At 40.5% G+C, this 144,179-nt stretch overlaps 4 protein-coding genes across 4 annotated transcripts in view; 1 reads left to right on the top strand and 3 right to left on the bottom strand.

The window, feature by feature from the left end:
- Nucleotides 1-1,281, bottom strand: part of lin7c (lin-7 homolog C (C. elegans)) — a 7,178-nt gene extending 5,897 nt beyond the window's left edge. The window contains exon 1 of the mRNA XM_079283153.1: nt 1,137-1,281. Within this exon, the coding sequence (XP_079139279.1) occupies nt 1,137-1,173 (37 nt within the window). The 5' untranslated portion in view covers nt 1,174-1,281. The remainder of the gene's footprint in view (nt 1-1,136) is intronic.
- A 3,216-nt stretch (nt 1,282-4,497) lies between these two features.
- Nucleotides 4,498-14,462, bottom strand: bdnf (brain-derived neurotrophic factor; the record flags this gene model as incomplete). The annotated part of the gene is given in 3 exon segments (XM_079283141.1): nt 4,498-5,554; nt 14,254-14,298; nt 14,301-14,462. Coding segments are annotated over 3 exon segments (1,041 nt in total). The 3' UTR covers nt 4,498-4,720.
- A 19,981-nt stretch (nt 14,463-34,443) lies between these two features.
- kif18a (kinesin family member 18A) lies at nt 34,444-59,332 on the bottom strand. The gene is made up of 18 exons (XM_079283130.1): nt 59,214-59,332; nt 57,534-57,882; nt 55,120-55,277; nt 54,312-54,416; nt 53,912-54,022; nt 53,563-53,760; nt 50,623-50,799; nt 50,423-50,497; nt 50,210-50,301; nt 47,188-47,350; nt 46,447-46,611; nt 45,351-45,472; nt 44,996-45,252; nt 43,169-43,225; nt 38,706-39,087; nt 35,644-35,736; nt 35,310-35,407; nt 34,444-35,093 (listed from the first exon to the last, which is right to left on the bottom strand). Exons 2-18 carry the CDS (start codon nt 57,850-57,852, stop codon nt 34,984-34,986), a joined length of 2,682 nt encoding a protein of 893 aa, XP_079139256.1. The 5' UTR covers nt 57,853-57,882; nt 59,214-59,332; the 3' UTR covers nt 34,444-34,983.
- Nucleotides 59,333-61,201: 1,869 nt separating this feature from the next.
- mettl15 (methyltransferase 15, mitochondrial 12S rRNA N4-cytidine) lies at nt 61,202-101,354 on the top strand. Its single transcript, XM_079294217.1, has 5 exons — nt 61,202-61,267; nt 83,124-83,260; nt 93,721-93,912; nt 94,446-94,624; nt 100,406-101,354. The coding sequence occupies exons 2-5, from the start codon at nt 83,136-83,138 to the stop codon at nt 100,834-100,836; spliced, it is 927 nt and encodes a 308-aa protein (XP_079150343.1). The 5' UTR covers nt 61,202-61,267; nt 83,124-83,135; the 3' UTR covers nt 100,837-101,354.
- The last annotated feature ends 42,825 nt before the right edge of the window (nt 101,355-144,179 follow it).

Here is a 144,179-nt window from a genome sequence, read left to right as displayed (position 1 = left end):
GCAAATGCTTGTTGTTACCACTGAACCTGATCACTTCTGTCAGTTAACATGACTTTAGTTAGTCTGAGATTGAATTTACCTCAACTTGCACTACAATTGTTCTGATGATAAATACTGTGTCCCTGTGAGGAAGCTTGTCTTACATCACTGTTAATATACCATATATAAAAATATATTAAGAATACTAATAAACTATTAAGAAACTACACGTCAATAGAGCAACTTCCAAGATAGAACACTCCAAAGCAAGATATAAAATAAGTTAATCCCTTATGAGACCCACAGCGAGGACATTAGCTAAATGATATACTGTATTAGTACATTTCAAAGCCAACATATCATTAACTTCATGTTTCACAGATGAGTAATTGCCTCTACCACCACAGGGAGATGGGGCAAACATCAGCTGCTCTGTCGAAATAAATATGAAATTACAATACGGACAAAAACAAGTGTGAGCCTTTTTCCTCCTGTTTATATTTGTGCATTATTTTTATTATTCTGTTAATCTGTGCTAACTGCTACTGTAACGTAGGCTGATTACATCATTAGCTACAACTTTATTCAACATTTCAGTTTCACGAACAAGCAAAGAGATTGTTTCACATATTTTGACTTTTCTTATCTTCTTCCTAGGTTAACATTAACGTACATGTGTTGAGGCTAGTTTAAATAAAAACACTGTATTAGCAGACACAGCATGAACTAATGTCAGCGTGTTATTAAAAGAAAGACTGAGTCTGCTTTGTAACGTTAAATATGTCCTGCTCATTCTTGTTGCTCATGATCAAGCTTGTGCCAAAGAGTTCATGAAACCTCAATTATCATACGTTGACGCCGTTAACGAACCAGCTGGGTTAACTGATTACTGTATGTTGTCACTGGTATTAGCGAGTTAGCTAGTGTGCTAAGTAAAACCATGTAGCTGTAAAAGCTGGCGTTACACTCGCTCGGTGACTGGAACATATAGTCACAGTCAGAACCACTGCCTATCAGTGGGACATTGGCCCACTAACGAAACACAAGAAAGTGCCGATAATCACCAGCTCTGTGTGGCTAACGCTAAACTAGCTTAATGTCGCTATGGATCACAACAAATACTTCTAAGCTAACACTAGCTAGCCAATTAACTTTACCTCTTTCCAACCGCACGGGCTCCCCAAGCGATGCCATTCTTGAAACTAGTGGTGGCTATTTAATTTCAGGTAGTTTTTGCGTTAAACACTGGATATGGAAAACGAAATATGGTAATCCCTTGTGGGCTAACGTTACGTGCGCTTAACCGAGACGATCAATCAGATTAGCCAAGTTAGCCGGCTAGGCTAGTTGCCAGTGTCATGATGCGTTCAGGTAATACTCGTAAAGTCTAGAACTCATTACCCACCAAAGTCATGTTGTTTTCCTCATGTAGTTATGGATGCTCCGAGGCACCACTGAAGGCATCTTTCTAAACTAATGTGAATAGGTCAATATTTTATTTTCAAACAACCCAGACGTAGTATTGTATTTATGTAATACCGTAAATACATCACAATAAGGGCGCATGGCTTAATGTAGTGGATAATGGAAGTTATTTATATCCTTGAGGACCCGTCCTTCTTAATGCTCGAGTGCCTTGGTGCATATTTTATTTCTGGAGTTGATTCCCACTCTCAATGTTGGATCACGGTGACTCTGGTTTAACTTGAAGTATAGGTATTGGGTTGTGTACGTTTTCTGTAATGCGCACATGGAATATGGACCTTTTGTGTTGTGTTCACACTGTAGTTCTCCTCGCAGCATTCAGGAAAAAGGTGAGGAAAGGTGCCCACTATGATCCCAGACCCATTTCACAATCACACAATCAACAGTAATCTGTGTGTTAGTGCATCATCCCTTTAACGGCTGTGCTGCACCTATATATATGGATGATCATAGCTCAAGGGATTAATACATAATATGTCAAGTGCCAAGGGAACAACCAGAATGTTCTTTGGCTATTTCCAGATACCTAGGAATATTCTCTCTGCTGCTCTCTACTGGTTGCAGCACATATTGAGACTCCAGTACATAAATCTGCAGAAAACTGCTGCTGCACTGCTCCATGTGGGCGGAAACTTTCAAGCTTGACTCACTTCTGACCACACCCCAGTGATGACTCACAAAGTGTCTGCCTTTGACGTCTGATGAAATACACCTGCTGTGACATCACTGATTGGGGTGCGGCCAGAAGCACAACCCACTTGAATGTAGTGGAGCAGCAGTATTTATTGTCTTTCTTTTTTTATACAAAAGGCTCATTGTTTTTGTCTCTAAGCGTCAGCCACATCTCTGGGTTAAACAAATGCTAAATCAACATGTGTGATTTATGATCACAAAAGACGATATGGGCTTCATTCGGACTGAAAGGCAACTGGCCTTTTCAGAGTCACTTTGATTAGAGGATGGCAGTTTTCTATTGCTGATGCTTTGTTAAACAAAAACAGCTAGAGGCTCCTACTCATGATATATGGAGCAGCTCAGAATACCGTGTCTATTATACATGGCAAAAGGTTTGATTCACTGTCCTGTATGCTGAAAATGTGTTGGTGCTCAGACATGTTGTTTGAATTGTATTAAATCATTCAAATTCTAGGGTGGACTTTCTGTGAAAAGCAAGGCAGAACAGCTGCTTGTCTTCCTGTAGGATAACTAAATACTTTTTAAATTCTTACTTGGTGAGACCTTTTACTCTGTGATTCATGACAATAGATCATTTGAGAGGCGCTACTGCATGCTTGTCATCGCCTCAGAGGTGGCATAGAGACTTTCTATTTCTTCTAAGCTTCTGTATAAAAAAAAAGTAACTCACAGCATCTTCATCAGCCTCCTCTGGAGAATCCGAGACAAATAGAGAAGAAAGTGGAACATCTTTTCCTTGCTTCCTGAAAAAAGTTTTCTCTTCGCAGCAATTTGTTTTCCAAATCTCAAAATGCCAGATCCGGTTCTCTTCAGAGGTCACACTTACCTTCAGGTTGATGACGAAGAAGGAAAATGAGGTGGCTGGGATCACATGTAACACAAATATAAGACATAATTGAAGCCTTCAATGAAGCTTTGTATCTGCCTTTTTATATGTGAGTCTTCTCTTTCTGAAGTATGTCATATTATGGGACGTGGTTGATGATGTTAAGATACAAAGTGAACATGTTTAATTGTTATCCTGCTGTGACCTTAAACTATGGGATCCGGACTTGGAAAGCAAGGGGTTCTCACTACGTAATGCTCACCGCGAGTTATAATCTGCTGGAGATACAAAGTTGCAGTAGTCTTTAACCCAGATACCAAACCAGGCTTTTTCCTTTCGATCACAGTAAATGTACTGCTGCATCAAATCTGGGTGTTTGTTCTTTTGTAGAAGATACAAAGATGGGATTACCATGTCATATCAGGTGTATCTTTTGAATGTACACAAATGTATGTGTCCCTGTCGAAACTCAGTCTACTTGTACTGTAGTCTAAGTTCTTGTAATTGTAAATTACATGTGCAACAAGTAAATCATTGACAAAGTGTATGAACACCAAAGTATCAAAGGACATTCGATACATTTGTGTAAGTAATGTGCTGGTGGGGAGTATTTTAAAACTTTTTCCCTCCTCATTATAATACTGAATAACATGAAGAGCTGCAAAATATACATTCTTTCCACCCATAGCATTATTCAGTCATTATTGCTTTTAGTAATATAACTGAATGCATTGACTCCTCTGCTGCTGAAAATATTATATTTTCTTGCAGCCTTTAAATTTATTGAGCATCCTGGTCATGCATGATTTTAATTTGGTCATTTTGGTTGGCAGCAAATTCTTTGCACGTGCATGAGTGTGTATGTGTGCCATGCCTTCTTCCCCGCCTTCCTGTCTGTATAATAAAGTTTATCCTGCTCGGAAATGCACTGTTGAAACTTTATCGACATTGATTTTGTTTTTCAGTTGCCTATATTTTTATTTCTTCAAATATTTCAGTTTAATATTGCAAACAACTTCACAACATACAAAATTAATAATATTAACCCAGAAACATGTCAATGAATATATTTTATATATATATATATATATATATATATATATATATATATATATGTATATATATATAAATTCTTTTTTTATATATATATCTTGTCCTCTGGTGGGGATAAAAAAATAAACAGCAAAGCTTTGACAACAGCACCTTGACATAGTATGTAAGTCCAACATTACCTTGAGAAGTTTAGAACAGTAAACAGATAAATTACTTGAGAGGAAAATAGTTTTCTGCTGAATATGTAAACGGAATGTTTTTTGGTCAGCGTCGTATCCTTTTTTGTAAGTGGAGAATTTCTCAATTCACAATTGAAGCAGCATGCAAGCTTTTTGAAGATGGAACTGTCCCCTCTCATTCCTTGCCTTTTTTCCCTCCCCTTCATTTTCAAATTCTTGGCAACGTAAACAAATCACAATGTCTTGAGAGATGTGATATAGTAATTTAAACTGGGCGCAAATGACTGATCAGATTTTTTTTAATCGTTTACAAGGTCATGAATATGTTCAATAAATAGACTGTAGTATCACTTTTACTGTATAAACTTCATCTTTTTTTACATGCAGTCCATAAAATTTTCATTTGACGGAATAATTTACCCTGTTATGTATATATACAAATAGATATTTTCTCTTTATTCTCTTTTTTAAACTCTTCAATAAAATCTATACATTTTATACACTATCTCCCTCTTTTAATGGTCAATGTGCATACACATGAAGTGTCTATCCTTATAAACCGCCAGCCAATCTTCTTTTTGCTATCCATGGTAAGCGCTCGCACGTAGGACTGGGTTGTCCTGCATTGGGAATTATAATGCCGCTTGTCTATTCCTCTGCAGCCCTCCTTTGTGTACCCCATGGGGTTGCATCTGGTCTCATAAAAGTATTGCTTCAGCTGGCCATTGGGGACAGGGACTTTTTCCATGACGGTAACTGTCTGCCCAGACATGTCTATTGCCGTCTTTTTATCCACAGCTGTCACCCACTGGCTAATACTGTCACACACACTGAGCTCTCCGCGCCGCGAGGGATCGGAGTGTCGCCGCACCCTCATGGACATGTTAGCGCCATCCAGATAGTTTTTGTATTCCTCCAGAAGAAAGAGCAACGGCGGCTCCAAAGGCACTTGGTTGCTGATCATCACCCGCGAGTCGTACAGGTCGACATCCTTGGTCTCTGTGGTGACCAAAGAAGATGGGCCCCCACCTCCCTGGCTCTTATCGGCACCCTGTCCCAGCTGTGCCGCCTCTCCCTCCACCTCCAGCAGCTCCTCTATCACCTGCTCAAAGGTGTCTGTGAGTGAGGGCAGTTCCCCGTGCTGGCCTGGCCCACCACCACCACTCTGTGGAGTCCCGTGGCCTCGTGTGGCCGTCGCAGCGGCGCCCAAGTAGCCTTCCGTCCGATGGCCCCGCATGCCCGGGGCGTCTCTCAGGGGCGCAGCTCTCATGCAACTGAAGTATGAAATAACCATAGTAAGGAACAGGATGGTCATCACTCTTCTAACCTGGTGGAACTGGAGGGGGAGAAAAAGACAGAAAACAAAAGGGGAGGGGGAGAGAACAAAACTGTTAGTCAAAGAGCATTTTCAATGAAGTTAGCTTATTCTTGATCCATAATGCCCCATGTAAGCCTTACTTCTTATTTACACCATCTACCCTTTCTATGCAAGCCAAGAGGAGAGCCAGTTGCTTTGGAATACGGTCATCACAAAACGTTTTTTATTCAACTGAGTCGTCAGTGTTTTCAAAATGTTTGCAAACTGTAATCACTCTGTTCCTATGTGAGGTGTGGCTTAGGTTTTTATTTGTTGGCAGTCGTGCGCAAAAGCAGTGCTGAGCATCTAAAAGATTCCTATTACAAAAGATAAGATCACACACAAATAGATGTCCCTTCATCTGAACAGGCTTGTTATTATAGATATCCATATTGTTAAACGTTATGTTACTGAGCATATATGCATCCCTCACCTTTCAGAAGCTCTAAGCTTCACAGCAAATCAATGATATGGACATCCAACAGCCCGAGATATAAAAGCAACCATAATGAAAAGAAAATCTAGATCTTGCTTTCCACAGGGGCTCATTTAAAAATAGCCTGACCGAGGCTTTGACTGCACTCTGCATCTCCCAACTTCACACAGGAAAAAAAAAAAAACAGCACGCAAACACACTCTGCCTCCACTCAGGACGGACGTGAGGACCTTTACAGTAAGGGAGGAGTGAAAACCCCACCTTAAAAGCATTTGTTTCATTCTTAATTGGTATCAGGGGCTGTGGCTGCAATTAACCAACACCACAGTGACTGCCATAGAGATATCTCATCTATAAATAGATGTGCTGGCAGTCTCACAGTCTCTATTCAGAATATCACATCCTTCTTCTTAATGAGCCACGCATTCCCTGAGCTCAGTGACGTGCATCTCCAGAGTGTGTGAGTGTGTGTGTTAGGGGGAGGGCATGGGGAGGGGCTGGCTTGGGTATCTTTGCAAGGAGATGGGGGTATTTTTCCTCTCACCAATTAAAACAACAATGAGGACAAAGGAGCTAATTATCAAATTGTAATTTAATACTGTTCATAAAAGCTTATTTATCAAGCTGAGTAACCCCTTAATATTGCTACGGTTTCGGTTCTGATAACAGAGGCTTCCCAGCACAGAAAATCATGTAGGTTTACGGGATCGAGGCCAGTCACGAGCTTTATGTGTAGGATGCATTTAGGCTGATATTATTATCAGCATCACGCTCAAATGGCTCCACTTCCACATGACGGAAATGAAGGCAGAGGGCTGATTACTGTTAGGCGTCAAACTTCATGCTGGAAATGGTGCAGACGATGAGTGCTGCATCTTCCGTAACAGACCACAGGGGTAATATTGCAGTAGCAGGGGGTGGAGAGACTACCAGCGTCATTTCGCAGCATAACAACCACAGATGACGTCTCTTCCAGGTCTCCATAGGGCAGAGAATGGAGGGGAGGAGGTTGCTGGGGGTAATGCCACTCAACAGTGTGCAATTGCATGCTGCTCCCCTGGGAATCCTCACACCGGGAACAACAAATGATTTTATTTATATCTCTGTGATTTCCTGTTTCCATCAGGACAATCAATATGGCTTATGCTCTCAATCAACATCCTGTTAAAATGCGATAAAGCCAATGAATCATTTAATTGCTGTGGGACTGGCGGAGAATCTCTGGCTTATATCTACTGGAGGCTAAATGTGACAACTGATTGGTTCGCTCTTGTTTTATACATCCAGTGAAGGAACATTTTATGTGCACTGCTGGATTTCACAGTTAATGAAAAAGCGGCTTGCCAGTTAACACAATGAGCATGAATAATAGAGCGAGGGCAGAACAACATATGGAGGAATGTTTGGAATAAAATGTACTTTTTTGTAGCCTCTGGGCCAACTTTGTGACGAGTGGTTTGATGATAAAAAAAAAAAGATAACACAAGGAGCTGGCTGGGCACAGTGCCATTTCTTTTATCTTGTGTCTTTTGCCTTGTGAGTATTGTTGAAATCATATTGTTTGTAAATGAAATCCAGATAGATCCCAACAATCCAGCTGTGCCACATAATAAACTAAGTGTCAAGGTCCAAGTATGACAGTTCTTTTATCCATAAACGTAAATCACTTAATATGAGATAACAGGAAGATAAAAGCCTGCAATAACCGCTGCAAACACGCCTTTATTCCAGACAACATACCCAGAACAATAGGAGCAGGTGAGTGTGCGGACTCTGTCTACTGTTTGGCTTTGACGTCTCTGGATGACCACCTGTTCATCTGCTTTGAGAGCGTGGCTGTATGGTGGGGATATGTAACTTATCCTCGCATTTATTCTTTGTGCCAGGTGGGGATTAAAGTGATAAATGCCCCCTTTGACAGATGCTGAAAAGTTTCTCTAAAGCATGAAAGGACTGGTATTATTACACATTCAGTCATGTTCCCAAGCCTCCAAGCACATGTCAGCACACTTTATGGCTTCATCTTCATGAACAGCGTGGATACTATCGTAGGAACCGTTAGAAGGGAAAATAAACATCAAACAGAGGAGATGAAAGAGGGAAAATGTTGCCACTACATTTGAATAGAAATGTCCGACCTATGGCAACATTGGTTCCTCACTCTTGCTCCCTTGTGGGCATCCGTCTTTGTTCAATTCCTCAAGAAGCGTGTCGGGTTAGAGCAATTTACCTAGCAACATGTTTTGTCACGTTGCAAAGTGCACAGCACACAATACCAAATGTTCAAAAGAGAAACATGCAGCACATGATATCTAAATTTCTACCTGAGGACCCCTTGTGTGCCACAATGCAGCACTTAGAAAAAAGGCAATTAGAGTTTGTCTGCAGTAATGGCTGACACATGTGGAAGCTCGCCTCCTTGAGATCTGTTTTCAATCTGACACAGTTTCAGAGCACGTTTAGTAATAGATGAGCATCACTAAGGGATTATAGCTGGCCTCCTGGCCAACCCCGAGCCACTGCCACAGACAGCCCGGCATTCAAATAGCTGCTGAGTGATATGTGCTAACCAAATGAGTGCTGCTTCCCTCCCACACTGTGTGCAGCAGTGGACAATCGAGAGACTACAGCAGCAACACAGGGCAGTGTGGTCAAATCCTAATTGACCGCCTTAAACCTGCTGCTTCTGTGTTAATGTAGTACCACACGTCCTATTAAAGTAGAAAGAAAAAAATAGCGAAATTTAACCCACGAATCACCGACTCTGGAACCTGACTACTAACACAACCAACAGACCAACAGCTCCGAAGGAACGGTGCTGCAGTTCCACGCGTTGCACGCTAGATGGCGTGTGAGACCGTGAAATAATAAGAGACCTTCACCCTCCTTCCACCTCCCTCCCTTCTCTCTTTCCCTCCCTCCAGTGAAACACGATAGATAGATAGATAGACAGATAGATAGATAGATAGATAGATAGATAGATAGATAGATAGATAGATAGATAGATAGATAGATAGATAGATAGATAGATAGATAGATAGATAGATAGATAGATAGATAGATAGATAGATAGATAGATAGATAGATAGATAGATAGATAGATAGATAGATAGATAGATAGATAGATAGATAGATAGATAGATAGATAGATAGATAGATAGATAGATAGATAGATAGATAGATAGATAGATAGATAGATAGATAGATAGATAGATAGATAGATAGATAGATAGATAGATAGATAGATAGATAGATAGATAGATAGATAGATAGATAGATAGATAGATAGATAGATAGATAGATAGATAGATAGATAGATAATAAGAAAGTGTTGCCTAATTTCCGCTGCATTATACGCTGTAAAGTTCACTTATATGGCACTTAGTCACAACTCTGACAATAAATATGGCCCTAGTGTGCATTTTTTGGAAAGTACATCATTACTTCATCATTAAACCCTCTCATCTACGTGTGTGCTGCTATGATCCAGATATTTTCACACCGTGTTGTCAAAGCTCAGCCAGCTTTCCACCACTCTATAAATGGGACTTTATTTGAATCCTTCTGGCCAGTAATTTGAAGATTCAGTGCGAGCACACAACACCAAGAAGTAGATCCAAGCGTGTATGTTGGCCGACGTAGCTGGGCGTTTAGGTCTCGGGTTCCCTATAAAGTCTTAATGAGTTCATCAAAGCCCCCCCCCCCCCCCCCTTCCAAAACAACCATACAAACACTGTCTAGAGTTTTTGTTGCATTCACAAAGCAGGAGGGTCCGAGATTATAATATAGTACTGTACACTATGAAGACAAAAAGTTGATTGAGTTCTTTATGGGCAGAAAGTTGCCGTTAAATGTTCAAACGTGGCTGATTTCATACGGAGGCGCGCTGCTGGATTGTACCACTTTGTGATTTACAAGAAATAGTAATAATAAGCCACGTTTGCAAAGGCTGCTCCGATAATGAAGCAACAGCCCCCCCCCCCCCCCCCTCCCCTTGAGATTACATCTGCTGAGCTCGTGCTCTCCTCTGGAAACCCAATCAACATAATAACTCCGTTTTTTATTAATGAACGGGAGGATAAGGTTACACATATCCCCTCTCGGGCTGTCTGTTCGCAGGACAACCGGACTTGATCGAGCTACTTTAAGACCCCCCCCACCCCCCCCTCCTCCTCCCTCCCCCCAAAACACACACGCACCTCTATCTTTTTCTCAAGCAGTATCAAACAAAGCCAAAGTGCTTCAAACTATTTATCGAGAAACAAACAGACACATACCTTTTACTGCCCAGTCGTAAAACAGACCATTCAACAGGACAGCAGTGTCATCTGGGATGTTTCGGACAACTCCCTGAGTAATTTACTGAAGCGCTATTCTCCTCTCTGTACTCTCCCGACAAGCTTCAGGATATCTCTTCAGCTTTGAAGCAAATAGATTAAATTATTGATGGTGGAAATTGCATGGATGAGGTAATGCACTCCCATGGCTGCACGGCTCCTTTGGAGATCGTCTGAAACTGAAGTTGTCGCATGCTGAAACGCCGCAGCAGCAGCAGCACCACGGGATGAGAGACCTCTGGAGCTGAAATGAGCAGCCTCTTTGCAACTACAGTAACTTTACTACACAATGACGCTGCAACATGTGACCTGCCGCTGGCTGACTGGTCGCCGCCAAACTCCTGTTTAAACAGCCCCCAGGCGGAACTATTAATGCGCTGTCAGCGTGCATTATGTGCTTTTGTTTGTCCGCATACCGTGCAGCCTGCATCCAACCCCTAATGTCTGGCAAGATGTAAAGCCCGAGCGAAGACGCTCCTCTTCCGTATTTCGCTCACCGAGACCAAAGAGGTAGCATATTCTGTGAAGGTTTGTGCGCGTCTCCACAAGGTCGCGATACTTCCCGTGCCATTTAGAGTTGGCTTCTTTGTGTACAATTAGATATTCAGAGAATTAGAAATCAGCGTTGTGGGGAGGATATGCACTTTGTATCAAAATACGCGGTAGGAAAGAAGGTATTTGAGTGTAAAGTATATATTTGTGAAGGTTTGTCCCCACTATCTCCATTTTAGGCATCCTGATCAAACATCCTTGATATAGCCCAAGAAGATTCTCACACTCTTCTCAAATAATGTCCTCCACGTGTGATCCTGAGTCATTTCTACACTACATAAGGCCCTGAAAAACACAGAGAAATCTCATCATTTTAGTGCTGTATGGTGTTAAAACATTTGGATGGCAACAGGCGCTGGAGGCTAACAAAGATGTGAACTTACTGAAAACAATTCTGCTTCTTCTTGCTTTTAAAGTGAGCCATCTCCACAACAGATGGATGACTCCCCTGCAAGTGCTCTGCAGTGTATTAACCAGCTTTCACAGGTTATCACAACCAAATGTCAGCAAACACGTTTAAATGATATGGGCCTACACAGAGCTCACTCGGAAGATGAAACTGCTTTGCTTCTTGACGCTCTTGTTTCCCCTCGACAGGAACAAACTGGGAACAATTCACTCCCTTTATAATGCAGAATTCAAATAAAAATGTCAGTGGAGCCACAACCTTTCAATGGGTGATGAACGTTTGGAAACTCCACCTCTGATGAATACAAGAGTGAGCATAATGGGGAAATAGCAGCTCATTATCCCTGTGACTTGGCCCAGGTCCAGTGCAAAGATTTATTGTGATGTGTTTGCTATATTGCCATCATGATTCTTCCCTGCACGAGCTTATGAGCTGGAGAGCTCTTGTTTGGCATGTAGCAGTATGGGAGTGGATGCTCACACCTGCTTAATGAGTCACTCCCACCTCCAACACACCCGGGACATGCCAAGATAGATATAGCCCTCCCCGAAGGCTCACAGGAGGTGAGGGCAAACTCTGGATGACAAAGAGTTGCATCAGCAATCACTGAGCGACATGACTCCAAAGAGGATGAAAAAAAAGCACACTGCACAAGGGGGCTGTTCCAAACAAGTAATTCATAAATAAATCACTTGGCATCTCATTAGAAGAGCAAAAACAACAACATGTTCTCTCATTTCTGCTCATACAACACAACTGAAGGTGGCGTTTCAAGAGAAGTCTTTTGGCTTGCATGGGGGGACTGAATTTCTGAATGAAATCAATAATGTGTCTAAAAGCTGGAAGCAAAAATGAGTTGTGAGGAGTGTTTGGGATGTTTTTGACTCATTCGACTGAGGGTCAAACTAAAGTATGACAGCGGTGGCCTCTTATAAGGCAACCAGCGGACTTTCTGAAAACTGCTTAACCACTATTTCATCAGAACTGAGGCGTGAGATTTCTTTCGATTTAGGATTTCTCAATAGAGTGCCACGCACAATGATTCAAACCACATTATGTGGCTAATTTCTGCAGGTTTTAATTCACCATTCATGGCCAAATGCACGTGATTTGCAGGAACAGTTGGTTATGTCTCTCCTCACATCTTCCCCGCTCACAACTTTTCGCCTTTTTGTAGCAGAAAGAAAATACAACCACAGGAGCTGACAACACGACACACTTGTATAACCTTTCAAGGCTTCTCTTGCCAAATGCAGCACGATGCTGACAGGTCCGCACTGCCGAAAAGCTTCACTTAACAAGTAGAATTATGCCTCCTTGTGCCAGAAAGGAACCGTGTAACATGGACAAAATTACATTTTGTGAAATGTCATTTCTAATCACACGCTGGAGTGACGAGTTAATGTCGTCCCCCCTTTGATAACAATAACCTTTATTGTAATCATCAGGCAGAAACAGAGGACTAGTCTCCTAAGCTTCATATACTCCAACCTCAACATCCTGACGCACGCAGCTGATACATTATTTCTGTTGTGGCACAGACTGCAAATCTCTCCATCGCCTATTAAATCTCTGTCTGTCTCTGTCTGTCTGTCTCTTTTCTTGGCTTATGCCTTCCTCCTCCTCCTCCTCTCCCCCACCCTCAATCCAATATCACCACAGCATCAATAACCTTTGCATGGTTTACTGCTGAATGAAAACACACAAAATGACTTGGAAATGCTGAAATATTTGTTTTGAGAACTCGGAAAGCAGGCATTTTTCATTTGCTACTCGAATGAGGCTGAGGAAACTAAATGAATGGCTTTAATATGTCTCCTGCTTGGTTTAACGTGACATATCCTGCCACTGTATGCAAAATACACATCTTCTAACAAATAAGGGACAGAAATTTGATTGTTTTTCTTTTTTCTTTAAAAATGCATACATATATATAAATATATATATATACATATATATATATATATATATGTATATATATATTATACATGTGCTATATATATGTTTTGAATTATAATTGAAGTTGCTTGAATTCAGTGCTGCATGAGAGACACACTTGAATGGTTTGCCGGCATGATCGAACATTTACACGCACGCACGCGCGCACAGCATCATGAATCCTTGGAGTCCCGCAGTGGTCCGACGTATCAGATGTCTTTACAGTCAGAATAACTACATCCACCGTGTATTTATAACTTATCGTGGGCTACGTCGCTGTAAAATTACAATCACGCCACTGTGACGAATAACTGATAATTAAAGGTTCGGAATTAAAGGTTCAAGCCTCCGCCTCCTGCCATAACTTGCTTAAACAAGCCTGCTAATTGGACGAAGGTGTTGGTGATGAAGATGATGATGGTGGTGATGGTGACTAAAGCATGAGCAGCAGCGACGGCGGTGGCGGCGGCGGGCGATGGAGCCTACATTTCTATTGTGATTAAGATGATACATTTTATGCTCGAACAATATCGTGACGTAAAGCCGTGAGTCAAGATTTCCGCCATTATCGCCCGAAATAATCGATAGCCTACTTGCAATAACATCAGACACCAGCTTGGATAAATAGACAAGTTATTGCATTTCATGAATGAAAACGTTGTGGCAAAGTGTGGCAAGCACAATCCGAAATCGAGTTTTATTAAAGAGACACGCCTGTTATTAATATTAAAAGAAAACGGAACGTCCTTAATTGAAAAAACTGATTTCGCCAAATCCCTTTAGCTCCCAAAGTGCACGAATTGATCGCAACGGATAAAAAACAACACACAAAGGCCAACATTAAGGCTACATTATGAAAAAAAAGCAACAAACACAGTATGAAGCAATCTAGTACAATATTAGTGTTAATCATTATTTCTACATAATGCATTTATTGTTATTTCTTTCGTTAAATAAATTGGCCTACCGAAATAATTTCAACTGATTTTTTTGCAATGAAACCTACCATCAGGTTTGCTATTGACGCCCACCCCAACTCTGCAGAGCTGAGAGTGCAAAGAGAGAGAGAGAGAGAGAGGGAGAGAGGGAGAGGGGAGATTCTCGGTAAAGATAACACACGCGGAGACACACGCACACGGTGGCGAGCGCACGCAGGCGCACGCCCGCACACAAACACACGCAGCCCCATTTATGGAGTGATCCGCTGACGTACATTGCAGAAAAGTGCTATAAAAAAACCTTCATACATACAAAGTGTGTCGTGCCACCCCACAGACCCCTCCTAACCCGCCTCCGCTCATCCCTCCTCCTCCACCCAACACGCCCACGCCCACACCATAATCCCACGTCTCAGTAGAAAAAAAAGATGTAAAAAATACTGCTACATGGCCAGAAAATAGGTATTCTGCGAAACAAAGATCATATTTATAAATAAAAAGCACCCGAAAAAGATGCTGCAATAAAAATAATATAACTCCCTTGTGGCTTCTGTGAATAAAAGGCCAAATGTTTCTTTAAAGCATTACAATTGTTACTGATTTTATAAAGACTAAAACGCGTATCGTTTCGTTCGATAAATTATTCATTGATCATTATTTGTGTAAACGTGGCTATATAGTTGCGACGCAGCCTTTATTAAATGACCACTTTTATGAATGTCGGGCAGTATAATAAGTAATATGATCTATTTTGGTTTCACTGTCATATGAAATGAGGAGTAATAGGCTATAATATGCAGAGACCGATCTGCGCGCATTACATTTGTGGGTAAAAATGACCGAAAACGCCAGCGGATAGTCCATAAATTCAAACACAATTAGGAATATACTGGATACATTCGTTTTGAAGTATTTATTTGAAAATGCAGCCTGCAAAACAGGACTGCCAGTGGGCGTTGGGGATTTTCTCTTCTCTTGCAGTTGTTTTGCCGTCATGCAATTGCTTCGTCTTGGATCAGAACATCTTAAATCGTTGACCAGAGGAAAAAAAGAAGACGAGCGAGAGAAAGAGAGAGAGGGGGAGAGAAGGAGAGAGAGGAAATAGACAATATCCACCGTTTCTGCATCGGTGCGAGACGAATTTTGAGGCTACAAGTCCTTCAGGAGAGCAGAGAAATAAAATCCCAGAGCAGTTTTGTGTGATGATCATCTACATCTAACAGCCACGCGTGACAGATTGAACGCGTGTCTAAATTTGGAATCAAAAAGAAAGAGAAAGAAAAATCGATGCCTCCCGACAATTGCATATCAAGCCATCTTATCTCTCCACATCGCATTCAGCCATAACATCTGTCAGTGGATGCACTTTGACCACGCCCATCTTTATTGTAATTTCACAGAGGAAATAATAGAACAATTTGTATACTGTAAAGGAGACTCGCTCTGGCAAAACCGAATTACACGAGTCAAAGCGATTAAGAATTAATTCATTTTATTTTCCATTATTCATTCGTAGCCTGCGCTTGACAGGTCAACACAGAGCCGTGTATGGACAAAAGAGGGGGGTAGGGTAGCAGGTGAAGTGAAAAGCACCTTATGAATGAAACCGTGGAGCAGTCGTAGTAAAAACACAAGTGATTTGATGGCGATGACGGGAGGGGGGGCGATTGAGAGGGGGGGGGGGGGGGGGGGTAAAGAGTAGGGCTATTTTTGGTCGATAACAAAATCCAGAGGGTTTGACATCAAGACAAAACATGAATGCAGCAGACCAAACATGAAAAATAAGCACAGACAGACAGACAGACAGACAGATAGATAGATAGATAGAGAGATAGATAGATAGATAGATAGATAGATAGATAGATAGATAGATAGACAGACAGACAGACAGACAGACAGACAGACAGACAGACAGACAGACAGACAGACAGACAGACAGACAGACAGACAGACAGACAGACAGACAGACAGACAGACAGACAGACAGACAGATAGATAGATAGATAGATAGATAGATAGATAGATAGATAGATAGATAGATAGATAGATAGATAGATAGATAGATAGATAGATAGATAGATAGATAGATAGATAGATAGATAGATAGATAGATAGATAGACAGATAGACAGACAGACAGATAGAGCTTTTTCCTGACAATTGTATGATGTGCACCATGCATCAGTAACCTACTCCAGTTCGTGCCGGCTGGAAGGATCACTGCAGCGTCTTAAGTCCCATATTGGCAGCATGATTAGGCACAACGCAACGATTACGCAAATGATGTTGCAGCAGGCAGTGTTCGACAACTCCAACAACAAAAAAACGGCTTCAAAAAGCTCTGTTTCAAAAAATGTCAAGCACGAAAATGAGTCACAATTTAAACGCTTCACATGACTCAAAGCTCATATGAGAATGCGCACGCACAGATCTTCTATAAATATAGCCTAACTTCAATTTTAAAAAAGGAAGATGGTCTTCGAGATATTGGTCACCTGGATTGGATTTCATATCGGAGTTATTTCGGTCACTGATGCCCACAATAAAGACACTGCCAAGGCGAAGGCTGCATGCTGTAGTTTTAAAGCCGAAGTTCATTTAAGAAAAGCCAGAAGAAGCCCGCAAAGACGACAGCAACAAAAGAGTGACATGAAAACAATGGATTGTGCTCTTACCTTTACAAGGGCTGACAACCACTATGTGCGTGGTTAGATCTCCGCGACCAAGACTTGCATGTCCCAAAGTTTAACGCAGTGTGGGGGGGATTATAGGTACCGACAATGTGGTGTGCAAAAGACCAGACGACCTAACAGTTCAACTTTCACAATGCTCTACAAAAACACATCTTAAAGCACAAGCTCTTTGAATGGCAAGCGCTTTTTTCCCCCAGTAGTTTTTTTTTTTATTTTCTTTATTTTCTCGTCTCTTTAGAATCCCGTTTATTTTCCGTTTACAGACCACAGGCTCCCTCAGAATAAGCTTACCAAAAGTTGAAAAAACAATCCCAGGTTTGGCAAAGGGGGGCTGGGGAAAGAGAGAAAGAGAGTTGGCGTCCACTCGGCGGTTTAGTCCATGCACGACTCCGGTGCCTCTGTCCAACGTGCTGAAAGCATAACACAGCCAGGGTAACTATGAGGGGCCGACACAATATCTATATACTTTTGTTTGAGCTCCCACTTTAAACTGCTTTTTCTTTTTTTTACTCTGCTGCTTCCCCGCGTCTTGTCACGTGTATCCCCAACACCCCCACCCCACCCCACCCCCACCCCCCTTGCCAAACCAGTCCTGTTAATATTTGATCACATGTTGGTCGGACATTTCCTTCCAGATAACAGCACCTATATCACAAACGCCGGTTCAATTCAGTGTACAACCGCCTCAAAAAAAACAAAAAAAAAACGGCTCCACTCTCACGCCAAATGACAACAGCGCTTATACTGAGCCCTATTGTTCTTAATGTCATGCGTATGGCAAGTGTCAAGTGGCACATGTTGCTTTTTTTCCTTCATAAACACGAGCACCGCACAAAAAGAACATACATACATACATGCATGAAATATAAAGCCCTCACTGCCAACACACACACATACACACACACACACGCACAGCCCTCCAAGACTATCCAGCCTACATCACATCCACACATTGCGCGCAGACACAATGTCATATTGCCTTACCTCTCTCACTCTACCGGCATATCCTGAGCCAAAGAAATGCCACACAATCTGTCTTTCCACACAGGCTTTGTCAACATCAGCCTCAGCAGACATGGGTCTCGACACTGAGTTTCTCAAGTCCAAGCCCTTCCAGCAATGCGTTGCCAGACTAAATAGCAAGCACGACTATTTACTGGTAATCATCCTTTATATGCTGTGTGTTTCCATTGCTACTTACCATTTTCCCCTACGCTGTCCTGGAGATAGCAGTGTCTTAATATCCACTCACTCCAACAGATGCTGGTAGGTAATGTGTCTTGTTTGAAGTCATCATATGATAACTTCTGCTCTGCTCAGTAGATCGCCCACCACTTCGCTGACTTATGCATCTAAATACCCTTTGCAATGTCGGCGTGCTTAAGCTCTCTCAGGCAACACCTTGGTGGCTCTACGGCAAAGACAAATATCAACAAGCCTGGTTTGTCAGTAAAGCTTGTACAGACATGCGTAACACCCTCGCCCGGTCAACGCCATTAGGGGTCTTACGTGATTGAAATAAGCGACGGCAATCCAAGTTTATGGGGATGTCAGTTCCTGACTGATCGCTCGCTCACTGCCTCACATCTTTAAATCTGCATCGAGCAACAATGACAGACACACACAACTTCTGAGACATATCCATATTCACGTGTTTATGTTATAGACCGTTAACTCCCTCTTTGGCGAAGGGACCATAGGCCAATTGCGCATATACGCACAACTGGTCATTTCAAGATTTTTCTAACACGGACGATGCACACATCGCTTATGCAAAAACAAAAAGCACATTTATAGCGCCCCTGTGTCTGCCTGTCAAGTTCTTGAGGAACTTGTTGCTGCTCAAAAACAAAACGCCCCACCGCTTTTTTTTTTTTTTTTTTGCTGGACCAAACACTCTCATATAGGCTATACTTACATTGTCAAATTCTGTTAAAGTAGCCTACTGCGTTTTTCCCCGGACAGATATAACAGGAAAAAAAGTGAATCCACGTCCTCCAGAAGCGTGATTACTCTGAGAGAATATCCACCAGAGCGTTAAAAGCCAGGGCTGATACTTTTCGATGAGGGATATCTGGAAGTTCAAAGATGAAATCTGTTTTCAGTAAAATTCCATCAGTTGCACTACCAACACTCAGCCATCTGATTGTTATGCAGTGACGAAGCGCTGTGCTTGCAAGTGAAGCCCCAAATGTACTAAGTAACATGAGTAATGGGTGATATTTGCCTGACTCTTTGCCAGCATCACAAACTTTCTCTAGAGTGTTTGTAAGAGAAGTGTCATTTTTGTGGTATAAAATACTTCTTTTTTTTGGTCAGTTTATGGAAATCACGCCGCATGGGTGGCGCGTTATTGGAACATGTGGGCGTCTGCAAGGACTAACGCCAATCTGACACATCGTCGGACTTCTCTCACAAAACAAAAACAGCTGCTCATCAAAGTGTTCAAGGTAACTCCATGCGCAGTCACACCTGCTACCGTGGCACACAGTGAGTCTACACGCTTTTTCATCAGACAAAATGCACTGATTTGAATATTTAATTAATTGACAGCAACGTGACTTTAGAGGAGAGAAAAATCATGCAAGTTTCTGTGTTGTCAGTGTCACTTGTCAATATTGTACCACCAAACTTCTGACACATTCAAAAGTATTTTCTTGGCAAACAGTTGATTCTAATTTGGTCTGACTACGCATGTACTCTGTCATCTTGCTTGTAGAGGCAGTGGCCAAAAAAAAAAAGGGGAAAAAAATATAAACTTATTTTCGTAGCAATACATTTCTGTCTCAAAGACACAAGATGGCATTATCAGATAAAATTAGAAATGCGATTTTTATTTGCCAAGAAAAATATATACTTCTTCACCGCACCCTACAGGCAACAAGTGCCGGACTTGAGATTCACACAGCTTATTATCCTTGAACTCCCTCCTTTGTAAATGTAGGTTTTTCACACATGGCTACTCATTACTGGCTACTAATAAAAGGGAATGACGTAAAGAGAGAGGTAACACATATCAGCTCGGCGTGGACAGCATGCTGTGGATGAACAATCAGGATGCATGTGTCCCATCACCTCTCGGGCTCCTACCATCATCCTACTCCCAGTCCTTTCTGATTCCTGACGTGGTAACTTGACTCGCTCCTATACTTGTGATGTTGTTAACACTTCCTCTGCTCCCACAGCTTTTCACAGACTCTGTTACTGACTCATGCTTGTCCCTTTTCCACTATCCGTGCTCTCCCCCGCACTCTTCACCACAGTATCTTATGGCTGAGTCTGAGGTCACAGATCAATCACTTCATCCCCTGGGCTGCATATGACTGCATGGCATTTTGCTCTATGGCCTGCCAAGATACTTCACCTCTTTTGAGCTTCCTCTTGGAACTTTTAAGTGTTTGAGTGGAATATTTTTTGGCAGAGGGAGTGTTATTAAAATGTGTAGCCAACGGGCTGCACCGTGGGATAAATATGGAGATGAATGTGCACCATTACAGACCTCTGTGGTCTGTAAAGAAAGACTGAGTTTGGTATCGGTATTGGATTCATCCTTTGCAAACAGAGCAAAGAAGACGCATGATGTGAGAATAATAGCAGGAATGGTCACTCTTGACTGGCTGGCTCATTACCACTTGTTGTTATTACTTTGTGTTTTGTGAAACAGTCTTCACTTCCAAAGCAGCAGCCCGCCTGTGATTTAATCCAACAATCTGCCGATACAAGCCTGAAAATGAATCCCAGCTCCACCTTCTGAAATGACAGCTGTGCAAAATGAATCACCAGAAAGAAAAAAACTAAGTATTGTTAAAGCCATTTTAACACTGCAGTCATCATACTTCCCTGTTTATATCTGCTAATTACATTTGAGCCCTGCCCGGTCTCTAGAATCATTACTTAAATGTAAAGTGCCGGCCTAAAATTTTGAGTCTATGAGCACTTTCCTTCCCTGTCGCTGTAATGACAACTATTAGTCGAGGATGGATCCAGGCAGTGGCTATAATTACTCTGTCTTAATCTTTGTTCCATAAATATTGATAACAAGAGCCCCACGTCATGTGTTACTAGTACCTGCGGTTAAAAATAGAAGGCCCGCTGATGGCAGGTTATCTCTTACTGTCAGATCCCAGTCAATCCACCCCCCTCCCCCTTGCATCTACAGGAAGTTGTGTCAGGATCCAGGATCCCTGTCTGACCCGTTGTGTGTTTCCCCTGATCTCCTCTACTCAGGTGTCCTGTCATTCCCCTGTTTGTTATTGGGTGCCATGTGCTCTGTTTGTCCTCTGCCTCGAGACACCTCCCACGGCCACACCCGTGATTGTGCACAGCTGAGGACACTCCAGCCGATCGCCTCCTGCGGCCTGACACACCAGACTCAGGGCCCACTAATGATTCCCCTGTCTCTATATAAACTCTGGTCCTGCAGTCTGGGGTTGTCAGGTCGTACCGTCTTTCACCCGCTTCAACCCCGTGGCAGCCTCTGCCCTCCTTGTGTTACACGGACTACACACGCCGTCCAGCGGCCAGCCCTCCGGTGTCGAGCCACGGGCCTCACACCGTCGATCTGCCACTCTGGTGTCGGACCACGGGCTCCACACCTTCCTGTCTTCGTCAGGCTAAATAAAACCTGTTTCCATTAACTTCTGTCTCCTGTGGTCTTGCGTTTGGGTCCTACCTGTGAACTCCCGTGACAAGTTGAGCTGTGGGACAAACAAAGAGCGGAGAGAAAACAACAAATACTCTGATTACACAGCAGTAAATCAAACTACCCGACCTCAAGTCTCCTGTATTCAGCCCATAACAGTCAGACAAAGTATAGCTTGTAAAACATAAACTGACATGTATATAAAGTCTACATTCATTTCCATAAAAATGCAGTTTCTTCATAATGAACTTGTCAAAATAGCTGAATCCCGTCACCCTGTTGACAATGTGCTGTACATCTGTCATTCTGTCGTGCAGCTTCATAATATTTCTGTGGAGTGAGGAATTAATTATCAGGCCCGATCGGTGACTCAGAGCTCAGGTCTTCAGCCTGTAAATAATCGCCCAAATGCCACCATACTTCACACTGATGGCGAGCGCTGCGTTTGTGTTAATTTCTCCGTTCTATGTATAGTGTGATGGACCGTGTCAGGAAGAATGATATTTGGGTTGCCCCATTGGCAGGCTGAAATTGGACTGAATTGGTGTGATATTGAGGGTTTCTATCTGGCTTTGCTGTGCACAGTGTGATCCGTCTACTCCTGACCATCTTTTACCAGTTAAACATCAGGTGAGTATGCCAACTTTGTCTTCAGTGCAGGAGGGGAGACATCTGGAGCTCTGGGTGTGACAAACAAGTGCATTGATCTCCTAACTCTGACTAACCTCCGTCTGCCCGGATGGAGGATGCTGCCTGTCAGCCGTTAGCTTTATGACTGTCCTGGGTGAGACGGGTAGTCTGGGCCTGCCACTGGACTGAGAGGCTGCCAAACTACAGTAAGCAACAAGGAGGTTAAACACAAAATTAGGATTTAAACTACCTCGAATATCTTTGATAGGTTTATTTTGGACGACAAAAAAAGTGAACAAAAAAATGGATCTCAACTTTCTTTTCAGATCAAATATCGCCCCAGGACTGTGATTTACTCATGATCGAAATGAATGCAATGTGTTTTACTTCTGCAGCGCGGTGCACAGAGATGAGATTGTGTGCTTGTGTAAGCTAGGATGTGTATGGGGTAGTGCAGATTTGAATAGATGTATTTGCATCTTGTTGCTTAGCCAAAGGCATTATTGGTTCCCAGTGTTCGTGACCTGAAATTTTGCATGCACGGCAACTCTGCAAATGGTAGCCCCTTCATGATCAGCCAAATATTGCAAAGTAGAAGTAAGAGGCACTGACCTTTAACGCAGCACATATACGTAACACACGTCGACAGATGTTCACATTTCATGATTGTCTCTCCTTCCCAGTTGTTCTGCTGAACTCTACGAGGAACGGAGAAACAATAATATTTGAGTCTGTCTGCATTTGGAGTGCGACGGTTCAGATTTATATGGTGACTCTAGTTATTAACAGTCCTGTTTTCATGCCACAATACCTTCGAGAAGTCAGACACACTGTAAGGTAACAAAAGAATGACTAAAAAGACGACCACAAGAGTGTGGTGATTTTAACAGCTTGCAGATGTACAGAAGTCCTTCCAACGTAATGCTGCATGCGTATCGAGGGGTGTGTGCTGTAGATCGTGTGTTCAGATATTCGTTTTGTGTGACACAGTCCAGTGAGGTCGACTGAAGCAGTACACGGCTGGCGATCTTGTAATAGATATAGTATGTATATATGTATAAATGTAATCTTTATCTGCTTAAGCACTTGTGGGCGACCAGGAATGGACGGGTCAAGAGTTTGGGCTCTTCTACTGGTCTTCTGATGTAAAAGACAGTAGCAGCAGCGTGCAGAGGAGGTGGAGGCTCGTGACTTGGAGGCTGGCGGTTGAAATCACCGGACTGACTGAGGAAAGCTGCGTACGGAAGTAACACTGTGCTCTGCCTCAACAGCAAGTGTCAAAGTGCTGCAGCACAGAGTCACTGAAGTCCCAACTGTTCAGTAACAACAGTGTCAGACTGTGGCAGTATACTGGGCAGCTCCCAGGTGTGCGTGTGAACTTTCTCTTTCCTTGGTCCGGTTAAATTACTGGTTTTAATAAAGTGTTTGGTCCTGCACTCAAACAAACTGGAAAACTGTTGTGTAACACCTACTTAAACCGCAAATTTCATTCTCCACCATGGAAACAGCAGTCAAGGCAACAATCTCAACACAAAGTCCAATTCGGGAGCCTGTTCTCGAGCTTTCGGTCATATCACATGATCTTCATCGTCAGATAGAGTTCGAAAGCACCAGGACAGCTACTGAATGGACCTTTTGGTGAGATTGTTTTCTCAACTCCCAGTTATTTGGTATTTTGGTTTACATAATGTGATTTACTTTTGAAATACAGATGAACCTCACTTTATATTATTTTGGACAAATTAAAACATAATACCGGTAATCAAGATATAGCCCAATTTCTATTTCAAAAGAAGGAGACCGACGCTTTTGACTACAACACAACAAACATCGTTTGTACTTCAACGTTTTTTCTGAACTTGGAAAAAGTTCCTGAAACTATTTGAAAGATAAGAAATCCCCAGAAGTTCCTAATTCGAGCACCAGTTTTAAATAGAGGTAGACCGATATATTGGCTGCGATGATATAAGCATACTGTGTATAAGACAGCCAATGATGAACAAGAAATTGCAGTACAGAAACGCAGAAGATTTGTTTGAGGCAATTAGGAGGCGTCAGCGTTACTTTGTTTGTCCGCCACTGAGCCGTGACAAGTTTTTTTTGACTGTAAAATGTCTTGCTTGGTCATATTTCTTTAATTAAATGTTTGCTTTTGTTACGTATCTATGTTATGATATCGATAACAACCTCATCAATCTGGTAGTATGATACGACTCATGCCAGCCTAAAAAAATTAGTCTTCCACACATTAAGGGCGATTAGTGAAAATAATATCACAACACGCTGTCCGTGCAAAATACAAAGTGTAAAAACAACATGATGAGTCTCCACTGGTTGCCTGGCAATCTCACTGGGACTCCAGGAAATGACTGCGCCTGGCCAAGAAATAGTCTAGCACACAACAGGGTTACGTTTCATTACGTCGTTTGTTGCTCTGCTAAGCTAAGCTAAGCTAACTGGCTGCTAACTGGCTGCTAGCTGTAGCTTCATATTTACCACGGAGAGAAGAGAGTCAATCTTAGTCAAACTGTTCCTTTAAGTTGCTCAGCAAAATGGAAATCTAAACATCTACAATTCCATTTCAATTGTGAGCAAAGTCCAACAGCCGAAGAAGATTTTGTGATGTGCTTAAAAGCTCCAGATTTTGTTGACAACTGTTGATAACATATGTTTTCATATTTTTACACCTCTTTACCGTCTGTTGTGAACACCAAACCTTCTGGATGAACAATGTGACATGGTTGGTCAGGTGATGTTTTTTCATATCTGAACTGCATGCCCCCAACTTCCCTTCAACCTCCCCAACAAGATTCCCCATTACGGTTGACAGACAGACAGTAGGCACAAAGTTTAAAATACAGGTCTTAAAGGGAATAAAAGCTTTGCAGTGAATGATGAGGGAATTGTTAAGGATAATACAAAGGAGTGGGATTTCTCGTGCATTTGTCTGCGAGGGATATCCCAGCCAAAGTTTCTCTATACATCAAAGGGCCACGGCAAATAAAAGCACACTTGTCAGGGGCGAACAAACTGCCTCCTTTGTGCCTTCTACCAGCCAAATTCAGGCACACAAAGCCTTTGGATGTACAACACTGCAAAGAAGACATACTATTCAGATGACATGCTTTGCTCTCTCTCTGGTGGTTTGCTGTGTGCTTTTGTCTGCCCTGACCAGGACAGATATATAATATCACTGGATCAAAAACCTTTCAGTCCCTTTTACTCCCTGTTAAAGACTCCCGTTACACTCCCTCCCCCATACACTCCACTCTTCTTTCTTTTCTTAAACAAAGTAAACTTGATGCAGCCAGATAACACTTGCAGCCCTCAGGCCTAATGCCCAAAAATGAGTCTCAGGTTCATTCAGGTTTTTTAGGCAAAGAGTCTTTGGTCAGACAGACTGGACACGAATCACTGTTGCCGAAGGAAATCTTTGTCCGTTTTGGTTTAAACATCTGTTGCCTGCATCTATTTCATAATCAATTAATTTGCTGATTATTTTCTCATTACTGGCTTGTGAAATCTTCACATTTGAGACACTAGAAGCTGTTCATTTTGGTCTAATAATTAAAATATTTTGATGTATGCATTATTGCGCTTCTATCAATGTCTTGTTTGTTTGAGGGGTTTTGCTCTCAACAAGTTTACAATAGATAGATAGACTTCATTTCAGACTCAGGGTCCATAGAGACCAATACAGAAAAAGACAGACACAAACAATAAAAGTACGGAGGCCGAGCAAAGCATTACAAAGAGACAGCTGTGCCATAATCTATGCAATTGAGAAAAAAAAACATAATATGCAGTATCTACCAAAACCTGTTATGATATGACCTATGGCAGTGGACCCCTCTAAGGACTCACAAAACAAAATAGAAGAAAGAAGAAATTCAGTAGTGTTCACAATTCCACCTTTACTATAGATGCAATGAACAGCTCAGTGAATAAAATACAGCTCCCATTGTCAACATTATTGTTAAAATGGAGACTTTCAGTCACAATACAGAGCACATTTATTCTTCCTAGCATCTTGATTCTTTTCACTATAACGACACGTTAAACCAAGAAACTTATTTCCAAGGAATACCTAATTGTTGATTGGCTGTAAATGCTGTAGAAGGCCCAGTATGATCACAGCACAAAGGAGTCCTTTTTAATTATAAGGTATGTGTGGCTGTGAAATCATAGTATGATTCATAGAAATCATACTATGATTTCACAGGATTTTAATGACTTCATGAGCTATTTTTTCGGAACTTTTTTTCTTTTGTTGAGAAAAATGTCAAGGCACACCTGAGCTCACACTGAGGCACAATGACGAGAACCACTGCTTCACTCTGCCTTAAGAGATTTCAGGGTGTTGAATAAAGCAAGTCTCTGAGTGAATGCAATGACTCATCACCGGGGTCATTTGCCCTTCACTGCAAATGAGTGTGGGTGTCTGACTAACTTGCAGTTATAAGCTGGATATTGTTTTTTAATCATTGGAGAGAGAGAGAAAGGGTGAGAAAGAGAGACCTAGTTTTGGTGCTTGTGTGTACAGTAAGAAAGAGTGTGTGTGTGTGTGTGTGTGTGGTTTTGTGTGCGTGTGTGTGTGTGTGGCTGTGTACAGTATGTGTGTCAACGAGACAAAGACTGAGGGTCGCATTTTGAGTCTTTGAGACGCATTTTGCACCGGAGCCACGCATGTTATTTATCAAACAGCCGCCCGCTTTGGCCTGGAAGTGCAGCTACCTGTCATCTGACGGAGAAGCCCTCTGTGTGTCTGCCTCCCTCCCTCCCACATTCATTTGAGGGAGTAACGCACCAAAGGTGGGAGGAGATATGAAATGTGTGGTTGGATGCACATTATGCCTGACTTCTTGAAGTTCACACACTCCGAGAAGGCTGGTGGAACTTTTTTCATCTCTACAAAGCAGGGGCATTTTTTGCAGGTTTTAAAAATGAAAGGGGTAGGAGAAAATGTAATTAAGCTCTATCTAAAGAAATCCAGCCCACATAGCTACTATAATATCCATGGTAACACTTTATTTAAAAGAGTGTGCATTGCACTATTATGAAAGCTGCCAAGATCATGAATTCAGTTGTGTAATTTACTCAATAATGTCCCCCAAAAGTGTTGTCAATTGCTTTAAGCTCTCAGCAGTGTAATGCCACTTAATCATTTCTTTATGAAACCTATAAACTCCACCATCGTACAAGTAAATGCTCAACACAACTGACATGAGAGCACATAAAAGTGTGATGATACCTTTTAGTTCAATATATTTGTTGGTTTTAATTTTTTTCCACCATAAACAACAATACAAGAACAAAACAGATATATAGATACACCCACCGAGAAAGCACGAAAATGTAAAAGATAATACATGTAAATAAATAAATAATTTAATTAATTAATTAAATACAATATTTTATACATACCTTTTAATTCCTGGCATGTTTTTCACATGCTTAGCTAAGGCTAAGTTGTCATAACAGAGACATTAAAATAAATTTACGAACGCGGAAAAGAATTCCACAAAAATGTAAAAAACTAATGATTGAATGCTTCCACATCCCCACAAAACAATTTTGCACGGGAAAACATATTTGGATGGACCTCAATTCCAGTGGATTTCTGCCTACGGAACTCAATATTTGACCAATGAAATGTCACGCCTCCAGGTAGCTTGCTGCCAAAATACATCTTGTCAATTCAATTTCACAGCACCCAATGTTGTGCGAGAAAAACTGCAATAACTACCGCAACAGATGAAAAACAATAAATGACTTGATATCACCCATACCTTATATGTTGGTAACGGAACGGGGCTAGCCACAACAGCTAGCGCTAGCATCAAATTTGGGGTCCAATTAGTTTTTAGCGACAGCTTTTTGTCATGTGGATTGGACACGGGCTCTATTGGGGCTCTTTTATGAAACGTGCTTAAGTTTAAGTTTACGTTTAGGCCTGACATGGCAACACGGAAAATTCTCACGTGTGCATAGTTGTTATGCAGAAAATTTCCATGCCGAAATCCGCATTCCCGCGCCACATTTTTGCATCACAATGGAGAGAAACAGCTTAAATGCCAGACAGAAGCACAAACACATAGGGCCGTAGAAAAACATGTCAAAATGACATTCCTTTTGGTTGATTTGTGATTACTTGCAAGCAGGTTAGCTGGAGCCCCAGCTAAAAACAAAACAAAGTAAAGCCTTTTAAAAGAAGTATACTTGAGATTCAAGTCCCCTTACCTTGACGAAGCCTTTAAAGTTTGGTGGAGCTATCCAGGTAATAGAGTAGCTAAAAGTGAGGAGTTACTTTAGAACTTGAACAGTCCCGTAAGAGTAACAACAAGCAACTGCATTAAAAAAATAATGAAATAGTCAATGGTGGATCATTTTGTTCCCAATTGCAATGATGAAGTGTTTTGATTTTGCCAAAGATCTGATTTGTGTGTCTGTGACCTGCTTTTTCTCCACACACCAAAAGCTGAGGCTCACAGGTGTCGTAATATGTGGAGCCATCAGTCTTTGTGAACCGACAGAGAAAACAGGATTTCTCAGAAATGCAGATGACATAATAAAAACTGAAGGCGATAACATATGCGTTTGTGTAAAAGGAAATATTGAAATTTTCATTGGGGGACAATACTGATGTAACCTTATCTCATTACCTGAGGTGACCAAACTATTTGGACGTACCAATAGGAATAGCACCCTGACAGGTGCAACAAAACTAACATGAAAGTGATGCAGATGTGGATCAAGCACCGCCTGTTCGCAACCACACAGTCCTGAGAGGAGGTCTCATGAAAACACCTGTGTAACGTGGATGTGTAGTGGCTCTAACTTTATTTGAAACAGGACAGAATGTGTGAATACAAAGTTGTTGAATTGAAGAATAAAAAGGACGTTAAAGGCCTAAGGTGCTGTGTTGTGCTTACACTTCTCCGTGCAGGTGCACGTCCTACTGCCACACCCCAGCGCACACACAGGCAGTCGCCTACAACGCCTTGTGTGAGAGATTTACATATTTTACTTAGTGGCCAGCATAGTTACTTCGTGTTTAGCACTGTTGCCCCACAGAAAGTAGGTCCTCCGGCAAGACAAGCTGGCCCTTTCAAAAGGGCAAGATAAAACTGACATGATAGGAAAGCAGAAAAGAAACTTCTTTTTTCCACATTTGCTTTTTGAAGATTTTACCACTTGAAGCCTCTCTAAGTGTTGAAATGAATTAGTCTGACACATTTTATTTACTCTTTAGTTTCTACGGTTGTAAGCCGTAGACATATGCTGTCTGTGACTAAACCCTCTTCCACACCTTGCATTAAAATGCATATTTGGTGATCGGATTGTAATTGTGTCCCATTGCAATGTAGTCCACATAAAGATAAGGGTGTAAACGCGTTCAAGACGGATTATGATCCGAACAGCCAAACCACCTCCGGATATGGTCAGGGATGCATTGAACACAATGCAATGCTTTTTCAACCCACACGCAACAACTACATGGATGAAAACACGTAACGCGACGTCCGGTTGTCTGACCTGGACAGAGCACTCGGATCTCAATGTGGACACGGGAGAAGCATATTAATACCAGGTGTAAATGTAATCTGTTCATATCATATTAAGATACAATCTGGATATGAGACACATTTTAGTGGAAGGTGTAAAGGGGGTCAAAGGGTTGCATGTGGACCTCGCTTTGTTATGAGCCAAATGCCAAAAATGCTCTACTCATACTATTTGCCCCTAAAGACGTCCACGCTGAGTATCAGGGACAGCATTCCTACAGTTTGTTGGCCTGGCCTCAAAAACAGCGGTTGTCCCCACTGTGCCCGCAGCACAGGGATTATAGGGATTAATAAAGTCTAATTTAAATCAAATATATTCAGACATATCACTTCAGCTATGTCGTCATCGGGTGGATAACCCTAACCCCATTAGTGGTAAACTTTAGGCTATAAACAGCACAAGCAGAGACGACAGACGGACAGGATGCTACAAGCTGAATGAGGAACGAGGGGATCTTTCCGGGGCATTTGAAGGGAATTGGTGCGAAAGGCTGCTGGGAAACAAATGTAATTTAAATGTCTGCATATTCCCTAACCATCCTGAAGGGTGGAGTCACCCATCCACTCAGTGTGCAGTGTTTCCTGGAAGTTGCGGTAAAGGGTAATGAGCACACACTCATGCACTGTAAAATACCAGTAGGTTTGGGACTTAACCCTGTCTCCATGGCAATTGCTGCAATGATGACAAATTTGCTGTATCACGAAACAAAATGACTAAATATTCTGGAGCATTAACTGATGTGTCATTGCTGTGTGTTTTAGTGACATAGTCTTTACATGTGTAACTCAGAAGGGACACGTTTACACAGGGGGGATATTTTACACCGTGTTTCCTCACGGACAGAATACAACTGAATTGGTTTGTCAGAGTTTGTATTTGCAGTCTGTGGGTTCAAACTGTAAGTCAGCAAAGTACTTCAGTAGACTCTGCAAATCTTGAAATGTTTATTTGCAAGGGTACCTGCACCATACGGCTCATTCTCCTGAGGATGAGTCATCCACAGGCTACATACAGTACATTTGAGGTGGGCTTTGGATAAGCTCCTGGAGGAGAATGTAGAGGGGCAAAGGACACTGCTGAGCCATCACAGCTGTACTGATTTTCTGTCACATTGTTTCACAACAGGAGACATCACCTGGTAAAGGAAACTGTAAATCTCACCCATCCCCCCACTATAACCACCGCACAAGGTCCTGTCATCAGTCAGCCGTGTATTGATAAGGGGAGCCAGGTATTCGCTGCCACAACGTTTTCATCACAAAATTAGTTTGCCGAGTTAAATGTAGAACATGAATAATATTCCTGCAAAAACAAACAGCGAGGATGTCAAACACACACGTAACTAAATATACAGGTATTCAGATACAATTCTGTTCCTGCAAAATAATCCGTTTGGTAACATTTGACTGAGATTAATGAACACAGCGTGCCACCTGTTTTCTCTGATGTCTCCTCCTTTTTGTATACAGACAGTACATATAATGTCCTCTGAGGTAAGATGTTTGTTGTTGCCTCAGATAGACAGGGCTTCATTTTTTTTTCAAAGTCAACCAATCAACAACCAACTTCTTTGTAATATATATATAGTTTTAACAGACAAACATCGGCACTCATTCACTAAAAAAATGTAAATGAATCAGCTGATTCAATAATAGATTCCATGTTTAGTCCATGAAGTGTCATAGAATAGTATGAGACACCCATCGCAATCATCTTGGGCTCTCACAAAAAGCCCACAAAGATCAACGGAAAGTTGTTGCAGATGTTTTGATGACCGACTAATCAAGTTATTGTTTCTGCACTCGTTCACATTTCTGTAAAGGTGTAAGTTATCCAGGCTTACCGTATCCAGAATCACTTCCTTCTTCTTTCAAGTTGAAATATCTCCTCACAATGTGTGAGCCAATTTGATGGACAATACACTTAATTTTTTTATTTGTACCGTACTTATATGTCGATTCCTTTGCTTCCCACTGTCGGATGTACTGGACACAAAATGTACACGGTGTAAACAACAATCTTCTTGGCCCTGCTTTACATACCAAATCCAGGGTGCATACCAGGAATTTCCATAACCCACATTTGAATATTTGCATCAAGCATCACGGGACAGGACGATGAGCAAAAGCAACTCTTGGCTTGTGCTTCGCTTATGATGCTGTATTTTCGACTGAAAATTGAAATACATTGAATTTTCCATTTTTTTCCTTTGAATCTTCTTTTTTTGTCTTCTTTTCTTGTTTAATTGAATTATCCACAAATACATGTGTCCCCCAAAAAAGATGAGCAGAGGAGGATGACAAAAAATACCAAGGCTGCTCTTGACGAGTATTTTCAGCACTATTTGAAATATTAATCCTCATTTTTCAGCGTCTTCGCGTCAACATGAGACACGGTAAATTGACGACGTATAGGTGACACATCATTCTAGGCTAAGAGGTAAAACAAAAGCAGAGAAGAGACACTTTTAGTGGTGAGGGGACAGACAGTGTTGGCGTTCAGCTCTCCACGAGTTATTCCACTGCGACATGTTGATGCCAGGTCATCTAAGTCGACGAGGAACAAAAAGTTTGCAGCTGTGATGCGCTGCCTTGTGGGAGTCATTGTAAGGAGGGATCAAATGCTTATATTTGTGTGGTAATCTCTCCACGGCCATGCACAAACATAAAGGCTCTTTTCAAACACTGGATTTACCAAAACACTCGTTTCTTGAAAGAGAATTATATTACAGTCAAATTGGATTGCATCAGTGCTTTGTGTGATGGTATCTGCAGGTGTGGCAGGTTGAATATTGCTTCAAAAGCAAATACAGATGTTTCACTGCACTCATCTCTGACTCTGCATGGAATTCAATAAAGGTTATTATCTCTGTAATCAGAAGCAACAATACAATTAAACTTCAATTGTAAGTGACTCGGCGATGAAAATAGCTACATATAACAACATAATGAGAATGAATTAAAAGTGCTCAGACTTGAGGGTGAAATGCCGTGAAAGTCACGTGATCTTTGTTTAACAATACAAAAATAGAGTTAACAACTGTGTGACGCATTTGCACAGGGGTGTTTTTTTACGAACAAATCACAACACATAGCATGTAATGTCTCTCAGGGAGGCAAGATAAAACAATGGGTCTGACATGATCTGAGATTCTACCTGCAGTTGCTAAGCAACACCCACCTCCAACCTCTCAATCTGTCCCATTGGTCAGCAGGAAAAACGCACAAGGAGCCCCATTGGCTAAGAGAAAGTTAATAAACTTTAGCCAAGACCTGCCTCCTTGTGTGCGCACTCTCTCTCTCCATCTCTCTCTCACACACTCACACTCACACACACACACACACACACACACACACACACAATGAAGAGATTCTTGTGAATGAGAGGGTGTCAGTACTTGCGCAGTACAGTGCTGATATATGCATTGAGCTCCTGAGCTAAAAATAAAGATCACACTGAATGCTGTGCCACTGAAAGTTGCAAGACTGAATTGAAAGTGACAAGTCTAGTTCTCTTCAGGCAGAGCGATGAGGTCCCACCCTCATCATAGATCCGGCAGGCATTTTTTGACGTTCGTTTTTAGTACAGAATTCTAATAAAAGCTTGTTCCTGGCAATTCTTCACATGTGATCAGGCTAAAAATGTAACACAGGAAAGCCTAAATATATCTTTGAAATACAATTCAAAAGACGTATTTAGCAGTGGTTCCCAACCAGTTTTTTCCCAAAAGCCTTTTCAGATGAGCTCAAGTACCGGTAGCTACACTTATTTAAACAGGATGTTATTTAACACTGAATATTAGACTAAAAGTGGAAATACTAACATTGTTTCATTCTTACAACTGAATTGGCAGAAGCTGGACATTACAATAGGCTGTTTTCCTTCATTCATAGGCGCTTCAACTGTTTTACTGTTAGTTAGCTAACTCATTTCACTCCTTTTCAGCTACATATTCCAATCATTTATCTGTTAGTTTAAGCAAACGATCGTTATTCTTAGTTAACATTTTCAATCATTGATTCATTACTTTTAGCTGGTTTACCATCTATTATATTACATCCATGCATTACTATTTCTACCGTTTATCAAGTGCTGTTGAGTAATGTTATCAGTCAGTTAGGCAACTACTTCAAGGATTTATCAATTACTTTTAACTATTTCGACTTCTCTGCTAGCTTGCTAATTGGACTTTATTCTCTAGCGCACAACGTGGCTTTACGTGTTGTACTCGGCTCAAGTTTGTGAGAGGTGTTTGTAGACTACTGGCCTGTCGTAGTTGTAAATACTAAAGGGCAGCCAGCCTCACGCCAATTTGTAATCCTGTTTGTGAAGTACACTTTTCATTCAAATCTTTTTTTTTTTCAAATTAACTGAGCTACTTCACCATCTGACCATGTTGTTCCAGCGACTGTAGACTTTTGTTTTGTATGTTTCAAAATTGTGGATCTTAACTGAAGTTTTGGACACATCGGTGTTTGAGTCTGTTTAACGGTGAAGGACACTCTCCATCCTGTATTTTCCATCTTTTCTGAGCTGGACCTACGTCACGTATTTATCGTCGGAACATCTTGTAACTCAAACTTCATTGAAAACCCCAGTCAGGCTCAACATCAATAGCACAAAAAAAAGCAGATATTACATTTCGGAAAGGGATTTACTTATTGAAAAACAGCCACAGATTCTGTTACAAAGACTTTTATTATGAAATATCTATTACCCTATGTTACGAACTGTACAGGATTAAAAAAAGGGATACAAAATACACAAAATACAAACGGCTCAGTGTAGAGCAGTTTCAGTTTTTTGCAGCCATACGTCCATTTGAGGTAATGTATAACCCATCACTTTTTAAAGAATAGTGGAAAATACATAACGTGTGTAAACCACAAAACAGCCACAGTACATGTTTTTATTCTTGATGTCAGTGTGAACACGAGTGTTTCAACATGTTCAAATCTAAAAGAAGGTTTAGAAATGATTAGAAAATGGATCCTTCAACTGTAATCTATACAGATGTCCTAAACAATGTTTATGAACAAGTCAAGTAAAGTTTCACTGCAGTGCGAGGCTAGATCGAAGACAAAAACTAAATAGTGCAACTTATATTACATTTCGTCTCGTTACATTTTCATTTCGGTTGGAGAAACCTACACAATGGAAACACTTTGTTTTAGGTTTTGAGAAAATGTTTTGAAAAGATGAACGCGGTTGGAGAAGGGTGTTCATAAACGCAAACCGGTGCGATTCAAACACCATGTTGCTTTACATTTATTTGGCCGCTCGTTTTAACTGTTGGGACGATTTATAAAAAAGGGACTTTGATTTCTGAGGGTCAAGAAGATCCCTCACAACTCTCCGAGGCTTGTTCTCCTCTGAACCTGGGCACAGACACCAAAGTAAACCAGCATTAGTAGCAAGAATGAACACATCTACATAAAGAGGCTAAATAGTTCTGGTTACAACTCACCACAGTGAAAAAACAAAACAAATCACATTCGGGTTTGTTCGAATGAAAATTTCATCGGACAATCATCTTATATTGCTAAATATCCGGTCGGTTTCTTTTAGCTGCGTTTGTCTGTGTTGTCACTTACCAGCAAAACGACACACTCTGAGCGGCCTGGGGGCCACCGAGGGGTCCTTCTTCATGCGCTTTGGTGCAGAGACACCCTGTGTTAACTCTTCTTGGATGCTGGTACAGTGAATGCAATAGAGTAATCAATCACAACATTAATAACTGGATTCCTTCACAATAATCATAATAATACTCAGAACTGGCTATGAATTGTTATTTTGGTGACCGTTTTGACCAGCTTCAGTCCAGCTGCAAGCAATTATACATTTGTTGAAGCAGAGTGTTTCATCCGCTGCTGGTATGAATAAGCTGATTTACATGAACATAAGAGGAAAAAGGCAGAGGCACATTACCAGGTAACTTTACGCTTCCCTTGCGCAGCAGACGTCATGGCCATGTAGGTCCGGTGGGCTTGTCTCAAGTCTTGTAAAGACGAGATCGGTTGTCTACAGAGCAGAAGTTCACGTTACCATCACGTCGCCACAGTTTGGACTTCACATAAGGAACATTTCCCTTTATATTCAAAATCATAACAGCTTATAACTTATCATTTTGCTTGTGTTGTATTGCAAAAGCGATGTGTATACAAATCTCAACTCTTGATATTTGATGCTTTGTTGCAATGCACTTCAGGGGTTCAGGGGTGGGGGGATATGCAAATGTTGTGGTCTGTCAAATTAATTTGTGGCATTTTATTTCCTCATGGCACCTGCAGTTACAAAATGTGTAGATGAATGTTGGGTGTTCCTGTTTTAGAAGATATATTTGACATATTTTAACCCCATGTAATCTCACAATCCCCTAGCAGGTCCATACATGCTGATGTAAGGTTTAAAGGTACGATGTTCAATACCGGGCCACACGCCGCCAAAAATAACAGAAGAAGAAGAAGAAAAGAAAGAAAGAAGAAAGAAAGAAGAAACCATTTTTATTGTCATATATATTTTTACACATACACGAAATGTATCTCTGCATTTGACCCATCCCTGTATATAGGGAGCAGTGGGCTGCCAGTGATCAGCGCCCGGGGAGCCGGGGGTTCAGTGTATTGCTCAGGTACACTTCGACACGTGACACGTCCCAGTCGGGGATCGAACCGTTGACCTTCCGGTTCCCAGACGACCCTCTTAACCCAGTGAGCCACGGTCGCCCCAGAAGGCGGCATTTCACCTCTACTACTGGGTCCATACAATGTCAATTTACAGCCATCAATCATTGGGGGGGGGGGGGCTGCCACACGCTCTACTCCCTGCGAAGTAGCATCACAGAGGCGGGGAGGACGAGGTGTTTTTCCGTTTCTGCCATTTTGGATGTCAAACTTTAAATGCCGTAACCGCACACGAACCATGGATGTACAGAGAGTTGCAGGAATGAGTGCTAAAGCCCGGAAATGAGTTTGCACTTCCGGTTCCCCCGTCTAAAATAGAATGTTTTTTTTTGGCTAAACACCTGAAAGGAGGTCTGTGGTTAACATAAGGTTAAGAGATTTAAACATTTTTTTCTACAACATAAAATACATCAAGAATCAGATTTAGAGAATAAATGTAAAACTTTTTCTCCCTCGTGTCCCTGTCCACTAAACCTCACATGAACCCAGCCCAGAGAACTGCCACTAACCCACCTCGTAGTTGCAGAAACCCCTTATGTACCGCTGCCAGAGTAGAACTAATGCACAAAGTTAGCTAAATTTGCCTTCATCGTTCACGCAGTTAGCACTGTACCGACAAATATTTACAAAAAGTTAAAGCTTTTTCTTGCTAACCAAATAGAATAGTTGTCCTTTGAGATTTGACCCGTCTGTTGCAGGACAACTTAGTAGCCAAGTGCTAAGTGCTCTCATGAAGTCTGGATCAGCCCCCGATCTTTAGCACGAGTGGAAGAACAACTCCACAAATGTTGCCAAGCAACTGCCATTTCCTTGATTGAGGTGATGCGTTTTGATTTTTAGGCTTGTTAGTAACATAAACTAATACACGGTCAATGTGTTAATGTGGGGGCTCATCTGCTTGGAGCATTATTCACTGACACAAACCCTGTCTGATGCTGTGGCTTCAAAATGTTTCCTCTTCTGTTTGCCCCTTCTTAGCTGACTTAAGCCTCTGGGCCCAATGTTCCAGTCTGGAAACTTGCTGCTGGTGAGAATTCGTATACTGTTTGCCCTCCAGTCTTTGTCTTGTTTTGAATAAGGTTTGGGGGATTTATCACTTCTGAATGGTTTCGTTGCCATCCGCACCGAGCGTCTTTTACACAGAATCCTTCAGTTGCTATGAAACGTTCAGTGGGCAGCTAGGGGGACATGTTTCAGATTGGTTTTAAACATTTTATGGAACTGTTTATTCCCTCTGAACCCATTTTTAAGAATGTTTTTATGAAGATTTTGTTCTTAATGCGATTTTCTGTTTATTGCAACTAGGCTTGCTTACAAATTTGATAATTTATGCTTTCGGGGAATAATGGTTAATTCATAATGTGTGGTACAAGAACTGTCCGGGTTTAAAAAGGCTTGAACACTCAACAGTTTTTTAAGTTAAGACATTTTAACAAGATAAGCATGGGTGACATATGGAGTGTTTTTTTCATCCGTACCAATTTCTTTAGAAACACCAAGAAAAAGAAGAGGGGATGAGTTTTAAACTCAACAACAGAGCGTTCATGACATTCATCATTTGTGTTTGATATTCTTGTTAAAACATTTAAAGACGCAATCTGGAGGATTTTCAAATAAATAAATGCCTGTTTAGTCACCATCTATCCCCAAACAATGGTAATTGAGCCTATAGCCAACTGATGAAAGTATTGGGATACTTGCAGTATTACAAACTGGGTGCCTGTAGTGACATACCCGGAAACAATATTGTGTAATAGTTTTTTTGCCATTACATAGACATAAAAAATGGAACTATGCACACGATTCTTGATAAAAGCATGTTCAGATAAATTGTTTGGTGAACAGGAGGCAAGAAAATGTGACAAATTGTTTTGATACATCATGGCAGCTGCTGCATATTTCCTTCTGAACTTGACTGATAAAAATAAATGTCAACAATTTGATTGAGATGTTCTGTTTTGGTCTTCCAAATGTTCCTGTTTAGAGAAGTGAGCACTATTGTAGCAGAACATTTTAGAGGGACCACAGGAGTGCAGTAGGCGGTGTGTGGGTGTATTGATGCATTCGTTTACGACTACTTTAATGTGTTAATCACCATATGGACTGCCAACAGAACCAACATACTGCATGTTTAGAGTCAAGAGGACTCTCGTCCACATTACAAGCCAGCCTGAAAATTGATTTGTTATCTAATTGACTTTCAGAAGGCAGAAAATATCTTCTGAAATCATGTGAAGTGTGTCTAAATGACCATATACACTGTTAAACATCCTCAAGTCAAAAGAAAAGTTTTGGATATTTTCTCACTTTTTAGTAGGAATCAGGTTTCCGTCATCGGCCTCGGGAGGATGGAGCAGTTGGCTGGGACCAGAGAAGTCTGTTGACGTTGATGCTGGACAGCGGCTACCACTGCTAATTGTAATCGTGGCATTACTTGCAGTTTGTTCATCATTGTCCAGAACTTCAAATGTCATGTTGGGATCCATGGCGCTGGAGGAGCTCTGTGGCATGGCCCAAACAGTCTTTAGTGAAGGCTCTGGTGTGCACTGGAGTGGGAATATGCCCTCCTCAAACACTTGGGCCGCGGCAACGGTCCGGGGGCTTTGCTGTGGCAGTGACGCAGACAAATTTCTCCGAATTGGCATTCTGGGACGTGGTTCCAGTTTCATATCAGTCTGTTTTCCTTCACCTATACACAAAACAAAAAATAATTTGCAGTTCATAGGAATTAAACAACGCAGCAATAACATTTATTCAACCTAACTGACAACGCACCTAAATCCATGCAACCCGATGAACAACCTATGAAAGATGAACATAGTCATAAAGGGAGTATAAAGAAAGCTGCTCAGCACTGTGACAGGGTAAAGGCCCTGAAAACAACGTCCTACTATTAGTGATGTGGTCCAACAGAACCACAACTTCTTCTGCCAAAGCCAGAACAGTTTTGGATATTCTACATTAGAGACTTCTGTATTTATGTTTCTTTCTGTACTCTTCCCGCTGGTTTAGAGCAGAAGGGGTCATGTCACATACGTTCATGCACCAATCAGGGCTCAGCAAGATTTGAATCAAAACCCGATGGAAGTTGTGGGTTCTTTGCATAAGTCCGGCACTTCAATCAAACCTGATCAAAACTTTAACTCTGCTAGTCAAGAATGTTTAATACTTAGGATGTGAGAATACACGGGCTTTAACAAGGAACTGTTTCGGCACAGCTAGTTTCATAACAGAATTACGAGGATCCTTATCAAAAAGCAAATAACTGAACATTACAGACGAGAATCAAATGGGACGGAGAACTCTACAGTAGATTGAAAGGGGAACGTCCCAGTAATCTGCTTTCTGTATCCCGTATTCACTTCCTTTGATTAAAATATTACCTCTGCAAACCAATGTGTGCATCCAGTGTTTATGGGTCCAAATGTTGCATGTTTGTGCTTGCTGATCAGAATATCACATGACATAGGACGTGGTATGGCAGCAACGTCACCATGTGACTTCGTGACTAAAATGCCTGCTGACGGAACGATCAGCTATGCAACAGACATCGTTTCAAGACGTCTTTGCAGATGCCAGCATCCGTAACAAGCCATCTTTGAAGTACATCGATGCATTGTTACAGCGAAGGGCTTTGAAAGTGAAAGCAAACCCCTTTAAAAAGTAAGCATGGCAACACTAAACACACCCCTCCCAAAACGATGCCGTCCCCCATACTAAATCAGTCATAAGCACTGAAGTGCCAGCCTTCGGCTAAACAGTGCAAATTAAAACATGTCCCAACAGAGAAATGCGATGGATTATTCCCTTAAATTGCATCAGAATGTGATCGGGAGATATTATGCATGGGACAAGGCATTTAAACATTACAGTGCCCTCCTTGCACATATAAACTTTACAATGTCAGAATGGAGCCGGGACAATGAACCCTGTGGTTTATTCAGCATTACTAATCTTAAACACTAAAACAGGATTACCAAAGTATATATACCAATGTGTATTAAAATACTGATTGATATGAGAAATTGTATCCAGCAACTTTTTGCCACATTGTCTTGCTTCATTTAAAAACAGCAGCAACAAAAGCTTGCACAAGTTGCGGCGCAGAATGAGGTTAAACCTCGTGTCTGCATCACATTATGCTTATGGCATTTCCTGCTGGCGTGGAGTGGGGGTTAGGGAGGGGGCTAAAAAGGAAAAATGCCAGCACATAAAGGAAGTAAGAGCACTAAATGAAAAGGTGAATGACTGACTTAGACATTACCTCAAATATCAAAATGCAATATTTAGCAAATGTGAGTCAGACCTCAGACAGAACACCGAGTGAGGAGACGATGACAAATAGCCCTTTTCTGTGGCAGAGGAGTTGCCCCTAGCAGTAAATGGCAGCAGAGTTCCTTCAATCACATATTTTTGGCTTGTAGGGGATTAATACATGCATGAGTTGCTATTTTTGGTAGAGGCTGCGCTGAATTAGGGTCGCCTGGTTGCTGCTGCCTGTTTTTTATAGTGCGCCTTTTCTGGTTGGTGGAGCAGGGGAGCTTACGTCTGTTGACGTTTTTTCCTGCCCTGCTGTGGATCTGCATTTTCATGAATGAAGCTCAAGAGGGATTGGGAGGGTTAGATGCTAGACAGACAGAGAAAAACATTTCAGGGTAGGAGGGAAAGAGAGGCAGAATGGAGGAAAAAGCCAGACTCATGGACGTTTGAAGCAAAAGGGACAGCAAGACATCTAAGGAGGAAAGAATAGATACGAGAAGTGAGAGGTTGAGGATTCAATTGAAATATAAAAAGAACAGCAGAAAGGAGGCAGCTGAATGAAAAATCATGAAGCTATTAATAAAATGCATGTGTGGACACGTTTTAAAACAACACTGAATTGTGTTCCTTCCAAGTGATTACTTCGGTGTGATTTGCTATTGTTAAGCAGTGCTCAAAGAGTTAATGCTCTTTCAAAACCTCAACCCTCTCTAAAACCAAGGAAATTTGATTGGCTTGGCAAACTGCAGGGTGGAGCTATTTCTCATAACATGCTGCAGTGACTACCATTAAGAGCTGAGGAAGCAGTAAGGGACTGCCAAACAGCATCAGGATAAGATCAGAGCAGTTTGTCTGGATGCTATGTAAAAGCGTTATTCATCAAAACAGCCGTGTTGTTTCAGATGTGTACCATTTTGTCAATAATTGACCACATAGAACAGCTGATAATGCTGCACAACACATATGAAGCTGTTGTATGTATGTGCGTGTGTATATACTACATGCATGCGCGAGTGGTAGCTCTGACATTAAGATGGACATGGTGCTTTTCAAAAATGCAAGTGTGAGCCAGAGAATAGAAGAACAGAGTTATGATTGAAACAGTAGAAATATGATCTGAATTATGGGAACATAGTGATGCAAAGACACTTTTTAAAGGCTAAATAAATTACACTTATTGCACTTTATGGTAATTCATTATGATAAAGCCTACACAAGGCATGGTTTGCATGCATGTTGTGTTAATATAGGACGAATGTCTGGACAAGTCATTGTTTGTTAAAGGTGCTGCTGTATGTATGATGTAGACATTATTGACACAATGTCAACAGACATCTTTTCGTGTCTGGTATATTGAGCGAAATTACTGTTCAGCTGTGTCAACTATTGCAGAAGGTACATTTTATGAGTTACTTTAGGTATCTTAAAGGTTGCAGATTAGATCATTTTTATGCCCTTGGTTAATAATAGGTATTATTTAAGCATCATTATATTAGTGGAAGGTAAAAAGTACTAATTAGTGTTTCTCAAATACCAAATCCACCCAATGTTTTATTTTGGGCGTGTCAAATGTTGAATAAAGTTAAAGTTTAGTGATACAAGTTTTTGTGCTACAATGTTAACGCTTACCATAGTGATACCATTAGTGTGTGGAGGTGTTGACACGCGCGGAAAGACGGCGATAGATGTTTTGGCAAAGAAAAGTTAAAATATGAGAAAATTACAATGAATGACCAAATGGGGAGAACAAAAACCAACTCTAAAGCAACTGGCTTGACATAGAGAGAAGGGTCCAACAGACAGGCAAACAGATTCTTTTTTATATAATAACTTGCAAAGAGATTTAATAGCAGTGGTGACAAACTCCCTCGTGCTTTCATGTTTCATTTCCATTCACGGAACTCTGGTCATCTGGCAAGAGTATTTTCTTCAAAAGTTAAATTTCCCACAATAGGTTTCAGTGAAATGTAGACCACCTGCAGTAAATATCATTACAGCCAATTTGAACTGCAATATTTCACAAAGGTTTTCGTGTTACATTTCCCCAAAGGGTCCATGTGTACAGTTTTCCCTCTATAAAACTGGTTGTGAGTATTCACATCGTTTCATTATTCATGTTTTGGCCAAGACAGAATGTCTGCAGCACAGCTATAAATCTAATTATATTACATGTCTGACTTTTATTGTTTATTTTACTACTCCCAACAAGTACTTTTACTTAAACTGCTAAAAACAAGCAACACGGCAAGTGGAAATTTAGGCGAACCCAAAAGAATTGAGCATTTATATGGCACATTAAAAACACAACTTTATGGCATGTGCGTTCTGCTTTCATAAAATGCAGCAGCATCTCTTAAAGTGTGTTTGGGCAAGTGTGATGGATTGAGTGAAAGCTGACATGGGGAGATGTGAATGATTGAGGGGGAGGGGGGATTAACAGGCATGCAGGCGTTTTAGATTAATGACTACAGTATGTTAGCATGACGGGGGAGAGAGGAGAGCAGGTTTACCTTTGGGTGATGGAGCAGCATTGCACAGTGATGTTCTTTTCGTACGGCCCTCTGCACCTGAGAATTCAGAAATCATAAAGAGGTTCAAGGAGACGCAACATCAACGCATCATTGCAATTACAACAACAACTTCTGCAAGCCCCAAGTGGTTTTCTTCAATTAAAAATGTTACATCGTTACCAAATGTCTAAAAAGTGCTCGCTTACTTTTATTTCTTGGAGTTCCAAAGTCAGTCAAAGGAATTCACTGAAAATGCTATTAAATGTGTTGCTTTCTGGCAACAATGTGAAACACTACCAAGGTGAAACACCACTTTCCAACACTATCATTACACACATTTCATTGTGTCTACTGTCGATTTCTTTTTTAGAAAGAGTCAATCTGGCTGTTGCACAAAGAACATCAAATCTCACACAAAATCCCACGCATGATGCACAGTGCATTGTGGGCCAGACGTGAAGCCAGAAGAAACAGCTGTCATTTATAATGAATTGCCCAAAGCTCAAGTGAACCTGGAGTGTTTTGGGTCTCAAACAAACATGTTTTAATCATTCAAGCTGTATTCCATGATCCACAGGAGGCTGACACTAACATCTTTATTCAGGACATGTCATTCTTTGACCGACTGACAATAAGTTTAGTTGGAATTCCACAAAAACAGTTTCATAGAAGTACTGAATGTAATACAGTTTGAATCGAGCCAGCAGTGGAACTGAGGGACAGGTGCAGAGTTTAATGTCTCTCTAATGATAAGACTTTATCATAGGAATTGATTGTTGTTACCCAGCTTTGGTTCATTGTCCAAATTTTCATTTTAACTATGTGCAAACAAGTTTTTGCTACAACTGTGTAATTATTGTTTTAAAGAAAAAGCAGCCTGTGCTCCACGGGTTACGATTCATGTGTGTTTGGAGTTTCAGACACTTAAGACACAGTCACGTAACCTGCATGTGCGACAGTGGGACGTGACACTGTGGGGCGGGGCTGTGTTCAACGCGCTTGCCACAACCTAACTGGGAGCAGCATATTCAAAATAGTCTCGTCCATCTGAACGTTATACGATCCTGAATATTACTTAACCCTTTCAGATGGCAATGGCATCCGTTTAGTGGAGCTTTGATGATAGCATTGCAGTTTGCTCTCAGCTAACGGACATTTGACTTTTTCTGTCATTTTCCATTTGTATCCAGTCCGCGTGGGAAGCCGATCAAGCCCAAATATAACTTCACGTAAATATATTTACATAAAAAAGTATCTGCTGAGATTCTGCATGTCAGAGGGATGAATGGCCTTTGATATATTTTTGACTATTCTCAAATAATTTACGTTGGAGCCGTGGTGCATGATCTCAGTTTCTGTTAACATAACATTCAATGGGCATTTTCTAAATCGTTGTCTTTATCATAAGCAATCACCAATTACTGCAACATCGAATGTTTTGGTTTTTCCAGTATTTTGCGGTCATGTGGTCAGGTCTTTATGAATTGATGAAGCAAAAATGGCATCTTCCCATTCAGGCTGTATGGCAGTACATGTTCAGACTAAAATCATTTCTTGCTTTTCTCTTTTTTTAAAGAAATCCTTATAAATGTAATACTTTGAGTTTTGAGACTGTGTGATGGGCATTTTTCACCTTCTTATACTTTCTAGACTGACCAACTCATGGATTAATCTAAACCCATATTAATTGATAATGTAAATACTCATAATTAGCTCTACCATATTTTCTAACCTTCAATAGTTTTGTAATTCTATCCAAATTGAATCCACGTAAAAGTATGCTCAATAACCAACAGAAGAATGAACGATAAGAGGATGATGACTTACTGCAGGGGCTACTCTGGTGGTATAGCAGATGTGAGAAAAACAGGACAGGTGCCAACTCGCTGCGGTCCACCTCATTCGTCTCCTGCGAGCCCTCTCCGATCCACACCCCTTCCTGGTCGGCCCAGACCACGCCTCTCTCCCTCAACACAAGCTGCTCTAGTTCATGGTTCTCCATCTCATCTGCAGCGGTGACCTGCCCGGCCCCCCGCAACGCAGAGTAGTGCCGACTATAAGCTGGCAACAAGATGTTCACCATTCTGAAATGCAATGGAAAAATATTGTTGAGATATTTCTTGAGAGATGAGGTGCAGTATCTTCAGCTACACTGAATTGGTTGTTAGTATTGTCAACCTACTTCTGCATACGCTTGTTCTCCTGATCCTGCAGTGCAGTTAGCTCGACCATCTGCTTAATGTGTTGTTTGAGGTCATTAACCTGCAACTCCAGTCTGTGGCAATGTAGGCTCTTATCTAAAACCTGAACAACACAGATGAATTACGTAGTTCAGAGAGCATAAACGATGAGGCAATAAGCATTCTAACATAACAGCATATTGAATTAGCACCCTGCTGGGCAGAATTAGAAGAAACGATAGGTGGTTCGAGGTCAAGATACTATCGAGAGAAGATGCAAAGTTCTGTTTTCACCAGAAAAGCTATCTGCTCAGGATAAGGGAGAGGAGGGGGAAAAAAAGGGAAAGAACTCTGACGTAAAGAAACTACGAAACAACAGCGGAGAGAACATTTGACCGGTGGGTGCGTCATAGTTCTGGGTCAGTTCCTGGAAGAAAGGATAAAGAAGAAAAAAATAACATGGGCATGGTTTTAGGTAACTGGCTGCTGTGTGAGGGATGAGTAAAGGGTATTGATTTATTCTCTTCAGTGATCCACGAGTGAGCCGGAGAAATAAAATGAGCACGGTTCTAATTACTAGGAGAACAGATGGGAAGAAAACAAAGACAGTCACGACACCAGCACACAGACTACCTTCCAAAATAAACAAACAAAAAACACCAAGCGATAAGTTTTGAAGGATGTAACCCACATTGTGAAGTTTTTCTCTGTGTCCAATCATGCTCGTTTGTCTTCATACATTAACTCAAAATATTTCATCCTGTCCGCAAGTTATGTCATTTTAGTAACGAGTTATACTCACTGTTCACCTCTACCGATCTATTGTCCAAAGTCTGACAGAAATTCATGCACTCCATCACCAATGTCGGTCTCAAGTGCGGTTGGAATTCATATAAACGCGGCTCGAAGCACTGTGGTTACACACGTGTTATAATCAAAGATATAGATCACACTTAACATTCAAGCAATTCTATCCGTTTAAACAAAGTGTGAAATGTCAATAATATACTTTAGTCACAACAAAACAAATATTTGCCAGTCAATCGCTCAGCTGTTTTTCAGCACCAGTAAATGTGAGAGTCAATTAGTTCTACGTACCTCTGAGGTCTGAACGTCCGACTTCAGCAGCTTAATCTCATTCTCGACGCGATGAAGCAAGCCGTCGTTGTCCAGGAAACGTGTTTCGGTCTCTTTCAAACGTTTGTGAATGTGTTGCTGCCGAGTGCGTAAGCTGGCAATCTTCCGCTCGTGCTTACAAGTAGCCTGTTAAAAGCGACAACAACGAAAGCCATTTTGGTGATATCATGAATTGTTTGAGCGAGCATTAGTATAACACACTATTAAGTATGTGGTCTAAATAACAATAATTATAGCTGCTAACAACAATATGCCACCAAGCTCCAGTCAAGCAATATTAATGAATTTAAAAATATGAAGCATTTGCTGTATATTGTTTGAGAATTTAATGTGAATCAATTACTTGTAACTTACAACTACTGTAACCTTTTTTAAATAATTGTTTTGAAATGCAGACCGATGATTCAGCCACACTCTCTGGTAAACGCTCCCACAGTTTCGTTTGTATTGCAAGACAGTGAACAATTCTGCAAAGTTTGGTACTAATAATTCACTTTTTATACTTTCAATGGCATTTACAGCTGGGACTAACACCGGGGCTCAAATGGCAAAGAGGAGCCAGGGAGCAGTGACCCTGTCTTGCAGTGGTGTAAATGAGAGGCTAAGACAACTATAGAGAACAGAGAAGTGAAATGATGACTCAGCAGCTGATTTTCTGCGGGGATGATGGACTCTGTGGATAGCAGCGTAAGCATCAGCTACCTTCTCAGTCTTTTCCTTGGCACAGAAACATTGGACCTGCAGGTTGTCCGCCTCAGTGTACCGCTGGCGCAGCTCATTCTCCTTCAGTTGTCTCTCCAGATCCAGCTGCTCTTTCCTGATTTGGGTCCGGTCCGAGAAGATTCGCTGGAGAGATTCTGACACCCTAGAGAGAGAGAGAGAGAGAGAGAGAGAGAGAGAGAGAGAGAGAGAGAGAGAGAGAGAGAGAGAGAGAGAGAGAGAGAGAGAGAGAGAGAGAGAGAGAGAGAGAGAGAGAGAGGTAAGAAAAGTGATTTAAAAGTAGTCTAAAATCACTTTGGCACATTCATTTCATTAAAACAAATTCTTCAAAGTCATTCTAGTCTCAACATTCTAGTCTCAACTTCTTTGCAATTCAAGGAACATGCAATATATGCAAACAGAAATAGCATCTAGTTAATTGATTACAATAGCCTTGATAAACGGTGTCTTTGTGCAACTGTAAGGCTCAGTTTTAGCTGGTACTGTCAGATTGGCCTTCATTGAACTCCGGTCATTTTTGCGGCTGTAGTGTTGCTTTGGACTGTAGGTTATTGAAAGGTGTTTTTTTTTTAATCCACTTTGATTCAAATACATGGGACAGAATATTAGAAACACCTCTTAGTATAATGCAATCCAATAAAACATCGCCATCATCCCAGGGATTCAAGCAGGATGTGATTAGAAGCTGGTGTGCCACATGTAAGGAGCACATTTATATTAATGGCTGTGCCAAAAGCTCTTACGGACCACTTGTCCCGAGTATTTAACACACTAAAGCCCATGAGATATTCAAACGTTTTATAAACACGTCAAAGCCAGTTTAAATACAGTAATACAGCTAATAATGCTAATATCAAAATGTACTATTTCATCAAATGCTTGCATGGCTAATACAAGTATTCTCCATGATGCTGTTAATCTTTTCATATAATCAAGAGCTTCAACTACATGCCAGTTCTGTTCATACTAAGCCAGAAATATATTCTTAGCCATATGATGTATAAATGTATTCTTGGAGCAGAGATGCGGTGATTTGAAGATTGGATGCATTTGGCTGTCTGGTTGAGTTAAAGCAGTAGGAGAGACAGGAGAGGCATGCAGGTAAATAAGGACTGGAGAGCTGTCGCTGAAATGTGACTGCACTCTTCAATGTAACTCCGGTGACGTAGGAGACGTCGTGGCCTTGCTAGACTGCTGAATTTTTAATAGTGTGAGAAGCGTGCAGCCTCTATTCAGAGCCTCTCTCTGTGCGAGTTGTGAATTCTGATGCCAGTGAATGAAATGTGTCGGAGTGAGACTCATTCAGCTTTTCCATGTCCCCCGCCCAAATACCCCAACAAATGCCACTGTGTGCCTTAAAGATGAATCGATGGGATGTGGTTAATCGGATTTATGTAAAAGAAATCATTGTGTAGATATTAGTTGAATTAAAATGAATGTTCTGCACAGCTGTCCGTATCAAATGAAAACTCCACATTTAAAACAAAAGATAGTTAAACTAATGTTGATTGTCGAAGCTATATAAAACACTAGTATTCTTTTATACACAGAGGTACCAACTGTATGTTTGTGGCAGGTATAAAAAGGAAATGAAGTTGCCCCCCCCCCCCCCCCCCCCAAAATATTAAAACTGTGCCAGCATTTTTCAATCTTGATTCTTGGGCTTCAGAGCACAGATGTTCTTTAATCCAAGGAGTAAAATAGTCCCTGACTAGATAGCTAGATTGAAAACCAGCAGTACTCAGTCCTATACGTTTTAAATTTAAAAACAGAATACTGCTTTCTTTACCATGAATTTGTCTTTAAAACTTTATTAATTACGACACACTTTTTGTATCTGGCTGCTCTATGCAGTGTAGGTTAGGGCTGGTTGTGTAAAAAAAAGTCAAAAAAGTCTTCCTGTATTATCTTACTCAGGTACTTGTATGATATTGCATCCCAAAACAATAACGCAATATAAAAACTGAAATGAAACAGTATTAGCATTAGTTCCCTTTGAAAGAGATTGGCAAAGAGGGACATTCGATTGTTATGATGATACACTGTTTTCCAGGAGGTTGAAGTGGCCATTTCGTGGCATCGCATTTCATAGAAGTAAGACAAACAAGCTGTTTAGCAGAAGTCGCATTGGATCACCAATTCTGAAAACGTTGTTTTCAATGCGCTCTGGGTAAGTCAGCTGTCAAAAACACCACTAATACATTGTGTTGAGAGTTTGTGCACAAGGCAGCACAAACAAATAAATAAACAGCAGTTGGCATTTTCAACTAAAGAGATCCACACAGACACTGTGAGCTACCGATCAAAGGGAGTTGCCTTGGGTAAGAACAAGTTGCTTTGCTTCTATTTTAGCAACATTTTGCTGGTGCACCTCACCTTCAAAGTGCTGCTCCTGGTTGAAAACTACATTTGAACTTTGGGATTTTGTTTATAAAAGTAAAGGGTGAAAGCAGGCTATCCAAACACAACCAAACCATTTTCAGAGACAAGAGTGTTTTAGTTTCTCCCCATAATTATCAATTTATCATAGAGAACATTATCGGTCACCATGAATATTTTAGGTGCAGCCTCGGAGCAGAGAGCATCTCGCACCTCCAAGGCTGAAGTCACTACACTCTGCTAGAAGGAGTTGTTTTTGGGAGTGACAAAAGTCAGAGATTGGAGAAGAGCCACTGCTCCTTTGCAAACTAATATGCTTGCTATAGGGACTTGCTGAGGTAATACAATAGAAGGCTCAATGATAATAAAATGTATGTTTGGAATATTGATTGTGTCATAAATGACAATGAATAAATAAAGAAACATTAAAAAATACAAGTCTATTGGAACAGCATATTTGATTGAACGACCTCGACCATCGTGGCTAATTTCATCTTCCACTGCCTGCAATCAGCGTGTGTATTCCAATCACAATGTCGACAACAACAGAGTTTACTACACATAAAGAAACAACCTCCGAGATGTCTCGGGTTACAATCTGAATGACAATTATTTACGTGCTTACCTTTTGAACTCTGCCTGTTTCTGAGATGAGATCGTGTCAGAAGCCGATGTGTTCTTCTCATATTCTGTCAGCTTTTTCTTCAATTGTAGAATCTTTAGAGAACAGAACATTGAAATAGTCAGAATTTAACCACCGACTGTTCAAATGAGAAAAATATTTTCAGTTTTTTCCCCCTAAAGAATGAAGCAGGGTAGTGTTGTTGTTTCATAGTACCTCTTGCCGTTGCTTCTCACATATCACTGCATACTGGCCAATGTGGCTGTCCAGGCTTACTACGTTACTTTTCAGCTGAAAGTTAAGGGAAGAGAGAAAAATTGAATGATTAAAGAGGAATTCATACATCTATAGCTCAAGTATCACATTATTTATAACAATTGACAATTTAAAAACAATATAATAACTTTAATACTCACCGAGGACTTAATCTCCTTGGCCCTGTTGGCATACTTCAGTGTATTGTGGATGTCATCGTATGACTGGGAAGAGGGGCTAACATTGGCAATCATAACCGTCCTGCAGTTGCCCCCCAAGGAGTCTTTAAGCAGCCGCGTCAGCTTGCTGTCCCTGTACGGTATATGAGTTTTCCTACTCTAAAACAAAGAAGAAAAAGACAACATTTGCCCAAAGTAATAAGACCATTTTTGATGACAAAGGTGTACACAAACAAGCAGCTCAGAAAATCAAAAAAACAACTATCGAGTTTACTTACTCAACAAATGAAAGTTTGAAATGAACAACAACAGGATTGGTGATTTCAATTCAGTTCAGTCAACCATGACACACAAATATGGGGTGCGCCTCAATATGCATTCTCCATCTGGACAAGCTCAGCAAGAGACGCTTAGTCATATTACACTATTTGGTGGGGACCAATAAACCTAACGGGTAGCAAAATTCACTATGGAGCGTTCATTTTAGGGTTAAAACAAGGATCAGCCATCCACAGCACTGGTCTGAAGTCTTTGTGCAGCTGGTTTGTGAAAACAGCTCAGTCTTTAACAATGGCATTAGATAGACTACAGCTGCTTAGGTGAGTCACAATCTCGTGGGTACTGGGATTGCAGAAAGTCACATTAAAGTTAAGTAACAAAGGAGTGTAAAATAATCTCTTTTGGGGTTAGCAGCTGCGCCTACATCTGGATTCAAAGACCTTAGTTATAGTTCTTGTCAGGTCCAGGGAGTTTCAGGATAGCTGGGCCAATTTGAAAAAACAAAACAAAAAATCACCTTTTTAATAAGAACACGAGCACAGGCATCCAAACTCATTCTAAAAGTGAACTCAATTGTTTAACTCCATTAGTTTGGTCAATCATATTGAATCGGTCACAGGTTCAATGTGAAATTGCAGGTGAATGGAGGGAGCGGCACTAGTGTGAACGGGGGGTGTAAAACAACCGTGAAAAACAAGTGCTGGCTTCAAAAGGAACCCAGTGACAAGGGGCTATGCCTGGTGATGCAGACAATGTGGTGCTTCGTTCCATCACCTTCTACTCTCCAGGATCACTCACATTGTTTTTCATCATAACAGACCACATAATACAAAATTCAAGTCCCAATGTCTTTCTGTTATCAAACAACTGCAAGAGCAAACGGTAATTTGAACACAATCTGTAAATGCTATTAGTCAACCACGGTTAAGAGTAATTCCACAGATAATCTGTCTCATGTAGGATATTGTGACAGTCTGAGCAAAAATGACAGAAAGTTGTTTTTATTAAAGTTACCAAACGGTGGCTTTGACAATACTTCAAGGATGCTGACGTCTGAAAATGTATCCACTTCGGACAACATTTGTAGAAAGCCCCCTTTTTTGTTGGTGGCAAACACTGGCCTTGTGTGGATGGATGGCCAAGATGGGGAGAAAGGACGCAGCGTCAAATGTGTCTGCATTGCTTTGGACATCGCCTTAAGGCAAACAACATACAACAAAAACCTCTGTGCAGCATAGCATGAGGATGACATACTGAACAGCCCAAACAGAAGTAGCGGGCATTCTTCTTCACTCAAACGAATGGCATGTCAGCCCAGACACAAGTGGGGACATTCTTTCCTGTAAACAATGGCCACAACATGAATTCCTTGTCTGCCAACAGTAAACACTGCAGCACCAATAATCATGGGGATAGGAGAGGGGATTTGTGGTGGGCATTGTAAGTGGACCAGATCAAACTACGTCCATGACGGCAACACCAAAGAATGGTGAGCAGGGTATAATACTCACTGGACACAGTTCTAACGCAAGAATTAAGTAACCTGTTGAAGAAGGATCACATTTCAACATGGACGCGGTACATTTGCACAGCACTTCCTGAATGCATGTGGCCTGCTTGTGCCTCATCCCTCGAGACCGGTGTGTAAAATGAGAAGACTGCTTGGCAGGTTAATGTATGCAACTGGAATGAAATAATACCCAAATACTCAGTTGACTTGCGACTTCCCAGGCTCTGCGTTTTATATATGGAGGCTTGTGCTTAACTTATAACTTATACCTATAACCACAATAATAATAGAGACAATGCAAAATTGCACAGATGGTTTGCTGACCATATACAAGCATAAAAACAGTACGAAATACAAAACATAGTTGAAGCACATTCACTGTAGTTGTGCACCGTCTGTACAGAACTAGATGTAATCTATTTCTTAATGTGTCGTGACTGTGACATTCTTTGTCAGATTGTCTGTAAATGTGGCATCAACATCTGTAGTTGGCGACAGAGTGAATATCTAACAATGCCACAACCAAATTATACAATTTATCAATACAGACTACTCAGAATCTAAAATGCAGCAACAACTAAACTATATATCAGCAAACAGACTGTGTCTTCCGTTTGTCCTCTTTAATTAAGTGATTCATTTGTTAAATTTTTGTGTGTATTTGATTCCCTTTATTGGTTTAAACTGTAGAATCTCGCTCAACTTTACGTTATTTGTAAAGCACCGTGTAACATTATTTAAAAACTTTCTAAACAAATCATTATTCCAACTTTTGTTTGGCAGTGATTCACAAAGTAGCAAGTCTTTTGTTACCAAGCTAACCAAACACTTTGTTCACTTTCGACAGTCTGACAGATGCTGCTGTGCACAGCTGCCTTCGCTAACCAGGAGGTGTCTTCTGTGCATCCAAAAGTGTTACAAAACCAGGCCCACAACACTGTTTGAATGTTAACTCCTTTGTGAACAGATCACTAATCTTAACCTCCAGCTGTCACTGAGACATCTGACAGACGGGGTCCCAGCAAACCGAAAATGTTAAACACTTGTATATTTAAAAAGAGACCGCATTTTCCACATTGTTTTTTACAACACTGCATGTTATCTACAGTATACACGGGGTAATATAAACTCACCTTTGGGTCAGCAAGTGCATTGATAACATTTCCCAGGGCAAGAAGTGAGCGATTGATGTTAGCGCCTTCCCGCAGACGTGCACCTTTGGCGTTGGTGGCGCTGGCTCTCTCTGAGCCGGCCAGATCGATCAGGCTCATTTTGGCAACGCAGACATTAGGATTGAGGTTGGCGGTTTTGTCCTGCTGTCTTAAATATATCTGAAGAAAATAATACAAAACTTTGAATTCAAGACCATCAAGAAGCAAACGGTGGTGCAATGTTCGATGATTGTCGTGAAACAAGATACTTCAAATAATGATCGTCTTATAAGATGAAGATGTCAGTAACGGCCCACTACCACTGAAATACCTGAAATACAGCATGGGACCGGGAAGAGGTGGCATTCATGTCAGTGGGGTGCTGTGTCCGGTTGCGATTGCCAGAATCCAAAGCCTCAAGAATGTGCGCTGCAGATTTGGGCTGTATAGGAAAAGCAAAGAAAATACGTGGATGTGGCGTGACCCAATAAATCCCCACAGCTACAGAACAGCGAGGATGCCCAACATTAAATAGAACATCACATTTACTGTCATCTACTCTGAGAAATATGATTTTCGATTTAAAAACATGACATTATGTATTGCAAAAGCAATTGAGGGAAACCTAAATGGGTTTTAATAAATAGACTTTGCAATGACACCAGTATTTACCGTTAATACACACCATGATGCCATGGGGGAGTATGTAGGATATATTTGCTGCTACTGACCTGATGCAGCGAGAGGCCTTGAACAACCACTCCTTTAGAGCTGTCCTCTCTGACTGCAAGAGGGCCGACATTAGCCAACAAGTCTCTGATTTGTTCATTGTAAACCTGTAAACAAACAACAAATATAACTGCAAACAGCTGCAATCTCATCAAAACCACCCCGAGAGGTCAGTCAAGACAGAAATGTATGATTTGGTTCAAGGAATACTTTACCCACAACATTACCATTTGTATATTAATTACTCCCCACATGTTGCCTTGAATTCTTTTAGAATAAATTAGTTTTTCTCGCATGCCTCCAAAGTGAGTGAAGATGAAAAAACTGAGAAAAATCTTGATGAATTCAAGTAAATAGGATCCGCTTTTAACAACTATATCAAAAAATCTGTTGGCAAACTCTCACACACGTCGTGCATTATAATCCAAGTTTAACTTTTCCAGTTGAATGCTCAGTACTTTCCAAACACATGGAGTTTCGCTGAAACCGTACTATTTAAAACATTTCTGACTCGCCTGGACTTGCACATGAGATTGTTTATGCAGAAGTGTTTTAAATAGCACCGTACTTCAATTCATCTTCATCTTCGTTCAACGTGGAGGCATGCGAGATAAACAAAGAAACGTTCTGAAATTCTAAAAGAATTCAAGGTATCACGGGGTGAGAAATAGACATACAAACATTTCGTGTCATTTTGTGGGTGAAGGGAGGCTTTGTACGGGAAAGGAGTCTAAGTCTGAGAATCACTTTGACACAAAATAAGAACAGGTTCTGCACTGACACAGAGAACAAAAACAAACAAATATTCACCTCAAGATATGAGAAAGCAACAGCAAACTCTTTCTCCTCCTTGGCCTCATCCATGCGTTTGAACAGCTCTGTCATGGTGCGGTACATGACCCCAGGCTCATTTTGAGAGCCTAACATAGTATGCGTCTTGCCTGCTCCAGTAGCACCGTAGGCGAACACTGCAGGTGAAAGACAAATTTAAATGAAGTAAAACATTTATATAAGAAATAAATGCTTATCGCAACAACTAGAACATCAAACTTACGTTGGATGGAGCGTAACCACAAATCGTAATGTGAAAAATGTAAGTGATGTTCCAATCAGCCTACATTTGAAAGTGGGCTTACAGTATGCAATACTGCCAAAGCACCAACTAAAAGACATGCTTTGAACTCGTTAGCATTCTGCATCCAGTATAAACTCAGTTGCAAGTTTATTTGGTACACCAATGCAGTGTAATACACACATCTTACGATAAATGCTACCTTCATGAGGGTTAGAATACTTAGTTTTTGTTGAAACTGTTTTATAGAGGAGTTGCTTCGACCGTATGATCACCGTTGAATTGTATTGCTGGACACGGAAAGGTGCTTCTGTTATTTCATCCCCCTCATTTATATCAATGAGGTTAGGCTTATTAGGCTTAATAACAGAAACACCCATCTGTATAAGTTCAACAGCACCACCAACTACAACCTACAAAATGATGGTAGATTTGAATTAAGGCCTCTTCAACAGAAGCTGAGCATTATAAAATTCATGACGGGAGGATTTACTGCAGGACTGCTGTATTAGACGACATTAGTTGTAGCTAGGTGTGCCTAATAAACTGCCAACAGAGTGAATATTGTTCAACAGGATCAAGAGTTTTCGCTGCTCTAGGCATCTTTCAATGGATCAATGATGACTCTCTAAAGCAGGGGTCTCAAACTCATTTTCACTCCGGGCCACTTCAGCATCACGGTCGGCCTCAAAGGGCCGGTTGTAAATGTAAGACTGTGTAAATGTAACTACTCCTAACATATTGGTAAATAACTGTCTCTGCATTTGATTATTGTTTATTCAAGTGTAAAAATATTGTACATGTAGTTATATAAATGTAAACATATATTGAAGCACATTTCTGTTATTACAACTTAAATCCTTTTAATTTAGGGTTAAGAAACCCACATTACTCTATCAAAGATCAAACTATTAAAGAAAATAGCAAAGACAAATATCAAACACAAGTTATTACAATAACTTTGTTCAATGCTTAAAATCCTTTCAAGGGTGCGTTTGCACAATCCCACATGAAGTATTTCATGTGTTTTTAAAGCCACGTTTGAAGTAGTCTTCAATGTACTCACAATACATTTCCATTTCAAATGTACAGTAACCAGCCAAAGAGCTGCTTCTGTGTTTAAGTATCTCATCATTTTGTCTTTCTATCATAGTTTTGACTTTCTATCTCAGAATTATGACTTTCTATCATAGTTATGACTTTCTATCTCATAATTTTGACTATGGGGATATTTTTATTATCAAGTCTAACTAAAAAAAATATATATATATATGTTTTTTTTTTTTTTTTGTGCTGGCGGATTCGCGGGTTTGAGACCCCTGCTCTAAAGCCATATTTGTTTCGGGTCCTGTTTACAGCGGGTACACTAGCCGTCAAAATTTCCCATTTGTGCTGATTTAAAACACTGGTACTGCACATTGTTGTGAGCTAGTGGCCAGCAAGTGAACCTTGGAGCAGACAAAGTAAATTAAGAGCAGCCAGCAGTTTCAATTAATGATACAGCAGCATGAGTCAGCAAGCCATGTTGAGAAAAAACACGGCTCTTACTTGGTGCTGGAGTGGCTCATAACTGCATTTGAACTTCAGTATTTGCTCATGCAGGGGTTGAAGAGAGGCAGTCAAAAATCCAATACGTTTACTGCCACGGCAGATTAGCTCATTTTATTACAGAGCCCCCGATGGGTCATGGAGGGACTTTTCTTTCATGAAGTACTTTTGACTTCCCTCACAATACCTTGCAATGAATTATATGTTCCCTTGCTTTAAGTTTTCCATTACTTTGTAATACGTGAGCTACTGTATTCTTGAACTCCTGTGGTTTATTGGGAACACATCAGTCATATCTGATAGAAGCAGCGCAGGCTCAAAACCTGGTGTGCCTTAACATGCTTTCTTGGGTAATGTTGATGGAAACAGTAAAGTGCAGTCACAATATAGCTACTATAGCCATACCCATAACACCATTTATATAACCACATCCACAGCTTCAATCACAATAGTCAGGCAGAGCAGTGTGTATATAGTCAGTGCTCAGCCTCTCGAAAGGAGTATTTAGCAATAAAAAGATAATGTAAAGTGTCACATAATCTCTCCTTTCTGTAGACCAAGATGCTATCTGTTCCTATACATCTTTTACACATGAATTTGTTACCTGTGCAGTTAAATCCATTCATCACACTGTCCAACACTCCTTTAGTGGTGCTCTCAAAGATGTCATCTTGGGTAGAGTTCTCACCGAAGACATGGTCAAAAACAAACTTAAGGTCTTTGTTAGCCTTCTTGTTGACATTTCTGTTTCGTTCCCTTTGTGACCCAAAACATGATGTTGTATCCTCTTCCTTGGGGTCAAATATTAGCATGTGGTTGTCAACAACCTGGACCACATTTCGATAGTTTTCGCGCTTCTCCCTCTCGTTAATTGGCCTCACTCGAACAACCACCTTTACGTGGCTGCACACGTCACTTGCCATTTTGGTCCTTCTGCAGTGATTGAAGCGTTTCTGCAAAATAAGAAACAAAAAGGTTAACTAGATTTTCCACATTACAAATCAAAATCATCAGTGTCATTTTTACCAATATGCTCAAACAATCATACAAATAGAAACAGCGGAAATGGACAGAAGACAGCACTTCGAGGGTCTGAGGATCATATGCTGTCATATGCTGTACAGATTGTAAAGCCATTGAATCAAATTAGTGATCATGGGCTATATAAATAACGTTTACCAGACTGAATTAATCTAAAAAGTTTCACGAGCTTCCCTAGAATTTTTGTCTCAGCGTATCCTCGATGACGTTGCAGATAATAATTGATATGCTTTCAAATCAGAGTGAATTCAAAGTCTTATTGTAAAATGTTCTTTTGGTACGTGTTGAGCAGAGCATTGTTTAAAAATTTTGTCAGTAGAGGGTAAGATAACATTAATATAGGCTAGTTAAACCATGGATGTCCTGTATGAGGGCTGGGAGATGCATTTGAAAACAACAGCCCTGCAATAAACTATAATCTCATGAAGGACATTTAGTTTTGTTGAAAATGTTTCAGAGATGTCTTGAGTCAAATTGATGGTAATTTGGAGGCTGTAGTTTTGCTTTATACAGACGTACATTTTTTAATATCAAATAGGATCTAATATTTGGCCAATCTTCCTTGATATAGCTTTAAATAGGTTTGGCATATGATGAAAACATTTTAAGTTCTGTTGTATAAATACACTGGTTTTAGCCAAGCGTACCAAATAACCTGGTAACTGAGTGTATACATGTGCAAAAGCAAACTGATGCTACTGGCATTATCTTTATGCACACCGTCCCTACCATCGCACAGATAATACAAATGATTGTCATGCTCCGTTGCGACACATTGCAATGAAAATAATAGACTAACGTTATCGTAGCTAAGTGGCAGTTATCACCTGGATAAAATCCAAGACGTAACGTTAAATGTACCGGTAATAACAATACATTCATACCCAACAGTTAACCTGATGAATAATGTGATTACTAACGTTACTCTCAAGCCACAAAAGGTTTCACTGTTGGTTAAGATACTCAGCTAACGTTACATGTTAGCAAAACTGTTTTGATTCAAGCACACATTAAAATGCGATATAATTAAAAGCTAACCTGAAAACGTAAACTTGGCATGGGTTGGCTAGCGTGTTAGCTACAATGGCTGTAGCTGTTAGCTATAATAGCTAACGTTAGACCAAGATGCATTTTTTATTATAGCTGTTAGCTAACAGCTCTCGCACAACTTCCAACGGTAAATTAGCGTTGTTTTCTTTATGTTGAATTCACCGTGTGCGATTAACTTAGCGTTACTTCTTACCTTTTGTCATTAACAGTTATCTTTAATTTCCTGTAACCCGTTTTTCTCTGATTGTACACCAGTAGCCCGTATTGGAAAGTTACATTCGCTAGGGTAACTTGGACATAGCTAGATAGCTGGTCATAGCTAGCACGACTAGCGCCAATATTTTCAAAAATAAAGCCCCCTTCCTCTGTCGCAGCTGATTGGATGTGAGTTACAGTGACGTCACCGGACATGCTGCTGCTGGAGGAGGAGCTACGCTAGGTAAGCTACTGATACCTTTCAGAGGTGTATACAAGTTACCTTAGTCAAACATAACTCAATGTCCTGTTGCGACCTTATCCGTGAATTCGTACGTGTAGGGAAACGCGCTTGGGAACCCAACATGGTGCATAGCAACAATATCCTATGCATCACTCTATCGTCAGGCTTAAAAAGCCCAGCTACTGACTAACAGTTACGTGATAACGTTACAGCCACTGCACACACGTGCTAATGAGTAGCACATGGTGTACTGCACGTTGCATAACCCTTCTTATCTCATCTCCAAGATCTCCGCGAAACACATCTTTAACACCCCTGTTAAGGTTAGACTGCGCATGCGTAAATTAACTCCATTCTTGCAGATTAGCTGTACGTTAGCTCTTGTGTTTTTAGCAAGTTAGTTAGCTAACGTTGACCTGCTTCACACAAAAACTGCGTTTTTTATGTGTGATCCAACAACATAGCAACATACACTTGAATCCACGCCTCTGGTACAATGAGACATTGTTAGCAGCTACCAATTACTCAGATTAGTATTAGTTATGCTAATGTGACCTTTTAGCTCCACGCCTAGCTTAATGGCTACAGCAACTAAGTAGACATGATGAGAAGAGGGCCTTGAAAACAATACCTCCTCCTCAAATTGAATAACAATTCCGCTATTATCCTATTACTAGTATTTTCTACCAGAGGGCTTGTTTAATATAACTATGTATCATGATACATCGGTTATATTAAGTTGAAATTATGCCACACATAAAAATAATCACAAAATACTTCACACGTGATAATAAGTGCTTCAACCAGTCCATCATTCATTCCATTATCTGCTCTTCTAGTAAAGGATAGCTTACCTTACCTGAAAGACGTACAATTATTTGTTACATCTTGCTGCAGACAACGGTAATGTAATAATAATAATAATGTGGATACAAAGTTGATTTTGAATCCTGTAAGGTACTCGTGTTGTGCTTTGCTGCCATTGGACATTTGCTTTGTGTTCATCAATGCTTTCTGCAAATTAATTTAATTTCTTACAGCTCCTGCACATATTTATATTTCAGTAGAATCATGCGTCACAAACGATCTCTAATTTTCAATGCATCTTGTTGCCAGGAAACACCTAAATACCCTTTTAACCAAGTGGCTCACTGCAGGTAGTGTTCATGTAGAATGCCAAAATGTTCAACCAATTAACCACGGATGTAATTACTTGTATTGAGGGTGTGGTGAGCCACAACCTTCAGAGGGATCTCGAACGTCTTGAAATCATAGAACTGTGATGCCCTTTTGTTTTGGTTGGACACTTCAGGTTGGACACCAGCTGTTTTAAGTCAGTTTAAAAAAGCCTCCAGCACAATATATCTGCAGGTTTGCTCTTATGATGGCGGCCTAATATTTGTGTTCCAAATTATTATACTTGATCACTACTCCAAATAATAGCATAGTAAATACAAACACTTATTTGGCTATTTTCAGATCTGTGGTCACCTATCACAGTGTTACAGACCCTGCTCCTCTAAATTGGTTTGAACACGTTGTTGCTCTTGTTTTCTCCATAGATCATTAAAGGGATCATGCTTTTTTCAGTGTGCGCCAACCCAATGTTATGGAAAACAAATCGTACTGTGTGGAGAGCATGGAGGTCATGGAAGTTAAGCCTGCACTCTTCTACAGCTTGTGCATCTTCTGGTCCTGGTCCCCTTGACAGATCTGAAGAACTGTCTTCTGTTTTAACCCAAAAGCCTCTTCACACACCTGTTCTGCTTAAAGAGGTGCTTCATTACTTAGACGTCCAGCCAGGTCAGGTACGTTTGCATCTTTGTTATTTGTGCAAGTTTTTCAAAAGAAAGTTAATGTCTGTTTGTTAAAATGTTTTTCAAAAAAAAGTCAAAGCTTCATTCAGATCAAATCAGTTCTGTGTAAAAGTATTCAAACAAAAGCAACGGTGTCATTTTACATGTTTCTTATTATAATTATTGCCAATAGAACATATTAATCTACTAATGTATTCATACATTAAAAAGCTCTTAGAATGTGTTCAGACTCAAATCTGATGTGTGTCTATAATCGAATGTCAAGGAGTGACTTCTCACTGATGTAAGTAAGTGATTAGGTCCTATTTTTATTTTCAGGCATTGTTGTCTGGTCTGCTTTGGTTGCTGTGGTAATGACATAGGCATGCATACTCATACTGAGAAGTATTTCTTATATTATGTCCCTCTGATATGTGTCACGACATTTGAAACACCAATGAATGTCATATACTTTGATACAACAGCACGACTAACTACATTCTCAAAAATGACTCGGCATCAACACCATTTTACATTTTAATCTAAACGAAGATACAAATGTTTTGCATGTCTGTTCTATTAGGTCAGTACCAAATATATTATTTGGTTTTAATTGGATTTAAAATGAAAGAACATCAGTCTCAAGAAATTGTTTTCCAAAATGCGTGCATCATAACACCTCAAGAGTATATCGTTGTTATCTGAAGATAGCTATTAGAAATTACCTCTTTACTGATAATTATTCTCTTTACCGAGATCTTTGTTGCTTCGGTAAAAATTCTGTTCACACTCTATACAACATTTTGTTATAAAGGCATGCGTGAATTGGACAGGGTGCCGACAGCTTGGCTTTTTCTTAATGTATGTACTACCAGGACAGATGGGCATGAGTCAAAAGCCTTCTGGTGTGGCAGGCAGCATAGGCGAGGAAGTGATACCCCCCCCCCCATATAATGCATGGTCAAGACAGGTGGGGGCCATGGGTCAACAACTTAGTCAGGAACTGCGCCACTGTAAGGCTGTTGGCAGGACACAGAGTGCTGCGTCGCTCGTGCCTGAACTTTAGCACCTCTAAACTCCTCCGCTGCCCGCCCATTTGCCAACTGTCCCAAGACAGCTTGCCAATCAGATGCTATTAAAAACAGTTTGATAGATTTTGTTTTTTGTACAATACATGCTGCAGACCTCACTTAGTGTGACGCGTTGTGGAAATGTTACATCCAGAAGTCGTGTCTTAAATGTTGCTTAACTGCCGATGTCTGCTAATTTATTCACTTATATGATGACACACGTGTAATGTTGCAGTTATATCAATTTTTTAAGACACATTGCCATGCTACACATTTATACAGCTAAATCATCACTCTGTAAAGACAGCCGCATGCCCCGTCAGTCTCAGTCGGGCAATCAAAAATCCGAAATCTGACATGACTCCCTGACAGAGCTGTCGTTTAAGCAGTCACATTTGTGGTGGTTATGTGATGGTGTCACAAACAGATCAGTTGCTGTGAGATTGAAAACCTGATATCAGACAAGTGTCCACTGAAATCACTGAGGGCAGTGAGATGTATAATTTGAAGGACTATTGTAAAATAATCACCAACATGTAATTGCTGTTGTCAGCTGAAGCAGAGCATGTGTGAATGGAGTACTTAAGCCATGATGGGTGTCAGAGCATATACTGCAGTTTAACCAAAAGTGTGTAAATGGCGCCTTTCAGTGCCCTGCTGCCTCCCACACACAGGCCGTCTGACTGTAAATGTGTATACAGGTTGCTAATTTGCACGGGTAGCCTACACTATATTTCCACTGTTTTACAAACAGCCATCATGCTTATTGGATCTGGATTGATAGTTTTCGTGTTTCTTCACTGAACACATACATTCACTTATTGACAAAGGTGTACACAGCGCATCTCTAATTGACTTTAATAAAGGGAGGGGTGGGAGATATGACAGAAATATCATGTCTCGCATGTTTTCAAGAAGAATCACAAGAGGTTATGTGTCTTGTGTGTGACTGAGTGAGTCTGTGTGACTGAGTGAGGGTGCACCTCTGTGTCTGTCCAAGGCGAATCTCTCATCCTGCTACAGCAAACGATGTAATATTTTGGGTGGCCAGTTACGGCTGCACGCTCAAGGACCTCTTGTGGTTGCGATGAATCACACTTTCTCAAAACAGGCTAGGGGCCGCAATTGACAACACTGCATCGCTTTGGACGCTGTGTTTTGCTAACAACTAAGACAACTGGACATGGGATGGCCCAGGATTTCATTATTATGTGATCTAAGCAATTTGAGGCTACAGCTGTCGCCATCTTTGTTGTATACAGCTACAATGGTTACAGGTGTCGTTCAGGTCTATAGCAAGGTTAGTTGTTCAGGCTCTGTTTACTTGTTCACACTCTGTGTCCGTGTCACTCTGCTCTGCAGTAATCCGACAGACGTACTCTCCTCAATAAATTCAGCTGTCATTTCCAAACTCTGGCAGAAACTCTTTCTCTCTGTCGTTCCTACTCACCTCACATTTCCACAGCTTCCTACGCTGGTTGTCGGCAAATATTTTTTGTCATAATTCTTTGTTGACAAATGTAACACTCTATACACAAACCCAGGTTAACTGAACTTTGGTCAGAGAAAATGAAAGCACATTTTAAAAATGAATGTCCAAACTGTCCATTGTGAACATCCATCACAGTTTACCAACTGATCTCCTGGTTCAACTTCGACCTACTTGCCATGATTGTTTTGCGACAGGAAGCCCTCAACCTCTGGTTTTGCGTCAAAATAAAACCCTAACCTGCAACCACTGTCAACTACAGCAAGCCATTTAAATTGAGTTTAAATATCGTTGTCAAACTTTGCTATTATCACAGCTGTGAAGCAGCAATAATACAGCTCCATATTTTTAGGTTCTTTCTTTGTTATAATGCTTTCGTGAAACTTCCCCCTCAACTTGTTAATACTCATGGTTATGTAAAAGCATGGGCTGAAAATGACGAAGGATGAGAAGTCCTCCACTGGCACAGGCTGCTTGCGTAGGGGACCTCCGCTAGAATAGATTAATGAGCCATCAGCTGAGAGTCCAGGGGAAAAACCCTTTGCTGCTATAGAAGGAGAAACGAGCTGCCTACTCCTACATTTCAGTCTCAACACACTCCCTCTTGTGGAATTCATAAGACCATAAGTGTTAAACCTCCTCTTCTGGATCAATATCGGAGTCTTTCAACAATCAACACATTTTTTAGTTGGATTCGGCAAATAATAACTGTCGCTGGACAGTTACATAGGATGATGATCTGGCAGGAGATCTATTGTTCCTTACAATTATTGGCTTGAAGATATGTCAGTATTCATTTTTAATAACATGTTGTTTTGTAGTTGTTAATTAAGATTTTTTTTTGCCATTCATATAATTATGTTGCTGAAATGCGAGCATCATGCCAGTCATTTAGAAATGTCCACATACAAACAGTCTGAATGGACAGTCTCTATGATCTAATTCAAGTCAACTATGTATCTTATCTCTGTGCAATGCAAAGGCAACAGCAGTAAGCAATAAAAAACTCCTAAAAGTGTAAACTTCTTTAAGACCACCAAAGCACTGGAATCTTGAAGCCTGGGGTCACCATGAAAGTACCAGAAGCATGAATGACATGCTGTGGAATGCAGGTGGTCGCCGACGTGGAACCTGTGCATAATAAACATCAAAAACCAGACTAGACTCATGATGACAATGGAAAGCTAGCACAAAATACAGCAAAACAGGCAAAGCACAAATCACAGGTGTTGTAGCGTGTTACGGCCCTGAACCACAGCAGTTGAGTGCTGCATTTCTCACTTCCCCTGTTATTTGGGTTATTTGGCTGGCTGTAATTCGGACACATGATGAGGCACGCTGTTCTTTGGATGGATGACCACAAAACACTCTGCCAGCTGCTACTTTTTTTTCATTTACTTTTTTTCATTTTTAGATGCAAGATAGAACACAGACTAGAATAAGTAGTGTACAGCTGTGTGACATGAGTTACCATCTGTTTTATCTGTAATTTGCCATTTTTACATTAAATGTGTTTTTTTGTGGAATTTATAGCTTATGGCGGTTGTCGGGGAGGAAAAATGCATACATTTTTAATGCAAGTTAATCCAGCATATCTTCAAATGTGTCCTCTAGTGTGCTAATGTCAGCAGAGGATAATCTTGTATCGGGTACTGAGTGTACCAGCTTGTAAAAAGAGGCATTGATGGGGTTAATATGATCTTGTCTCATTTAATTAGTTTGAAGTCTTATAGTGGAATTTTGGGCCAGCTGAGGTGAGAAATGACACTGAGTCTACAGTACAGGGAGCACCATGTACTTTTGTGGAAGGCTATTAAGAAACTTAATGCACAGTCTATAAAACCTCTGTTGTAAAACCGACAGGCAGCAATTGGAGGAAATTTCAATGTGCGTGATATATATTCTCTCTCTGATTGTCAGTTCATGGGACGCAGCATTTGAAATGTACGCTGTTTCAGATGAGCAACATTTGTGCTCTAACTTATATTCCCAGCATCACCCAGGTGAAGCGCTGTTGTGAATACAAGCAAAGGGGTAATATGATCTCGTCTCTTCAAATTAGTTAAAAGCCTTGCAGTTGCTGTTTGCGCTGTGAAGCTGAAGACTAGAAATTGCTTCAGAAGTAAATATGAACGACAGGGAGTTACAGTAATTCAGTTGCCCTCAACATTTTGTCTTTGCATCTTTTCTTTTTGTAAAGAACCATATAAAACTGTTAAGACAGGCACTTTATAAATTAAGTTTTATTTATTTCTATGCAATTATTTTACACCGTTTGTCAGCCAGTGTCTCCTCAGACATCACTGACATTTTATGAATGTCCCAAGAGTTTATTCTAATCTTTCATTCTTTTATTTGAACTGTAATCCGTTGTGTATTTGAAGGCTTAATCATGACATTTTATGTACATTCATCTGACAACAAATACTGAAGTTGTTTTGTCGTCATTCTTTAAAAAGGTTTACTTATCTGCTGTATATGATGCACAGAATAAACACAATCTCTATTATCTGGAACGAGCAACCTCTTATTTTCTGTGCACAAATAATGCCACCACAACCTCTTCTGGGTCTTTAATGTTTTTGTTTTCTTTACACTCCTTTTTTGGGAGCACTGAGTAGTGAAAGAGGAGGCTGGTAAATAATTGATCCTTGTAATTAAACACTCCAGCCAGGGATGCTGGGGCTGATTGACGGCCAGATATTAGGCCCTTGTCTCGTAAGGTTGCAAGTTTAGTCTGAGGTTATCAGTGGCCAGAAGACTCTTTCTCTGGCCCTGCCTCATTACTTTCATGAGTAGAACATTTCATAGTGGAGCGGTGGGTGGGGGTGTGGTGTGAAGACAGTCTGGGACTTCATTAGCCAAATGGGGTGCCTCAGTCTACAGAGCGCCAAATCGTTCGGCTTTGCTGAGCAGACAACCCTTTTGTGGGTGATTCACCACACTGTCTTGTTGAGTTGTTTTAGCCCTTTCATCTTCCACATTCTTCAGCTCCACTAAAACAACAACTTTAACAAATAAAGTGAACCTTCTTGTGCCTACCTGAGCAGATGTTGTCTGTCATAATGTAGCTCAAGTAAATCCGCCTCCCACCTTCCGAACTATATTTTCTCACCTTTCCAGTTTTGCGACATTGCTTACAAAGCTGTAAATACCTCACTGCTTATACTACAACATATTGCCCAATAAAGCTTAAATGCTGTCCTAAAAGTAAATACTTTCCAAAATGTTGCACTTTATTAATGTTGGATTGCCATAAAAACATTGTGTGTGAGAGAGAGGATGTGTGAGAGGAATATCTTTACAACTGATGCGTGGCACAGGGGTAAACTGGAGAAGAGTGCTGCTACAACATCAATTGTTGAGTTATATTTGCGTGTAGCTTTAATAACAATTATTGAAATTGTATAACTCCATACTCGCATGCATCCAATATTGCCAAAGTCAGTGAAAATACACTGGAACCCGTCCTCGACACTGAATTGATGCTATTACACCAGGTTTTATTGCAATATTTACATTTGTTCCTGGTGTGTGAGTGCCGGTATGCTAATCAGATACATGCCCTGTGGACAGCAGATGACTCATTCCTGCAACACATCTTCAATTGGTGTTTGTGTGAGGTCCAACTGCATTATCTCAGTGGTCTTTCTTTTAAATATGTTCAGGATAATCATAAAACAAAACATTCATCATGTAGTCTAGTTACTGTTTATAACTTTTACGGTTTAGGTAAGCGTATGTGCTTTGCGATTTAGATTCTTATTTTTCTGATTGATTCTGGTTTTTAACGAATGACTCTATTTCTTGTCATATTATTAGACTGAAATTTAGCTGACAGCTAAATTTATCTTCATTTTCACCTGATTTCGACTCGCAGAAAGGTTTAGCTATCACAAATGTTTAGACATTTTTTTCTTTTTGTAAAACAGCAAAAAAGAATCTGCTGATTCCCGAAATATGAATTTCTATACCTTGCTGCAGTAAATAGTTTGTCATGTTCGACATGCTTCCCCTCTTGCATGGAATTCTGTTTTTAACAGCAATCTCATTTTGCGGTATCATTAAAGTCTACCGCGGAGCCCAGCCACGTCTACAAATGCGACAACCAGGCTGTCCTCTTATAAACACGAGAGATGTGTGGTGATGCGCGTGGAAGCGGCGATGTAGACAAAAGTGACCTGATCTGTAAACACCAGCCAACACGCGCTTGCTTTTTGTGCAGTGTCATCAAAGGTGCGGCCCCATTTCACAAAAGCGTTTTGTGAGCACACGCAGATCGAAAATGGTGGCAGCGTCGCGTTTCAGAAATGATTGTTTCTCATAAATTGCCGACACATTTACGAGTCCTACTGGGCTCTCAACTGCTTATGGGCTTGAAAGAGGTCAAAATTAGCCAGAGGAAATTACCTCATGTTGGAAATTGCAGCTTGCACATGTGGTGAAATGGGCCCCTGGCTCAGCTTGACACAGTGCAACGCAATGTCATCAGCAAGTGGTCGAATACATGCACGTTCCATGCAGACAGGGTAATTCTGCTCTTTACCTGATGGTCGAGACGGAGGAGCAAATGATACTCGGCGACTTTCCAATTCTTGGGGCCAATTTAAAGTGAAGGTGATTTAAAACCGGTGTTATTTCTCTTACTGATCTTTCTCAGCATGTGTTCCTGCAGCCTAATGATCTTTTTTTAAACTGCTGTTGCACCTTTTCTGATAAAGGCCGTTGCAGTGACCTTATCTGTGGATTCAACATTATCTATATTCACAGCAGCATCCTGATGAAGTGCTGTTGTTCTCAGCTGGAGGGCTTCCACTCCTTGCCTACTCCGTTTCCCGCCAAATTTGGCAGGGAAGAGCATGTCCGCTCGACACGACATGACACTACTGACCTAAACCAGTAGCAGAAATTTCCTTGCTTCCCTTTCACAGTTCTTACACAGTGTCTACCTCCACAGTTTAACCAGAGTGTCCCTGCACGGGGTTGCCGATTTTATATAAACTAGCCTATATTGCAGACACCCTGCTTAACATGAATTTCTTAAAAACCTGCTTGGTTCTTCTTGAAAAACAAAGATGGGCACGATATTCTCCCTTGTAATACTTTTGAGGGAAAGCCTTTCTGAGAACCATTGCATCAATTCTAACATGAAAATGTAACTCCACTTCTGTGCCGCCAGCCAGCTGTTCCGCTCATTTTCCAATGTTAGCGGACTATCCAGCCGCCAAATGGGAAAATTTAAACAACTTAATGGTAATGTACACACTCTTGTCACAGCGTAGTAAAGCACATAGCGATATATAATCATTAACACAGATTTAGCAGATTTTGTAATTTACAGATGGCTTAATTTCCATGACACAGAAAGGATAAACACTGGGTAGAGGGGAGGAGGGTCCCAAACGGTCGACTCTGTCTCAGAATTGGTCTTGCAAGATTAGGACTGATTTAAAACAGTAGATGGCGTTTTGAGCCATTTTCAACAAATGCAATGCAGATTATCTTTGATACATTTGGTATGAAATGTCAATATTAAAACCAGCATTGATCTGTTTCATCACAGCACCGTCGTATTAGTTAATTCACAGATAACTTACCGATGTGCTTTGGCTCACACCTTCGCCTTCTGCTGAGAAGTACCTGAAGGAAATGTATGCACACTGGCAGCAGTGTTCGATGTGGTCAATTTGATCCTGACTGTATCAGCAGCATCCTGCTGAGGGACAGCCCCCATTCACAAGCTTAGGTACCCTCTAGGCAGCCATAGGCTCCTGAGACTTACCATTACCCCCCAAAGACTGCTGTCAGAGATTGAAAGCTCGGGGCCGGCTGATGGTCATTTGTTCAGATCAAAGTCTGACCTTTGGTCATTTCCACCTTTACAAGCGACAGATCTGTGCCAGCTCAGGGATGGAAAATATGAGCGTATGTCCTGTGGGATGATTGAAATGTGTCAACCAGCCTGGTTGTAGGCCTTTGAATGGCTGCCCACATCTCTGATTTGTAGGAGCCCTGTATGAATTCATTTAAATATCATTGGCACCGGGACAATCGTTTAAGAAAATACAAAATATTAGTGTACTGACGATAATACCAGTCATGGAAAGGCCCAGGGGAACTTAATCAAAAATCAGCATTGCGCTGCACTGTAAAGCTTTCCTCAGAGCACAGCCCCTCCCCCAAGCCACTGTCCACTGCCCCCACCCCATTCCCTAGTTCTTTTCATTTCAAATTGTTTTGTATACCCAGTCTTCAAACTACTGGAAGCATCTTCTTAAATGCCCAGAAGTCTTTTCCCTAATACCATGCCTTCCACCACGAATCCTTCATTTAGCTCGACTCCTCTTTGCACTCCCTAATGGACTTGGCCCTGTTCTTCTTTTGTCTTCCTTTAGTACCATGAAATTCACCTTCAGGAGAGGAAGTCATCTTTCCTGATGCTTCTTTACATTTTGTGAATATAGTTAGATGATTCCACCCCCTCTCTTCAGTTTCACTTCTGCTTTCTCTCGGGCTTTATATAGTTTGCATTGTTTCCCTGGCACACTGTATTGACAGTAGTGTCACACTGAAGAGAAATCCTTCAGAGCAGTGAAGCATGTAATCATTTTGAATGGATCTGCTGCATCATATTTGACCTTAATTCTCGTTTCCTGTTAAAACAAAGAAACAGCCTTTTGGCATTTCTGTCACAGTTTGTGGCATTTCCCATTCACTGAAAGTTAGCAGTCTATGTATTTTGTATTTTTACGCATTTGTAGGAATGTCAGAATAACAGCATATGAGGTTGGATGACCAGATTGAACAAGAAGTTTCTATTTTCAGTTGGTGACTGGCCTCTTGAGACAAATGACAGTATTGTTTGTTCAAACTGCTTAAAAAGGCTTGTGTTTACATTCAGTCACACAGCTAGAGGTAGTGTGACGTACAGGGCAGCAAAGTGTCGTAGCAAGGAGTGGCAATATTCAGAGTTTCCTCCTCTCTTACCCACATTCAGTGTTTGTTTTTTTTAAAGGTGCAAGATCCGTTACTGGGAGCATTTTGAGTGCTTCTCAACGGCTTCCAACATGTCGTCGGTGGGCTGGCTACAAACTACAACTAAAGTGCTGCTAGAGCTAATGGAGTTAACCTGAGGGGGGATTGTGGGACGCTGTCAGTTGGGACGGTGTTGTCAGCTGTACCCGCTGTATGAGAGCAGCTAACCAGTGGGACATGCTCACGTGCACTAACGGCACGTGGATTTTGTGCTTGATACGATTGTCACATTTCTTAAAAGTGCATACTGCTTCTCCCTCATTGAAAAATCCATAATATGCAAATGGTTTTGTTAAAACATTTAACTGCTAAACCCAAGTTGTCTCCGACTTAACTGGAAAGTCCATTCTCATCTGTGCAGTGAGGGTGTCCTGTTTCCACATCACACCAAGATTGGCTTCCAAAGTAGTTGTGATGTCACATAATCATATTTATAGACTTGGACTGAGCACACCAAAACTTTCTCTTTCCAGCATATGGACATGAAAACAGCCATCTAGTGTTACACTCTGTGAATGTCATTCTGCAAGCTCAGATGTCCAAGACAAGAAACAATAAGTAAAAATGATTTTTGATTGGAGGAGGACTTAAATATTGCATTGGCAAGTTTGCCAAAGCCTCCTTTTGGCAAATAAGTCAGAGACTGAAATAATAATGTCAGTTTGTGAAAGTAAAATGTCAAATATAGTTCAGTCTTTATGGATATGTACGTACCAGCTCAGGTATGACAATTGTGATTTGACCAGCCTAGTCAAAGTAATGAGGAGGATTTCACACATGGTAACCCTCTGGCCCCTATTTTCAACCCCTAAACGAACCTGAACGACGGTTACAGAGCAAAGAAGTGGGGCTGTAGTCTGTGACGAAGTCAGGATGTGTTTCCTGGAGCCACAATGCAGAGTATACTGAAGACTCTGTTTTGTGGAGTAGGTTGTTGTGATTTTAGTTAATAAATCCTTATAGTTTAAGCCAGTTATATTGATTAAGGAACATGTCAAAAAATGTATCTTAGATTTGACAGATTTCTATCACGGTCACTGGATATTTGTTGTAGTTTATACCTGCACATTTGAATCATGATGTTACTCAATCATTTCCTTGTTAAAGTCTGCATTCAGTGTTATGCAAAAATGAATCTTTCCAGCAGAGAAAATGTAGCTCAGTAAATCTCCAACCTGCTTGACAAAAACAGTTTGGCTGGCTGGGGGGGGGGGGGGGGTGGAGGAGAGTGATGACTCATGCACACAGTAGAGGTCCCTCCCTTTCCATTTCTTTCACTATCCAATCAGTTCTTCCCCAGCTGTCACTCATGGCCACCAAATCAGATCCTCGCAATGATCGCTGTATTTGCAAAGGTTTGCAACTTCAAAGACAGATACAAATGCCATATTCATATCATTTGGACACATACCGTTACTTGATAATGTGATTTTCAGTGCAAATCATAATCCTCTGCATCTAGGATGCTTTGGTCATGTGTGACCCCCAAATTCAACGGAAACACACACCAACACATATTCTGATCCTCCTGAAGATATTTTAAAGTTGCTACTTAATGCACATTAAAATATGTTTTAGTTTAATAGAAAAAGTATAATACTGAGATAGGTCTCCAAGAAGTTAGATGAATTACTCATTCTTTTAAAATGAAATTACTTTCAGATTACTTTTTCAGAACACAGGCAGCCTATAAGGCAGCAGAAAGACTAATCGTTGCCTTGGATTGCCCACGTACAGTAAATATTGAGTTATTGGCTCATAGTTTCAGAGATGATACAAGTGCCTGCTATCCGTGTTTCTCCAGGGATCTCCTCATCACCACTGTGGTGTAAGAGCCAGGAGTCCTTGAAGTGGGCGGATGCTTTACATGGGCTTTATGAGCTTTATGTAGAGCAGCGGTTCCCAAACTTTTTAGGCCGCGCACCCCGCCCCCCCTGAATAAAAATAAATTTAAAAAAGCAACAGAGCCTAGAAATCTGACCAATGAGAGTTTGCTCGCGTGTGGCGTTTGTTTACAAGATTTAGTCCACTGTTAAATGTTGCAGTGTGAATACAAACCGAACAAAGGGGCAACTGCAACATTGTATCATATTAATCCCTGAATCGGAACAAATCAAACGAACTAAGGGGGTGAAAACGCCCTGAAACACTGCAACAAAGTTTCAATGACTTTCAGTGACACGAGGCGTCACTTTTAAAGAGCAATCAGGATGGCGAGCACACACGCACAGGCTCAGAGGCAGATTATCACATTTAACTTACAATTAATGAGCGACTAATGTAGCCAGGATGTCTTCGGACAAAGCATCGATGCGGCGCGACAGTGTTGTTGGACACCGGGATCATGTCCAACTTTTTTGCTTCTTTCCCCCCAATCATACATTCCACCATCTCTCTGGCAGCTGGCAAGCTCACGTCTTCGGCGATTGTGTGCGGTAGCCCCTTTCTCGCTATTCTGTAACCAGATATGAAGCCCGTAGTGCGTCATTTATAGACCCAACACATGAATGAGACTCCAGTTGTTTTGGGCTGTTTTGTAACTCCTCCAATTTGGATATAAACAATGTAAGGAGCTTTTGACTTGCACTGGCATGCTTGGTGTTCAGGTGGCGACGTAAATAAGAGCTTCAGACTGTTAGCCAGAACCTCACTGCACACCACGCACTGTGGCTTTGGGGAATCTGCGTTGCCAATCCAAGTGAAGCCCAGACACAGATACTTTTCATCATATTTCCTCTTTTTTTCCCCAGTCTGATGCTCACTCTCGTTTCTCTTTTTTACCTTGACTCGATGGGCCGATGTGCTCCCGATTTGTCTGTGCTATCCCTTCCTCCTTTTCGGTCTCCTCCGTCATCTTCCTCTGACTCCCGTTCGATTTCTTCTCCCGGTCTCTCCCCAACGCACCTCTCCGTTCCCCTCGCCTCCGATTCCTCTCTCTCTGTCCCTCTCTCTCTCTCTCTCCCTCCCTCTCCTCTTTTACGACTGATGGCTTCAGATGTCCCACCTGACAGTTTCCCCGATTTCAGCCAGTTTAGCATATTTAAATGAATGTTGCTGAATGCATGAAGTTCGCTGTTAGCTGACGTTATCCGCACAAGCTAGGCTGGCTAGTGTGTACGACTGGCGGCAGGCGGCAAGTCTGCCGGAAGGAGCTCAAGTGAATTTATTAAATTGTACGTTTTTAATTTTAAATCTTACAAAGGGGATTTTTATAATTCATGTTTTTATTTTGTGAAAAATCCCACTTTTTAAATTAAAATTAAATTTTTGTTTTTATATTTAATATTATTACACCATCAGACGCCATTACACTTTTCCTGTCGCGCACCCCCTAGAGGCACCACACTTTGGGAATCCCTGATGTAGAGGACAGGGACCAGGGCTTTCCTCTTTGCAGTGAGATTTGAATTGAAAAAATATAACAAGTGTAACTGTAGAATATCGGCAGAGCTGGTATAAATGATCTGAAAGTGGTGGGGAGAAAAAAAAGAGTACATAAGGAGAAGAAGGAAAAGGAAGAAGACGTGAGGGGGTTGTGGATGTTGTGGTGTTTGACTTGGGGCAAGTAGAGTGAGTGGAGGTTACATTACAACATTACAAGAGGCTTCATAATATATCATCAGCCGTACATGGAGCTTTACAACTTTAAACTAAACTAAAGTTTAGGCTCCAAAAAGATGACGTCCAAAGAAGAAGCAATCAAATGTCTTGTGGTAAAAGAGCAAGTACGATTCTTCTGAGTAGCGTTCATTTTTTTCCGAATTATTGTCTGCTACTACAGTGCATGTTTGGGGATACGGAGCACGGGTCATTCAAGATCTAAATCGACTTGGTTCTCGTCACTCTGTCATTTCAGATTCGTTCGGCGCAAGATCACTCTATCATTGAGCAGCACATGTAAAGGAAGGTGCTGGGGAGGGACTGGTGTTTTGATAACATCTAGGAAAGTCTCCAGGGGCTTGGATAACGTTGTCTGTCTTCATGTCCACCGTCATGTAACAGGGTGATGTCGGCACTCAAGCCACATAATCTAGGGCTTGCAAGGGAGTTAAAACAATAGCTTTAAATGCAATCATTCCAGTAAGACAAACAACCATCCATTAAATTAGGAGTCATTAGGACTTCTAGCTTGGCATTTCAGCGATTGTGACCCTAAATAGTGATAAAGTGATATGTAATCAGGGCTCTAAACTCTTGACTGATTACACTGACATTTTAGTTGGGAACACCAGCAGGTAATTTGTGTGCGACATTGCTGCTTCTGCAGAATGATTGCAAACGGCTTATGTATTTAAATATACTGTTTCAATACCAGTTGGATCTCTCTCCATTTAAAACCAATAAGCTGACTGGCTCTATCATTACAGTTGTGGTTAACCATCGAATCTGACAACAGCTTTGCTGTAGGCTTGCTCCTTTGTATATTGTGGCGCTGAATAGTATCATTAGATTGCAAAAGTATTGGATTACAATAGATTGTCCTGATATACCTAATAGAGTGGCCACTGAGTGTATGCATTCATGGCAAAAATAAATTGGCAGTAGTATTAGAAGTTTTGTCAAATACATTTTTTTTGTGTTGCTGTTTGGGAAGCGGCATTTAGGATCCACTTCACCCACAACATGACAAAACATATACCTCCGACTCTAGTGGTATCAGGCCATAGTTTGACTTCCACGTGTCAATTTTTGTTGATATGTTTCTCTGAAAAATCTGCTGCCACCCAAGTACAGTGAAGGTGAGCAGTATTTCTGTTGTGGTGCTCATTCCCACAATTCAAAGTGATTCATTCACACCTACAGGCAAAAAAACATTTGTTCGTCACCAGTTTACCTGACCTACGGGACAATGTTGAGTATCCTCTGACAGCTCCCACATCCACCGCTGTCCAAGGATCAGCACCTTGGACAGCGGTCATGGCACACTTATGTTCAAAATGCAAAAAAATGATCCACCTGAGCTGAAAGCAAGAGGATCAATCGATCGTCTTAAACCTTTACAACAGCTGATCATAATGTCATTTTGGATTGATTAAGTCTTCAGTTCACTGTAGTCTGGTTGCCATCCAGGAGCCTTCAGATAGGTTCAGCCTCCTTAACCAGAGCCCCTGCTCGTATTAGAAAAATAAAAGCACTTGAGAAACAAGCTTATACTATATTATCTTTGAAAAATATATACATAACTAACCGTTTCAAATCATCTCTCTGGGAAAGCGAGCTTCGCTTGCATTCCATTAGAATTGTTTGTCATCCCATTACCTGTTTAAAGGTGTTATTTCTTGTCTTTGTTCAAGTATCCTGCTGCTATTTTGTCAAATTAAATTTAGTTTATGGCAGTTTCATGTCCTTGTTATTTTTACTCATCCCAGTGACCAGCAAATCAGCAACATAATCGTGTAGTGGCTGCATGCTCAGGTGGAATCATGATCAGAGTCCTCGTACAGTAAACAGAGAGACGTTGTGTTCGTGCTTTGTTAAAGACAAGCTGTGGAGTCGCCCATACATTTGCATTACAGTGCTGTGTGACATAAAGTGAGCTAGTAGAAGTTCCTTGTTGAAACGTCTTCACTTCTGTGCTCTTTCTTGAATGGAGTTTTATTTCTGGAGGCATTATATTATTGAATGGGGATTTCTTCTTATTCCTTGCAACCTAAAATACGGACAAACTAGGGACTAGCTTGGATGGCAGCGGGTTTCCCTTTACTAAACAGGACATTTCATTGTGTATTGTGGTTTTCATACATGTAGTGTATTTTCCTGTCTGAAGTGCTTTTTCTTCTGACCAAGTAGCAACTGTAATAAAGCCGTTTTAACTGACTGTTGATTCATTTTACATGTCAAAGTTACTTTGTGCTGCTTATGTAGACCTAAACAATATTTGACTTTGGCCAATGTCACATATTTGATCAACACTATTGATTTTCTCGCTTCTCCACAAATACAGTAAAGAAGCTGCCTGCTGTCCATGGCTCTATGAACCTTTATGAATCTTTCCTGAGCTTAAAGGCAAACCCAGGAGGAACACAAAGACACTGAACCGTGCTTATGTCTTTCATAACAGCCTAGATTGTGTCTGAAATTGGCTATATATGGTGTTGGGAGACACTGTGACAGACAGACTAGCCAGCTTCCTGAAATTGTTTAGATAGTTTTCCAGTATGTCTTCTGCCTTGTGCTACACTGAGAGCACACACTTGTGTGGACCAATAGCCTATGTCCTGTTGCAGCCAATCCAAAAGAAGGGATGTCAAAAATACACTGCCCAGGTAGTATTTGTGACTTTGTTTTCCCAGAGAAAGAAAGCTATCGTGACGGAAGACACTTCAGCAGCTGAAGATATTTCTCTCGGAAGTTATGTACCGTACATCAAATCTTTAATGTGATCGTCACTGTCAGTGTCATGGTTGCCACAGTCCTATTTTATTCTGTGTCTCTGTGGATAGGCTGTGCAGTATTTGATACACATTTACTACCAGTCTATGTCAGTCTATGGTTCGTCAGCCGCTCACGCTCCCAGTCCTCATGGGAAGATTCCTGAGTTGCATTTGCAGTTTGCTGCTGCTTCTTTTGCAAAATCGTGTCAGCAGTGTTTTATGATTGTTTAGATCAAGAGCTGACCATTCACAAATGCATTTGGTGAAAGCTGTGATAGTTTTTGCTATTGGGTGGAACATGTTTTTTTATTCATTGGCAGGACAAAATAACGAACTGAAGACATTTAATTTGGGTCTTGTATCATCTTGGGAGCATGAATCTCTGAATGAGTTATTAGTTGCAACTCTAGTTACGTGTGAACTTCTCAGAAGTGTGTTTGAACATGTCTGTAGTGTTTACATAGTAGCCCTGTATGTAGAATCATGCCTTCATGAGATTTTGTTTGATCCTCAGCAGTATTAAAACTCTGTTAGCCTTGGTATACCTGTGCGTACATGTCTGTAGGTCGGGGAGCATTTCCAGCTCAACAAACAATGTGGCCCAGCCTACTCGTTTAAAAAACGTGAGCAGGAACGGCAATCTGCATGGTGCAGTCTGAAACAAAAGGGGCTCGACTGAGATAAAACCAAAAGATAAAAAAGTAATAAATACATTATATGTAGGTGGACACAGTCAGGCTTCAATACCACTTCATCTAATATACAAAAATCATTCACAGTTACCTAAACCCTACTTTAAAACAATTGAGACTGAATTTGACATTTTATTATTTGACTCTTGTATTTTCTTTTTTTCTTGCAGCCCTTTTACATCTTTTTTTTTTTTTTGCTCAGCACCAGCACACAGTGAATCATATGCCACACACAATTAGAATGATAAAGTTCACCAAATTAGAACTCACCCTTTGGGGACCACGAATATCAGCACCAAATTTCATGCTATTTATCGGTTCATTAGTGTTCATTACATTCAACTACTGTAGACCGAAGTGTTGGACTAAAGGACTGTGGGACTAGCAGACGTTGCCACCCTGTAAATAATCACGGGCCTTATTATCTAAAATGTTCAAATATTACACATAAACAAACTTGTTGTATGATCTCTTTGTAATCTCCCACAAATAACAGAACAACCTCACCCCCTTACAGGAGGGAAGCATAGAGCCAGCACAAAGCTTTGCCTTATAGGATGTAGAGTTTCTCCTATTAAGCAGTTTTTACATCTACAATCCTGAATCCCACACAAAAACTGACCTTATTAGTAAAAAAAAACGTAATGATTCTTATTTGAGCTCCGATTAAAGTTCTGTAACAGCTGGGTCACTTCTTCCTTCTTCACAGAACTCCTATGATTCATTTCTGTTTCTAATTGGCATACGCAGCAGGGGACACATAAAAGAAAAGTAAAACTAAAATATTCTTTACGTCTCTACTGGCTTTTTCTTTATGGTTTCTAAATTCAGTAGAATTCGTTGATTCTCACTTATTTGTTTGACCTCCAAACAACAGATTGGTGTTTTTGAAAGCAAATTAGCGAATGCAGTTTTTCTTCTCTGTGTACATTTGTGTTGTCCTAACTGGCTCAAATACCTCCTCATGAGCCGTTTATTTAAACTTGTGCAAACAGCACTGAATAGACGAGGAATGAAAGTATTTGTCGTAACTCTTCAGCATTCCTCTCACAAAAGAGAGATTATCTGAACATAAGAGAGGCATTTGGAAGCAGCCCTCTGGCAAAGAGTTTTGTCAATATTTTTGGGCTCCTGTATCACTTGTTCACTCACTCACTCACTCACTCACTCTCAGACACACAGGTGGTATGTTTAGTACACTTTGAATTTAGGTAGATGAGGCAAAAAGCTGCGTGCCTCTCCGACATCGCTGATCACCATCAATATAATCTCTTGACAGAGTAATTGCGGGACGCTTTCATGCCCTTTGAGTTAGTCTGCTCTCACTGGCCATCTGTTTTGTGCACCACACCCTCACCTCCACCTCCTGCACGCTCGACTAATATACACACGTATCCCAGTCGTTTAAATAAAGTAGAGACGAAAAACACACTTTTACAGACTCTTTACACATTTTTTTACAAAAGGTTGACATCGGAGAAATACTGAAGTTGTCATAAGGGGGTTCAAAAGTGATTTCATTGTCAGATAGTCTTGATATTGTTTGAGCAAAGCAGCAGTTTTAAGTGCGAGATTGATGTCCAAGTGCATTAAGGCAACAGCCAGACACTTCGCTGCTCTCTGAAGTCGATAAAACCATCATCATTCCCGTAATCATAACCTCCACCTTCATCTCTTCATAACATGCTCTCGTGTCGCAAACCGGCTCAAATGTGTGCTCGCTCGTGTCTCGCCATGAACTTTGTGTGACAGAGAAAGAAATGCAAACCGGTTACCTCCACTCTTGCCATGGCAACGGACGCGACAAGAAAAGCGATCCTGTACCTGTGTATCTGTCTCCCTAATGGTCTGTGTGTTAGTGTAACAAGATCTGTAAAAACTCCCCTCAATGACATTTTAGATCCCCCACTGTAACTGACCTGGGCTGGGGAGTCACAAGTAGGATTTAGGTGAGTACTCAGCCTTCTCTCAGGTTCCTGTTCCCCTTTTCCTAATGAATTCAACCATAAGACGACTTGAGATGAGGCCCCTTTTTCCACATGGCCAGGATATTATTTACTGTTGTATGAGCTGTATTATGTTTTCAAATTCTCAATAAGGGAAAAAGACTCCTTTCCCCACATCATCTATGTTTGTAAAATCACTCTAAATAGATGCTCTGACCTGTTTTTATTGTTTTAATAAAGCAAATGAGTGACTGTAATGTGTGTTTACATTTTAGTTTTTTGGGAAGAAAAGCTCTCATTAAGAATGCTATGGGGTGACTGCTGAAGTGTCCTGCGTTATAGCACCTTGCAGCTTCACTGTCGGTCTGCACCACTCGGACCACTCCTAACTCTCCTATTCCCTCTGCTGGGAAACGCAGATATTACACACCCTAAACGGAGTACAAAACGCAGACTTCAGTAATTACTTGTGTTTGGAGAATCATCTCTGCATGTAGAGACTGAGATGACCCACGTTGTGTTCTGGCTCAATTCCAAACTGCTGCATTCGCTAGGAAGGCCTGGTCTAGGCGACAGCCTCGCTGACACCCCTCCGGATGAAATATCAATGTGAATGACTCACTACCAAGTTTGATGTCAATCATCCTTGCAAATGCCAAACCCATTCCCACCAAATCTTGTCAAGAAGTAGTTTTGTCCATCTGGTGGCAAAAGCAGCAGGCTTTTTAAAAAGGAGGGAAGATTTTCACAACAGCATTCTGGGCTTTTGAAGAAGCTTGTTTCCCCTCAGGCAGGGGGACTAGATTTTCAATTTACTTCATAAATGACCTTGTCAATATCCAATTCTCCATTTTTGTTTTGCACCCACTTAATTTCTAGCTCAGTGTATTAGGTGTGTGTCTGAGTGAGTAAAAGGGGTGAAACGTGTACTAAACCTGATACAGATGCACAGTGTCCGTGCTCAGTGCACCAGCGATACAAATGTGAAGTATTTATATTTTCAACCAACCAACCTCAAAGATTATTGAGCATCAGTTGGCAGTCTGCATTTGCAACAGTGAAAAAAAGCACGCTTTACCTTTGGTATTTGGGCCACAGCTTCCATAGGATGTGACAAAGCATTGTTGTGACAAGTGCTGCACACTCCAGTAGAGGACCAGTTTGTCTCCTGGTTGCTTGTGTCGACTGTTTCGATAAAAGCCAGCCTACTTTGCTGTTTGTGTTTCTGTTTTCCTTTTCCTTTTTTGTATTGAATAGCACAACAGGCAGGTTCATTATGCGTGTGACTCATCCCACTAGCCCACACCCCCTCCCCATCTGCTGCTGTGCGCTGGAAAGGAGAGGGAACCGCCATTGATCACTTCTTCCCTCACACATGCACGCACACACCCCACCTTCAACGTCACTGTCAATCGACATGTTTAATGTTTTTGTCGGGAATAGCTGGCATTTCCTTTTCTGTCATTTTACATCTTTTCTCTGTCATTTGCTGACATAATTTGCTGTAATAAAATACAAAGTAAAGCATAATCCAACAAATTATTCAAATAAGCTCAGACTGTTCAGTCAGTGCAGTTTTTTTTTTGTAGCAGTGGCAGTCAGGAAATATATAAGGAAATATGGCTGGACAGGAGAAGTTTTGTTGAGTTTACAGCTGCCTGATAATCTAAGATGTTGTGGCAGAGTGGTTGGCAGGTATTGGACATATTCTGAAATAGTTCTATGAACTATAAAGATGGGATGTCATTAATACAAAGTGCACATTCTAGGTATCCTTTGCTGTATAAGTAATACGGTTGAAAATCAGCTGAGTGCTCCAGTAATCGTCGTCTCACACATCTTTCTTGGGCCAACCCAAAAGTTAGTTCAGCAAATAGCCGGTGTCATTTTGAGGATAAATTAAGAAATGCTCTACTGGAGTAACCAAATGGCAATAATACTTTTCCAATAGAAACTATGACAATGTTTTTGGTGGCATGTATAAAAAAATGATGAAGAGACGAGATCCCGCAGGATCGGTCTGATTCAGCTTGGTAGCTGATTGATTGATTGTACTTTTGCTTTTTAACCAGAGTAGCAGTTAGGAAGGATGGGAAACTCAATCTTTCTGGAAAGTGCTCAAAACTACTATTGGTGTCAAAGTCTTCAGTTTTTTGGACGACCAATAAGAGATGCCTCCCCCAAGTTGTCCTTCGATACATGTCTTGCGCTCTCATTGGCTGTGGCTCCCCGACGGTCAGACGTTTTGCCTGCTGGGTGAACATCTGCAATCCTCTTTGTTAACGTCTTTAAACAGCAAGCACCGAGCCAACAGCACTTTGCCTCTGATCTGGGGCTTTTGGTTGGAAGCTCCAAAAATGATTGGCGATTGAAAAATCAGGGCTAAAGTTGTGTATTGTGACCTACGCACATAACTGTGTCTGTGTTACAGACCTTATTGTCCCATGTTTTATGTTTAACTGACTAATTGGGACAACAAGTTCTGCAAGGACAAAGCAGGGCATGTTTTAGGGCTTGGCTGTCTTGTGGTTGACAGGTCGCCACCATGGTATTGTCTGGTCTGGGAGTTTTCGGTGTTTTCATCTTACAACTTCAATCCCTTTCTCAGTGTGTTTTCAGTTCATGCTAGTTAATTCTAACCCTTTTTGGTTGCACAGAAAGTATGATATCGTTAATCAGAGTTCAGTTGTACTTAGCTCCAACCTCTCGCGTCACTTCTTGTTTGCAAAAAGCCAAAAAGATGTTAACAGCCTAAAACCAAGATGGTGAAACGGCAGCCCACAAACCAATCGTCCATTTCTTATTCAGAGTCTGGGGTTGCTCCTCTCTCCATCTCTTCGTCCACTCTTCAATTTTGTAGGAGCTCCTTATCCGTATACTCTGGCTAAAATAAGTAGGGCTATACATTTAAAAACCTCATCCACATTGTCGAAATCATCTAAATATTCAGCCATGACATTGGAAATCTGTTTGATAAAGCTAAGCTAGGCTTTCCGTACACTGACACAAAAAACTCTGCCTGGCGAGCACTCGCGTTTTCACCGCTGACTTCCAGCAAAATGCCACCTTGCGAGATTTAAGATTGAGACTTCTCCTTGAGCGAGACATTTATAATACCATTCAGAGTACCGGTATGTCTGTTGCAAAATAAAAAAGGATTTTTAGTTGATGTACGTGACGATGCAAGCTTTCCCTGTATACCATTGTATTTGGAGTCCTGGTGTGAGAAGAATGTGTTGTTTTCTTGCTTTCTCACATGTAGGTGGTCCTGGACATGACATTTGGAGGTGGCGGTCATACCAAAGAAATACTGAATATGGTTCATGAAGTCACAGTCCTGGCCTTAGACCGAGATCCTACAGCCATTTCTCTGGCCCAGCAGTTAGCCAAGGAACACTCGTAAGTGATTTATTATAAGACATTAAGGAGACCAAAACACAAGTAAATGTTTATTATAAGCCGTCTAGACAAATGTTTATACTGAATACATTTACCATCATTTTTTATTGTTGCTGCTGACAGCGTGACCATTTTGAGCAGTGTTGTGGTCATTATTTATTAAAATGTACAGTAGGTGTGATGTAGTATTGCAGTTCTCCCTGTGTTTCTCACTTCTTGCATATTCTGAGCCCGATCAAATACTGCTCGCCAAGATACAGCCCCTGAGTTTCACCAACCAATCAAATCCCTTCCTCCTTCCTAACTTAAAGCTTTTCTCCCCCCACGCAAAGCTGGTGGGCCCGGCATGTCATTTGTCAGAGTAAGAGCCCACGCCTGCAGTGTGAAGGAGATGCTGCCTCCCACGGAGGATCTATAAGATGTGAGGAAAGGGCGGGAAGTAGAGAGAAGCCCAGAGAAGTTAAAAAGTGGAGAGAGAGAGAAAAAGAAAATGAAAACACGAGAGAGAGGAGACAGGGAGACACGAGGACACAATGCCAGGGTGAGAGGGAGTGCGTGTGAGCATGAGCAAGGCGCGGGAGGATGAAAATGAGATGTTCCTAAGACCATGGCGTGGGAAGAAATCCTTTTACGTAGATTCTGGGGAAACCTCTCGCAAGGGAATCTGCTAGAGAAATCTGCCTGTGAGCAGGGAATGACAATTAAGAGAGAGCGAGAGAATGAGAACATTGTATTCTGTCAGCAGCAATATACCCCTGCTGTAAACTCTTCCACGCCTACTCGTGATGCAAGTTGAGAGAAGCTAGAGAAATCCAGCAATTAACCAATATTATTGGAAGCCTGAGTAAAAGACCCTGGCAGCCTACGCAGTGCATCCACACAACGGGGTTAGAGGATTTTCTCTCGCCTCTGTACTCTCATTTCTTGAGGAAAGTAAAACCTCAGTGCAAACTGTTTACTGTCGGTGTGAATCTGAACCCAGTTGTACAGTACAAAAAGAATAATTTCACCTCCTAAAGTTTATTTAAAAGCATTAGCTTATGAAAGTAACCCTCCGTTCCCGAATGTCTTTAATGGGATTTGTCTCGTGCATGTTGAGCCTCGCTATTCTCTGCTTTTTACCATTCCTGTTGTTGCTATGACTTCCCTGCGCTTGAAGCGACGCAGGAGTTGTGCCCACAATAAATGTTATGAATCTGAAAAGGCACCAAGCATTATTGAAAAGCCCGGTAAGGCAAACGTTGGATTTACATGTGTGCATATGGGCTCACAGACTGATGAGATGTGGTATTAACTGTTCGTATGCACATTGTTGATTTTTATTTAAGTGCCATGCCACATCGGGCTAGTAGAATCTGAAAATGTTGTTCTCCGTCTTCTTTTTTAAAAATGTTTTATTTTCCTATCCTATAACAAATTGCGTGTGCTTTGAGTAATGCTATCACTGACTGCGGTAGCAGAGGCTAAGAGCAGTTCATGTTGTCGATTGAAGACATCTGCCAATTTAAAAGTTATTTCTGGGACTCCATTAGCTGCTCATCTCGTCCACACTTGTTGCCATTCTTTATCGCTATTTTTCATGGATGAATCGAGGTAGTTCGCTGTGTAGGAAGATGACATCGCCATGTTTAGTTGCGATTCAGACAGAAAACAGCGCAGCAGGGGGCTGCGTTGTTGGGGGTATTTAGTTCGAGGTACCGGTGAGTGCCATGCTGGATGATGTTGCATTGCAGCAACATTTCAGACTGGTTGAACTTTTATGCCGGATGACCCAGCGTTGTTTTGCCAGACCCCTCTGCACCCCCGCTGCGTACTGACTCCCTTCAAATGATTTAGAGTGCTGTGTTTTGTCACGCAGGGCCAACGGTCTGAACATGGCCTGAATCCAGCCCTCTAAATTCTGACTGGTCGACGATTTAAAAAGGGCCTTGTAAATAATGTAAACGACGGCGGGACTACGCACACACACACACACACACCAGACGCTGACGCTGTTGTTTTACTCCTCACGCCTCTTGTGCTCCCATAATGCCGGCATGCTATCTCGAAATCACACAACGGAGCAGCGTTATGCAGCCGTAGTTTGGTTCAGTGTGAAAAAGCTAAAGCCGGCGTGATGGCGCATCTTCTTTATGGCAGTATTGCGGAATCTGTGTTGAAGTGATCGGGGTCTTCCTGGATAAGAGAGCATCGCTCTCCCACCTGAATAAAAGAAGGTGAAAAAAACCACACAAAACGAGAAATTCATGTGGCTTAATTGTTAGACAGCGGGGCTGGTATTGTTTTCACCGTGTGAGTCTATGGTAGAGTCATCATGGCAAAATGTGATCCTGGAGACACCTGCTGTATCAAGAACTACCACAGAGGCGGTTTTAAGAACTTTGCCAGTTGGTTATTTTTCTGTCTGTCTGTCCGTGGACAGATTTTTTTCATCGTGACAGCATCGCAAGTGTTCGAGATGCAGTCACAAATCTTTACAGGTGTGTAGTTGATATCGCAATGAAGGTAGAATTCAAAGATGGGCATGTTCCAAGAAAGATTTGCTTGTTTTTCTTCACAATAGAAATAGACATTTCAAGGAGACGATGGCAAGGCCACTAACAAGAGAACAGCCAATAAATCACAAAATTCACAATTTTTATAACATGCATTCGGTCAGCTGAAGTAGCACAAATTGAAATTTTGAACAAAACATGATTTGTGTGTGTTTGTCTTGTGTTCGTTGACTCTTTCTGCCTTTCTTCTTCTGTGGACTGTAGATATTTTCATCACTGCTCCCCTGCTGAAAACAATCAATCTGATTGTTTTGGCTTTTTGCAGGTAAAGGAACTGAGCGGGTCAACACAGGGGAATATTTCAGGCTTGATTTGTGAGATGGCAGCATCGTGCTGAACAAGAATGCACTCAAACAGTCTGCTGTGAAGGTTCCTGAGGTCCAAACTGAAGGGCGAAAGCACCCACAAAGGATGAAATGCAGCCCTAAATGCACTGCTAAGCAAATAGCTTCTCAGTGCTCCTGTGCTATTTGCCCATATTTAAGTATGGTAATGTGCATTCATTTGGTGCAAAATTGGCACCTTTTCATTGCAAAAACAGTACAATTCTTAAAGATCCGCCATAATAGCCACATGCCGTAAACTGTGAAATTATTAGTCTTCAAAGAGCTGGTGAGTGTCTTAGGGCTGTTTAAATTAGCCAAAAATGAACTTAGAATATTCATTTTTAAAAACACAACGCTCAGTTTCTAGTGATACCTGTTGCTTTGACAGCTCACAGTGGACGAGGTACAGCTGTGCTTTCTGCTTCAAAAGTAAGTAAGACAGCAAGTACTACTCGGCCATCTTTTAAGTGGCTCTCTGCCTGGCGCTCACTGAATGCATCGCATGACCGGAGTCGCGTAGTGTGACTGCGGTTTATTTTTCTCTCTGCCATTGTTCGGCCTGCTGTGATCTTTGCACAGAGGGAACATTTATACTTTGCCACATGGATAATTGCAATCCGATGCAGAAAAGTGAAAAATTGCACTCCGCTGCAAAACTGTATGGATGCGTTCGCGCTGTAATATAATAAGTGCGATATCATTCTTGAATTGGACCATGAGGCAGATCGCGGTTTTACGGAATCAGCGGCCACAACCTATTCTTTGTGAATTGACCTGTGAATGTGCTCTCCTTCCAGATGGACAAGACCAAGTTAACGCAAGGACATATTTAGTGAAGGGAGGACATAAAGTGTAGCCAAATGCTTTATGCAAAGTAAACAATGTATTAATTGAGCTTGATGTTTTTTTTTATTGATCGTGGAAATTAAAGTTTGAGAATAAAGATACATTATACCCTATTCTACTATACTTTTCCAATTTGTTTAGATACAATTTTTAAAACTTGTTTGATAAAAGAAAATCCTCTTTAGTGTAGATATTATAATGTAATACATCAGATCAATATTTCGGATTGGAATGGATTATTGATTTCTTTCTGACGTATGCCTCCCTGTAATTTTGTAGCTTTTAAACCTTGTAGTATCTGTTAAGTGGATGGCCAGGTGCAATTGTGAGTGGAATGTACGTGAAGACAAAATTAAACTCAAATTTGCATGGGGCAATGCAGCCTGATGCAAAGATGCGCCCCTGCAAGTTGAAATGTTTTGTTTTTCCAGTAGTTGGTTGTAAACCAAAACATTGAACAGTAAAAAAAACAAATATGCGGAGAATTCAAAGTCAGTTTGACTTTATTTAAACTTGTAACGTTTAGTTTTACCGATGGGTTCTTCGCTAAAAAAGGATGCTACAGAGTAAATGGTTATTTACCGACATTTATTTTTGGTCATTGGATCCACCATCGACTAGTATCATCAGCTCTGGCTCTTTATCTTTGTCACTGGCATTTCACATATCCCTTGATTCAATCTTGGAAGCTTTGGACTGTCTCTGTGTGAGTTTCGGGAAGATCATATTCAGTGATAGGTTGATCCTGTGGGATGCCAGAATAACAAAAACTTGCATGATGTCAATGTTGTGGGGTGCTACAACTAAAAATAGCTCAGGTCACTGAAGCAATTATGAGCCCACACTTGAACCACAGCACATACACCACTGAAACTTGTCCTCTTTAATAATACAAGACCTTACGTAAGGCATTTATATCTCCAACACTGTCTAAGCCACATAAAGAAGTTAATAATTTAGAAATGTTATATAACTGTTTTGCATATTTTTATATCCTTTTATATATATATATATATATGGCCTTCAAATTGTTGTTTTTATTTTTAAGCATTCATAATTGTATTTAAAACGATTTATAGAACTTTAATAGAAAGACGGATCTCTTTTGTATTAGAATGCTGAGTTGGATCAGCTTACTTATTTTCACCTTTTCCCATTCATGCATATAAACTGGGCAGGGTTGAGAACACTGCTTCATAACGTAGAGTAGTTTAACACTTGGACACATAACGCATAAACTCCTCCCATACCTGCCTTCAGATAAAGCTGTGCGGTCCCACTCAGTCTGAAGCTCTTGCCCAAGTTGCTCCCCTCAACCCTCTTTTGCAGTATGCTGGTTGGCGCTGCGCACAAAAGCACCGCAAAAATGTGTCAGCAGTTACACAGAGAAGGTACTCTACATAGACCAGCTCTCAATATTTCTCTTCCCTAACGCAACAGTCACTCTTCTCTCCCCCTGGCCATTCATGCAGATCCACTGCAGGTCAGGGATGGGCTTTGATCATGGAGGGGGCCACAGAATCACCCACAGGTGGATCAGTATAAAGTTCTGTCTCAATGAGGTACTTCTGGCCTCTCCTGCTGCTGTGCAATAGACTGAATGTCAATATTTGTGCATCCAATCTGCATGAGCTGGAAGGCTGTCAGCCGGTTTCCCTCTTTTGCTTTTATGTGCTTCATTGTTGAGGAAACTGCTCTCGCAGGTGTAAGTGCTGCCAAACATGCTGGCCATTGAGATTGCTAAATCCCTGGAGTGGAAAGCGAGACGCGGGTAGTCGTCTCCAAAATGGAATTCCCCTCTCATTGCGCTTTGCTTGAAAGAGGTCTGACTTTAGTTCGCAAAGGTAAGATTCTAGCGGTTTCATGGCATATCACAGTCATATGTTTTCTATTTGTTGCATGACTGGGCCTTTATGTAGGTTTATGGTGGCTTATTCTGCGGTCAGGAATAATTCTCTTAAAACCAAAATCTTTTCAGTTAGTTGTATGAACACTATAAACTGACAACAGGTCAGTGGGCGACTACGTCGATGCAGCTGGTATTATGTTGGGATAGCAGTTTGCGATGTAGCTGGTATTATGTTGGGACAGCAGTTTGCGATGTAGCTGGTATTATGTTGGGATAGCAGTTTGCGATGTAGCTGGTATTATGTTGGGATAGCAGTTTGCGATGTAGCTGGTATTATGTTGGGATAACAGTTTGCGATGTAGCTGGTATTATGTTGGGATAGCAGTTTGGCTGAAGTATTTTGGGCCCGGCAAAACATACCTTGAATCCAGTGTTTTATTCGTTGCTCTGAACCCGTCTTTCTCGACTGTAGCGGGACCATGTGCAGTGCCTTGGGCAAATGCCTCTCCAAGCGATGTTAGACACTTTGGCTTTGCTGTTTTATGGCCTCGAATCAGATGACCATGGTCAAACTCTCTGTATTCCATCACGTTTTGTGCTGAGGCGATGGCAACAATGGTGGCTGTGTCCCATTTTTTTTCAAACCAAAAAAACTTCCAGACGCAGCTCTTCTCTTGGACACAAGTTCTGGAGACGCAGTTATGCTGCTTGCTCGCAGCCTTTTGGCAGTGTAAATGTGTAAATGTACAATTATTAGGTTTACTAATTGTTTTTGTGTCACAAATTGTGCCATGGTTTTGTACCTGTTATAGACCTAGTTGTGTTTTTTTATTTTGTTTTGTGTTATAAAGTTATTGTAAGAAGGGTACGCAATTGATAGGTCCCCCTCTCAAGCAGCTTTCCCTGGCAGCTCTGGTCTACATATTTGAGTGTGTGCATAATGTTGTGGTGACGTCTCAAGTTGAAATCCTTCGTGGCTAATTTTGTTTCCAGGCACATTTAACACAAAGGTTTGCCCTTTCTGTTTCCTATTTTGCGTGGAAGATATGGTGTTGGTCCAGTTTTCTCTTTTGGCCGTTCATGTCTCTTCGTTGCGTGTTGTTGAGGAAGAGGCCTGGCTAGACCAAGTCAAGACCTTCTGCAAGCAGTTGCTTGACTACAGGCGTTGTATTTCAAGGGAGCACCCTCTATCAGTGGACAGCATAATTACAATTGGGATCCGCGTTAAATGTGGTCAAATGACCCGCTTGATTTCAGCATCTGTGAAACCAACAATTTATTGATATTTGGAAATTGACTTGAACTGACTAAACTTACTGCTCTTCAATATTTGTAATCATTCAGATTTAAGTAAATCATTACTGTTCATATTTTTGTCATCTGAGAAATGACATGATTTGATTAAGAATCTGTCAACTTACAGTAATTAACACACAAACATAGATTTTAGACATTTGTAAACCAATCCAGAAATGTAGAGGGTACGAATCACATGATTTTCACGTTAACCTTTTTTTGCCCCCACCGTAAAGTCCCTTTACAGTTTCTTTAAAGTTGCATTTCTTTTGTTTTCATTTACAACTCTGTTCTGTCTCATCATTTAGCAGTGGGACGGAGCTGTTTTCCGATAACAAACCCCCCCCCCCAAAAAAAGAAAAACAAGGCTTTGATAAATTCATTGTATGCCAGTTGCTGTATGTTAGCAACTAGCCTCGAGGTAACAAGATAATCATCCGCACAGCTTGACCTCCAGTAAAAATGCTTGAAAAGAAAAGAACCCACAAAGTTTTTGAAAACGAATGAAATAAAAAGTTTGTAATCTGTCACCAAAAAGACCAAAAAAAATAGGTAGTGTTAGTGAGGAGGAAGTAAAGGAAAAGGCTCGCGCAGTTGATGGGAGAGAACAACAAAGCCTTTACTATAGATTTTTCAACAAATCAATCACGTTGCAGGATGGTGAAGAACAGAAAAGCAAAGGAAGGCCCTTGCAGCGTGGGTGAGATGCTCCCTTGCCATTTTGTCTTCAGTGGGTTTTGAAATAGAGGACCTGCCAATTTGTGTTCTTTCCTTGCATGCCCCTCGTCAATCATGAGAAAGGTGGAGTCATTGTTGTCTACATAAAAGGGGCAAATATCAAAAATAATTGGGAAAATAAATGTTTTTCAAAAGGGAAGGTTGTCTATACCTGTATTTATACCGATGCTGCTTACTGGTATCAATTAGGGGTGGGAATCGCCAGAGATCTCGCGATACGATATTATCGCGATACTTGGGTCACGATACGATATTATCACCATACTGCGATATTCTGAGTCTTGTGATAACATATATTGCGATGTATTACTTTTTTCAACTTCAAATTATGTCCCCAAAGGAAAACTGTGTCAACAACATGTTTTATCTGAGTTCTTTCTCTGATGTCTCCAATAGGTAAAGTCAACTAGAACATTTTGCAAGACGTGTGGCTTCTACTGTCCGAAGATGTCGGCAATATATATATATATACACGGCAATATTGCCGGTAGTATCATTGAGGTTCAATTGAGATACCGCGTCTCTATTTTCTGCATTTTAGATTCATACTCTTGGATTGAATCTTGTGTTGGTGATGGACAAACACTGCCGTCGCTCTCGTCGTTTCTGTATTGGAGATATATAACTTTGTCTGAGTCATACCTTTGGAAATGATGGGAGCTCCTGCAGAGTAGAGAGCGGAAAGTCATCTTCAGTGTTTGACAAATATCAGCAAAATAATTGATGACAAAGCACATTCAAAATTGCATTGATTGCACAGACGGGGGACAAACATCCTCCCTAGATGGACTTCAGAGAACACCAGTGGCAGCAACTTAAGTGTGTGTTTTCAAGAAATAGATGGAGTCACACTAACAAAGGCTAACAGCTATGAAGCCGCTCTATCTTATAGCGACTGTTACCCTGACAGGGGGTGAACTGTTATTTTGAGCGTAAGAGAACCTCTCAAATTGATCTTGGGGAAGTGCGGCACACTAGGGCTGAGCGATTAATGGATCACGATTTCATAGAATGTAATTTTGAAATGGCAAAAGCTGCTATGAAAGGATACATTTTTACCATCTAACCAACCAGAGGGGTGAAAACACTGTTGCCCCCTGGGCTTCACTTGCACAGACGCTGCCCTACGCTCCATGTGACATATGAGAGTAGGTGTAGATGATTAAAAAACAACTTTAAAAATGCCTCGCCACGCAAACCTTTGACCACACTACTGTGTGAAGTTGGCCAAGGGGGCGGGTTTAAGGGCAACCCACATGTTTACATGTTACATTGTTGTACGAGTCGCGTAGCAAAGTCTCCCCTGTGCTTCTCGACCACGGTCTGGAAGCAGACGCAGGAATGATTAACAGCAAGGCTTTGAGTTATCTAAATATTTCAATTAGAGTGGTAGAGCCATAGTCAGTGTGCTCTTTAGTTTGTGTGATCTGTTACAATACTGATAATCCCAGCGCGGTTCATATTTAGTTTTCATAAATGAATGTTCACACCAGGCCTATTGTTCTGCAATGCTTTGTTTTTTATTTGAATTATGTCATGATAATTGTAATACATGTTGACAAGGCTTGAAGTTAAACGTCATTATATTCTGATTGATGGTTCTGAAAACCATTTTTTGACAGTTCAATGTTGTTACCCCTAATGTTACCGCTCTCTACCGTTCATTTAAACATGTCCGTCATGAACACAGTCCGTAGAACGTAAACAGAACCATGACTTAGTTGTGCGAAGTTTACTAAATTTGAGGGAAAAGCTTATTTAACATTAGGCAAGCTTAATTGCATGCCATTAAATGAGTGAATGAATGACACAGGACACCACTAGCAGCGGTAGTATTTCATAAGACATGTGGAGGGATCCTCACAGCTAGAGCTGAAATCCCCTGTGTTTAGGTCCCATAATTGAGGTCTAAAACATATTACTTTAGCCTTGAAAGCCGATTCGTGTTGACTTCACACTGATTTCACATTGTACTGAGTGCTAGGAGGCTGTAGTCAACTTGAGATGCTTAGTTTTTGCTGTTGGCTCTGTGATGTACAAAACGACTGATTTGGAAATGACAATCTGATATTTTTATCTGCCATAACTTCACTAAAATCAACGGGTGCAGAAGGCTGAAGAAGACCCTTTGCTCCTAATGTATAGATGATAGCTCCTGTTGTTCGCCTCCGCCATCGTCTTTGTTCACACAATGTTAAAAGGTCATATGAAAAATGCATGACTGTGGCTGGAGCACCTCACCACTCGTGCATGTGGAAGTGACTGTGTACACAGTGTCTTGCTCTGTCGGTGACAAGAAGGATCTGAATAGGCGAGCAAAGTCTGTTAGTGGGCTTCCAAGGAAACACCTGATTCAGTTTTAAAAGGTTGACTGCAAAGTTACTTGAGCTGTTGTGGGTTTTCATTGAATCAAATATCTCATGTGGTCTTCCCATGAACACGTCTGCTTAAAATGCTTAATATTACCGTGACTTGATGGATGCTGAATGTTGGTGTTTTTTTTCTCTGCTGTGTGTTTATGAAGCACCAGTTCATTGTATTAAAATGTCTATTATCCAACTGAAACTGATTCCCTAAAAACATCAACAGAAAGGCAATCATCTTTCACTCACACACACAATAAAATAATGTGTTTCTCTCATATTGTCTTTTTATTACTAGTTTCGTACCTTGCCTTTCACCGTGCCAATGAGCTGAATAACAATGAAATACTACCATCCTTTTGAAAACACTGGATGTCACTGAAATAAAGTAGCATTTTCTTTTTTGCTAATCCATTTAAACATCAGCCATGTGCATTGATATACAAACGTCCAATAACGCCATTACGTTCCCTAATCCTTTCTCCAGCGGTCGTGTGAAACCATTGCTTGGCCGATTCAGCGAGCTTGAAGCCCTGCTGGCCGACATGAACATTAAGCCCGGCAGCATTGATGCTGTCCTGTTGGATGCTGGCTGCTCCTCCATGCAGATGGATGAGGCGCAGAGAGGCTTCTCCCTCAGTAAGGACGGGCCCTTGGACATGAGAATGGATGGAGAGAGGTAAGACACAGTAGGTGTGTCTGGCTGATGGATCTAAATTTGATCAACAACACTGCTCCATTAACAAAACTGCATATTAAAAAAAACACTTGACTCAATTTCCTAATAAATAGTGCTGGGAGGTGCTGGATAATTACAGTTATTGGTGCCTTGAAATTGCTTCAGTACTCATTGGAGCAGTAATGTTGAAGTGCAGCTAATAAAAAAGGCGAAGCAAAAATGGGCTACCAATAACGACTTCTTTCTTAAATTTGAATAAGTGAAAAGCTGTCCTTTCTTAGTAGCAAAGGCAGAATTAGTTTTTTTGTTAATTTTAAGCATGATTGGGTTTGTGTCGTAGTGTGTGAACATTAAACGTTAACGCTATAGTTAAGCTATTGCACAAGCTGCATTTTTCTTTTCATTCCCTCACAATCATTCTATTCATAACTGCCAGCCATAAAGGTTTTCAGCTGTATCTCCGAGTTGTCACAATTCACCACTGTCAAGGACGTGACGTCAAGCAGCTTAATTGGGCTTCTCTTTGTGCGTAGGTACCCCGACATGCCCTGTGCTGCTGACGTTGTGGCTACCTTAGATCAACAGGCTCTTGCGTCCATCCTCACTGCATATGGGGAAGAAAGACACGCCAGGAAAATAGCTTCAGCCATTGTGAAGGCACGCCGTGTCAACCCCATCACCCAGACACAGCAGCTGGCCAGCGTGGTGGCAGGTAGCTACACACTATCCTGACTAATTCCCCCGCAGCATTCTGGAGGCTACGAGGGAAAATTTGTCTCAGAAAATGATGTGGACTGTGACCGTAGTCAGTATCCTCTCTCCCGCCTCTGTTTTGGGTGCCTTTCTTCCACGTCTTCCTTTGAGGGAGCTGAGACAAAAACAGAGCTGGAGGTGGCTGCAACAGAATGCATTGAAAGCAAACACCCCTCTCTCTCTCTCTCGCTCTCTCGCTCTCGCTCTCTCGCTCTCGCTCTCTCGCTCTCGCTCTCTCGCTCTCTCTCTCGCTCTCTCTTTCCACATTGCTTTTTATGTTCTTTTTCCCTGTTTCTCTGCTCACAAATATGCACACACACATGACACCCTCATGCATAAAGCCGGGATTACATTGTTTGTCTTCACCGATGACACTGTGTGTCTCAGCGGCTGAGCGAGTGAGATGTCTTTTCAGTAGTTATTGCACAGAGCAGTATGCAGAGCAGTGTCACCGTGGGAGAACAGGTATGAGTAAGAGCAGCTGTTTGATCTTTCTTGAAGAGCAAAGCGAGTCACCACCAATGTGTATTTCAAACAATCCAAGAGCTTTTGATTTAAGAGTTCCAGGGGGGCTCTGTGAACAATTGTGACGTTGATGCTGACAGGAAAAATTTAAAGTCACAGCAGAAATGACGAGGGTAGGAGGATCTGGTGGCTTTAAAAAAAAAAAAAATTATTTTGCACTTTAGCTTGTCTTACACATTCCACAGCAGTTAATGCTGAATTTTCTAGATTAAAATAACAAAAAGTGCAGCAAAGAACGTGTGACATTTTTACGTACATTTTTGTTGTCTGCATTAATTGTTTGCGTCAGCAATGACTGGGTGACCTCGTCGTACAGCATTTGGTCGTTAAAGGAGCATGGCTGTGAATGAACAGGGCTTTGAAGTTGTATGCACACCTGGGGCCAAAGCTGTTTGTTTGAGTTCTTTTTTTCAGAAAAGTTATTCTCCACTTAATGAAAAATCCTTCAACACATCATTTTTGCGAGAGTGTACGAAAATGTGGGCTAAAACTTTGCCGTCCCAAGAACAGCTAACAAGTCATATCTGACCCGTTTCAGATGATCTCTCTCCAAAAGACGTATCTCTAAAAAAGGTATCGTGAATAATCCGCTACCGGCTTTTGTCCACGAAAGTCATGTGTGACCTAAAAATGTAGCATAAAAAACACATCAACATGGCAAGAGGCAGCCATGGAGACACAACCGCATGTCATCCAGCTTTGAAGGTAACAGAAAGATCCCACAGCCATTAACTGTGGTTGTGAAGGTGCCTAAAGAGCCTGGAATGGAAAGCAGAGCAGCTTTGCTGAATTCTACCCAGCATGTGACTGAAAGGAACATTTGTTTACTTTGCTGAATGCTGACGGCAGGAGTCAAGTGAGCTACATTTAGCTACGTTACAGCACCAAATGTATTCAACACAACAACCCAATAAATGGCATAATCACCGCGTGTGTGCGTGCGTGCGTGCGTGCGTGCGTGCGTGTGTGCGCGTGTGTGTGTGTGTGTGTGTGTGTTTGTGTGTGTGTGAGAGAGAGTGAGAGTGAGAGAGAAAATAGCCAGTGGGTCGGACATGATGCATTGATTTAGAGATGCCAACAAGCTGTGTAACTTTAATTTCGACCCAGAGCAACAACATTAAATCGGGTGCAGTGATCTACTTGAATTAATTCAACATTAGCACATCAGCTTTCACTGCCAATTTAAAATGCATTAAGAAAAACACAACCTGTTGCAGAGTTCTGCAAGATGGCAACAAAAGCATCCTGCCTTTTGCTGTCGAAACACTTCACATCCATCCATCCATCCATTCTCTTCGGCTTATCCAGGACCAGGCCTTGGGGGCAGCAGGGTATTCCAGACGTTCCTCTCCCCAGCAACATTTTGCAGCTCTTCCTGTCACCAAAATGTTCAAAGGCCAGACAAGATCTATCGTCTCTCCAGTGTGTTCTGGGTCTACCCCGGGGTGTTTTACCAGTTGGACATGCCCGGAGAACCTCGAAAGCGATAACCGATGAGGTGATTGGCTCCGGCATCAGGATGCCTCCCGGTCGCCTCCCTTTCGGGCCCAAGATTCCAGTCTTAAATGTTTGATGAATATAAATGTGGTCACATGGACTAAGTTGCACAACATACGAATATATCTTCAATAAATGAATATCGGCTCTAAGCTGATTTGTAGTTTGGGACAGTTTTCTTATCCTCTTATTTTTTTAAAAAATGTGTTAAGTGCACATCGAGGCATGTTTTGCGGTCATTCATGAGGCAGGAGTCAATGGTACAAATACTTATTTTGAATAAAGTTACATTATTTCATGATTAACTACCGAGCTGCTTGCTTGTTAACTAGAAGTTAACAAGCTTAGTGGGCTAGTAGTGGCTGGCTAGTGCCAGCATATTCCCAGTTAGATGACATGTTACCAGTTTGCTCACCAGCTCCAGCGACAGCATTTTGAGCTAGCAATGCAAGTGGTCATAACATCCCCACGTTTTTCATTTCAACATTTCAACTTGTCTTATATCTTATTGTGGAATGTAGTTGTGCTCTTGCCTTTGTTAGTGCGCACTACAAACATCAAATATAGGAATTTAAGACGAGACATAACACAAAGGTAGAGTACATTCACAGTGCTGTTTCCTACCTGATCTCCTCTTTATGTACACATCTTAATCTCTTCTTTTTTCCATGGATCTGTCTGTAGGACAGAGAGCTCATGGCTTGGTGAGGCGAGACCAGGGCTGGTCCTTGTATTGATTGCAGTGTGAGTCACACCTTGGGCTGTTTAGTGCAGGAGGAGAGAAATGCCACATCACTCACTTCTCTGTTTATTGCAGTTTCTCTTCGGGTCTATATGAGTATCTAATTGTTCACTTGTCTTCTGTGTGGGGGTTATGAGTTGGTCAAGGTGGGATCAACTTGTCTCATGTATTGACATAAAGCTAATGTTTTCCCATGTGCAGCAATTTTTTTTAACAGTTTCAGTTAGAGTAATAGCCCTAACCTTTTTAAATGACCTAAGTTTAACATTAGCAGCAAACGGCTATTTGCTACGTAAAGACATGGTGGAGTAATGTCTGTCTGAGCAGAGAATTAACTCGCTCTCCCTTTGTGTGTGTGTTGTTATCCAAGCTTCTCCTTGCTTTGTTGATGAAGTACAGCTGACAACGCCATCCCAACTGACAGCGTAGGACCCACCCTCCTTGGTTTGCACTATAAGCGCGAATAGCAATGTTAACAATGAGCCGCCGGCTCGTCTTCGCCATGTTGAGAGGCAATCGAAATGCTCCCAATCGCATATGTTGTACCTTTATTGACCTTTTGATGCCGAAATCCTCATGCATTCTGCACCCTGTATGCTGTTCATCAAAAGGGTGCATAAGTCTTTCAGTGCAGTTTTCCTCTCTGCATGTCTGCAGTTAGTAATGCCTTTCTCTTAATTGCGCATGCATTTTGAGGATCGCTCAAATAACTGGATGAGATATGAAAAGATTAGTATGGAAACATTGCCGCCTCTAAAAGGCAGGTGCACATTGTTCAGTAGTAGAGAGGTTTTGGTGAAGGAGAGAAACTTAAATCACTTTTTATTTTACCGAACGCAATACGGAGTGCACCGGTCAGATGGCGGTAACTACAGAAAACACAATATTTTGGTATTTTTAAACATAAATCATGGCATTGTCATCTAATGTCTTATGCTCAGTAAGAATTAACTTGAACTGGAGAGATCATGAGAGGTTTTTGGCTGCATTTACATCGGTACTGTAGGCACACATCCGCCATATCAACACCACCTCCACCCTCCATCTGCTCCGCATTGAGCCTCTGAAGGACCTGCTGCTCGGACAGTCTCTCTCCCCACTGCTGACATTGGCTTGCATGTATTTTCCAAGAAGCTATGTTTTGTGCTACGTCAATTAATCTCTTTTTTGCGTTATATTTTCTTGATTTAATGACTCCTCGGCTACGTACGTCTGATGATTATCAGTCAATTACAAAATATCACAGTAACTAGTACCAAGACAGTTGTATGTTTTCATAATCAGGAGCGTCTTTTGATCCGCTGACTGGTGGAGAGATCTCGAGTTCTGTACCTCTTTTGTGTTGTTCACACACTGATAACACCTGTTGGAGCCTGTTGGATGTTACGGTCATATATAAGTGGTTAGGTCACATGAGTCAGAGTTACAAGAGTGGAGGTATGGATTGGTGATGCGGTAGCTGATGAGTGGTGTGGCAGTCCCCCGCTGTGTTCATGGAAGGTTGTTTAAGTTTGACGCATAAGGCCTCCTTCACTCCTCCTTCAGATGGTCTCTCTTATCCGTCCAAAACTTATATATTGCTGAACTCACAGTAGCGTGTCTTGTTTTGTAGATGGACCTTCAGAGTTGAACCTCTTGAGCTTTTTCAGTGTTTTCTTCTTGTCCCTGTGCATTCTTTATTGCATTTGGTTTACGTATTGGATGACATTGTCCTTCTGATGTTGTAGAAAACTTTGCGTGGTGAAGGTTAGGGAAAGACCGAGGTTATGGTGAGAGTTATGAAAAGTGTTACACATAATCATGATACAAAAAAACCCCAAAACACGAATTGATAGTCTGAAACTGGTTATGAACGCTAACAACCTCTCCACATGTCATTCTAGTTGTTGTGGTGGATGAATTTTTGAGGGTGTAGTCGGACTGGAGATCAAACCCATTGTAGGACTGTCCTCGACCAAAGAAATTCTTAGTGTCGACGAACACTCACATGATTGTGTCGAACTGATTACTTGATTTAATTGATAGATGTGTAAAACTGAGTTACGAACAAGGACTCGCACAAAAGCATCACTTTAAAGCTTGTGTTAATACCTTTCTTGGAAATATGTCATTCAGCATGAAAATTACTAAATTGACGAAAGTACTCTTTGGCGACGAAGACTAAAATTACCAATTAGTCGACTAATCGACCGAGAGGGGGCAGCCCTTTCCCATGGTGGAGGTGAAAGCACGCGGGGCAGAAAATAACATAAATAGAGCTCTTGGAGTCGGAAATTGGAGAGTTTTGCCAATTTGTATGATTGAGTTAAATCTGATTGAATTGTGCAAAGTGAGAAAGACAAATTAATTTGTGTCTGGAAGCAAATGACATCCTGCTCCATTCAAATGAACTTGCAAAATAACTAAAATGATTATTTGTTTTAAAAATGTATTTAACCTTCTGTTCACTTATCAACTTATCGTTGTAGCCTTAATGACCACACTCATCTCGTTGTATTCATCTGCCCCTCTTGGTATCCTTCAGTCTTCTTGTTTGGGTCTCATTTTACATTTTTTTAAAGTTGTAAATATTTTAAGCCTCTTACACATTTTTCAAATTTTTTTTATTGTTTCCACGCTGGCGACAGCTGTTTTGGAAAGCCGTCTCGTTGTCCGTCTGTCTGGTTCATTCTCATGGATGCGGTATCGCAGGATTCACGCCTCCGAGTGAATGTTTTCACATTTGTCATAAGCGTCCACTTGCATTCAAGGTTGAACTGATTAGAATTTAGCGGTCAAAGGTCACAAAACATATTTTTGGCCATAACTCAAGATTTCAAATGTTAATTATGACAATTTTACACAAATGTCAAATATGATAAAATGATGAAGCGATTACATTTTGGACAGACATGAATGAACTGCAACATGACTGGTTGAGGCAGGTATTCTAGTTCTGTTTAGACCCACTCACTCTGCCCATCTCTTTGTCTCTAGGATCATTTCCTGCAGCGGTTCTCTATGCACGTAAAGACCGACTCCAAAGACCTGCACACGTGGCCACTAAGACCTTCCAAGCTCTGCGTATCTTTGTGAACGATGAGCTGAACGAACTACATGCAGGGCTGCGTGCTGCCCGGTCGCTACTGAGGCCTGGAGGACGTCTCTGCGTGATCACCTTTCATTCGCTAGAAGACAGACTGGTAAAACGTTTCCTCCAGGGAGATGACTTGTCTAATCTAGATCAGTATCACTTCAGCCCGAGGAAGCAAGGCGCTGGGAAGGGAAAGCTGCTGGATGAAAAAAGAGATGGCGGAAGTGTTGATTGGCTTCCTCTGCGAAGAAAGGTGATCACACCAGAAAAGGACGACGTAAAGGAGAATCCTCGAGGACGCTCCGCTAAACTGAGGGCAGCACTCCGACGTTAATTATGTGACGACAATTATGAGAGAACAGAAATTGTCTTTTTTTTCATCAAATCTTTTGAGCTTTTTTACATCCAGAGTAACTTTTTTAAAATTGATACTCAAAGCAAGTTAGGTGAAGGGTGTAGATGCAGTTACACATTAGCTCTCCACTTTATAATTTCTTCTTCAGATGCTATATTTCTTTTTTTTCTTCTTGGCTGTAAAAGTAGGATTTCTTTCTGCACATGGGTACTCAGAGAACCTCACTAACTTGACCCAACGAACACAATCGGACTGGTGGGAAGCCAGTGAGGGTGGTCGTCCTTGACACTGCATCAGTGGTTGGTTCGGGCACTGCACAGTGATGGGTGAACTCTGGGTAAGAGAGAGAATGGATTTCCACACTGGTGCTCAGATTAATGTTTTCATCATGCAGGTGAAAAAAATGATTGTCGGCACCGCGTGTCGCAAATGTCTATAGCAGTTAGTAGCGACAAAGACTCTTGTGCATAGAAAACTGGACTTTCCAAATTGGGATTGGGAACAAAAGAAGTACAAAAGATGCTTACTCATTTTTTAGAACTCATTCCTGCAGCAGACTAAAGGCTGCTATATGTGTGTATATATATATATATATATATATATATATATATATATATATATATATATATATATATATATATATATATATAATGGTACCAGTCTGTCTTTCTCTCTTTTTGCCAGACCGAAAATCCTAATAAGAGCTTGTGTGATAGCTGGTTAAAGTTTGAAGTAAAAACTTTTACCCAAGTAAAAATATGTGAACTTTGTGTTGTTGGCCTTCTGCTTTTTTTTATTTCTCCCCCAAATTTTACAACACAAGCACCTCTTGTTTGGTACAGCACTGTAATGATGACACTGCATTTGAGTGATGAATGACTTTAATTTATGTGTGCTATTTTAATAAATGAGATTTTCTTGCATTGCCAATGTTTGACAGCATATAAGTTTGTTATTGCAGCTCAATATTTCAACGTATAAAACAAAAAAAAACACCTTTTCTCAGTGACGTCTGTATTTCCCATGAACCTCCCTTGATGAGTCGCTCAAGTGAAACCTCTACTGTACCATATGAATCAGTAATGCCACTAAATACTGAATGACGCATGAAGTGTCAGAAGTGGTGCTGAATGAGCCGGGTGGTTGTTCTTCAGCGTTCTCTTACCATCGGCTGTAAGCAGCTGAGGTGTTTTGATCGTCACTATTGGACTGTGACAAACTGTTATTGCTCCATCAAGATTATTAACACCTTTTTTCTTCTGTCTCAGTTTAGTGCACTCTAAATATACCCTTCTCGTTACCTTGGAAACGAAATGGCGCAAGTAACATGTAACTGTCTAAAATTACGTTTTCATCTGATATGAAATGATGTGAGTTTGAATGTCCCTCCTTCCTGACGTCAGTGGATGTGGACTACGTCGAGACATTTCATCTTTTAGATACTTTGCTTCTTTAATTTCACTAAACTCTTCACTGGATCCCACTGTTTACACATTGATGTGTAAAGGATCCATATGAGAATAAAAAGACATGGGAGAGATTACCACTTTTTTTAAGTTCTGAAAGGTTTATCCTCAATTTTTACGTGGTGTTATGTACTGCCACTATTTTACTCGCCATGCAGGATGTAATGCTGTAAAGTTAATATGAGTGTGTGTGGGTACGTGTTGTACAATCTTCTGAACACTAACTCAGCGTCTACAAACTCGGCACACATACAATACCTAAGGATGTTTGAATGTCAGATGTCATTGAAATATTTCAGAATAACGTGTTAAGTTGTTGCCTCATAACAGCAACATCTTAAATATATCGTTGATTTCAACGAGTCGGCGTCGGTTTGAGACTGAAGAATCTGAGGATGTGGAGTTAAAAAGAAGTGAGACCTCTGTAGCTCGCTCCTCACCTCTGCTTGTGTCTAGTGGTTCGAGGTTACATTAGCCGCTCCTAGCATGACACACCCGAATCTCCAAAGGAACTAATGTAGGAGCTAAAGACGATTAAAAAACGATATCTCTGGTTCTGCTGCATCGATGTTTATCCTTTTTATTACACTGTACATCAAAAATAATGAAATGCTAAATCGGTGGAGATAAAAATGTAAAGGTGCTAAACTTGATATTCTGAACAGTATTACAGCAGTAAACAACTATTTGATGTTTAAAAATGTAGGGGAGTAATGTTTTCCTGAGTAGAGGCCCCACTAACTAGCTCATGGCCGCCACTTGTCACGGAAGCTTAGCAGCCACGTTCCGGTTCACTCTCAGGCGAACACTGCTTTGTCTTCTCATTGTTTGCACTGTTAGCGCTGCTAGCATTGCTAGTTGCAAGCTGCTTTTGCGATGTTGAGAGCCGTTGAGAGGCAATCAAAATGCTCCCAATTTTTCAATCTCCAAACTTTATGCTTCTACTACACTACATTTCAGGTATTCCGTGTTTACTTGTAACACATTGTCTCAGGAATAAGTGCACGAAAACGGATCATATCTTCATATTTGTTAAAGCTCCAATTTTTCGAATCCACTGTTTCGACAGGTACATTTTATTTTTAGTTTTTTTTTTTAGGCAAGAGACAGACTCAGTTGCAGGGCGATTGTATGTCCAGTGTAACCAGTGTCAGGGTGGACGGTGACATATAAACGCACTAAAATACACTAAAACTGATGTTTGTTTCTCGATGCAGGGGCAGATGATAAGACAGGAAAATAAGTGATTATAAATTATTGTTATCTACGACTGCGATTGCTCAATCCCCATGGAAACAGTAACCTCGGTTAACAGTAAATATACTGTAAGACATTGCTGCTGTTGTAGACTTGATCAATCCAGAAATAGACTAGCAGGTAGCTAATAGCTACTGCTTTTGAATCACGTCTCTGAAACGGCAGTCAGACACAGTGAGCATCGTCAAAACTGCTGCGAACAAACCTGCAGACAGGATGAACAATAGTGCCTTAAAAAACAATAGTGCCTCAGAAAACCTTTTCTTAATTTTAGAGATTTGCAGTGGACATGAGGCTTTAGGAGCACAGAGGTACAATGAATGAGTCCATCTTGCTAGATCGCGCCCAGTATACGTCAGCACAGGGTGTTTGATTCACGACGCAATCATTCACAGACTCAATAATTGCCTCTGATGACATTAAACAATTATGAATGAAAAATCCAAGAGTATCTTTTTGCCGTTTTTATTTCATTCATTTTTTATCACTTTTTCATTTGCATCATACATGCTAATCATCGTCTTAACATACCATCCGATCTCTAACAGGAGGCACAGGAAGAGATAGATATGTTCGTAAACAAGGTTTGTCACTGTCATGAAATGTATAAATAAAATCTTGTGGTGGAATGTAACTAAGCATATTCAGTCAAGTGCTGTAATTATGTACAAATGTGAGCTACATGTAGTATTTATATTTCATGCAGCTTCATACTTTTACTTTACTACATCCCAGAGGGAAATATTGTACTTTTTACTCCACCACAATTGACGGCTTAAGTCATTAGTTTTAAAAGTAAAAATTAAGATTTTACATACAAAACTGTAATTGGCTTAAACTGTACTAATGTAGATTGAACTACCCAACAACATATTCAGCAGTTAACATGCGTCACCTTAACAGCAGTAAAATGCTACTTACACATTATCGCATCGTCATCAATGATCATTTAATATTGATTGACAATTTCAAAAGACCTTCAACTGTCATGACACACCTTTGAATACAGGGTATTGGACACTAATAATACAGTAGAAATGCATGTGTGTTTTATTCTTGTGAAATGTTGGTGTTTGAGCATTGAATTGGTATAATATTGTGAATTGTTTTGTTTTCACTCTGAACATGTGAAATCCAAGCATTTACTCACTCATCTGAAGGAGTTATGGGCAGCAGAAGTGTCTCCAAAACAGGAATCCAAGCCAGGTTTGAAAAGGATTGTTGGAAACAAGAAATGCCACTGAGACCCACTGAGTCAAAAGTCGTTAAATACAAGAACAAATACCAATGAAAATAAGGTGTTGACATTGAATCTCACTGGAATATTGTGTTTTGTGTCTGTGCTTTATTCGACTTTTTGTTTATTCTGTGCCTGACATTCCAGCTTCTCAACTGATAAAATGTTTGGCTTTTCTTTGTCGTATAACAGTAAATAGATATTTTCTTGTCTTTGACTGTTGATCAGACTCGATAAGCTATTTGAAGACATCAATTTGGGCTTTAGGAGACTGTTGCAGCCATGTCTTGCAATATCTTGATGACAATATGTACAAATTATTAATCAAGAAAATAACGGTCAGATTAGTTATTATTGAAAATAATAGTTAGTTGCAGCTCTATATGTTGGGTAAACAGATGATTATCAAGAGATCAATAAGAAACAAAAGCACACCAAAAGAATGAAATACTGTCATTTGTCTCTACCACATACAAAATAGACCTCCTTTCGGTCTGTTTCAGCCATAAAGAGTCTGTCTAACAAACACAACAACAATTGGTCTTTATTGAACATTTATGTATTTCTTGGGCTGTATGTGGATAGGCTATTGTAAAGCAAGGCCAAGGTGATGACTTCAAAAGACCTTTGAAGTCATCACCTTGGATTTGGATTTTTTTCATGGATTAAACAATCAATGTTTAACTAAAAAGTTATCATAATTTGCAAACCTAATTATATTAATACAAAACTGTTGCACATTAAAATGAGATGTAGAGAATCAGAGACTGTGATTTTTTGTTGGGATAATCTCATTTGGATTATTGAATGTAATGCTCGGTGGTTCCAGGATATTCTGTAGATGTGGGGTTTAAGATGATGTGAAATGTATACCTATAGGACATTGTAAAAGCTCTGGAGTGAAGTATGATCCTTTGAAACTTGATCATTTGTAGTACTTCAGTTATAGGCGTGTACTGAGCCTTTAATTGAAAGAAAAAGAGGTCAAAGTCTGGAATTTATAATTATTGATAGATATTGTGTATTTTTGTACTGGGGGATTATATTGGGATTCTGAACAGCAGCAGCATGTAGAACTAAAAACTAACTAGACAAAGACAAGAAAACAACATGACAACTTAAAAAAAGAAGAAACAAATAGATGAAGCATGAAGCAATAACCCAATGTTGTCTTCCCCCCAAAAATGAATGACTATGCACTACCTCTGGATATTCATCTACCTCTGAGTGTAGCTTTTTGTGGCACTGTGACCATTAACTGTCTGCGAGGAGAGAGACATGCGTCAGCCTGTGGCTCCCCCTCTGACAGACTGAAGAATGTATGAGTTTAGAGGACAGACTGAGGTGTCCACAGAAAGCTCATTCTATCCACATCTTTTCTCCCCTCCCTCCTACTCTCACTCCCCGCCCATCTCTGCTGCTCCGCCTGCTATAAAAAGACTTGTCACTGAAAAACACTGAGGTCAAAGCCATTTGAATAATTTTTGTGATTGACGCAGGGCCTGCAGGTCTCTTAGGAAGAAGGTCCAACTGTGAAAGAAGACAGCCATGTTGGACAGTAGCGCAATAGTGCACAGCCAGGGGCTACTACTGCATTTTGCTGACATCAATTTGGAATTTAGTTCAAGGGATTAAAGTGTGTGACGTTGAAAACATTCATTACAAGTCCTTTCCTCACCAGTAAGCTGCCAAAAATAAACCAGAGCTGTTTAGTGTATCCTGAAGCTTAAGCTGATTGCAGCGTCTTCGTTATGTCTGACCCATCATCAGAGCACCTCTTGCTGTGTCAGGTGGTTTACAGGGTGACCTGATGTCAGTGAGCTGACTCGAGAGTCTCGAGCTGAAGGAGACACAACACCTTTCCTTCTATGACAGCCAATGATATTTTTGCACCTGTCGGACTGTATAGCACACCCTGCCACAGCCAAGTGGGGGGGGGGGGGGGGGGTCCTGTAAAAAACAATCCTGATATCTGAGATGGTGAAGTCTAAATGGCAAATATGTATAACATGTGATCAGTACCTGGATATCTTATCGAAGTAACACAATAATGCAAAGTGTAAATGCACGAAACAGAAAACATTTCAATCAGATCGTCTAGACCACATCTGGATGTAGTGGTATTTATTTTCAGATGTGGTCTGGCTTGCATTGTGTGTGGATCTCAGCGAAGTGTGAATACAACATGTACAGTTTGGCTGTCATCTTACATGCATCCCTCTGGTATCTCAAGCTGCCCTGTCTAACCAGTCCAAAAGTTTTGGATCAATAAGTTGCAGCAGCGTTGCCTTGGGAGACCCTCTTATTGCATGTCATAGAGTGCAAGATGAGGGTCATGTGACCGACAGGGGTCTCCAAATGTGCAGTGGTGATAGAATGTAAATACAGTGCAACATTTAACAAAATTGCCGGCAAATCAGAAAAAGAAAATGCAAATGAATGCGCGTTTCCATCCACTGCTGTTGCTTGAATATTAGGAGTTGGGATTTCATAAAGATGATGTAATGAGCGCTAGTCAAACCTAAAACAATACAAAACCATGTGGAAAACTAGATGTAAATATGGCATTTATTTTTCCTTCATGCATTGTTTTGAGGAAGGATCATCGATCGCTCCACACAGATCTGATATTTTCATCTGCAGACATTCTTTCGTCTCTCCAGTGGAGCAGAAGTTTCCGTTTAAGATGCACGGTTCAAATTCACCATCATTCATTCACTAAGGCCGTCTCCCTTTCACTTTGACCTAAGTGACCTAAGTGACCTTTTCTCAGGATGAGTCATGCTTTATAAATGACTGTTTTTTATGGTTGTAGGATTTATTTTCTCATATTTATAATGCCACTGTATTTATAGATTTGTTTTAATCTCAGAAGGCATGAGCAATATTTTACATATGTTTCTTCTTTATATTGTCTTCTTTGTATATCATGTATTACTATTTTTAATTGATCACACTTGTGTGTTTCTCAAGGATATTATCTTCTCTTATCTTCAGTAACTTTTGCCAGCTGTCCGATGACCCTCGCCTTGCAGGTCATAGCTGTCCTTTGAGAGTCACCCACATCACTCAACTTGACCTTTATGCGCCATGTTTGTTTCCATATTGTGATTCGATCACAATGCAAGGGGAATGGAGATAATGTGAATGCTTATTAATACCAGATGCAAAAGCAAATATCTGATTTTGTTACGTAGATAATATATACAGATGCAGCTCACATGTTATGTCTTCATCACTGAAGGATAGGTCATTTAACAAAAACATGTTTGCGTTATTCAGGAGGAGAAAATAGGATTGTGGCGATGTTCAAATGCTTTTATTTAAACATATACCAAGAAATGAAATAGCATCCATCATATTGGACTCATCTTCATCAATGTGTAGGAATATGATCAACCATGTTGATGATGATCCCCAAAAGGTAGAGAATGGGATGAGGACATGAATCCATAATATCATCATGATATTCTCTCTGAACCGGCTCTACTGAAAATGGAAGTTGAGGATTTGTAGTTTACATTGTTATCTCTGAAATTTAGTTCAAGCTGTACCACCGAAATGTGTTTCCTTTCATAGCAGTCCTGAGAAAGGAAAATAACTGGCATTTTTCCTATACGGTGGTAAAATAACAGTGGAAGAAAACAAAAACCCAACTGCCTTCAAATTGGGTTGTAGGTGAGATGGCAAAACCTTGAAACCAGGAACCGCTGTAATCAACACCAATGAGGCGATATATTGGATGGTGGCAGCAGAATAAAATCACCACCCTCCAAGAAGGTGTACAGTATATGACTAAATCTTACCAACCCCCCACTTACTGCCATTATCTCACCGTAGGGAAAATTGCCTGTCTGGGTACAAGCCTGCAATATTCCCAGCAGTCGTCCATTTGGCTCTTACAGAAGCACCACTCTCTCAAATGACAGTGAAACGGAGGTCACACGTCGAACAGTCACCCCGGGGTTAAAATGATAGAGTTTGTGCAAGTGTAAATTACTCAATAACACAGGACACCTTCACTCCAGTCTTTAATGGATACCTTCGGAGTCTTCTAGCTATCGTATCTGTATGAGCCCTGTTAACTTGTGGATTTTGATGTGACGATTGTTAACACAGGACTGTGATCTATTCTGTCTTTTTGGTAATTTTTTCGGCTGAGCAACTCAACTAACAATGCTACAATGCTTTTTGCCCCACTTCATATTTCCAGCTCATTCTCATTCCCAACTGGTTGCAGACTGACTCTTTGTCAGAGAAGCTACACTATGGAAGCAGTAAACACCTGGTTAACATTGGGAATTCATACAAAAACACTTGCTTAGGTTTAGGCTGCAAAACATCTTAGTTAAGTTTAGAAAGAAGACTTTGGTTTGGGTTAAAATGACTCAACACAGCCTCACTCCCATCTTAGTTAGTGCCACTTGGCATCGCAGACCAACGCACTAGGTACCCCTTTAGTGTCAGTTTTGCACGTGTCAGTGATGGCGTATCAGCATACGCTCGGTACATGCATAGTGACCTTTCAAAATAAACTTCTGTCTTCACAGGAAGTTAGTTTTAGGCAAGAAAACCACTTAGTTAGGTTAAGGAAAAGAGCGTGGTTTACGTTAACTTGACTGACTAATGAGTGACTCACATGACTAGTGAGTGACAAAAAAGTGATGTGCCTATAGCGACTCATGAGTGACGTGACTAATGTCACTAAAGACGGGACATCACCAGGCAGCAACCTCCGGTTCTGAAAAGTAAAGCCAATGCGAAAGTGCCTTAAACTTGCATTCTTTCTAATGGCCAGCAGGGGGTGACTCCTCTGGCTACAAAAAAAAGTCCAATTGTGTAGAAGTCTATGAGAAAATGACTCCACTTGTCACTTGATTTATTACATCGGCAAACATTGTGAACATGAGTTTATGGTTTCAAGTCTTCTTCAATACAGCATGATGTTTCTTCAGTAACTTATGATCCCATTTAGAGTAGGTTAGACGATAAAGCAGGGTATGCTTTAGGGCGTGGCTACCTTGTGATTGACAAGTCGATACCGCTATCAAAGCCGTCTCTACGTCACTCTTACGCAGTCCAAACCGATTGGTTATGACACATCAACTACGTCCACTTCTCGTATACAGTCTATGGACAGAACACCGCTCTCCTGGACGAAAGTCCTGTGCTTGCTTTGGGCAGGCGTGGTGGATGGGTCAAAAAGATTCTTGTGCGCTTACGTCTCGGATTCTTCCGTCCTCTAATGCCGCTGGAGGGTTTAAATTGGAGTAAGTTGAAAGCCCAGTCTCCTGGGTGAAAGTCCTTTGTTTGTTTCTTTAATAATCAAAACACATTGTTTGTCCAAGTCCTTGCGATGACACGTTTTCAGCAGGACAACATCATCTGTCTGTTCCTTCCGAAACCGATACAAATACTGTTGTCTTCCATGGCGAATGTTTGTAATTTTGCACTTGTTGAAGCAACAGCAATAAATGATTTCCCCCTTTATTTCCCTGAAGCCCAGACATGGGAATGTTCCACAAAACAACAAACAAAGAATAAATAGCAAAAAACAAACATGTCATATTACTACTGTCCTAAAGCACATTTACTCTGAAAACAATGTAGAATTAAAATGGAAGCCCTCCACCTTTTGCCTTTGCAGACATCCATCATGTATATATCCTTGTGTTTTTCACTTGCTCTGCCAATTTACATGGAATAAAAGCATACAAAAAACCATCTGTATATGCTGCGGTGATTGCAGAAGCTGAAGGTTCTGAGCAACAACTGCTCCATTATTTACACCGTTATGGATAAAAATGTACCGCGCAGGACATAGGGTTATCTGCATCATTACATTATACTTTGAATTACTACATCCCACACCTAACTTTGGAGGAAAAATACAGTCAGCTTTGTCATAAGATGTTGGACAAAATGATTTTGTCAGCTACCGTAACATAGTGAGAATTATAGCTTAGAATTCATAATGTACAGAGTGTACTCTGTTTTTGATTCAAGCGCAATGAGTCACAATTGCGCAATTGCTCGACACTGATAGCCAGACAAAGCTCAACAGACAAAGCTCTGGTCGTGTAGTCAGATAGTCAGACAGATAGATGGATAGTTAGACAGATGGATAGATAGATAGATACATACATATATGGATAGATTTTTGGATAAATGGATAGTTAGACAGAGAGACAGACAGACAGATATATAGATAGATAGATATTTGATATATAGACGGATAGATTAATGGATGGATGCACATTTTTCAGAGTCTCTCAGATGTGAGAAAGGCTCAAGTGTGGCTGCTGCTCACAAAGAAGTTGAAGCAGAGAAATGCCACAGCGCACGCTGAGTGACGTCAACCAGGAGGCCCCGTGGGGATGAGGTGAGTCAGAGCCAGGGCCGCGGCCTCGCCAGCTCTCTGCAGCCATGAGCGCGTCATCACCAGTCTCACTGACACCCTCTCACATTTCTCTGCATCTGCTTCAATGTGCCTCTGCCTCACTCCATCCCTCCGCCTCCTCAAGAGGATCTCTTCACATCCATGGCATACGCCAGTCCTAGTCTGTCTTTTTCTCTCTGCACACTTTGGGGTGGGTACTCATCAAGCATGAAATATTCTATATCTAATGATGGTGAAAGCTTTCTGTCATTTTGTAATGTAATCGAAGAAGCACCCTAAAATAAAAGCAAAACCAACAAGATAAGTCCCAAGTTTGTCATCAGGTGAAAAAAGCTATGTGAAAATGATAGTTTTATATTGATATGGTACAAACAACAGCACAGTTTGCTGGTGCAAGCGGAGTGAGTCACACCTTTGCTGTACACTGGTCGACAAAGAACAGCGCAACATCCTCTCATATCTTCCAGACCTAATCATGTGCAGGTTAAGAGAGCAAATGCCTCTGTATCTCAGCAGTGTAGGTTTATGCTGATAAGGAGCTCATTAATGCAGGATATACTGTTAGTGATGGATCAGGGCTGGCACATCTGAGCTGTGATGATTCATCCATCACTTGCAGAACAAATATTTTTGAGGGACCGCTGAGAAACAAAGTACCCCGTAAACCTTCAGCACTTAACCTGCCTCTCCTAACAGCCAGCACTGATTGGAAACGATGACAAATAGATCCTCCAAACAAGGATTACTGACATTTATCATCACAGTCATTAACGTATCTAAGGCTAACAAACTGTTAGAGCAAGTAAAATACTGTTTTAAATAGCAGTGAATTAGTCTTAATGATGTCTTTGTATCCGAGTATACGTGACATCTTCAAATGGTTCGTTTTTTGTGTTGACTATCAAATGACAATGTACACAAGTCTCAGGAGCTAAAACAATTATTTGATTGCCAACAAATTCATTTGCAACTATTGTGATATTCACTTTCAAAAAGCTTTCTCTTTTTTTTAAAGTCAAACATACTGTGGCCTTTTTAAATGTGTGGAAATGCTGCCAACACTGTACAGTACTTGTTATATATTCTGCAAAATTAAAGTTCAAGTCAAAGAACTGTTGATCAGACAAAACAAGACATCTGAAACCACCATATTGGGCTCTGGAAGCTCGTCATGGTCATTTTTCACCATTTTCTGACATTTAATAGACCAAATGATTTAACAATAATTGAGAAAATAATCAGCTGATTGATTGATAATAAAATAATTGTTAGTGACAGCCCTAATCCCTTTTATGTATTTGTTTTATGTAAATGTTCAAAATAATCATTATGTACACAAATAAAACACTTTTGTAAATGAGTGTCAATAGTCCCTACTAGGGTAGACATGAGGTTTGTTTTATTAAATGCTTCTCTCCCTTTACTGCTTTCTCTACATCTATGAGTACAGAGCAGAACTGAAAAGAATATCAATACTACAACAACAACACACTCTGAAATGGAGATTTAAATCTTGGTAAAAATGAACAACCGTCAGAATCTGACTTGTCATAATGTCTGTGGAAAACAATAACTTAACCAACATATTTACAGAACTGACGAATACACCTAGAATTAAACATTTCTACACACAGCCAGCTCTTCTGACCTGCAATTTACTATAGATACCAGTTGCTCTGCAGCTACGATGGCATGGCACAGACACGTCTATAATGGGGAGGAATGCAGTAGATGGAGGGGATATGGAGATATGGAGAAGCAGACTTCCTTTTCGTATAACTTCCTTTCAATTGGTTGACTTGACGCCCGTCTGCAAGCTGCCTGCAAAGTGTTCACATTCCATTCATGCCAGGTAGAGCATGCTCAGCTATAGGGGGAGCATGAGGGTGTCTGGTGGTGGTGGTGGTGGGATGTGTGTTGCTGTTGGGTTGAGAGCGAGATGGGGGAAGTAGCTTGCCCGGAGAAAGAGGTCTGCACCACATACAACATTCAAGCGGACATCTGACGTCAGAGCATCAATAATTAAAGCATTTTATTCATAGCCTCGGAGAAAAAGAATCAATTGACAAATCACATATTCACTTTCACGTACTTCAAACGGGGAAACAATTAAAATGCACAACATGTCTGTGTTGTGTGTGTATGTGTGTGTTTGTGTGCGATGCCATTTATACATTTTCTATTTATAGCTTCCATGTTATTTTGGATGCACTCCCCAATATATGGCAATCACTTTTTTTTCTCCTACTAGTCTGCCCTTGCTTTCCGATTGGTTCTAAGATGCATCCAGCCATTGCATTTATCCCATTTTATTCCCACTTCCTCATTTGTATTTCATGTGTTGTTGTGCATGCTATCAAAGAATATTCAAATCTTAGTCATAATTCATGTTCAGATTTGAGCATACGTGGTTCAACCCTGGTGAACCCTGGTTTACTGCAGACTTCAACTTAACCGTTCAGCTTTATATACTACACTACCACACATAACAATGCATATATTAGCGTAAAAAGGTGTACATATCATCTCTTCTTGAGGAAAATGTTTCTCATTGTGGCATTCCTTTTAATTTGTGGTATTTTACCAAATGCTTTATGAAAAGAGTTTCCTTGTTTCACTGTGACTTGCTGAATATGACGTCTCTCTCTCAGATGAGCAACTTCTTATAGGGAGAGCTGTGGCAAGTCTCACTTGTTCTCTGTCCTCTTAAAGCTGCAAAGCGTCCCACAGTCAGCCATGTTTTCAGAGAAAACGCTCAGATAAACCCAGTGCACGCTACCTGCTCAGCACCACACAGGCAAAGTTAGCAACTGGCCGATGAGCGTAGTGGAACATTTAGCAGCTACAGAGCCAGAGGTGTGGAGTAGGTGGAGCCCAAAACAGAGGAAAAGAGGAGTGAATACTGCTGTTAGAGATGTCAGGTTGCCAGACACATACCTCTAAATGAATGCTGATGTTGCTAATGTTGCTCTGCTGTTGGGAACAACACAGTCTTATTTGACAGACTATTGTTTGGCTGGAATGCAGTGACTTTCGAGATAAACACATTTTAAGGGACAGTTCACCACCAAATAAAAATGACATATTTTTCTTCTTCCATTTTGTGCTATTCATCAATCTAGATTATTTCTGTATGAGTTGCCAGGTTTTGGAGATATCGGCCCTGGAGAGGTCTGCCTTTTCTCGAATATAATAAAACTATATGACACTTGGCCTGTTGTGCTCAAAGGGCCAAAAAAAACAAAACTCACCAGCAATGTCTCGCACCAGAAACAGGACCAGGTTACTCTGGATATCTGCAGAACTTGTTGTTAGCAGTTTCTTTTCGGGCCTTTTTTCTTTCAACCATAGTTCCTACATTATATTTGAGAGAAGGCAGACATCTCTATGGCCTGTATTACCAAAACTAGACAACTCACAAGTGATAATTACCACAATGGGTAAGAGGAAAAATATGTACGGTATTTTTGATTTTAGGGGGAACTGTCCCTTTAAGAAATGACATATCGTGGTAACAAGCGTTGCTGGTAAGCAGATTTTCTAAACTTTTGGCTTGCAGTTTCTTCATTTTCTGTCTTCATGCTATGCTAAGCTAGGGGATACTGGCAGTAGCTTCATATCGGTGGCATCAATCTTCTCATATAACTCTTGGCAAGAAGTAAAATATGTGTATTTCCCAAAATGTCAAAGTATTTCTTCAAAACAGCTTTAATAAATTAGAAATGCTTCAAATACTGCAAACATGATCTGTTTCTCCATTCATTTACTACTTGCTAATTTGTTCAGCCAAGCAATCCTGGGAATAAAATAAACTGAATCAGAGATATGTTACGTATTAAAGCTGAACTATCAAACCAATATGAATGTTGACTTCATTAACATGTCCTTTGTTTTCCCTTACTGACCGTCTCTGGCCTGCATGCTGGCCTGCCTCTGACCTGCACTCTGTCTTTGCCAGTTGCTGCATCCCGGCCTTTGCCCTTTGCACCTCCCAAGACACTTTTGGATGCTCTTTCTGTTTGTTTTTTTATTATGGTTAGAATCTGGTAGTAAGCTTTATTCAAAAGAGGACATTATCACTGTCACCTCCAAGCTGAGTCAAAGCAAGACAAAACAGCATTCAAACAGATGCCTGCAGAGTTCAAGACAACGAGAGAAAGTACAAAAAACATGCCTTTGAAGTATTTCTTTCACAAAATAGAAACAGAGAGCTGAGTAAAAAGTACTCCACCACAATGTTGACGATCTGTTTAAATGGGATAGTGTTGTGAGAAATGCGTGTCCTCTTTTATGACTGTTTAACTTTTCACGACTTTGCATTTTGCAGCACATTCAGCTTGTTGCATCCATCTTGTTTATGCCTCTTTGAAACTGTCTCCTAGGAATTATGTTAAAACACTGTTCATTTGTTTTGCCAAATATGTTTTGAAGGAAACGTAATAACTGCCTGGATTATGAGTAGTGGCAAGTGAAGAATAGGTTTTGTAACACAAAGTGAAGTTATCTTGTGATGGACCATTGGTGGACGGAAGTTGTACAATGCCCAGGACTTTGACACCAGGGATAACGGTTCACAATAAAAAAGAGTGAGGAGAGATTCAATTAAAAGAAGAGGTTTGTTAGCTTTGCAGCTTAGCGACTACTTTTTTTTAAATTCTAGAACGGTCCCCAAATGGAAATGGCGACAATGTGATTACAAATCTCAACCAAGTCTCTAAATATGACTTATTTCGTTACTTACTAAAACAAATTTAAACCTGGATTCAGATGAGATACAACTTTATACAATGCTATTCTAATGCTAATTCTATTCATTCAATACACAAATTTAATTTAAACTTGATTTATTTTTAATATTGACAATCCCGGACTTCCATACTAATCACCAAAATGTGGCAAGAAAATGCTTCCTGTAAATTTTTAAGATAATAATTATTTATTTCATCAATTAAGTATGTTAGCTCACATAGAGATAACATTATTTAGTTTCAATAGATTTATTACATATTTTTACAGCATAAAAAAAATCAGAAGGGCATTTAGCCAGGGTAAACCATTGTTTTGAAAATCGCTAAAGATTTTTCTTTTAACACGCACCTTTTAATAAATATATGTTTTTTGTGTATCACATATTGTCATCTCTCGCTCTGTCCTATAGACGTATATAAGAAGTGAATGTAGTCATATACGTCCCACCATGAAGTATACTCAGCTTTATGTTCTATTTTTACTCTAAACTGGACTATAATATACGAAATGAACATCATGCTGTGTTGAAGAAGACTTATTAAAGCTAGCGAATGAGACCATAAACTAATGTTTACAATGTTTACTGAGGTAATAAGTCAAGTGAGAAATAGAGTCATTTTCACATAGACTTCGATACAATCAGACTTATTTTTGCAACCGGAAGAGTCGCCCCCTGCTGGCCAGTAGAGAGAAGGCACGTTTTAAGACACTTCGGCTTCACTCAGCAGAAACTTCCTGTTTTATTCCGCTACTCACTTCTCCTCTCATTGTCCTCAATGTCCCTCATTAAACCTGCAATCACCTCATCTGTTCCCCGATCAGTCGCTCACATGTACCTGCCTACTTCCTTGGCAGTTTGTCTTTTCACTTAGTAGCGAGCATTCCAGCCCTTCTCTCTTTCTCGTTCCCTGTTCCCTGTTCCCTGTTCCCTGTTACCTGTTCCCTGTTCCCTGTTCCCTGTTACCTGTTACCTGTTCCCTGTTACCTGTTCCCTGTTACCTGTTCCCTGTTATCTGTTCCCTGTTATCTGTTCCCTGTTCCCTGTTACATGTTCCCTGTTCCCTGTTACCTGTTACCTGTCGGTGGATAAACCTGTACCTGCCGGACCTTCAGTTTCATTTGAACTTTGTAAGTTTATTTCAACAATAAATCATTGAACTCTTCCTGCTGCCTTTTCATCCTGTTTATGTGCATTTGGGTCCAACCCTGTGTGACTATACCACATTATTTTCTTTTACTTCTTTAGACATATTGGATTGCACAGCTCCATGTGAGCCCAGAGACCTGGATGTGAGTGACAAACCAGGAGTCAACCGGATCATCACAGTTAATACTCTCACCTACTGTGAGGATATTAACAGTGAGAGACAAAAACCTATCTGAAATCCTTTCATGTCTGATGCAACTCAAAATTCGTCCAGATGTAAAATCTTAGTGTTTCTAGATGGCTTATGCAAAAAGAGAGTAACTTGTTTCAGTTGCTGCATACTGGTACATGTGCCAACAAATTAAGCTTGTCGGCAGGTAATATGCATTATGTGGTATTAGGAGAAAAGCTCTCATCTGACTGCACTCACGTGATTGTCTGTCCATGTGCACATAGGTGCGTCAGTGTGTGTATGCTATGTGTTTGTATTTTGATTCGAACATGAAAAGGCACTTCCACACCCATATATTACATTCTAAAAATAAAGTCATGACGTCAAACAGTTATTTCAGTTGGTCAGCTCGTGTTTCCCCCCTCCCTTTTCAAAATGCACTCAATAACAGCAACTTTCAGGCTCAGAAAATAGGTGTACAAATGTTTCTTAGTAAACAAGTAACACGTAGGGTAAATGTGACCTTGTATCTTATATTAATGATCCTATAATGCAAACATTGCTTTTCTGTCTCTAACAAATGTGAGAAATTCCAAAAAAACAAATATTTACTTTTTTATTGTCTTTCAAACATCTGCATCTTTTCCATAGTCATGGTGTTATGATGTTGTTCTTTATATTAAAATAAATAATTATGTCCCACTGGTTTATTCATAAAGGATGGATATGTTACTACAAGGCTGAAGTGGAGAAACGAGTTGAAGATTGTTGCCTTGATAAGTATTCATATCACATATAACGCTCTGCAGTGAGGCTTAGATATGAGTCATAGTCTAGAATGGTAGGAGGGCACATTAACAGACTGAGTTACCACTCAGTCGAAAACAAATATCTTCATCGATTGGCTGAATGACTGTGGAACCATAATAGGAACTGACTAATTAAAGAAATATTAGGGTATAGTACAAACTATAAAATGTTGAATTAAACTGGAAGTGGTCTGGGAAAAGTGACCAGGCTGATTTGATCAATGTTGAGGATCAATGACGGTTTTCATTTATATCGCATATAGGAACAGACAGAAATGAATGAATGAATGAATGAATTTTATTTATATAGCGCTTTTCACAGACATAATATCACAAAGTGCTTAACAGAGCAGACATTTAAAAGCATAAAAAACACAATGTGACCCTAGGGTCAATAAAGTATATACACAGTGAAAAATAAAAAAATAATAATAAAAAATAAAATAAAAATGTAAAACATATTTTAAGAGCAGGTCTAGGACATGGGTTTAATCCACAAATTTTTTTTTTTTATTATTTTATTTTGACATGAAATGTATTTGATTATGGAGGCTGAAATGAGCCAATGGGATGATTACAAATGTCAGTGGTGAATTGATAATCTATTCATTATTTTACTGACGCAAATCAGGCAATTTAAAGTTTGAATGGTGCAGGCAAAAGATTATGAAATATATTTATTTTTCAGAAGAGGATTTTAACTTTAACTTGCTTTAACATTCACCTTTTGATTTCTTCTTCTTCTACACTGAAAAATGCACAAATTTGAAAAATAAAAAATACAATGTAAAAGGAGGTCCAACCTCACGAAAAATATTAGGAGCTCAGCCATCACTTCAATATACATTGGTTTTTATTGAATTAAAGACAGAACAGTTGTTTTTATTTAAAAGTGCATATTAAAAGGAATAAAACATGTGTTTGTGCGAGAGTAAGTGTACTGATTATAATAGAACATAAGAGTGGAAAATGAAATTCCCCAGTGAATGCAAACTTTGCAGACTGTAATGTAACAATGATCAAGAGTATGGCCGAGAAGCAACAACTGGAATTAAGAGTGTGATATTATTTTCTGTTAAAAAAGAGAACCCCCAGTATTACATGACTCTGTTGTCGTACGGATGAAGTCAGTGCTGTGTAATTTATTAGACACTGGCCTTTATCTGTTCCTACAGGCCACATCCTATTTGAAAGTCATTGTTGAAATACCAGCTTTTATGAGTATTCACGGTATTCTCCATGTTTACTTGGGCTCATAAGACAGTCACAGTGGTGTAGATATGTTTGTAAAGGCCACAGGAAGTTTATTCAACATTCTTTTATCTAACAACACTTCTTCAATGCCTCAAATGGTGTATTCATCTCATCTCTGTTGTCCAGTTCCTCTGAGGATTGTATTTGATCCACTCATGAAGAGGTGATTCTCAGTCGTCGGTCCTTATACTTGATCATCTGACCGCTTTTTGTCGCACGTTCAATCTTGTGAGCAACGTTCAGTGTGATCATGAACCTAGACTAGTATTGAGAAAAGACTGAAAGACAACAGAGTGACTTCCGGCCTTTTCTTTGAGATTAAAGGCAAGCAGCACCTGTGCAGGTACCAAGTATGGCTTCTTAATGTGCCAGGACTCGGTACATCTGCAACTCGTGAGTCAGAATCAGGATTGTTTCTTTGGGCAAACAAAATAATGACACTGACAAAGCCCTCACTGCTGTATACTACTAAAACTCTGGTCTCTAAGAACTCTCAACTCTCTTGTTACGTGCTCTGAAACATTCGTAAGAATATACCAATTACGAACAACCTTTTGTCTATGATTTGGTGTCACAGGTCAGGAAGTGTCACTTGTACCATGGATACACTGGCCATTAGGTGTCACTGATCGTTACCATGGAAACACTGGTCAGTAAGCTGCCATTTCTAAATCAACACAGGAAGAAGAGAAGAGACCGTAGATAAACCGCAGACTCACCGTTAAAGCTATCGGTGTTCTGACGTCATCCACCGACTGATAGCGAATCTGTCCGTAGCCTGAGACCGACTGGTTAGCATCCAGCTACTAGATTGTTACCCTGGAAACACTGGTCAGCAGGTGTCACTGATTGTAAGCCTGGGGGACTTACTTGAATCAAGCCCATATTATTTTTTGTGAAACTGTTTAACTTTCATCAGAATGACATAAGAGGAAAATTAGGACTGTCCTAACACAAACACAAACATTTCAATAACACCCTCTATCAGAGATGCCATCTCTTCTATAGTGCGTAGTATGGATTCGATTTATCATAAGATAATGATTCATTTTTATTTAAAATGTAACCAGTGCCAATCATTTATTTTAGTAATATTGAGCTGAAGTATTTAATCAACTGATTAATCTGCAAATATTGTGCAATCAATTAATACTTTGAGTAATTTACCAACGGTGTTTCATTTCAGAATCGGCTTCAGTTGGCGGCGTATGCGTACACATTTTGGGTTTTGTACTGTTGGTCAGTCAAAACAAGTTGGAGATTAAAATGGACAATTTTCTTGTGATTTTATAGACCTAACGATTAATTAATTAATCCAGAAAATAATTGGCAGATTAAAAAAATTATCCGAAATAGCAGCCCTATAATAATGGAGCAAAAGGACATAGTGATGGAAGAATAGGTTTTCCAAAGCTGTAAAGCGACACTGACCCTCAACACTTAGCGTTTTGACAGTTACAAGACAAAGCCTGCAAAATCCTTCAAATTCCATGGAGGGAGTCCAAGTGACAGCACTTCAGATATTTTGAGGATGAGGAACCGTTTCATTTTGAAGAACAAAGCAAAAGCTCTGCTCCATATTCATCCCTGTTTTGTTAAGTCTGCCGCATTCTGATGCCACAGAAAAATGTAAATATTGAAACTTGTCAGGAACTGCTGTGGGAGCAGGAAACAAAGCCGTCTGCCAAATGGCAGTTTACATATTTTAGGTGTGAGAAACATAATTCTGAATGAGTCTTGCATAAATATCACCATTGTCAGTGGAGTATTTAACTGACTTCAATAAAGCAGTACGGTTTCAGTAAGTCCTAGCTTTTTCCACAAGCAAGCTTGAATGAATGTCAGATATGCAACACACCTCCTTCTTACTGTATGCTCGTCCTACAACTTCAAAACATCCTGGTGTACTTCTGGAACATTTTCCCCCTCAGAATCATCACCACAAGTCTTTTGTAAATGCTGCTTTTTTTCTGCAATCCAATCTCAACTAACTTTAAACTGACATACCGGTATGTGGATTTTACATTACATTAGCAGTGTTTTGAAAAGCCAAACTGTGTGTCCGGGTGTCCATGTTGAACAAATCAAGCTGACAGCAATGATGCACAAACAGTTACAGGTGGAATTTATGAATTTGTGATATTACTCTAAATTTGATTACATTTCATAATGCCACAACTAAGCTATCCTTGTAATTGTTACGCTTACATTTTCCCGTAAATGTTATTAATTATAAAACAAAAAATGATGAAGAGAGGACATTTGTGCTTGTCGCACTTGTAAAAGCACAGTACATAAAGAAATGAATCGCATTTTAATTTCATTTACCTGCTTGGAATTCAGGTCCCTGCATGGTGTGTGCTTGCTCGCTGTCTCTGAACACTTGAATAGAACAGAGCCATCCTGTTATTCGTAACCCTTGTGCTTTTCCTACTACATGTCAAAAAGTCTGCTGTGAGAAAGCCCTATTGAGCTGTCTTCCGACACTCAGGATCTGCCATTCACACGGTAAAAAACATTGCCAAAATTTTAAAATAAATAAAACTAATAAATATAGGTGGGGTTAATGAAATGCAATAATATGGAAAGCAGACACAGCATTAGTTAGCGCTGCATGTTACACCTTTTTAAAGGACCACCTCATTGCAAAAGATGCAAGTATGTAGCTTGTCTGCTGGTGTCTGCCTGAACTGAGTGGCGGTCTATGTTCCATTAATAGATGAGAGAAAGTCATGCATGGAGATATGGGATGTTTTTTTTTACTATCCTGTTCAATTTTCATCAAGAAAATTGCTGCTTTTCCCCAATGAAAAATGTGTCAAAACGTATATTTGCTCAATACATGAGCATGCTTTGCTTTGAACTGGCAAACTCTTATTTGAAGTATAAATCTGAGACGTAAGTCAAAGGCAGGTTCAGCTGGTTGTTTGTACATTTATGTGTTGAATTTACACGTGCCTTTCTGTAAAGAGCGGTTGTACCCAGGCTGTGAATGAAACGAGGTGCTTGTAGCTACAGCAGGGGAGGAAGTAATAACTCTTAATGTTGGGCACTTGGGCGACGCACGAGGCCTCATTATCTCCCTCAACGCCTCAGGCTTTCCGATGTTCTCACCTTACACCCACTGCTGACCTATGACTCACCAGCCCTCTATCCTCATAGTAAACCGTTATTACATTACCTTAATCGCGAAGCATCATCTTGGGAGGTTGGAGGGCAAACCCCCGGCTCCTCATCATTTATCATTTCACCCTCTTCTTATAAATGACGTACACACGACTCGGCCCGTGTCCATTGAACAAAATACTCCACATACTATGCATTCTTCCAGCATGATGTACAAAAACAACCAGTTCACTTTTATTTAGATTCACCGGACTAGAGGTGTTGGCCGACGTCTCCTGCATGACAGAACACAGGGCTGTTTAGACACTGACGTCACTTCACTGAGTTCATGGTATGAGAACTGGCGTCTCTGCTCGGTAATGTGTCATAAATAGTTTGACTTGATGTACATTAGTCAGTGAGTGCCTTGACCCAAAATTAAAACTTCTAAATCTCAATTTCTAAATTCCTAAACGACTCACTTCCTTGCAGAAAAAGATGAGGTCCTTTCCATACTCGCTTTGATCAACAACTGAATCTCTTGTTGAATAAACTGATATAAAATGTGTATGGATTATGAAAGATGTCTTGCTTATTCCAATTCTGAATGGGTTACAAGAGAACGTTTGTTCCTTTCAAGGCATTTTCAGTGCATTTGACTGTCAATATGTAAATATATATTTTTTCTGTTACTGCTATTACGACTATTTTCTTGAAGTTTTTTAGAAGTACCCTGAGTCACACACAGTAGGATAACAGTAGCTTGCACTCATATCTCAAACTCTTAAGTGGGCAGACTGTTCTATGTGTGGGTGAAACACCACAAATGGACATTCATCCATTATCTTTTCCTCTTCTCCGGGGCCGAGTCGTGGGGGCAGCAGGGTTAACAGTAATGTTTTTCAGCTCTTCCTGGCCAGATGAAGTGTAAAATCTTTCTAAATGTGACTAAATTCAAGCCCAAAAAAAAAATTCAAAAAAATACATGAATGAATAATTTGTTCCTGAATAAAGAAGTTGAAGAGAATATTATTTTTGAAAGAAAAAAAAAATAGAAATGTTAGAAAAAATATGACAGGTTTCCAGATTAAAATAATATTAAAAAAATATTTCACTGTAGTCTTTTTATTATCTATGGAGGGAGGAGCTGTTCAGATTTATGCCTTCAGGATTTTCCACATTATGGTTGCAGTCATGTATTTGCCAATATACCTCTAGATCAGGGTGTCAAACTCATCTCCACTCTGGGCCACATCAGCATCACGGTCGCCCTCAAAGGGCCGGTTGTAACTGTAAGACTGTGTAAATGTAACGACTCCTAACATATTGTGAAATAACTCTCTCTGCATTTGATTGTTGATTATTCAAGTGTAAACATATTGTACATGCAGTTATATAAATGAAAAATGATATTTAAACACATTTCTGTTATTATAACATAAATCATTTTAATTGAGGGTTAAGAAACCCACATTACTCGATCAAAGATCAAACTATTAAAGAAAATAACAAAGACAAATATCAAACACAAGTTATTACATTAACTTTGTTCAAAGCTGTTTGTGTCACCTCTCTGCATCACTAATGTTCCGTCCTGTGCATGGCAGCTACATCCAAGAGCTCCTCACAGAGTCAGGTCTGATGAAAAATGGATAGATGCTCTGTATCCGTGTTGTCTGTGCTTTCATCAACAAACACAAGTTATTACATTAACTTTGTTCAAAGCTGCTTGTGTCACCTCTCTGCATCACTAATGTTCCTCCCTGTCATCGTCCTGTGCATGGCAGCTACATCCAAGAGCTGCTCACTGAGAGTCAGGTCTGATAAACATGGATAGATGCTCTGTATCCGTGTTGTCTGTGCTTTCATCAACAGCTCATTAAAAACACAAGTACCTGCTCGTCTCTTAGCTAGCTGTGTTGTTAGATTGCTGCTAGTTCATGAACTCTGTCTGCGATGGTGTTTCTTCACAAACTGACATTTGTAAAAGTCTGTATCTGGTCGGAGCTCTGCTCACATACCTTCAGCATGCACTGGGCTGTAGCTGTGTAAATATATTCTGCTGTGATTGCAGTCTGCCTTTTAATTCTTGGACAGTTTGATGTTTTTCTTGGAGGCTAAATTTAGCTCCGTGTTTGGTGTCAAAATGCAGACGTGAATTGTATCCTTCATCACCGACACGCCTCATAACACAGAAGACAGACCCGTTGTTCGCCTTGAAGCACAAACATGTATTCGCTTTCCCATCTTTCATTACATTTTCTTCCCTCTGCATCAATTTTTCTCTTCGTGGACATTTTGGGATTATTTGTCGATCTTTTTCAATCGTTGGAAAACCTCTTTTCGGGCTGTTGCCTCTCCTGTCCACCTGTTGTGATCATTTTAATGTCGGTACACAGACAACATGCTATCACATAATTTCAACTTTCTATCTCATAATTTCGACCATGGGGATACTTTTATTTTCAAGTCTAACTTTTAATTATTTTTCCAAAAGAAAAAAAAAATCTTTTCTTTATTTAAATTTTTTTTTTGCTTGCGGATTCGCGGGCCACATAAAATGACGTGGCGGGCCGGATTCGGCCCGCGGGCCTCGAGTTTGACACATGTGCTGTAGATCAACTAACTTTGGATGCATATAGCTTCAAAAACTTCCTCTCTTCAAAGAAAGATGAGGCAATAAAAACCACTCGGTTTAGGTAAAGAGCATGGTTGATGTTAACTTCACGAGCGAGGACTCGCATAACGACACCGACGACTTGCATAAGGCATCAACTATGGAGGCTCTGCAGGAAGTCACGTGCATTCTGAATTTCAGCTTTAAAGTGTTCATTTCAGAAAATGTGTTGAAAAAGAGTCTGCACCGGTTTTTTTAAGTAAAGTGAATCACTGTGTTTGAACCATGAGGAATTATAACCATATCGATTTACGGTAACGGAGTAGAGGTTCACTGATACAACAAGGGATGCAGCGATCTTTTTAGGTCAGCTTAGTTGTGCAGGAGTGCGTCTGTTTCTCAGAACCAAAGGTTTTCATCTCAGCCAGAGGCCACAGTCTCCACCTTCCTTATTTCAAAGCCTCACTTCTTGCTGATGACTCATCTCCCCTGCCTTGTTACAGGGAGCAGCACTCACTCTCCATCGTGGGACGATAGGATTACTTTACTGCACACACCTTGTAATGAAATGAAGAAGCCGATGCAAAAGGCAAAGAGGGGCAACAAATTGATTGTGAACCGTTTCTGAATACCTATTTATTAGGGGTGGGAATCGCCAGAGATCTCGCGATACGATATTATCGCGATACTTGGGTCACGATATTGCGATATTATCACGATACTTCGATATTATCACGATATTTCGATATTATCACGATATTGCGATATTATCGCGATACTTGGGTCACACTATTGCGATATTATCATCATACTTCGATATTATCACGACATTGCGATATTATCAAGATACTTTCGCGGTACTGCGATATTCTGAGTATTGTGATAACATATATTGCGATTTATTACTATTTTCAACTTCAAATTATGTCCCCAAAGGAAAACTGTGTCAACAACATGTTTTATCTGAGTTCTTTCTCTGATGTCTCTTTCTTTGTTTCGAACAACTTCCTACCAATCACGCATGCAGACCCGGCACCTCTGCTGACCTCACCAGAAAACAACTCAGCACCATCTAGTGGACTGAAAAAGCAATTGATTTGATTTATTTTTATTTATTTTTTTAAAAAGTTTATATAATAAAAGATCGATACTTGGCGTCCGTGTATCGATATAATATCGCCACCCAAAATATCGTGATACTATGCTGTATCGATTCCCCCCCCCCACCCCTACTATTTATATGGCGAGATTCTGATGTCAGGAAGAGGTACAGGTAAATTTACCCTTCAACAAAGATAAATACGCGAAGTAGATCATATGAGTGACGGGATTCATGACGTTTCTAAATACCTAAAGCAGGCGGTCAAATCAGTGTTCCAAAAAGACCTGGAAACATATATGGGAGGTGTTATTTTGGGACAGTTGTTTATGTTCGTGAGATCATAACCAACATGCAACAATGTAAAAGAGGGAGGCGTTGCCAGATTCAAAGCACTACTTTAAATACCCTGTATTTGTAAAATGGAGATATTGCACTTTTTTCACATTTTCATTGTTAAACATTTTGTATTATTTTCTTGACTTTTCTTTCACAATATTTGTTGTTGTGCATCAGGACACCCAAGCAAATGATTTTAATATGAAAACCTATTTGGCAAAAAAACAACAGATTCTGTTACTGATATGACATCATGACTTTTTTAAGCTGATTTGGACGAACTAGTTAGAACGGTTGCTTATTCACACATCCTGCAGTTATACGAAGCAATATTAGCATTCATTTCGAGATGTGCTTCGGGCCATTTATTGAATTCAAGTCCGATATTCACTCTATTTTATCTCTGTTTTTGGTCTCCACCAACCCCTGAGGTAGCTGCTACAAGCTCCACCATGTTCACCAGCGAGTCGTTAATTGTGTCTCTGCTGATGGTGCTGAGTAGGGTGTGTACAGTAGGTTGTTTGGACTTTTGTCTGAAAACAGCTGCCCGATGCCACTAAAAACAAAACCTTGAGAGTGAACCGAAATAACAAAGTTACGGGCCAAAAAGCTAAACAATAAGCTAAAGCTCCATAAACCAAAGGGGATCTGCTGCTGTTGGGTGATACTTCTTTGTAGGTTCATCACTATGAGCATTACATGTTGCCATTTGATATATTGTTATGAATATATTGATTGTAGCTTATTTATGGACCATAGTAGCACAATAAAAAAAATTTCAACAGTGATTTGCAGACAAATGACGGCCCACCCGATATGGCTGTCAACATCAGAAAACATCTTTTGCTGTTAATTTGGAAGACTTATTGCCAGAAAGCAACTCCAATAGGATGATGTATATTTAAGAGCCGTGTGTCTCTCAGCTTGTTTTGGACTTCTTCTGCCCTCTAGTGGCCACAAATTGAATATTGCAGCTTTAAGTGTAGGACTGATCATCTCCATGGTCACCGTTAAAATAACACTGCTGAAACTCATGTCCACATTCTCTGAATTTGTACTCTGCTGTCCACTCTGTATACATCCATAGCTCATGTTATATACTAGCCAGACAAGAGCATTTAACTTTTCAAATATGCTTTAAATATACCGTTGACTGCTGCCTGGGCAGACTTTATAACCTTGTTTAGTGTATTCTTGTTATTTATCACTGGCACATGCATAGAGCCCAGTGCGTTCAATAACCCTCATTTTTCTCTTCCTTTATGATTTAATCAGTGAGTGTTGGCAGGAGCCTAATGGCAAGGCCAGTGATGAGTCAGCCAGGCTGCAGTTTTGGAAGCTGGAGGTGAGAATAACACTGAGGTAACACAGAGGGGAGGAGGAAGGCAGGGACAGAGAGAGAAAGCACAAGCAGAAAGGGAGATGGGGAATGAGGGATACCATTGTGAATAACACACTGAATTTGGAAACAGGATTATTGTTCTCTCTAGTCATACATGGCTGCTAACCTTTGAAATGTGCGGATTTGTTCCATACATAGATCTCTTTCCAGTGCAAGGATGCCTTTCCTCAATCAGGAATCTGTGTTGGACCTGCCCCCATGTTATCACAGCAGCTCTACTTGGTTAGGATAACACGAACGTGAATGTTGTTAAGAAACGTTTTCTCCAGGATGCATACCCTTGTAAGACAGCCTGATTGATGAGCCAGACTTGTAGCATTCCTTCCATAGTGCACACAATACCATCATGACAGGTGAGCTTTCCATGCCTGTGTTTAGTCCTTGGCCTGAGGTCTTTATTTTCAAACATGACGGTAAATGTTAATTATGGACCCATTTAATAGTTGACTGTATTTTCACTGCCAGAGGCATTTGGTGACATTGTTTGGGTATGACACACCACAGTTTAGACAGTGTGGTATTTTCATTCATAACACTTAAGCTATTCCTGTTCCTGCTATTGAACCAAAGAAACTAAAATATGTTAGACGATATATTTCAGCTGTTGAAAGTCTATTTCTATATCTTAGTCACATATAATGGGAATCTTGAATTTTAGAAAAGAATGTTTGATCTCATTTGTTGATCTGCACATTGACAACAACAACATGGTGCCTTGAAATAACTAAATAGATTCCTGGGAACAATTTGTTTGTCCGTTATAAGGGATTACAGCTGAATATGATATAAAAGTAATGGGACACAGATAAAACACATATCTTCTAACTAATACTATATGCATGTACCACCAAGTAGGATTATAGTTGTGTGTAAATTGCTTGAGTGAACATAACTTTATTGATTCATTTGTGGTTTATTTGAGAGGGACAGATACAGTGTACTGCATAAGACAAAGTGAAAACCGCTGTATGATGCCAGTATCAGAGCTCATTGGAGATACCGCGGTGACTGTCACACACTTTGCCTTCTCCAGTCACCTCACCCAGCACATCTTCATCACCTGCACATGTGGATTGTATAAATTGGTCTGGAAAGTCTGGAAATAAAACCAAAAACACTCCATATCCTTATTATGAGTCTTAATCATAATACAAGCCAATTAGTCTGATTGCTGTAATCATATAAATACTGCAGTGACACTCATCATGCTGCATGATAGATGCACTAGCACTGTAAGGACTATATGAATGGAAGAATTAGTAAATGGGTGTTCACGGTCCATCTCCCCCACGAGCACCCTGATTTGTGTTTGAAAAATGTATTTTCTTGGTCTTCCTCTCGGTAGTGATTCACCATAGAACCATTGATCAGCAGGCTCATTTCTATGCATCAATAGAATATTTTGTGGCGTACGTACATTTCCTCATTTCTACGTATGCAAGCCATTGTTAAACGAACAATAAGTAGGATTTGTCCCATATTGTGTTTATAATACACAATATTCAAAGTTGGCCCCTCCTCCACGACTCAACGAGGGTTACAATGCTCACCAGAGTGTGAAAGCCAACCCCAGATATGTGGACATATCTTAAACAACTGTGACACGTATTCATTTATGAGCTTTAGAAGTGCAGGTCGATTTATTCTGTCATTTTTGTGTGTGACAAGTAACTGCCGAGCTTCTGCTTTGTTGACATAGCCAGGCCGGCCTAGCCTTTTAGCAGTGGTGGGCCGTCGGGGCCAGCTAAGCCTTCTCTGCTGGCCTAAACAGAATCACAAAGTTATAGCTATTTTATAATTTAATACTTTTTCACAAATACACTACATGTATTTTTTTCCCCCATTAGCTTATTTTCTCATTGCACAGCTCCTCTTCCTCTGTTGCTCTGCTTCCAGCACAGCTTGTTTTGAGTAGAGCTGCCTTTTAGTGCATGGGAGGATGCCCCACTGGCTAGCTCATGGCCGCCACTCTGCGCTCATAGGCTACGTCAGTTACATCTGATGACTGACCGTTGGCGCTGGCGTAGCACCAAACCTCCATTCCCCCCCAGGTAAACACTGTTAAATCTGTCAGCACTATCGCCGTAGTTTGCACTGTTGGCGCTGTTAGCACCATTAGCTGCAGCCTCAGCTGTTTCCATGTTGAGAGCCATGTGGAGGCAAGCAATGTGCTTTGAATTGAGCTTGTATTGAGCAGCTTTAAAGCAAATTTGCTGTTGTCCAGTCTTTTCACTGATGTATGTGTTGCATTGTCTCTGAAAAAAACATTGGTCTATCCTTTATAATATAAAAAAGTATCAAAATCAATAAGAAAATAATTTAAGTTTACTTGAATAAAACTAACTTTCTTGTCTTAATCAAGTATTTCTGACTTGCTGAAAAAGGTTCAAATAAGTGCAGAGTCTATGAGGGCAAAGTCTCTTTTCCTGTTCTTCACAGTGCAGGTGAGAGCCTGTTTCCTACTCTGCCCACACCTTTCAGGGTAAAAACTCATGGTCGATGATGGTAAGGTGGCCAGATTTCTTGCAGTTATTATCAGCAAGAACGAAAAGGTGCCTCTCCCTCGTTTCCATCCATCAGGTGGCACAGTGTTCCCAGGCACCTGAATGTAGCAGATGTTCGTAAATTGATATGAACCATATGGAATCTGGCTGGTATCTGTTCACAAGATTTTGCATTGATGAAATGTCACTAACATATAAAGGTGTGAAAATAGAGTGAAAATGTGTGAATTCTAATTATTTATGTATCCAAGATCTGGGTATGAAATGTCATCATGACATGGACTGCTTGTGAGCTGACTTTCAAAGAAAAAGAGGATGAGGCATGAACTTAGGTGTTGAATGATGGTACCAAGAAATAAGGGTGAAAGAAAAGGTTCAGTGTGTGTGAGAGTGAGAGCTGGAAAATATCTGACCATTAGGTGATGTGAGTGATGTTGATTATTCTGCAACTTTGATTTCCAACTATAGCTGTAAAAACACTTTGGTCACAGGTTCAGGTCAAGACTTTAGAAAGAAAATCTTTGGCTCAACATGTGAGACAATTTCACAAATTTGCCACTATAGATGCCAGTATAGATTTCCTTGTCCCATGAATATATTAGAAGTAAGTGTCAATATCTTGAAACAAGACAGAGTGGGCAGAATTTGTGTTGGTTATGTTGGAAAAAAAGGTTGTGACAATTACTTGTTAAAATTGGTTATTTTTTGAGCAGTGTACTAACATCCCTTTACAAAAGCTTGATATGTTGACCTCAAACATGTGTCCTTCAGAGGACCAGAAGGCAACTCTTGATTTCTCAAATGGATCAAGATTTCTAAGTTCATAACCACAATGTTGCCCTCTAACAGCCAAACCAGCCATACATTATCACAACAGGTGGACAGGAGAGGCAACAGCCCGAAAAGAGGTTTTCCAATGATTGAAAAAGATCGACAAATAATCCCAAAATGTCCACGAAGAGAAAAATTGATGCAGAGGGAAGAAAATGTAATGAAAGATGGGAAAGTGAATACATGTTTGTGCTTCAAGGAGAACAACGGGTCTGTCTTCTGTGTTATGAGGCGTGTCGGTGATGAAGGATACAATTCACGTCGGCAATTTGACACCAAACACGGAGCTAAATTTAGCCTCCAAGAAAAACATCAAACTGTCCAAGAATTAAAAGGCAGACTGCAATCACAGCAGAATATATTTACACAGCTACAGCCCAGTGCATGCTGAAGGTGTGTGAGCAGAGCTCCGACCAGATACAGACTTTTACAAATGTCAGTTTGTGAAGAAACACCATCGCAGACCGAGTTCATGAACTAGCAGCAATCTAACAACACAGCTAGCTAAGAGACGAGCAGGTACTTGTGTTTTTAATGAACTGTTGATGAAAGCACAGACAACACGGATACATCATCTATCCATGTTCATCAGACCTGACTCTCAGTGAGCAGCTCTTGGATGTAGCTGCCATGCACAGGACGACGACAGGGAGGAACATTAGTGATGCAGAGAGGTGACACAAACAGCTTTGAACAAAGTTAATGTCATAACTTGTGTTTGATATTTGTCTTTGTTATTTTCTTTAATAGTTTGATCTTTGATAGAGTCATGTGGGTTTCTTAACCTTCAATTAAAATGATTTATGTTATAATAACAGAAATGTGTTTAAATATCATTTTTCATTTATATAACTGCATGTACAATATGTTTACACTTGAATAAACAATAATACAATGCAGAGAGTTATTTAACAATATGTTAGGGAGAAGTTAGTTTTACAGTCTTACAGTTACAACCAGCCCTTTGAGGGCGATCTTGATGCTGATGTGGCCCAGAGTGAAAATGAGTTTGACACCCCTGATCTATGTTTCAATTTTACCACAAAGAACAAATATTTTATTCTCTCATTAATCCACATAACAAGAGCATGCATGTAATATCACTCACTAACAGTTCATATGCTTGATTGATTAACAATTTAAAGAGAAAATAATCCATGTTTCTATATTGACAATGGATCACAATGCTATACTTGAATGTTGATGGCTGAATCAAAGATGGCCGTTGGGACCTGTGTTCAGACAGAACAAAGCGTGCATGATGCGGGAGTTTTGAGATGATCTTCGAATGTTTATGTCTGCGTTTAAAACCAATTCACATACTTAATAGTAACATATGTCAAATAATGCGCCGGGTTAGAAGATAGTTATTGTTCATGCTTAGCCATGTGCCATCACAGTGCTAATGCTGTGATAAGCTAGGCCAAGTTACGTTTTCAAGTCCACAGAGGAAAAAGGATTCCTTTGCTGAGATAAATTTATGCAGTGAAGCCAATCACGGCTTGTGCGCGAAAGTCGCAAACCTCTCACATTTTGTAACGAGGTACTCGCTTTACAGGGCTTGTACAAAGGCAATAACGTAGTCCATGAAAATGAGAGATTAGTTTAAAGTTAATAAAAATTCCTCCTCACGGTTGTTCATGGTGTCATGCCGGTAACGTTTGTTGTCTCGTCGCTTCTTCACAGTACATTTTGTTTGTACGCCCTCTGCCGTTTTGGAGAATAATGCAACGGCGGATCGAGCAAAAACGCCTTTGCTCAGGCTCGTAGCTCGTAGCTCGTGTGCCATCTGTGGAGGATCGCGCCACGAAGCCCCGCGAATTTTCACACTAAGAGTGAAAATTTAAAGATCCTGGGAGTTCAATGGCTCTGCTGCCATTTTGAAGGGTGAGTCCCATTAATACAAAATGATGTGTTCGTGCATACTGTGCATTGTTTTGTTTGCTTGTTCATGCATTACAGATTGTGTTGCCTCTATAAGATCCAAAGCTGGTGCAGAGAAATGACAAACAGATGTGAAAACTATGCTTCATGTAACCTTGTAAGCAGTACTGTGAGGCACTGTGAAAATGTGTGTGTATGTGCTGTGGGTGTATGCGTTTGTGTTGCATGACGCAGATCATCAATTGTGAGAGGCAACTTCCAGCAATCTTGTGGAGAAAGAAAAGAGAGGAGCAGTCTTTCTTGTGGTTGCAGTTACAAAATAAGTCTGGAATGTAAAGCTCTCTCTTAATCGTAAATGTGCAGTTGATTAAGCTACTGTGTTTAATAAATGCCACTGTGTTGCAAAAACAACAAAACGTTTGTCTCATCATTCCATATTTTACAAGGCTTGTTCACAATTATTCCCTCTCAGCCGCATTGCATTTCTTTGCCTCATGATTCCTTTATTAACAGCATCTCATCAAACACACAAACGCCTAGAGGTCTTTGGGAAAGCCTTGCTTAACTGTGCTGGCAGAAATATGTGCGCAAGAGACATCCAGTGACGTGATTCAACCCTCTGATGTCTCTCATGGAGGACATAGGCTGAGAAATTATTAATTCGTTTTGCACAAGAGTGCTCGGCAGGAAATACTATCAGCTATACTTCGAGCTGTACTATTTGGCTCATATAGACGGGTATGGTTTCCCTCAATGGACAGGAGGTCTTGTTTACAACTTTTACATTTAAACTGTATATTACTGTTATTTATTTACATACCACTGGAACCTGAGAATGTGGTAGAAAAGACATGATGATACTTAACTGAGAAAAGTAAATCAATCTTCCATGTGGCAGATAAATTAATACTGCATGATAAAAGTACAAGTATAAAAATATAATAAGGTCACCAATAGACACATACAACTATATTAACTGTTGTCTTACAATGTGTCAATAAATTGCTCCAACACAAAGAATTTAAGTATTTTTGTATCTGGTTTCATTGAAAAGGTTGAATAACATGCAGCAGATTGTGAAAGAACAGTGACATTACCATGCGAGACATCACCTTCTCTGCTCTGACTTGTCTTCAGTCTTGTCACCTTCTGAACTTACTGCAGTTATTCATTGTAACTTTACCAGGTAGAGATAGACAGGGGGAGGTGTATGATTGGTGCAAACACAAAAAGTCTACCTTGGTGCAAAAAAACTTGCCCTGAACCGAACTGATGATTGATGGCAAAAGTGTAACATTCAATGCTTTACTTTTTGCACATAACTAAACTATTGTACAGTACCTGAAACTTTACTGAACTTTACTTACTAAAATAACTAGTGAAGTGCCCGTTGAAAACATGCCTATTCAGAACGGGCCTGTGGTGGTACTGCTTGCCCTTTCTTGAGAACCGCTCATACTAACGACTTCGCTTCCTTGGGTTCTCAGCAATTCACATGCCATGACAAAGTTGCATTATACACCCAAGTCTCTGCTACTCACGGTCAGAAACGCAGGTGAAATACACTCTGGTTCACGTAAAAAAAACAAAACACCGAGGGCAGACTTTATGGTCAGGTAGGAAACTGCCTGGAACACCAAACTAAAAGGAACACAAATAGCTATAGATTTATTATGACGTAAAGATATGAAAAATACTGAATTCTAACTTATTATACCTGAAAATAACTTACAAATGACCCCAAAAGCACATAAAAAACATGCAACTCAACCCTATAGCTGCTTACTGTTTACTTCTACTTCAGAGGAAAATATTGTAGTGCTACATTCACCTGAGAAATGTCACTGGTTAGGTTGCAGATTCAGAATTTACTCGCAAACAAAGTATGATGCATTGTTGTTTTTCAAACTATCCAGCATCATAGAATTGAAAGCTCCACCTTCAACAGACGTTAAAGCTACTTCAAGGAACTGTCATTTTGTGTTGACTTTGGTGGTCCCTGTGGATGACACTGGTCGTGCTTCTGAGCACAAGAATCCCTTTGGAAAACCTCTCATTTTACTACAGCAGGCTCGGACAGTCTGCCCCGATAAGTAATGGTTCTGGTTTTCCCCTGCCTCCCCTCCCTCCCGCCAGTGGTGGGCCGTCAGGGCCAGTAAACCCTTCTCTGCTGGCCTAAACAGAATCACAAAGTTATAGTTATTTAATAATTGTTCATAAATACACCACATGTATTCTAATTATTTTTCCCATTAGCTTATTTTCTCATTGCACAGCTACTGTTTTCCTCAGTTGCTCTGCTTCCAGTGCAGCTTGTTTTAAGGAGAGCTTTTAGCCAATCAGATTTCACCTCTGTGTCTCTAGGTAAGAAGACAGGCCCGATGCCCTCTCGGAAGCCTTTGCAGTAAATGGGGACGATATTATTGTCATAGTCAACTATCAGGTTTGTGGTTTGACATGTTGGGCATATTCTTTGACATGTCAGAGCTCTCTAGGTGGCCTACCAGTACATCAGCATTAACGTGCGGTGTGATTGGTAATTTTTAGCGTTTTGCTTGGTTTAGCTTTGTTTCTTTAACACTCAATGGCTGAAGGAGGTCGAGAAAACTGATTTGGAAGTTACTGGCAACGCCTTTCTGGAGAAGGACATTTCCAGAAAAACTAGACATTGTAAGAAAGGGTCGACCAACCCCACAGCAAGCAGCCCTGACCCAGCCAAGAAAAGGATTAATCGCTTACAAAAATCATGCGATTAATCGCGATTAAACATTTGAATCGTTGCCCAGCACTAGTTTTTACATCTGCAGTAGCGTTACTACTGTGTTAATTTGTCTATGGTGTCGTTTTTATGATACGGTTAATATTTGTGAATAACATTTGAATGTCCGGTGCTCTTGCGTGTTCGGTGGAATACGTGTTTTAGCGCTGCAGGGTTGCTGGATTGATTTGTCATGCTTTGTTGTCATATAAATATATGTGACTGGTTCTTGTGAGTTTGTTCTCATTATGTTGTCATTATGTTAATTATGTTGATTTTGACTGTATGCATTGTCCGTTCGTGACGAAGCATCCTGTCATGCGCGTATTCATGTATCTGTTTTCTTTTACAAAGCAAGAATTATGGTCTGGAGAAATGGGGATTGTGTGGAGATTGCTTTAGTCCTGTTTGAGTCGGCAGGGAACAGCTGCCTAAACGCTGCGGGGAGAGTTTTCAGCGTGTGTGCTGCTGTTGGTTTTCCTGCTAAGCTAATTTAGCATAGTGTGCCTCCCAGAACACACGAGCCTCAGCAGAGTAGAATATTTGTCTTCCGTGGTGGACATGTCAGACAGCACGTTGTCTGTTACGTTGGGTGGGTTGCCAGGTTGAGGCGCAGTGGCTCCAATGAAAGAACATTATATTCCCCACAATTTAAGCTTCTGCATTTTCCAAACGCACTAGTATTATTCAAACGTATTGTTCGGTTCATAAGCCTCGTACCGAACGGTTTGATACGAATACTTGTTTTGTTACACCCCTAGAAACAAATAATAACCTGTAGCTGTGGCGTCATAATGAGGTTATTCTGAGGTGGTTCAACTGTAGTAGGACAGCACTGAAGGCCCAGGTATAAAATGCACGGCCCGCCACTGCCTCCCGTGGGCCCAGCAATATGGCCTGGGCCTCCAGCAGTGTTGTGTCAGCGTTGGCTCCCAGCGGAACAGCGAGGCGAAAAAGTTTTGAGTACTTCTTCTCCAACTGCCAATACCAACATTACCAGTCAGAGAAAGGATGAAAAGTAACGCAAGACGGTGTTTGCCTAGGGCCCTCAAATCATTAAATCCGGCCCTGAAAAACACACCCAAGTCACAGTTACTCGCGGTCAGGAACATTAATGGAATACACTTACCAGAGGTAATTTCCAAATAGGCATATTAGTCACTTGCTTTGACATAAGCACCGTGGTTATAAAGTAGAGCATAGATTTAAATTAGCGTAGATATTTTGCCGGCAGGAACGTTTTAACTTACTTACACAGTTTGAGATGCAATGGCAGAGTGGCGCTATTCCTATTGGCTATCTGGTCGTGCTCATTGACTCCTGGCAGGTGAAGAAAAGTTTGGTTGCAACATTGTCAAGCATCCATGTAGTGTTGGCAGGCTATATCCAGGATCCAGCACCAAAAGTGAATTGCAGTTAATGAGCCGCTGTCTACCTACTGTAGAGTCAGATGATATGCTAGACTCAGACTCCGCCCCCGTTGCTGAACACAGCCCTTTTGCCTTCTTTTTTCAAAGTTTAATCAAATTGAACGTGTTGGGTGTCCAAACTATGCCAAATTCGACACTGCATGTCTTTGGAACCCCAACAATTCACCCACCAAGTGTGAAGTAGATTGGATGAACGATTCTCGACATATGCGACGGACACACCCACATACCCAAACAGAGAGAGATACTTTATGTTAAGATATATATCCATCTATTATCTAAACGCTTATTCTGTTCAGGGTGACAGGTGCTGGGGCCTATCCCATAGTGGCCCACACCCTGAACAAATGGCCAGTGTGTGATGTCACAAGGCATCAAGACATAGAAGACCTCAACAGATGATCTAAATTTTCCAGTTCACCCAATCTGAATGTCTTCAGTCTGCTGGAGGAAACACACACGTGAAAAATCCACAGAGAAAGGCCCCAGCCTGCTGGCATATTTGAACACAGAACCTTCTTTCTGCAAGGCGACAGGGATAACTGCTGAGCCATCATTAACATAATGTGTTGATCATAAAGGTTAAATTGCATTAAGCAGCCAAGCCGAACTGACACATTGTGCGTAGTTAGAACAATTTTCAAATGAACAGAGATTCAGAGCTCGATTTCAGTCTACAGAAATATTATTATGCAGTGACAGGCTGCTTTTTAGCAGGTTAATTATATCAAATTAGCCACATCAAACACATTTTAATGCTCCTAATTAAATTTAATTGAGTTTGGCTGGACTGTGTTGCCTCTTGCTTGTCAGTAGAAATCCAACGCCATTTTTAGATAGAAATATGGAACGCAGTTTATTAAACATGAATCTTTTCCAGGCAAATACTCTCTACGTAATGTATGCGTAATCTATACATTACTGCTGCCAGGAATTCACATGCACGTGCACACACACACACACACACACACAGTCTGTGTTCCTATATTTTGTTTGCTGAAAGTGCTTTAACAGCAGCGTATAAATAGGCTCAGAGGACTCAGATTTAAACAGCTCCTTTACAAGAAAATGCGTACAGTGCTATGCTTTGTTCAAACATTCATGTACTTTTATTCATCTTCACATCATTAGCCAGCTGTTCAAAGTGAGCATGACTGACGCACAGTGATGTGCGAACAGCGCATGAATTGGTTGATTGCTATATTAATAGTAACATGTTTTAGGGATTGTGTCCACGTGTTTGGAGGGTGTGGTGACTCATATCTTGTTGACATGGAGACCAAAATAGCAGCCAAATGGAAGAGGACATTCAGTCTACCCTTGAGACTTTGCACGATGGTGAAGAAAATGGGGAGAGAAAGATAGAATGAGAGGAGTGACAGAAGGAGAGAGGAGAGGAGAGGAGGACTATGAAGGTTTGAGTTGTATAAGCCAACGGTGAGTCACACTCACTGTTTGAATCTTGAGAACTAATAGAAAATCGTTTGTTTTCACTCACTAGGGAGTGGGTTAACTCTGCAAGGACAAAAAAGGAAATAGGTTGATTTGAGAAACAAGAAGGAGTTGTCTTATGCAATGCATGTCAGGTCTTTGCAGAGTGGCACGATGATTTGGTATACCAAGTGCATTAAATGCACTTGCAGGAGGTCAGATGACGTTCTGAGTGGTAGGAATTTTACAGCTATGATGTGTCATAACACGGCAATGTATCAATACTGCAACCGATTTTGCCATGAGGGTGAACTCTAATTGTGTAATTTACAGGTCACAGGCAAAACTATTTTTACTCTATGGATGGCAATGTCGTCCTGACGGCCAATTGACCACTATGGTCCAGACTGAAATATGGCTATGTCCCCCTAATCTTTTCCAATGCATTTGATCCGATTTTTCAAGTTTTCAGGATATGTTCCCAACCTGGGGGTTCAGCAAACCCCACAAGGGGTCCCAAAATGAATCCAAGGGCACATGATTTCATTACCAGGGTAGGAAATGGGACCAAAACTGGATTACAAATTATTTTTAGTCTTTTTCTTTTCTTTCGACTTTTCTCTAGTCTTTGTTAATCTGAAAAAATAAAGTTATCCATTTGAACTGCTCACAACTCATAGACTGTAAAGCAAGTAGATATTGATTGATTCATATTATGGGGTTACAAGCTGAAACGATTGGGAATAACGAGTCCACACCACTATAAAATATAAAGTGGATTCTTGCTTTTTTTGGTATAATTTGCACACACAAGGTAACATGTTGGGAAATCCACAGTTCTGTGTTTGTTTGGTGTTGTTCCACTAATTAACACAACCCACCAAAAAACATAGCAATGCACCAACAAAGGTGGAGAAAAAGATGCCTGCAAACAAATAAACAGTGATTTATCCAATCAGATTTCACCACTATTGCTCTAGGTAAGTAGAGCGGCCCGATGCCCTCTAGGTAGACTTTGCAGTTTAAGTAAATGGGGACTTGATTGTCATTGTCTTCAACCAATCAGATTTTTAGTTTGACATGTTGGACGTATTCTTTGACATGTCAGAGCTGTCTAGGTGGCCTACAAGTACGTCAGCATTAACGTGCAGCTCAGCATTGACGTGTGGCGTGATTGGTCAGTGGGCTAGCGTCACTGTTGTGAAGCTGAAAGCTAGCTAGCAGAACTTAGTAGTAGTCAGAGTTGAAGTTGAAAGATATTAAGAAGTTATGCCATTGACATTACATTTTTAGCGTTTTGCTACCTAAATGCTGCGGGGAGAGTTTGTAGCGTATGTGCTGCTGTTGGTATTCCTGCTAAGCTAGTTTAGCATAGTGTACCTCCCAGAACAAACTTGCCTCAACAGAGTAATGTTTGTCTTCTGTGATGGCTCAACGTCAGACAGCACGTTGTCTGTTACGCTTGGTGGGTTGCCAGGTTGAGGCGCAGTGGCTCCACCGAAAGAACATTATATTTCCCACAATTTAAGCTTCGGCATTTTCCAAACGCACTAGTGTTATTCAAACGTATTGTTCGGTTCGTAAGCCTCGCACCGAACAGTTTAATACGAATACGTGTATCGTTACACCCCTAGAAACAAATAGTAACCGTAGCTGTGGCGTCATAATGAGGTTATTATGATGTGGTTCAACTGTAGTAGGACAGCACTGAAGGCCCAGGTATAAAATGCACGGCCCGCCACTGGTAAACACTAAACACGGCTGTAAACAATGCAGGACTTAAAATATGTTTTCTAAGAAAGAACATATGTGTGACAAGTTTGTTAGGCAAAAAAAGATACCTATGATGCATTTTGGTGAGTAACTAAATGTAAACATACATTTGTTTGTCTACAAGAAAATTCCACATGGTACCTTTAAGTTGTAGTCACCAAACTTATCGAGGATAACAGCTTTTAGCTTGTACTATTTGGTTCACACTTTCTCTGGGATTTCATTTGAGCCTTGCCAATCCGTTCTATCCCAGGCTGATCCAGGAGACATTGTTTATCCAGCAGGATCATGTCACAATTAGTCACCAAATTTAGAAGTGCCACAAAATATTTTACACACACAATCTTTGCTTCATACTATATTTACACAATGTAACCCAGCATGTAATTGCAAAAATAACATGAGAGATCATCCAAAAACCTTATATATGGCATTTGAATTTACACAATATGATTCTTAATGTGAGACTAATTTATGAAATCTCTACATCTTCCCCAGAAGAAACATGAAATCCTCCACGATTTCAGCTTCAGAAAGTATATCTGACCAGTTTATGACTCATCTTTTGTTTCAATTAATTTCATCCATCAAAAGAAAACAACTGACTAAGATGGCATTTGCTTTGTCAATAATTTCAGCCCAAACATGTATCAAACTTGCGACCCTTTAACTGATTTTTATTCCCCACCCCCTACTCACTGCACTGTTCAAATTGCACCACTGTTTCTTTACATTGTCTTTAACCAGTACACGTTGTGGGCGCACGAAAGGAAAGCAGCATGGTTTTCTGGTGCTCCATCAATTGCAAATGTATCTCCACAATGAACAGGCAGGATAAGCCAAACCTCGCCATCAGCAGGACTTTCAGATTGAGAGGTTGAAAATTAATCTGACAGCATGCTTTCAAAAGACAGCCTGGAGCAACGCGGGCTAATATGTGTTACTATGTTTCTCTTGCCTCTGTGGTTTTCAATTATTATATTTTGGGTCTGTTTGGGCAGAGTTTCACACTGGGCTGCTCTTTGTGGCTAAAAAGGCCCGCATTGGATTTATCATCAGCTGTTAGTTGTATACTGTGAATATTTAGTGATAACAACATGTAAATGTGTTATTGCCAATGAATGTGTCAAAGCTGATTTATTTCAAAGCACAGATACTTAACTGTAAAAACAAAAACACATCTCAACTCAAATAACAGCAAGGTGCCATGTGGTGTTAAAAAAACACAAATTAATAATTACAATTGACGGTCTGGTTAATTAATCTATTCGGTGGTTGATCTAATTGGCAACTACTTTGTTTATCGATTAAGTACTCTTTTAAGAAAAAGTGCAGAAAATCCACTTCTTCAGACTGCTGAAATGTTAACGATTGCTGAGTTTTGTTGTCCTCTAGGATAGTAAATTCATGTTTTGGGATTTTTGACTTTTCTGACATTTTATAGATCAAACTATTAATCTAATTTAACAGCTGTGAATCATTTAATCATCAGTTGCTGCCATATTATTAAACTTCCATTAAAGACGAACTATTGTTTTGTTAAGCATTGTGTACCCATCATTATCTATAGATTGCTTTGAATTGCATGGTTCCAACCAATATGGTTGCATGGATGTTGTCAAATCTTTGGAGCACCTGGGTTTGTCCTTATTATTAAAGAAATGTCATTATTTTTAATACAAGGAAAAATGATGAAAACTAGGATACATTTAGGGTCACAAAAGGGACAGTAAACTCCATCTTATCAATGCGCTGTCAGTTCTGAACATTGACAGAAGTCAATCTGATGAAGGCACATCTTGTTCATCTGAGCGGATACGCTCAGATGAACATATCAGACATATGTCACCAACTGGTGAGAAACAACAGTGAGCACTGTACTGACGCATGCTCAGATTGCTAGAATATAGCTTGAGGGGACAGTATCACAATGAGCATTTATACAGACAGGAAGCATGAATGACAGGACCACATAGATCTGCAAGAATGCAATTACTAGACATGCATTCTGCCAGATTTTAAAGGGTAATTTGGTGATAAAACATTTTAACTCGCAGAAAATTTGTGGCACAGTGTTCTTTCGCAAAGAGCCTTTCAACTAAAGTGACAACTGAAACATATGCACTAATATGCGAGAGTGCTTAACTTATAACAACTATTCTTTGATTTAAAAACCTGGAACAATTTGCCCTCTTTTGCTGATAAGGCATTATATCCATGAGCAACTTTTAATGAGAGTGGTAGCTTTAAAACTTAGACGCTTCTTTAGAGCAATTTGTCCTCTATTGCTGCTGAGGAATTATATCCATGAGTAACCTTTAATATGAGAATGTTAGCTGTAGGCCTTAATAGTTAACATTTCTAGGTCATCACATCCGCAAGGATCATCTATCTGAGTCGGTACAACCCGATCCAGTTTCTATTTAGTACCATGACAGCGGGGTTATAGTAAATGTAGAAGCTCGTTGGACACTATAAAATTGGTGTACATTACATTACAGTCATTTAGCAGATGCTTTTATCCAAAGCGACTTACAATTACAAAGTGTTGCTTAAGGACACATCGACATGCGAATAGCAGAGCCGGGGATCGAACCGCCGATCCTCTGATTGAAGGACGGCCCTGCTATCCACTCCGACACAGTCGCCCCCTGAGTGTAAATGACACTCGTGAGCAACAGCAGCACATTGAGACTTTGAATGGCTACAACTGTGTACATCATCAAAGCCCCCTTTCAAAGGCTCAAAAACACAGCTTTGTCCCAAGGTTATTTATAGAATACTGTCTGAACAAAATTACAAGTGCTTCATTACCTTGAAACGTCAATGACGACTTCATTTTCATGAGTTCACTTCACAGGCCGCTTTGTCTCTGTGGTCTCTTTGCCTGAGATACTTCTGGTTTGTGTCAGCGATGGTCATCAGACAAAAGAAGCTTTATTATAGTCAAGAAATGACGAACATCAGACATCCAAAGGCGTAGTAGAAGAAGGTGATCATTGTGACCACTGCCACTCCTCCGAGGACAGACAGATAGCGTCATCTGGCGTTACGGTCACACTATCCCTTACTTGCTAATAACTAATCTGACTTTAGCATCAAATTATCCCTCAGGGCTTGCCTTTCTTATTGAGCAGCAGAGCTAAAAGGAACAGCCTGGCGGAGAGAGACAAAAAGTGACAATCACTGACATTTTTCACAGCATACAGTGGAGCTACGTGTCTTGTATAAGAGGACAAAGAAGTCCAACTCAACCTCGGTAGAGGAGGATAGGCATGTGTGAAAGCCAAGGTTGTGTTCTGCATTACAGGAAATCAGAGCTGTCTGAAAGAACTCGGTTAGTCATATCGAAACAATTACAGGGAACTAGATGTTAGTGATGGGAGTTATGGCTCCGTTCCTTCTATTCACCTCTTTCTTCACACATAATAATAAGTCAAATGACTAATACAAAAAATGTAGATTTTATGTCAAAATGTTGCAGCTTGGTTGAGGTCGGGCTAATATACTGCAAAACTCAAAACTGTACTTAAGTACAGTACTTTAGTAAGTGTACACTGCGATTTCTTTATTCATTTATTGCAGTTCTTTCATGAACTTTTTATCCTATTTAACATTTGAATTTATTTTGGACGTGTGCTGTTCAGTGGATTCTTTC

This window comes from Melanostigma gelatinosum (genome assembly GCF_949748355.1).
Source record: "Melanostigma gelatinosum genome assembly, chromosome: 2".
Lineage (NCBI taxonomy): Eukaryota > Metazoa > Chordata > Actinopteri > Perciformes > Zoarcidae > Melanostigma > Melanostigma gelatinosum.
The sequence above is the reverse complement of the archived record's forward strand: the minus strand, read 5'-3'. Positions and strand labels throughout refer to the sequence as shown.

Excerpts from the sequence above, each read along its gene's own strand:
- kif18a (XM_079283130.1), bottom strand. The coding sequence starts at position 57,852 with ATGGCAAGTGACGTGTGCAGCCACGTAAAGGTGGTTGTTCGAGTGAGG. Across the intron at positions 45,473-46,446 it reads CGGACGTTCAGACCTCAGAG|GTTTTAGATAAGAGCCTACA; the intron begins GTACGTAGAACT and ends TGTGTTGTTCAG. Across the intron at positions 35,737-38,705 it reads AACCTGATTCCTACTAAAAA|ACAACCGATCTCGTCTTTAC; the intron begins GTGAGAAAATAT and ends TCTGCTCTGTAG.
- mettl15 (XM_079294217.1), top strand. The coding sequence starts at position 83,136 with ATGACATTTGGAGGTGGCGGTCATACCAAAGAAATACTGAATATGGTT. Across the intron at positions 83,261-93,720 it reads CAGTTAGCCAAGGAACACTC|CGGTCGTGTGAAACCATTGC; the intron begins GTAAGTGATTTA and ends TCCTTTCTCCAG. Across the intron at positions 94,625-100,405 it reads GCTGGCCAGCGTGGTGGCAG|GATCATTTCCTGCAGCGGTT; the intron begins GTAGCTACACAC and ends CTTTGTCTCTAG.